Source organism: Pimephales promelas, chromosome 4, assembly GCF_988280905.1.
Source record: "Pimephales promelas chromosome 4, fPimPro1.hap1.1, whole genome shotgun sequence".
NCBI lineage: Eukaryota > Metazoa > Chordata > Actinopteri > Cypriniformes > Leuciscidae > Pimephales > Pimephales promelas.
Window position 1 is genome coordinate 30,611,267 of NC_142772.1, and position 144,179 is coordinate 30,755,445.

Sequence of the window (144,179 nt, forward strand, 5' to 3'; positions counted from 1 at the left end):
AGTGTATTCTGCGATGTGAGAGCTTGTTCACTGTAAAAATATATATGATCAAAAAGTTATGACAACATATGTTTCTACATTCCTTTAACTCATCAAAATATGCAATTTTCAACTTTTGTTTAATTATACAAGATTCATCCAAGTTGACTGTATTAAACTTTGAAGGGAGCAACTTTTTTCTGTCATTCAGGGCTGATGGTGTGACTAAACTCAGAGCCAAAGGAGGCAGTGGGAGAGTTGCCTGGTGAATGCCGATAACGTGAGACCCTACTGGACACCCTTGCATGTTCTTCCGGTCAATAGGATTTCTCCTTTATTCAGAATTCGTGCTGAAGCTTTTGTGGCCAATCTTTTCTCGGGTCCCCTGCTGTTCTTCACAGCAAGCATGTGGACCATGACATAATCTCACCTCTCTCATAGAGTGAGGGAGTCAAACAGAAAGACATTGTGATGGAGGGGGGCAAGGGTTGTTGATGTTTTTGTTTGTTTGTTGTTGTTGTTTGTGCATTTGCTAATGAGAGTGATCAGAGGGTTAAAGGCACTTTTTGGGTCACGGCCCAGCTTCAGTCCACAGGAAGGATGGTGGTTAGCTCTGTGGGAGATTTCCTCCACCTCATGCAGTGACTGTCCGGTTAGATTAATGTTGACTATTAATTTTCATGTGAGCCAAAAATTGTATCACAAATCAGAGCATGCTTAGATTCGGTTCTTGTCAAAAGTTTAGAAACTTTTTGTACATTTTTGAAAGAAATCTCTTATGCTTACCAAGGCTGCAATTATTTAATCAAAAATACAGTAAAAAGAGTAATATTATGTTTAAGTTTAATACATTTTAAAATGTAATTTTTCATATGATGCAGAATTTTCAGCATCATTACTCCAGTCTTTAGTGTCACATGATCCTTCAGAAATCATTATGATGATTTGATGCTCGAAAATGTATTTATTTATTTTTATTTGATCAATTGCTGCTTAATATTTGTGGAAACAATACCATTCAAACATTAGTGGTAAGACTAAAAAAGAAAGAGAAATTAATCAATTAATGAATTAAAGATGCATTAAATCAAAAGTGACAGTTAAAACATATTTAAGATGTAATGTTAAAAAGATTTATATTTAATAAATGTTTTAATAAGCTTAACAAATAAATATAATGAATGTGAATAAATGCTTTTTGTTTAACTTACTATTCATCAAAGAATCCTGAAAAAAAGTATCACAATTTTCACAAAAATAAAGCAGCTCAACTATTTTCACCATTGATAATTATAGGAAATGTTTCTTAAGACCGAAGTAATGATGCTAAAATTAATCTTTGTATCACAGGAATAAATTACATTTTAAATTAAAATATAAAAAAATATATATTTTATTTTTCTAATATATATATATATATATATATATATATATATTATATATATAATTAGAATATTTCACAATCCTGTTTTTATTGTAAGCTATTTTGACCAAATAAATGCAGCCTGGAGAACATAAGTGACTTCTTTCAAACATTAAGAAATTTAACATTTTCCAAATTTTTGACAGGTAGTCAACCAATAAATTCGCACTAAATTCACTTTTATCCCTGGCCAGGTCACATTATAGCCTATATCAACAGTGATTTTTAACATCTCTCTGCAGGTTCAGATAATTCCAAATAATGCCTGACTACAGTTAATTATAGGCTTAATTAACTGAGATTTGTGAGATTATTTGTCTGTATTAGTAGTAGACCTACAGTTCTGTCAAACAAAGTTGTTTGAGTAAATAATTGCAAGAATGCGTCATCAAGACATGATTTGTTGAATAAAATTTCCCCCTTGCTGCGTTTCCATGCTGATACTCATAACGGGCTAAAAAAAAGGTTTCTATGTCAAATGGTTCCACTCAGTTCCACGGATGCATTGTGTAGTGATGTCCAGAAGGTGGCGATGTAAACTCACATTCTGTTCAGTGCCTGAAATCATAACAGGAGGTTTAAAGTCCCTCTTCCTGTAGTCAATGGGCTCTATGCACGGCGTTATTTCCGGTGAAGGATTAAGGATGCTCGATAACTTCCGCCGATCATAGAGTCCAATGCAATACCGAGAATTTATATTGAATTTTCTACTCCATGGTTATACTAATGAAACGTTAGTCACAAAAACAGATAAAACAGACACCCCTCGTTGTGTTTATGCTTCTTTTTAAAATTATATTAAATAAACATATATAAAATTACATCTAAACGTTTGTACGTTTCGTTTCAAAGACGGGAGGACAGTAAATATTGAAGACTCTGCCATAATCCTGTTTTCTCCGGTTTTCCTCCGCTTTAATCTCCACAACCGGAAATGGACGAGCATCCTTACGTCAAATGCGGAACTTATGCGTGCATATAGCCCATTGGCTTTATGCACAGCTGCACTACTTCCTAAACCTAAGCCAGCTCCATGTTTCCTGTCTGCCATTATTGGACAAATTAATTAATTCAGGTGTGCCTGACCTCAGTAGTCACGGCAACAATAATCAGACACACCTGAATCAATCAAGTTTGGCCAATAATGGCAGACAGGAAACAAGGAGCTGGCTTAAGTTCAGGAAGTAGTGCAGCTGTGCATAAAGCCAATTGTATCTCATCTTTGATCACCAAAATATCAACGTATTTTTCCTTGAAAAAAATAATCTTCATGCCTTAAAATGCTTGAATGTTTGAAACACCATTGCCTCACTTAGTACGCGGTTCTATGATGCAAATTAGCCCCGCGTCCACTCACTCACACCAGAGTTTGACTCCTTACCTCTTATTTACAGATGTTTGATTTTGGCACGGAGTAGGCCCTACGCGCCAGTCAAATTAAAGGGCCGATCGAACAAAAACAAGATCGACTGGCAGACAGGGCTACTTTTTACAGGCAATGGCTACTACATTCACTGCAAAACTGCTGAAGAATTTCTTTAATTTTAGGTATTTAATTACCTAGATAATTTTAGGAGTAAACGCCCACATTTCTACGAATTGTCTTGAATTTTGTCACTAGGACTCTTTATTTATGAATACTTTATTAATGAAAAAATGTACACACATTTTGTTACAGGTAACAGTACAATTCAATAAAATAAATAAATAAAAATAAACAGTAATGCTTTTTCATAGCTTATTATTATTGTTATTATTATTAAACATATTAATGTATTATTTGAATAATTATATTAATTATTATTTTAATTATTTTAATAATAATTATATTATATATTATATTTAATTATATTAATTAATTATGTTATGTTTTTCACCATTGATGTTGTTTTTTTCTGCATTGTGGCCGTTTTGTAGAGAGTTTGTGTTTGTCAATTTCCCATTCATTTCCTATGGTCGGTCAAAATTCATTGGTGTGTATGTGTATAAAAAGTGGGTTTTTGTGTGTGTGGGTGAGTGTGTCTGTTTTGTAATCTTGGTGTTTTAGAGTGTCACCCCTTCATTGTTGAACACTTTTTTTCTGGTTCGTGGCTGATTTCTAGACTGTACTCACAACTTTTTGTCATTCCCATTCATTTCCTATGGTCTGTCATTTTTGACCAAAGAGCACAAGTGTGACTTACAACCACTTAGCCTGCTCAGATCATGATCTCAATTTTTTTTTGTGTTCACTACCCAATGCCATTAAAGTCACCAAGTTTCGTTACTGATGAAGCTGTGATTTTCAACAAATCAAAACAGAAAATGTTTCGGTCAGAAATGACCGAAGAGCACCAAAGGGTAAGAAGATACTTTATAAAGACAGTCCGCTTTGTGAATACAGGCAGGTACCATCTTTGGAAAACAGTCTCGACCAGTCTAACCACAAACGCCGTTCATACAGTTTAGATCGCGCGTGTGATATCGACAATCGACTGTGGGCTTCGACCGAAAACAGGAAGCAAATAGAGGAATGTGAGCTGGCTGAATTAACATCATTTTCATTCATATCTTTCACATCTTCTGCAGTCAGATTGAACGTGGTCACTTTTAATAACACACTTGCATGGCTGTGCACTCGTAATGACAAATCAAGGATGTTAAGAGGCTAAAAGCAGGTTTAGAACATGCCCCATTGAAGTCAACAGGGTGCAAATTTTGAAAAGACGATAACACGGTGCAGGCAACACCAAATTTTGTCGTTTTTGTCTGTACTGACAGCACTCCAAATGTACAAAAAAATTAGCTCAACGTTAAAATTGAACGGAGTTCTCCTTTAATCCTTGCGGCCAGAGTCTCCTGAAAGTCTATCAGAGGGATAATTTTTCATGGGTGATTGGATGATCAGTTTGCTAGACAAAACAGATTAGTCGGAATCGATTTAGAATCGGAATTAAAATCGATCTATTTTAGACAATCGACATATTATAATTCATTGTGATTGATTATTGATAGTACAATAGTTTGTTGTATTCAGTCGTTTATGCAGAACATTGGCAACTTATTCCCGTAGCCTAATCTATTCCCTGTCTCTGAGCTAATAGGAGTATCCCGAGTATCCCAACATTGATTAGCTTTATGTACATTTGCTAACCTGTCTAATAAAGTAAAGTAGGCCTACAAATAAGTTCTGTCAAGTCGAAGTTTGTTGTGGATGCGGAGCTCTCGTGATCTCGAAAACGCCACACTGATATTGATCCTCGTTTTATTTCTCCTTTTGACCCAAGGCCTGCTTGCCATGGTCCATAATATTTGAACGAAACAATAGCGTTCCGCTAGACTTAACGCGATTGTCCACGTCTGTCGCCATGGTTACTATGGCAGTACAAACAGTAATAACCCATATTACATCATTGACAAATGACAAGGGTATAGCTTACTATTTAAAATTTAAAATTTCTCTGATTTTACAAATTCTTGGAATCATTTAGGATAATGTAAGTACACAATTGAAATAAATATATAACATTGTACAAGTGGTGTTTGGATATTTTGATACACAATTCTTACATATTCTACCTTTAATAGGACTACAATAACTAATGTTAACAAATGAGACCTTATTGTAAAGTTTAGGCTACTGTATTTCACTATATTGCTTCTATTTGCAGGATCATTTAACATCTCCTTCCAGCTTGTCACTGATCGACCACTAGGTGGTACTCTTCTTGTAAATAGTTGAAGCACGGACTCTTAACCTCTGCTGGGTTTTTCGGTAAAATGCTGTTTGTGATCCTTGGACTCAGTCCAGCCCGTTGAAGAACGACAGGAAGGGTGGGCACACTGATTGACTTCCTCTCCATTTCCTGTTAAATTGTCAGGGGCACTTTAGGTAAACCAATCCTCTGACTTTAGGGATGATGCTTCTTGATGTGTCTTCTTAAAAAAAAAAAAAAAAAAAATACCAACCAGAGTTGTTGGTGTTAGATGATTTAGGATTTACATGTGGTTGTATATCCTGTTTCACAAGTGTGTTAACAGGATTTTTGTTATTTAACATGGATCATATCTGGCTTAAACAAAAAAGTTATACATCCATCACTGGCTTGGTCCTATAAACAGCATGTAGCCTAGTATAAGGGAACAATAATAACCTAAATGTTCTTTACCAACTATTTGATGCGTGACACCTTTTTGCTTCACTAATTTTTATATTTTGTGTTTTAAAAGGCATTAAAAATGTACATATATTATGTGCCATGTAATTTGCCAAAACATGTTAATAAGTACATTATTATTAAAACTATTTTTATATAATACCTTTGTTTATTAATAAATAATAATGACAGACAAAGCCTAATACATACATTTAGTTTGTAGCTTACTATAATTATACAAAATGTGATTGTAACATGCCTAAATATGATAATTACAAATAAGGATTGGATAAAAAAAGCTTAGACAATGTATGATCCCTAAACATGTAAGTCATGATGCAAAGGTCCCCTTTGGTATGGAGGGCCATAGAAATAAGTTTATCCTAAGACACAAGTGAGATCACATTTAGTATCCTATATACAAACTTTTTTTTTTTTTAAATGGCCACCGACCATACTTGAGAGGCCCATATCTTTGCTTCTGTTATAGCAAATTATAATGACAAATTTGGTATCAACGTGTACATTTTTTTGTGGACAAGGAGTCCAATAAAATCAGGTTGCAACTTCAAAAGACTAAAAAAACAATAATGTTGTCCTTACCATGACAATTGGTGGTGAAGTATGCAATTTTTATTGAAAAACGCTTGCCAAACACACAGGAGAGATCTCCTCTCACGACCTGAGTTCTGGGCTCTGCATGTGTGGGCCATCAACATGTACCCGTCAGTCTCCCAGACGGTGTGTTAAACATGATTACGCAAGCTAGATTGCCTTCTACTAGACGGCTTTATGCTTCCAAGGGGTCAGAGTTCTCAGGTTGGTGTTCAGCTCACAACCTGGATCCACAAGATTGTGGGCTGTTGGAGGTTCTCTCCTTCCTACAGGAGCTCTTGGATAAGGGTAGGTTCCCATCCATGCTCAAGGTATATGTGGCGGCTATTGCTGCGTTTTTCAAACATTCGCATGGCCAGTCACTAGAATTGACCTTGTATTCCACTTCCTCAGGGGAGCTAGAAGGATGAACCCTCCTTATCCCCCCTCGGTTCCCATATGGGACCTTTTCTTGGTCCTGGAAGCCATTAAGGTTGCCCCTTTCGAACCTCTACAGTCTGTGGATCTTCAGTATCTATTGAAAACCGCCTTTCTGGTGGCTATCGTCTCCGTCAAGCGGATGGGTTACTTACATGCACTTTCTGATAGCGCATTGTGCCTTGAGTTTGGGTCTAATGACTTCAAGGTCATCCTCAAACCAAGACATGCATGTCCCCAAAGTACTTGCCACTCCTTTCAGAGCGCAAGTTCTTCACTCTTCGCTCTTCGATCTGACAGTGAGTCTGGCGTGAATCTCCTTTGCCAGGTTAGGGCTCTGAGAATTTACGTGGAATGTTTGGCTTCTTTCAGATGGTCAGGACAGCTCTTTTTTCGTTTGGTGGCCGATCTAAAGGTCTAGCTGCCTCGGAACTTAGCCTTTCCTGGTGGACATGATGGATGCTATCTCACTGGCTTATACATCTAAGAGCCTTCGTTGCCACTTCGTCATTCCACTAGAGTCGTGGAGTTTTCGTGGGCCTGGTCCAGTGGGATTTTCCTTTACAATATCTGTATGGCGGCAGGCTGGGCCTCTCCGTATACATTTATATGGTTCTATAACCTGGAAGTTCCTACGCTCCAAACTAGACTGTTGTCAGTTTCATTTCTCCACTCAGTTCTGCCGGACTCGCTTCCGCGGACTGCAAAGTTTTCAGTTCAGACTGGCTATTGCCTCCCCTGACTGTTATACAGTGTTAAGCACCCTCTATGCATTTAAGTTAACTACGTTTGCCTTATATCATTCTTATTAAGCCCATTCCAAATGTCGGCTTTTTATGTCTCCATATCATCTGAGCTCAAGGCACTCGCCGTTGGGTCAATATTGTGGTAGATTTAGCACGCCGGCGCCCTCATTGGTGCTTACGTCACGAGCAGTCCCTCGATAGGTTGCAGCAGTTGTCGCAGAGCAGCCAATAGGCGTGAGAAAAAAGAAGTTATTATAAGGATAATTTTTGGCTTCAGTATTCTCGAGAAAAGAGGTTTTCCTTCTAAGGTTTTTTTTTAACTCCCCTCCCCCCACATAGTTAACTAGCTAGCTAGTTATTAGTTATCTAACATTAAACACATTTTTCTATTTAATGAGAAAGTCATATGAACCTCAAAAAGTTAACCTGTCACCTCTGACCTTCAACAGCTGTCACAGCTCCTGGTGCAGATGGCATGTGTTGTTGTAGGCACTGATTTGCTATAGGTTACTCCTGACTGGTCGAAATCTCATGCTACTTAGGACAAATGTAATGTAGAAGTAGCTGCACTGCTTAAATACAAAAATACAGTTTTTGACCGAAAAAATAAGTCACTCTGATAACACAATTTTTATGTGAAATGTGCATATTTACCCCCAATTGTCATGGTATGGGGAGAATTATTGTTTTTGAAACAAACTTGAAACCAATTTTATTGGATGCCCCACAAATACACTTTGACACCAAATTTGTCATTATAGTGATAACAGAAGCAAAGATATGGGCTCTAGAGTTTTTTCGGCGACCGGCCATTTAAAAAAAACCCAAAAACAAACATGTTTCTTTCTGATACAAAGTGTGATCTCACTTGATAAATGTAGTTATATGACCCTAAGATATTTCCATATCAGAGGCGACTTTTGCATCATGAGTCAAAGGCGTATTTTTTGGGCTTATCTTCCCTACTATATTTGAATATACGAGTCTATGACGAAGGGTTATCTCTTTATACTGACGTTGCTTGGTTACATTTCAGCTGGGTCAGAGCCTGAGCAGGGTCCAGTCAAGTGTCCTGCTTAATATTCATGAGCCAACCCCTCGTCATAGTAGGATTAGTTAATGTGCTATTTGGTGGGCAGGGCCATCATCATCACACACGGCGGGCGTTGAAGAGAGTGAGCACCGGTGGCGCATCCTCAACCCCTGTTTCCATTCAAAACATTCGGCAGTGTGTAAGTGCAAGTCACGCACGCGGATGTACCGGCCGTGAGTCAGTCACGATATTTTGTAGAAGCGGTTTGAAAGCGTTACCTTGTGCAGTTGAAGAGAATACACTCGTATGGAGTGAGGTAAGTAGCCTAAGAGTTCTCGCATGTCTTGTCGGCTAGTAGCCTACAGGTGCGGACGCGTTTACATAAAGTGCATGGAAGTCGTTTTCCCGACGCTTTAAAAAACGGATAGCTATTCTTTCTTCCCTTCGAATATTGATGTAGGCTAAACGTTTTGGAATTGCTGTAAAGTTTTGTCCGGAAAAAGAAGCTTCAGTGAAAGCTGTCATTGTTTGTAGTCAGTTGACTGGGAACTAGAGCGCACTGTAAATGTTTTTCAGCATTATGACAACATTTTGTAAACATCCATTTAACTTGTCACAATAATTTCTGCCATTTCTACTCTAGTCTATTAAAAGTGGTGGGAAGGTGCTATGAATTTTTCACTACAGGTTGTAACTTTGTTTAAGTTTTCAATTGTTTTATAGTGAGATTTTAATGAACATTTAGGCAATACAGTGTATGTTCTATTCATATTACTGTAATTAATGACTAGCATTGACTGTGTTTACATGCACAAAATGTTCTGGTGTTAGCTATGATTATTGAAACGTCATGTAGCCTATATTATCTGATAAACTGCCAATACACTGATTTGGAAATCTTTATTAGACAACTAGTATATGTCTAGGGGTGTAACGCTTCACAAAACTGACGATTCTTCTTTCCCCACGGTTTTGACAACTCAGTTCGGTTCAGTTTAGAAAGCTAAAATTTCTTTTTTTAAACAGTAGTTGAATGGAAAAAATGTGTCTTTTTTTCTCAAACGTTTGGAAAGGATTAAATGCAATTCTTCTAATGTTGTAAACTATATGGAGCTGCACATTAATAACATTAAAGGTTAACAGAGCCTAGACTTTTAGCCTAAATTCAGATGCTATTTATTTTTTAGATATAATAATCAACACCCAATACATTGTATGAAAACATGTAAACTGAATGTAAGGACGTTTTTGCATTAACTTATGTTTTTACTCTAATTTGTTATTGAAAAATAATAATTGACACAGTTGCTGTCATTTCCATGAAAGATATTTTAAACATGCATTAAACAATCAAGATGAACAGGTTAACTAAAATATAATATATAGGCTAATATAGTGCATTTATTTAGTGCAAGAGTTCATTTCTCTTGCAACCAACAAGTTGTGGACAGACTGGACACTGAATGACTTCTGCTGTAAATATAATAGTGACAAGCTATGTTGGTTTATTGACGCATTTCCGCTTCTGAAACACTGATTGAGTGATTACATGAGTTATGATGGTGTCCATTCATGTTTATTCTGTAACTGTGGAAGAGAAAACTGAATTCATTATGTACACATAAGACATGAGGTCCATTGGGCGGGCCGTGGTAGCAGGGGGCGGGGCGTTTTCGGTACGCCATGAGAGTATCGCGATTCCAATAGTGGGCTCCGTATCACGGTTTTTCGGTTTGAATATCATTACACCCATATTAATTTCATGTAAATAATCGATTATCTACCATAATTAGACATTCATTTATCTGGTCGTGTCCTCACAAAGATGTTTGTGAAAGGTTGAGCTGGCACTTTTTTTGAACCAAGGAGACTCAGTAGTTTTTCTCATAACCGTGGAAACTATTGGTAGGTCAAGGGAGGCAGTGGGTAACTAACTAGATCCTAACCCTTGTTCTGCAAATCATCTTGTGAGATGTACATTATGCAATATTCATATCCTGTTTTTATTTGGAGCCCTGCAGTGCTCCAACCCAAACCCTATATGTCTCTTTGGCAGTGTTAGTAGGTGGAATATAAATTGTGACCCCGAGTATTGTGACCGTGTAGCAAGCAGAGCTGTCTTCAAAAGTGCTTTAAGAACTTGATTGTCCAATCTTGGGGTTGTCATTATATGTTTACAGAAATCTCCTTGAGGCTAGTGGATGTATCAAAGCCAAACTGGAGGACACGGAGAGAAAAGGGGACAAGGGCATTGTGTCCTGGTAATCAGGAGGAGTGATTTTGACTTCCTCCTTCCCCTGTTGTATCCTGCATGAATGGCATGGCCTGAGAGAGTCCCAACCCTCACTTTCAGGCCAGAAAGAGAGAAATAGGAGGGTCTGGCATGAAAGGCACTTTGAAGTGCGCTCCTCATCAGTCTTTGTCTCTCTTCTTTGCTCTGTTGAATACTGAGCAAACAGGGGCAACAAAAGAATGCTTCAGGGTACAGGGCCTACAGGGTAGCTAGCAAATATCCCACAAGACTAATGTTAGTACAGTCACATTTTAGGCTGTTTTATCGAATTTTACATGAGTTTTCCAGTTGAAGACAAGTTAAGTTCAATCAATTAGTGTTTGTGTGGCATAATGTTGATTACCATAAATAATTTCACTTGGAATTTTCTCGGAACTTACAATGAAGGTGAATTGGACATCTTGGGATTTTGGGAAGGATTTAAAGGTTTAGTTCACTTTTCAAAAAACATTTGCTGAAAATTTACTCACCCTCATGTCATCCAAGATGTCCATGTTTTTCTTTCTTCAGTCGAAAAGAAATTAAGGTTTTTAATGAAAACGTTCCAGGATTTTTCTCCATATAATGGACTTGAGTGGAAACAAGACGGTTCAAGTTCCAAAAGAAACTTTCAGTACAAACTGCAAACTTGTTCAAAGGGCTTTAAACGATTCCAGACGATAAATAAGGGTCTTATCATGCGAAACGATCGCTCATTTTTTTTTACAAATAAAGTTTAAGTTTTATAAGATCAAACACTTGCCTTGCTCTGTTCTGTGATGCACGTTCGTGACTCTCCTGTTCAAACTCGTTCAACAAAATTAACAAATCTTTTTCCGAATCAATTCGTTCGTTTCTTTCGCCGAATGAACCAAATGACTCGGAAAAAGATTTGTTCATTTTGATGAACGAGTTCGAACAGGAGTGCGTTACAGAACAGAGCAAGGCGAGCGTTTGAGCTTATAAAACTTAAACTTTGTTATTTATTTATAATAAAACGAGCGATCGTTTCCCTTGATAAGACCCTTATTCATCGTCTGGAATAGTTTAAAGCCCTTTGAACAAGTTTGCAGTTTGTACTTAAAGTTTCTTTTGGAACTTGAACCGTTTGGTTCCCACTGAAGTCCATTATATGGAGAAAAATCCTGGAATGTTTTCATCAAAAACCTTAATTTCTTTTCGACTGAAGAAAGAAAGACATGGACATCTTGGATGACATGGGGCGTGGTGAGTAAATTATCAGCAAAAGTTTTTTCAAAAGTGAACTACTCCTTTAAAAGCGTAAATGTTAAATTTTGTAAAAGAGCGTTACAATAAGGCCCGGTTTCACAGACAGGGCTTAGATTAAGCCAGGGTTTGGCCTTAGTACAATTAGGTCAATTAAGTAGCTTTTAAACGTGCTTTGGAAAAAAAAAAAAAAAAAAACATTACTAGTGTGCATCTTGAGACAAAACAATGGCACATACGTATTTTAAAATATGTCTGTGCAAGATTCATTCAATTATAACAGCTCAAACATGCATTTTAGTCTAGGACTTGACTAAAGCCTCGTCTGTGAAACCAGGGGAAATTTTCCTAAAACTTATTGATGCTTTGAGATAGCTTTTTTATATTTTCAGTTTAATTATTGTCTAAGTTTTAGGCTTTTTTATGTGATTTTGTCATTTGTATTAGTTAAAAATATATTTCTATATAGCTTTATTTAAGTTGAAAAAAACAAACATTTTTAGTTCAATTTAAATGGCTCCTATGCCCCTGAGCATTGGGGAACAAACTTTTAAAAGTTTTTGCAAACGTTTCACTCCGTCCCCACTTTAATTATATTTTGAAAACCTCATTTTTTTCTTTGCCACCATTTTGACCATGATAAAGGTTGTAATTGTGATGGATTCAATGTTACACAGAGTGATACAGAAGACATCTGGCATGTGTCAGGAAACTGCAGGTGGAATCTGAGCAGTAGCACGTCTGGGTGAAGTCAGCTTGATTTCACCCACAGAAACTGAAGCAGACAAGGGTCACTCAGGGCACCCCCCCCTCTCTCTCTCTCTCTCTCTCTCTCTCTCTCTCTCTCTCTCTCTCTCTCTCTCTCTCTCTCTCTCTCTCTCCTTGTCTTTTGCTCACTCACTCTGTGTTTTTTGTCTGTGTTTTGCTCTGTCTTGTTCATTCAGTTTGTCTCTTATTTTTTAGAGATAGTTTCGTGAAATCTATTTATTGTGTGTGTGTGTGTCCGTGTCTGTGTTTGTTTTAAAACAGTCTGTTTAGCTGCAACTGTGAAGTCGATCTTTAAATCATACTTAGGGTGTGGCAATTAGACAATAAAAGCTCTGATAACACTCCAAACCCCTTTAATGCCTTCCAGGTAAACTGAATCTGCCTGTGCATGCTATAGAGAGAGATATCATGATAATACGGTATTATTGTTTTTCCTAATAAAAAGAAGAAAAACACATATGAGTAACTAGTAAGCCTCAAAGCCCATAAAGAATAATTTCATAAAGTGGACTCCACTGCACCTGTTGAGACACAGAAAAGATATTCATTCACAGTAGTGTTTAAGGCCTGACTGGTTGGGATTGTGTAACAGAAGCTCGGTCTCTATCTAAAGGTTGATCAGAGTCGATGAGTCTCTGAGCTTCAGGCAAAACCATTGGACAACCATCTCTGTTTCTCTCTTGGCCTTATGATTTCCTTAAGTACCCGTTCATTATTGAACAAATATACAACATGCATTTGGGATATGTTCACCAGGGACGTTGGTCTCGGTCTAACTATGCAGTATGCATGGTTTCTCTCTCTGTGTGTGTGTGTGTGTTATTGGATCTGTAGGCTGTATTGAGTTACATGTGATGCCATCGTCCCATGAAAAGTCACCCACTACGACAGTGTTTGTGTGACAACAACAAACAGGAATCTTGTTTTTAAATGTCTCAAACATACACTTTCCTTGGAGATTCACACTAAATTATGTGATGTAGAAAGAACTAATGTCTGAAACACAACATTGCAACCTTGACCAAACAAAAACCCTAACTCCTAAAAATTAAGACTGCTGTTAGAAACTTGGTAGTTTGGTGCTATTAGAGGAACATAAACTGTGTTTACATGGACCCTTATAATCGGATTGACGGCTCAATCTGACGACAAAAAACCTTCATGTAAACACCTAAATCGATCCGATTGAGCTCGATCCGACTGGAATTTCGATCGGATTGAAAACCGAAACTAAAAGGACTGTGCATGTGCAATGACGTTGAAATAGCGTAATGACGTATGACGCATGGAACGAGCTGTTCTTATGTAGCTACTGTCATAAACAATCTTTTTGTTTTGTTTTTTATTTCGTTTTTTAGACCTACATTTGTGCATAGAAACAAATGAGTCCTAAAACCTGGAAAAGGATATTTTTTTAACTTTCAGTTCCATCTTTACAAAGTCACTGGGATTTTTGAGTACGTTTTTAGTTAAATGCTTGAAATAATTAGCTAAGGGTCGGACAAAATATCGATAGGGCGATATTTCTGTGTTGTGTATTGTACTTCTCTGTGTGATATACAAGAATCGATATGCTGGTGCCAAATATTGATATTTGAATTAATAAAACAAGGTGCTCTTAATAGATTTCCCTGCTCCTAGCATTTTTAGTGACTCCTCGAGATGGTACTCAACACCTGAATGAGGGAAACGTGAACATAATTTAACTAACCTAAGGAAATAGTTTTTTTAATGGGATGGCGGCCAACAGTGTGAGTAAGATGCCCCACTATTGAGTCTAAAGTCTGGACCCACTTTGGATTTTATACCATTGATGGGTCAAACAAAATCGACAAAGAGTACCCAATTCACAAGAACTGCCTGGTAAATGTAAAGTTCACTGGTTAGACCACAAACATGCAAAGCCACTTGCTACGGCATTACCCTGATATCATTGAAAATGTTCAATTTAATTTACAGACTGAAACTTTTTGTGCTGTTTTCTAACAGTTTGGACTTGAACCTGCACTTAACCCTTTCACTGGCATTTTTTTCATAGTTAGACAGATATCATGATGCATCATTAAATGATTGTCTAGCAATATAATGATTATCGCAGAATTGCTGTATTTTGATATTATCAGTATCATGAAACTCAAACTTTGCTAATTATTCCTACTCCGATTTTGAAATGAAGATAGAATGAATTGAATGAAACTGATTTTGAAGTCATGTGACCAAGCCTGTAGCTTTGCTTATGAATTACATCACTGCAGTGGTCTGAAGAGATTTTTTTTAAATATTCAAAATTAAAGGGATATTTCATTGGAAAAAAACTCAATGGATAAAAGAACAATTTCACCAAGTAAGCACGTTGACGTATCGCCTATCAGGCTCTGCTCTCCAAGTAGGGGTGCACGATATTGACAAAAATGTGATATTGCGATATCGATAATGAATATTGCGATATCGATATTAATTTCGATATTTTTAAACGGATGAAAAAATACAAAAGTTATTGGAAAATGCATCAAAAAGATTAATAAATAAAACAAGTTTTCTTACAACATAAGATTTATTTCAACTGACAGTCATATTGGACTGGTACAGCGTTAATAAATAGGCCTAAATAATATGTCAACAGAACAGGACATGTTAGTTGTGTACACTACTACAGTGTAAAAGATAATAAATAAATAGCAAGTCTACAGAACACACTATGCAACATAAACGCCACTATATGCGTTTTCTTTGACCGGATATGACTGTGAAAAGACCAGGTGTAAATGCCCTGTGAAACGCATTCGTGACGTATTTGAATCTAATCGCTCAAACCACTTCAGGAGGTGGTCTGGGCCGCATTTCAGTCGAAACTGGACAAATGTAAATGCATCTCGTTGTTGAAACCACATATGTAAAATGTACTCCTTCCAAAAACGCTAAAAATGAGAACGTTACAGGCGTCATGTTATGGCCAGATGACGACGCGCGCGACTGCAACACGCATCACCGCAGATGAGCAGCTGCTGAACATTTACTTTTCATCAAGTCAACGCGCAAACTATCGCAAATCAAAGTGAAAGTAAGTCGCAGACGCTTTTCACAGTTATCTTCATTAAAAGTAAATAAACGAACTGATCTTATTTTACCTGATGATCATAAAACGCAGCTCATAACTGTTGCTTTCGGTGACGTGCACTCCATTAAATCTGCATATAGCGCGAGAATTGAAGATCATATTTTGATAAATCAGATAGCTATCCGATCAGTGAAAACGCATGAAGTTGCCAGGTGACCTGATGTTTTATACTTGTGCGCTGGTGTGCACGTCGAGCCGCCGGCAAGTGTGTGTGTGTGTGGGACTGTGTGGTTGGAGAGCAAGGGAGAAGTGAGAGAGTGACGGCGGTTAGCTTTGGAGCGAGTAGTGACTTTATATTGAGAAAAACAAAGTGTCTCCCCTGTTCTTTCTGACCACTGTGGGAAATCTGTAGCATGAAAAGTTAAACCTCTCTTGATTTAATATTGTTTATGGAGAAGGAGAATCAGGAAATGAGTCTGGGGGAAATGCAACTGTGCATGTCCAGACGCATCATAAACAAAATATTGCATAAATATCGCGACACTTTCGATATGGATATCGAGCAACGTGATATCGCGATAACGATATTGATTCGATATATCGTGCACCCCTATCTCCAACCTGTTGACTGCAAGCGAGAACATGGCACCAGTGCTCTGGCTGAGAGCGAGCTAGACAGAGAGAGGGCTGCGTTTTGATGGAAGCTGTGTTCTGACATTTGGAGGATCAAAAGATTAAGCTCACTGTTGTCTGCATAGCCATGTGAACATGTCCCAATTAAAAGGCAAGGCATTTGTTCCCATCCTTCTCTGAGGATTTGGCCTAATTAAAAGAAGTCCGGTGACTCAATGAGTCAGAGAAATAAAATCATTGTGATTGTCCTTCTTTTTCATATTTGGTGGATTGTGTATGACTCGCCATAATGGACAGTGCAAGTGATTTCAAATACTCTTCTCTTGGCCTTTTTGTTCCTTGTGTACTTTATTCTCTTTCTCTCTGCCAGTGTTCAGTTAAATGTCACGTTTTGTTTTTGTGATGAATAGATGAACTGGTCTCTTGTGCAGCACTCACATGTGCGGGGCTGTTCTGCTCATATGCTTATTTCTACAGCTGTGTTTGGTTTAAGGTGGCATTTGTGTGTGTGTGTGTGTCTTTGCTGTGTATTATACATGTTCTTTCTCCTTTCAGGTGCTGTTGCTATAATGGAGCTCAGCAGGGGAGAGGTGCCACTTTATGTGAGTCTGAGAGAACAATTTTTTATTTTATTCCATAAATCTTTCTCTCACCCCCTTATTCTCTGTTTTTCCTGATGTCCTGTTTGTTTCTTTTTAACTTAACTCTTTAAACGTTAATTTGACCCTTTCATTCCTTGATCTTTCAGGATCTGTCCTTTTCTTAGTCAGGGTGCCAAATGACAAAACACATTTGCCAAAGACTTTACCTGTGCATATGAATGTGCATGAGAGAGAAACTATTCTGGTCATTGTATATGGACAGTGTCACTCATAACCGTGTTTGCATTGTGTTTAAAAACCAGAGAGAACAGGAATGAAATTTTAAAAAAATGATATGGGAGAGTTTTTGTTTTCAGTTGTTCATTACCTTAGTCTTGTGAATGTGCCTTTCTGTCTGAAAATAGGTACAGCCATGTCTTAAAGGGATGGTTCACCCTAAAATTAACATTCTGTCATCAATGATGTTCATTAATTCTGTTAAAAAACAACAAAACAAAATTTTGATATTCCATCATTTAGCCTACTTAGCCTTACCCCTTTAGTAAATTATGCCAGAATGTTCATTTTTGGGTGAACTATCCATTTAAATACTATAAAAGCTCTGACTGTCCTCTAGTAGCTTTCGTGGCTGTTCTTTATGCCCCCCCCCCCCCCCACCCCCCCCAGCCAGCGTGTGACAAAATTTGTAGAAGATATAAGAATTCAAAACTTTCTCTCTCACTTCCGCCAATATGGTTCAATGATTTTGATGACCTCACGTTGCACTTTAGCTTCTCATCAGATGTTCTGTCCAAACAAATGCTTTCTAGAACGAAAGCGTCCTGCCCCCTACATTAAAAAAAGATACTGAAGCTGCGGCTGAAATTGGTCACTTGTTCACACATTTACTATTTTCTAGATTCTATTTATGAGATGGGGAACAATTCAGACAGTATAAATATGCTTTCCATTGGGGCGAATGAAGTCTGGTTTCACATTAGTGTCATGTGAACCACCAGAGCGCACACACAGTCTGCTCTGGTTCAGAGACATGATGGCACAGAGCGGGTCAAATGCAAGTCGGCGCAGACCTCCAAACAAATCGGACCCATTTTAATTCTTCACCGAGTGCTGTATTTCAAGAGAAGAAACAGTTAGAGGTTAGGAGGAAACTGGCTTTATCAAGCTCAACGGCTCTGGCCGAGCTGCGATTATTTAAACACTATTGGCTTTTTTTAAAGGAGGAGGAGCTCTTTGATATGTCCCGCCCTGTCTTCCTGTTTCAGTGGAAATTACTTCAACGCATTGAACAATGCTGCATGTTTCAAGGCACTTCAGTGAGCCTTTAAGGTGTATTCCCTTCATTAACTTTCTTAGATTATTCCTAAGAAAACATTACACTACTGTAACAGTCTTTTTCCACTAATTATTTACAGCTCCCTCAGCTTGAATTTCCAGTGGAGTTGCTTCAATGATATTTACATTTATGCATTTGGCAACTATTCAAAGCCACTTATAGTGCAACCAAGGTCGGTATGTGCATGTTTGGGAATCAAACCTGTGACTTTGGGCCATTAAACCTTAATTTTTCTAATCCACATGTCTTTTTTTTTTATACTACGTAACCAAATTGTTTTAGCTGACACTTTTATCCAAACTGACAGGAGCAAAGCTGCTGTAAAAAGTAAAAACCTGGATCACTTCTTGCGAGGTTTAAACCTCTAACCTTTTTATTACCAGCCCAAATCATTACCTTGGACTACAGGAAAGCTGTTGTGAATTCTGAAGCTTCATCATTTGCTGGCTCAGCTGTATAGTCACAGTGTGTGGGGTGCATGAGAGTGTTTCACAGTCATTCTTTGTGACCTCATTATGAAAGAGGGGCACTATGCGTTAGTTGTGTAAGCTTTTTAAGGTGTGTGTGTGACTGCAATGGGGATAATGTGTTATTGTAAGGCGATATTTTGAGAGTTATAGCAGACTTGCATAGTGTCAACTCTCAAATCCCAGTACGACACTGCACACAAACAGTCTCATTCACTCGGAGCTAAAAGCAATTAGTGAATGTGTGTGTGTGTGTGTGTTAAATGCTTTCAGGTGTTTCTGGCCCCCTGTAGCTAAGTGATAGCTAGTGTGTTTGAGAGAGTGTGTTTTACTTTCAAAAATATGTACTCCTTGATCAGATGGTCATACCGAACAATGGGGTTATATACGTTTCAGAAGAATTGATTTGACTGTGAGGAGCAGTGTCGTGTAGTTACTTAATGTGTTTGCAGATTGCTTCAGTCAGAGGTCAAACAGATATGGAGTGATGTGATATTTTCAACACCCAGTTTTATTTGATGTTTGAACTGAAAGCAAAACTTTAGTTGAATTGCTGCTGTTGAGTTTTTATTAACAGATAAGTTACAAAGTCTCTCATGTCATGTAGAACTGGCCATAGACAGCATATATTCTTGTTCACATAAAGATGCATGCAACTAAACAACACAAACATATTTTTTAACACCAAAATGTGTCTAATGTCGAATTTTGAATCAAGTGCACTACTGTTTAAAAGTTTGGGTTCAGTATGATTTTGAAAATGTGTTTCTAAGTCTTGTCCACTCACTAAGGCTCCCCTTAATTGATCATAAATTCAGTAAAAACAGTAATATTGTAAAATGTTATTATATTAAAATAAACTATTTTACTATATTTTTATTTTAATGTATTTTTAAATGTAATTGATTCTTGTAATGGAAAGATGAATTTTCAGCATCATTACTACAGTCTTCAGTGTCACATGATCCTTCAGAAATTATTTATTTTTAATATTATGATTTGCTGATATTTCAACCCGGTCTCATCCCAAGACGTCATATAACTGACGTTTTGGGACGTCTTTTGACCATACGTCAATATTCGCCTTTTTAGGGCCCCCTTAAACGTCGGTAGATGAGGTTATGGGATCCTAACTCTACCCCATACCTAAACCTAACCCTAAACCTAACCCGTCACCTAACTGACGTTAAAGGTAAAGCGTCAGTTGTATGACGGCCCGGGATCGCCATCTACCGACGTTTAAGGGGGCCCTAAAAAGGCGGATATTGACGTATGGTCAAAATACGTCCCAAAACGTCAGTTATATGACTTTTTGGGATGAGACTGTGTTAGATATTTCTTATTATCACCGTTGGAAAATGTTCTGCTGCTTTATATTTTTCTGGAAACAGTCATACTTTTCAGGATTCTTTGAAGAACAACATTTATTGAAATGGCAATCTTTTGCAAGTTTGCAACATTAAAAATGTTTGTACGGTCACTTTTTTGATAATAAAATTCTTACTGACTATTTTTTGGAACATTTAGCTGTAAATTAATTTGTCCATCTCTCCACGGTTGTGTTTAATACTTTACTTAAAAAAAAAATAAAAATAAAAAAAACATTTTTGAAAAGGGGCCTCAACTTTCTGACTACATTACATACAATATTTTAATATAGATACATTTTGTAATTGTAAAATCTTATTTTTCGTGTCAATATTTTTGACTTTATAGTCTGTAGAAAGTCTGTCGTCCTAAAATCCGTTGGATTTTCAAGCCACGGATTCATGGCATGAGCAACTGGTTTTTAGAATAAGGTGGTTAACATTACGTCAAGGGTATGAGTTTACTCTTGAGGAACTGACAAACATTGTAGTCTATATGGTTTAACTTCTCTTTTTTTCCATGAAGCGAGTGGGTGTGGACTATTAAATGCAGTCATCATTAACGTGTGTGTGTACGTGTGCTAGCACGGCCCTGTATGTCTGGATATTGTCGGCCCGACCCGAGTCTCACCTGGTGTGTGGAGACATGAGAGGAATGTTTAACGAGGAGAGCACGTTTCAAATCACCTGGTAAAGAAAACAACCCAGTGTTTTTCCGACCATATTAGAGCTGTAGCAACTTTTCATTTAGTTTCATTGAGTTTAAATGATGTTACTAGATCTGTGACACAGTGTTGTAGTACTCGAGACTCGGACTCGTCTCGGACTCGGTCTTGAGACCATTTTTTAATGGTCTTGGTCTTGTCATGGACTCGTGTCCATTTGGACTCGGAATTGACTCGTACTCGAACATTTTTTTTTTTAGGACTCGGAATTATTCCCGAGTCCACTCGAGTTCAATTAAAAATATTTTTCATGATTATTAATGTATGTTAATAAAATATTTCTTTAAATTGATTGACACGCCCAGTGATTGGTGATTTTCTAGTGCGCAACTGCGCATGACAAATTGTAATAAAATTACTTTTAACACCACCTACTATGTGGCCTTTTTACCCTAAACTGATCACATTCAGTAAAAAAAGAAAAAAAAAGGATTTCTCTAAGTAAATAAAAGTAAATTAGGTAATCAACCCTCACTGGTCTCGGTCTCGACTCGGACTCAACCGTCTCTGGTCTCAGACTCGACTCGGACTCGACTCTCTATGGACGCGGTCTCGACTCGGACTCGACTCTCTCTGGTCTCGGTGTCGACTCGGACTCGAGTGAGGTGGTCTCGACTACAACACTGCTGTGACATTCATTTTTCTATTTATTTTTTAGAATTCATGATTTTCTCAAATGATATTTGTAATAAAACCCGAGAGATTTCTTGAAAGCCCATTCATCCAGAAATGTGTAGCTTCAAAAAGTTCATAAAGACATTGTAAATTAAATCCAAATTAATCAAGTGGTTTAATCAGGTCTTTTGGAGAGATATAATTGCTTTATGATGAACATATTTAATTTAGACATTTATTGACCTAGCGCTGATAAGCACACATACATCGAGCACATCAAATATGGTAAACCCAGAATGTTTTTCCACAGTATTAGAGCCCTAGCAACTTTTCCATCGATACTTTGTTTAAATTACATCACTACAGTAGAGCTATAAAGTCCATGGTTTATTTAGACATATTTTGACACTTAAGTTAGCATGTTTTCATTTTTGAAAAATATTTCATATAAAATATAACTTCTAAAAAGAGCTTACAGCTAAAGCGTTTAATCTTTTCTTGTCTAAACTATGAATATCATATCCCATCCCACTAGAAAACTTTGTTGAGTTGTCTAAACTGTTAGAATGGGGGGTTTATATAAACGTGACTTCTTGACTAGTTATGAATGATAACAAGTACTCATGCTGCACACAGCAGAGATATGGGGACATGTTTTGTTTCCCAAACATCATTACAAAGATAAAGTCTGGCTCTGTGTGTAGTTTCTTCTGTGATGTGAGGAGAGCTCTGTTGATGTTTGATTGGAACAAACAGAATTTAGGAAAAGGCCTCTGTTTATCTGTCAGTATTTTGCCTGATAACACTGAATAAACTGCAGCTAGGGAACCACAGAGTGCTGATAGTATATGATCAAATAGAGGGAGTTTAGGTTAACCATATTTATGGGCATTTCAAAATTGTTTAATCAAATCCTTGTTAATTTTAGCCAAACAACATTTAATTCAAATGTTCACTTAATCTTTAATATTTGGCCATTTCTTTACAATATATTTTTACAGCCACTGTAATTTCTTGAACAAGAATATGTGGACATCAAAACATGCAAACTCAGAGCGAGCGTTTAAACTTTTATATTGCGATGATTTGCATATTTCATAGCAAATTTGATGTATTCTCCTGTGTTAGCTTAGGTTTGTAAATTATCCACCTTACAAATCTGATAGAATGGCGCACATTATGTTACAGATGAACGTAATAAGCCAACCAACCTCACAGCATATATGCAGAGATGAAGTTTGAGACACGCTCCATGATAACAGTTCTTGTGGAGCAGCAATTTACTGCCTACACTCATGTAAATAATTAAAGTGCACATATACGTATATATATATATATATTAAACCCGTAGAGAATATATTTATTTGGTTGAATCGCAGCCTGTGTGAATTCACAATAGCACTATGCTATAGTATGTTATACATCTTGCAACCTTAGAAAACTGTCTAATGATGCCGTTCATGGATTCTTTTCAGTGGAATTGGTCACTTCTGGTGTTTTGCCGGTTACTAGAAGCAGGCAATTTGCAATCTAGGATTTTTTTTTTTTAAATCGAGTACTTGAATTTAATCAATGAATTGTGACAGCCCTAATTAGAACTATTCTGAAGGATCTTGTGACACTGAAGACTAGAGTAAGGATGCTGAAAAAATAAAGCTTTACCAGCAGAACAATAAATTAAATTTTAAAATACATTATACATATTTCACAATATTACTGTTTTTACTGAATAATCGAATAAATGTGCCTTGGTGAGCACGAGACTTTTTCAAAAAACATTAAAAAAAATCAAACTATATAAACCCCAAATTTTTGCATATATGTGAAGACAAGTACATAATCTGCACTGGACAATACTGATAGCAGATGGTAGATGTTCAGCCTTTTACATCAGGTGAAGTGTTAAGTCATGTGGGTCATTTGGCAGCTGGTATGACTCCCTCAGTTTTGTCATATATAGGGACTGTTTACACCTGACCACTTCATGCGTTTTCTTAGATCAGATAGCTATCTGATTTATCAAAACGATTCCATTTACACCTGCAGTCACATAAATGTGTTTTTGCAAAACTATATGCAGATTTAATGGATTGCACATCACCGAAAGCAACAGATATGAGCTGCATTTTATTGATCATCAGATTTCAGAGATCATCAATCAGAGGTCATCAATTTCAAAATCAAAGACGGCAGTAGGAGAGAGCGGCAACAGCCCTGGTAAAAATCATTTAGTTTCTTTACTTTTAATGAAGATAATTGTGTGTTAAGCGTCTGCGGCTTTCACTTTGATTTGCGATAGTTTTCACGTTGGCTTTATGAAGAAATGCTCAGATGCTCATCTGCAGTAATGTATGTTGCAGTTGTGTAACATGAAATATAGCCTATATAACATGCTCTCACATGCTGAAGTGGTGTGAGCTGGTGTCGCCTGAAGTGGTGTGAGCGATCGGATTCAAATCCATCTCGAATGTGTTTCAGAGGGTAGTTACACCTGGTCTTTTCACGATCGGATAGCTATCCGATCACAGAAAATGCATGAAGTGGCCAGTAAACAGCCCAATAAAGCATATAGAACAGAAACGCTTCATTCTTGGACGTCTTTGAGTCATCTTGAGAGTCTTTTGGAGGCCTTGGGGGACTATTTTGGACCATCCTCTAACGTGGCACTATGAGAGATTCCTGTACATTGTGTTCTTCCTATTCCTGTGTACTGCTTTGGATATCAGTTGGAATCGCATGGAAGGCATTTCCTTAATGAACACACGATACTCTGTTCTGGTTAAATAATGGCATTTAGCCAACATCATGTAGATGCATTTAGCAGATCAGCTCATATAAAAGCAGAATGATTTTTTTGCTGATGTCAACCTAAATAAACCTGCCCACTTTTGTATAAACCATAAGCAGACATAGGAATTTATACTCCCCCCCCCCCCCCCCCAACTGGGTGCTGAGATGTTAATCTTAATCATAATGTCATCAATATCAAACAGTTGCTAGCTGACCAAGATGACACTTATCTATCACCGCTGACTGCGCTAACCTAGTGGCAGGCTTTAACTGACTTGTATTTGACAATATTTTTCTAATGTGATGGCCACTAAGTCCACTAACTTGTTTATCCAGAAATGTTCATTTGAACATCTGAGATTTTATCCTATTTATCTCTATAATTTCAAAAATGTTATTCTGGCATTTGGGTTGCTTGATCAGATTATGTAATTTTATATTAAATTTGTGAAAACCTTCATCCTATTTTTATCCTCCTTTGGATCCCACAAAGATATTCTAAGATATCACATTCTTGGAGATTCCTTCCCTGTTTTGTTCAGACGGGAACAACATGATCAAAGAAATCCAACAGGTGATTAACTCTAATAAAGAGGACATTTCTAGAAATACTTTTTCAGCTTCCTAAGAAGATTATGCTTTGCACAGACTGCATATTTCATAGCTAGTCAGTAAATTGTAAATTCAGGCATTTTGTCAGGTGGCTTGTCTTTTTGAAAGTCAGCTAGATTGTGTGTGTGACAGTAAGGCTGTGGCTATTTGCACTATAAGTGAAAATAGCATATTTTATTATTGATAGCTGCTATTCACACAGTGTAAATATAATTTATTGCTATTCAAAACAAAGTGAAAAATAGCAGCATTAGCGATATGCTGTAAAAATAGCCGTATTTTCTTTGCAACAAACGTAAATAGTAGTTAGATGCTATTTATACTTATAAATGATAGCAAATACTATTTGCACCTCAGGGTTGTTGTACATTAAACAGTATGCAATTAGATAATGTGAATGATTATATTTATTAAATGGATGCCGCCTTATTGGGACAATAAAGCCCTCCCTACACCTAACCCTAAGTGATAAACACTTTATTATTAAACACACGTTAGACACTATTTCCACTTTTCAAACATTTTCTTTAAATAAAATTTCTTTCCGATCTGATGTGTGATGGGGAAAAGGGAGTAGATTGAGTTAGGTAAAAGAAAGATTCAAAATCTGTTTGATTTGCATCCACATTTTCTGCCATGCGCCTTACCCCTACACTATTACTATTGTTGGCAATCCAGCGTAATCCTTTCGTAATCCTTTCTGGCTCAACCAGACGTCGTTCTTTTGTTTAAGACCGAATGCATGGATCTAATATATTGACACGCATCTGATTTCTTTCCCAACTGTTTATTCACTTAAGACATCATTGACAGTCTTTATGTAAATACTCGCCAAGGACATTTTGATCCATAGATTTGACCGCTTCGGTGTGTGCCTGAAACGCAGAGTTTGTGCGTATTATACGCCAAAAATATCGCCAATCATATGCACACGAAAAACGCATACTATACACACAAAAACTGTTTTTGCCATATAAATGCCACGAGAAATGACATTCGTGCTATTATACGAACTTTCATGAGATCGGGCTCCTGTCCACTGTTCGGTGGTGTTCAATCACATTGTTCAACAACTGCATAACGTTACAGTATTGTGGACTAATGTAAACGGACACAAGTGTCCTGTCGATCATCTCGTCACAGTTAAAATCCTCCATTCAATCTAATATAATTTCTTACCATTTCGGAGAAAAATGTTGTCACACGTTCATCTGGAAACTCTCCTCATGTGTTTGCAATTTGAATGTAATGATGATTCATTTAAAAGTTAATGGCTACAGTATATCTTTACAAAAGTTCACAATGCTGCTGCAGATGCAATAAAATGTAGGCAACACTGAATAAATACATTCTCGTCAGGTTAGAAATTGATAATTAATCACTCAAACCCCTTTACTGTATCTAAACCTCTCTACATAACCGCCGGACTTGCGCGTCCTCCATGTCTGTAGTTGTTTAACACTTTTCACTCTTCATTCTGTAGGCAAACGTCAGTGACTTGAATTTAATGCACGCGGGAACTGGCAGCCAGTGCAATTTTGTGAGGAGAGGTGACGTGTGCTCTCTTCTGCTCATTAAAGGCCACGCTTGCTGCAGCATTCTGGATCAATACAATTATAAAATGTACATTTATTGAATGTACAATATTATAATCAGTACAATTATAATATGCTTTACTCATTAAATGTCACTTTTATATTTGTCATTATTTAATGTCAGCTTTGCTGACTAGCTGTAAAATATGCATTCTGTGGAAAGCATAATCTTCTTAGGGAGCTCAGTAGTATTTCTAGAAATGTCCTCTTTATTAGAGATGATCACCTATGGGATTTTCCTTGATCATGATTAATCCTGTCTGAAAAAACGGAATTATAGGAATTATAAGGAGTTATTTCATATTAAAATAAACTAATCGACCAAACCTTGAGTAAATAAGTGACCATGTTAGTTTCAAAGATTTGATTTAATTTGTTATGTAGTTTATCAGATTAGATATTGTACAGTATGAAATGCAATGACATCAACACTGAATAGCAATGCTCACCTAAACATGCATTTGAACATGAATCCTGTTTGAACATGAGATGAGAACCCATACACACCCTTCTCAGATGGCAGTGGTTATGTCATTGGTAAGGGAACAAACACCTGCTGTCCATAGAGACCAGCAGTGTATTAGTGAGGTGTTTTTTTTCTTTCAGGAGCTAGTCTGTAAACAGGTGCTAGAGACAATAACATCCTCTCATTGATCCAAAGAGTGACTGCAGTAATTCAGCTTCTAATCTTTTCTTCATTAATAAGCCAGCATGACAACAAGACTAAACATAGGACAAAATGTACTCTGGCAAACTGCTCTGTTCCATCTGTTGTGTACAATATTTGAAATATAGTCATGAGGTTGAGTAAATATTGTTGATGTCCATGATTTTCCAAATCGAGCATCAATTTCTAAATCAGTATTTTGTCTTGCCAGTAAAAAAAATCTAAACATCCTTAAAACAAGCATTTTCTTGAAGCAAAATTTGTGAGATGTGTGCACGTGAGATTTATTTTAGCATTTTTTTAAAGGGGTTTATGAACTGATAAATCAAATTTTCCTTGAGGTTTTGACATCTAAGAGGTTATCATATTATAAGAATATCCTGTAAGTTTCAGAACTGAAAACGTCTTTGTTAGTCCAATAAAAGCTTTTATTGACACCAGGCTCAGCAAACGACTCGTTTTAAAAGTGGGAAACTATGACGTCAATGAGGATAAAACACCACCCCCTCAGAAGAAGATCAACGCCTACTAAAACACGGCCGGTTTAGCCCCACCCACCGATTCGCGCATTACACGCACAGATAAATAACATAGGCCTACCTACCTCGTGATGACAAACTGGGTCGAGAGTGATACTCATTATAATATGCAAAACTGTTATCCACTCACAGCAGTGGGTGTTGACTTCCAAAGTCTTCAATGCGAGACGCCCATAAAAACAGAGCGTTTGTGAGCTGGGCCCAAAACTAGAGTCGAAAATAGCCTATTATTCATTTTGATGTTTTTTTTTTTTTAATGTAAAACCAAGCGAACGTCATAAGTTGACCTCAGAAAACAATTTAAAAAAAATAAAAAGCCAGTTCATGACCCCTTTAACTCCAGTGTTGCAATGCAAAGCAGCTGTTCAGTTGTCCATAATCTTACTGTATCTCTTTATTTGACGATTTTAGTTTCCAAATAAAACGATAAAATAATCAAGTGCCTTTCTGTTTTTTTTTTTTTTTTTTGCATTTCATTTACTGGATTTTCAAAAAATGGGAATTATTAAAATGAAATCATTTGAGTTTATAAGATGCCATAAGCAGGACAGCAGGATTGTGTGAGGGGAGAGGAACGCTTTGAATCTGTGCGGTTGCGAGACCAAGTGAGGAAAGAAAAGATAGGAGGAGCAGGGATGGAGGGAGAGAATCCCATACTCATCATTCATCCCCATATGAAGTGTAGTGCATGAGAAAAGAAGAAAGACCTTAACTTTACCTCATTCCCACACCAAACCTACTGTGTATCCTTCCTCTCTCTCTCCATCACTATTTCTGCAGGGCCCCTTAAATGACAGGAAGTGAGAGAGACGTCTGGTGAAGGAAGGCAAACAATCAAATGGGGGCTTTATGTTTAATGGAGGGAGAAAGAGAAAAGTGCCTTGTCACACACATGCCTACAGCGAGACTGAATTTACTGTTAACCTCCCTCTTTTACTGGGTGTTTCTTTGATCCAGGGTCTGCTCAATGAAATGAAAGTGTGGAATTATGGGTAAATGTCTGTGGGCCTTGTGTGTGTTGGTAAGTGCATGTGAGTGCCTACATTGATGATGGATGATTGTGCTTTTGGATGTTATTTTTCGTGTGCTTCTGTTGATATACACCGTTGCTATGTTTTCTTTCAGGATAACTTTCCATGGTTCTGGTTGTGGCTCTTCATTTCTCATGTATTTAGCAGACTTGTTCTTTGTTTATTGTAATTTTAAACCATTCTGTACATTCAGTCCATTTCATAGCAATTTCAAATATTATGCATTATGTCTACATTCGTATAGTTATAAATATCATGAATATTGTATTCATATACAGTATTTTCAAACATATTTAGTCACAAATGAACCATTGATTTTTTTTTCTTCTTAAGTGTTTGAAAAGTCAGAAGCGAAAACCAGGAGACTCCGGTTGTATCTTTTAAGGAGGGTTCTTTATTGCTGTTGCATTGCTGTAGTCTGCTTCATCCAAAATTCTTAGCCAAGTCTGACCTAAGCCAGTATACAATTGTGTTCATATACGTTACAAGGGGGTGGGGTTACATAGAGGTATAGACACTCTCAAACAAAGCATGTAAAAGAGGCATAGGATTCAGCTTGTTACTGGAAATTCCCCAGCCCTGATGTCATCAGCATAACAGTGTCTTGTATAGAGGGTAATCCAATCAGCTGGATTGTATCACCCATACCTTCACATTATCATAGAGCTTAATGGGGAGGGGTAACATTGATGGGGGACACTCTGAAACAAAGCATGTAAGCATAACTATTCAAATTAAGCCAGTGGCTCCCAGAGCCATTAAAGATATAGAGTCTCAGTAATCTGCTCATTCATACCTCAAATGCTAAATTCAGTCTACTAGACTTTCTCTGTTTTTATATGCTATTGTACTGGAACCTAAATTAAACATTTTAATAAATTTGTAATCCTACAAACATTAAGCCTATTTAATATTTGTTTACTTGATAAATAATTTACAAGTTAATATAATTTAAATTAAATTTCTCCTCCATGAGATCAGTCAAAATATGGGATTGTATATTTTGATTGGAGGAGGAAAATTAAACCATTCATAGTTGATATTTACTGAAACAATGAAGCCGAGCTCTGTACTAATCAAGATGTATGCTTTTGATAATGAGAACGGCTTCTGATTAATCACCCTAATTACCTTGTCCTCAGTTATGATCCACAATATAAAATTAACAAAAATCTGTTTATTCAAAGCCTCGTGATTCCCATATTTGAACTTTATTCCAATTCCAGTTCATTCCACCAATTAGACTTTGTACAAACTTCCTAAATAATTTTAATTCACAAAAAGCAAGTGTGTTTCATAACCAGGCTCAATACCAGCACAGACGGTTCATTTGTCTCTCATAGAGCCAGTCTGACGGTACTGTTGATCTGCAACAGCTGTATTGGAGACAAAAAAAGAAGAATATACATAAACATTTAGCCTCTGTGTAGACTTCAGATACACTTTAAATGAAGAATTACTGCACACACACACACACACACACACACACACACACACACACACACACACACACACACACGTTTTCATGTTTTACTGAGACTTTCAATAGACAATGATTTTTATACTACACAAACTAATGGTGTGTTGTGGTGTCACAGTTTGTTTTTAAATAAATCTGTTGTCCCAGTTATGAATAAATGAATGAGGTTTTTATAGCGCTTTCATATGTACTACTGCAGACCCAAAGCACTTAACAATCATATCAGGGGATCTCTCCTCAACCACCACCATGCTTATCTAAACGTATGAAAGTTTCGTTTCAAAGACGGGAGGACAGTAAATTTTGAAGACTCTGCCATAATCCCGTTTTCCTCGGTTTTCCACCACTTTAGGCTACGTCCACATTAATCCGGATACATTTGAAAATGGGGTTTTCGTTTAAAAACGCTCTCCGTCCACACTAGTGTTTTCAGGCGTTTTCTGACGTTTCAGACGTTTTTGGATGACAAACTTCTAAATTCACTTGACTGCGCATGCGTGAAACTTCACAAAAGCTCACTGAGACATTACAGAGGGGAAAATAAATAATAAAGTTATCGCGCAATTCTTCTAACAGGATCATTTTATTTAGCAAAATATCTCACCATCACTGATGCATCCAGGTCGCATTCAGTCACCATATTTGGTCTGAAACGTAACTCCTGTTTTGCCGCAGGACAGCAAATGTGAGTAGGCTACATAATCTGTCATCTTTGCAGTACTGTGCTATGAAGAATAGCACATATTAAGTAACATAGAAAGTAACATATTTTAGCAACAGTGTAAAAATGAATAACACATAACAGGCACAATACCGATAAACATGAATATCTATTGGTACTACATGGATCACATGACTAAACTTACATCATCGTTTTGAAATACCTCCGGTTTCACTGTCCACACTACAACGCGAAAACTGCGTTTTCAAATTTATCCACATTTGGAGAGCGTTTTCCAAATGATACGTTTTTGGTGACTTAAAATGGTGTCTCAGTGTGGACGGAAGGCCAAAACGGAGAGAAAAATATACGTTTTCAAACGAAAACGTATTAGTGTGGACATGGCCTTAATCTCCCCAACCGGAAACTGACGAGCATCCTTGCGTCAAATGCGGAACTTATGCGTGCATATAGCCCATTCCTATCAGCACACATTTGCAAAACAGGTGTTGTCTCAAGCACACCTGATGCAACTAATCAAGTGCTTCATTAGCTGCACCAGGTGTGCTTGAGCTACAACACATGCAATATCTGAACTGGCTTTGTTGGTGTAATGTTTGACTATTTTAGAAAAAGTAAAAGGAATAGTCCAAATGTTAAGAGATGATATGATATCCCTTAACAAACAAGGAACATCATACAAAAAGATAGTGAAGGCAATAAATGTTCCTAGAGACACTGACTATGTTTACATGCAGCCAATAACCTGTTCAAAACCAGGATATTAGCAATAACCCGGTCATGAACGGCCATGTAAACACCTGCAAAAACCTGAAAATGCTCATTTCCAGGATTTTAAAAACCGGGATATTATACCTGGGGTACCCCTTTTCTAAACCTGAATTTTTGGTCATGTAAATGCGTATCAGCATATCCCCATAGTGATTTGTGTTCTGCGCATGTTCTATTCGCAAGGAATCTTGGTCTTTTGAGTAGAGAAACTTCTCGGCGCATACAAAAATCTGCGTGCAGTATACCGGAAGTAAACATGGCGAGACCAGGCGAGAATCAGCACAGCATACTTTTGGAGCGAGGTCAGTAACGTTACCAGCATCAAAGCGCCATCTGCCCCAGCCCGAACTATTCATTATCCGCATGCTGCTGTTGTTGTCTTTGGATACAGGAAGAAGAATCGGAAATGACACATATTGCGTCTTAAGGTTGTCCGTACGTCAAGACACTAACCGCACGTCGCCGTTTACATCGGGATATTGCAATATCCATGTGTACAGGGGAAACTCTCTCTGCTCACGCATGTAGACGGGTTATTCCTAATGTTTCAGAAACCCGAATAGTGACTTTAACCCGACCATAACCCGAAAATTGACTGCATGTAAACGTAGTCAAGTTTAAAGGTAAAATAACAGTGGTTATATTTCCTGGACGGGCAGAAAAATGAAGCTATCAACGTCTGCAACCCCTTTTTTTCCGAGAAGGCAGGTTCAGAAAAACCCTTAAGTGTCTGCAAAAGGCCTGTAGCAAGACTTAGTGGCATTGAGGTTTCAGCTTGCACAGTAAGGAGCATAATAAACGCATATTGACCCAAAAGCAAAAGAAAAGTCAGCTTCAATTTGCTCAAAATCATGTAAATAAGCCACAGAAGTTTTCGGCCCGATGGATCACCACCAGCGCTGTGTCTGGAGGGAGAAGAATGAAGCATATACTGAAAAGAACACTGTCTACAGTTGCATGGTGGGGCTTGGTGATGCTCTGAGACTGCTTTGCATCCACTGCGACTGGAAACCTGCAGTGTGTGGAAGGCAAGATGGATTCATTTTTGTATATCAGGAAGTCCTAGGAGAAAATGTCATTCTCTCAGTGAGGAAGCTGAAGCTTGGTTGTCAACGGACCTTTCCAAACAGGACAATAATCACAAGTATACATCAAATTCCACCAAGGCTTGATTGCAGAATAAGTCTTGGAAGATTCTACAGTGGCCATCAGTCACCTGACTTGAACCACATAGAAAATCTCTGGTGGGTTTTGAAAAAAGCATGCAGTCCTAAGAATATTACTGAACTGGAGGCCATTTCTCATGATAAATGGGCAAAGATTCCTCAGAAACTCTGCCAGAAGCTGGTGTCTGGTTATACTTTTTGTTTTCAGGAGGTCATGACAGCAAAAGGGTGTATTTAAAAGTACTAAAGATGCTTGCCATAAATGGGTGAATAATTTTGAGACTGCAGAACCCATTACAATTTGTATTTTCAGTTGATAATGAGAACCACTTTTTTAACTATTTAAATGACTTCTGTTGCAAACAGCTTAAACTGATTTTGTCAATAAACCTGATTTGCAATGGGGATTGAATAATTTTGGTAGTGTTTTGTTGTTTTACAAACTTGTTCAATTATTATTATTTTTTGCTTTCACAGTTCACTATCTACACAAGTTTGAGGGTTGGGGACCTAAAGCTTCTGTAAAATGGCCAAAAAGGAGTGTTTTGTTTTTTTGCTTTAAATTTACATAATTTAGTCCTTTGCTGTGGTATAACCAAATTGCTATGCAAAAAACTTTCAGGAGGAGCTCAATGTTCAGTGAGCAAATGAAAAAGGCCGGAGATAATGGATAACATTTCATATCCTCCTTTTTCACCTAATGCTGCAAAATCAAATATATTGGAAGTGCAGATTGCCCTCGTATGGTATCAGTCTACAGTGTGCCCCACCATTTCAGCAGCAGACATTGCATTAACAAGTTAATAAAAAACCCAACAAGAATCTCTTTCTTGCTCACCAAGTGATCTTCTCTCTCAATCTTTTAGTTTCATCTTCATTTTGGCTAACTTGACATTTCTTTGAATTTGCATGAAAAATACACTCAATTTCCAGAGATTTGGCCTTTTAATATATATATATATATATATATATATATATATATATATATATATATATTAACAAATCCATTATGACATGCTGTGTGTAACAGAAAATATAATGTGTGTATGTAATTGTGCCTCTCTCTCTCTCAGGGTCAGGTGGAGGTCTTTGTGAAGCTGGAGGTGTCTCAGGAGGAAGCAGACTACTATGTGGTCGTTGTGGGCTCGTCCCTTTACCATGTAACTACAGCTCACAGGGCCGAGGATCACGGCTTACTTAGATTCACTGTGCCTGGTGAGACACTAAATAAATCACAGGGTGTCATACATAAACTTTTTCATTGAATGTGTAAAGACCTATTCAGTGATAACTACAGTGGTAACTAGTCAACGACAACACACAATAACATTCTGTTTAATGTGCTGCAGTTTTGTCACCTGCCGATTCTTTAAAGTCTGGTGGATTCTGTTTTTATTCAGTTATTCAGTTTTTATTCATTATCAGCTGGGACAAAATATTCTGAAAGTGATCTCTCTTTCATTAATGTTTTGGTGTGGACTTGCCTATTTTCACATAATTAGAGTGATTAGTTAAACTTTATAGTTATTGTTATAGTTGACGTCCTTGGGGTGAAAGCCTGTAAGGGGATTTCCTGTTGACATGGAAACCAGGATATCACTGGCGTGCTTGTTTGGTGAGGTGTTAAGAATTTGTTTTCTATGGAATACATTTGTTGCTATGGAAACAAAACTCGGGTTACCTGATGGTTTAAGTGTCAGTGAAAGTAGAAAGCCAGTAGCTGATTTCTCCCTATAATATATAGTTCCAGTCTTGATAGCATCTTCTTTTTGTGTTTTGTGATGTGACCTTAGTCAAGACCGTAACACAAGACAATACTGTGATGTGTAAATGTTTAGCCTTTTAGTTTTTAAAGGCTTTAAAAGTCCCCAGAAAGGTAGCCTGTAGCCTTTACTATTTACTATGATGCATATCCAAATAAACGTGTAGTGTATGAGTTGTCTTACCTTTTCTCCATCAAGGTCACAATGTTCCAGAGAAAGTATCTGTGGAGGTCTTCTGCTTCACGAGGAACAGCGGAAGTCCCATCAGCCCCATCTGCCATTCAGGAGAGCTCTCACTGGAATACATACAGGATGAGGCACAAGAGGTGGCGAAACAGCTGATAAACTTTGAACCCTTGACATCCAGCAGCCATCAGGATATCCTAAGGAAATTCTACACAGAGAAAAGGATTTCATCTGAGATGCATCATTTAGAACAGATTGACCAGCTTGGGACAAATTGGATGTGTGATCTAAAGGAATTATTTCCATTGGAAAGCCTAGCAGAGACAGAACAAGGGCACAGTGTTTATGAGCAGCAGACTTTCAGCCAGAGCAAAGCTTCAGGAACACCAGAGTGTGATCCAGAGCACAGACAACACAGTACTGCTGATGAAAAAATCACACAGGCCTTGGCTAACTTGCACTTTCTGGGATGGGACAGCCGAGCTGGACAGGAGAAGCAAGGTCAGTCACTGTGTCATTCTTATCACTTTAAGAACTGCTTACCTTTGTTTTATTTCTGTCTACATTAGATTCTGACCGTTACAGTTTGTACAAATAGATTTTGAAAGGTCTTCAGACAAATTAGCTTTCGGAACAAAAGCGCACCCTTAAAGCACCCCAACCCAGACTGTGATTATATTCATGTGATTTGTGTTTTGGAAACATAATCACCTTTCTGAAATGTTTAGAGTCTCTTGTGATCTTTACAGATGTGCCATATTGACATTTAAGATAATGCTTGAATCAGTTGCATTATCCATTTGTAACTAGCAGGTGTGTATGTGTGTATATATATATATATATAGCTCTTCACAGTGTTTGTTATGGTTCGTTAGGGGAACATAGGGTTAAATTCAACAGCCCTTTAGTTACAACTGAGTAACTCTAACTAATAGTGTTTTGTATTCACTTAAAATCTAGACTCATCAAGATGAGTGTGTTTAAGTTCCTGGGCCAATGTTCACTACCACGAATACGAATACGAATCCTTTATTGTCACATCACTAACAACACATGTGCCGTAATGAGTGAAATTTTACATACAGTGCAGAATACAGTTAACATAAAGATAGTATACAATCACAATTAACATATGAGCAATATACAAATGACCATGTAGAATATGCAGTGTAGCTTAATATAACCAGTAGCAGAGAAAACATACTTTTGCAGTTATTTCCAACAGTATAATATTATATTATAATATGTAATATATACTCATATGTACAGTATATAAGTTAGAATTACAAATATATAGATAAAATGTAATATAAATAATATGTAATATAATATAATACAATAGAAATACAATATAATATCAATGATCTTGTCATCAGCATTTTTAATGTTTGAACTCATTTTTTTGTGCATTTGGGATTTCCAGTTTGAGGAAACTCTATTGCGTCAGAGGAGTTTATCAGGAGGATGAGTGTTAGGAGCATGCTTCTCATGTGACAGACAGTCAATATAAACAAACAAAATATAACTATGACTAATCTTACTAGTGACATTTCAGAGCAGTTACAGGAAAGACGTTTTTCTTGGAATTATTTATTTCATATACGTTTTCTGTTTCTTTTTCTTTAAAAATAAAATTAGGAGGTGTAACATTTTTCTTTAATCTATTTGTGTATTCACTTTCTTTTTGGCTTTAATTTGTACTTTGCTTTAATAACAGTAGGATAATTCATCTGCGCTAGAGACTTAAAACTCCCTGTAAATAAGATTAAATAATTTTGATTGATCCTCACATGCATATTGATATAAAAATTTGGATTGAACAGTATATTGATACGTACATTGTTGTAAAAACACAAAACAAAACACAAAACAAACAACTATATATATATATATTTTAGCTCTGTTGAAGTGAGATTGGATAATATGCCCATTCCATCATGGAACATTAACTAATTTCTTGAACAGTGAGAAGGGATAAAGATTTAAAGAATGTCTGTAGTGCACATGGGCCCCTTACATAACACGAGTGATTGTTTGCGGTAAATTGCACAGCTGAATTAGCGTTCATTTCATTGCTATGGCGTGTCAGCTTCAATTAAAGACAGCGCTCTTTAGCAACATTCTTTCTCCTCTCAGGGAAAGGAAAGTAATATAGCAATATATCTCACAAGCATTATTCCATTTTGAATTTATTGAAAAAACCTGGACATTTTCATATTGGATATGAATATGTTTATATAATCCTTTAAATTGATTGGATCCCATTCCCATGGGATTGTTGTACAAAGTGAATCTTTCTAAAACTGTTTATCTCAGCAAACTTCCATTTCACCAACAAAGCAATTCAAAAACAACAGCAATCCTTTATCTTTAACAAATAACTGGTCCAGTTTCTGCAACTTCTTGCAAAATATATAAGTGATGTACTTGCTGAAATTGTAAACAGTGTGATTTTTGCGAGGGAAATGTTTTCATCACACTTCTCTTTGAACAGTGGTTCAACTACTCGCGTCAATATGAGCAAAGCAATTATAGACATCTGTTCAATCAGTTACTGTGTGTGTGTGTGTGTGTGTTGTGTTTTACAAACACACCAGTCCGGTTTAGAGTCCCCTCTTTAGTTTGTATGTCTACACCCAGTAACTTGCCCTCAGCTCCACTGAACAAGAACAAAGAAAATATTCCCACACCTATAAAAGGCATTATGCACTTGATTCTTTGTATCGTGAACCTCCTGAATTTTCATTCAAATGAAGATTGCTTATTGTGAGTCCATGGTGGAAATCATTCTGAATTTGTGTTTGTTGTGATAACCTGATGAGCAGGTTTTGACTCAGATTTTCACATCTTACATTTATATATTTATCACACGCACACATGCTAGTATGAGGGCCAGCTTGGATTAAATAAGTGAATTTGTGTATTTTACTCTTCAAATCATCCAACAGGCTGATTAGACTCCTCCATATATCGTGTTTAGCCCTTGGGCCATGTCTTCCTTTATATATTGCAGAAACCATGTGCAAAGTGCTTAACATACCAGGTGTTTATGACCAGATGTGGCCACACAGAGATTAGCTGTCTGTTTGAACTTCAAGCGATGTCCGCCAGGCCAGGGTATTGTGGTCTATTATTTCTTAGACCAGTGGTTATCAACCAGGGGTTCGGAGTCCACTAGGGGGCCTCAGGATGACATTTAAATTATTTCAATTAATAATTTATTAACATATTCTAACTTTAATCTAAATTAAAATGCTAAAAATAATAAGAACTTGAAACTGAAAAGTATATACATTTTATTTTTCCTCAAATTATTTTTTTATTGAAGAACATATCTATCTGCAATAGAGAACATGATTTATGAAATCACACAATTAATTGTGGATCTGAGTGCTAATTCAAATACAGTATTTCAGGACTTTAAATCTAATCTGCCAATTGGGTTGCTAATTTATAATAATTGGTCCCCAAAATTAGGCTACGTTTGACAAAACCTCTATCTAGGAGTATCTAGAGATGCCAGGAATTCATAGGTAAAGTAATGTTTTTATTTTTATTTTTTATTATAGAATTGCAAAAGGCTTTATTTTAGATCTAGGTTTAACATGTAGTAACTAAAAAAAATTCTCATGCATACAAATAATTGAAATTTGTCTGTGATAATATACGGTGTATTCTTCAATTAAAAACTCTATTTATTGGGGGGTCTCAACTGTACAGGGTTTTGGGATGCGGTCAAACTAGTGTATTGAAAAAGAAATGATACTATACAATGGGCTAAATCTGATTGTAGAATGAAAGAGAATTTGGTCAGCATCACTGAAAAGCATGAAATGCGCTCTTTACAAATCGCAGTATCATGCACACACATACTACAACTATTTTAATGCTTGAACTCCAACATGATTTCCAAGTCTGATCACTAATCGTTCTCTGTCTCTTTCAGATCTCCTTCCCAGGGAAACACCTCTACATGTGGCCATACGTTTGGGGTTCCCGCACCTCAGTCACTTCCTCCTCCAGGAGTCTGAAGGTCAGAGGATGGTTTTCATAGCCGACGACGAAGGGCAGAGTCCCCTCACACTGGCTCAGAAGCATGGAGACCCCGTGCTCATCAGCGCTCTAACAGAGTGAGTCACTCCGTCCAGCTTGAGTCGACCAGTGGTGGAATGTAACGAAGTACAAATACTTCGTTACTTTACTTAAGTACATTTTTCACGTATCTTTACTTTACTTAAGTACAATAAATAGTGCATACTTTTTACTTTTACTTCGTTACATTTTGCAGCAATTATTATACTTTCTACTCCACTACATTTCTACAACTTCTGTTACATTTTCGTTACATTTTCTGATCAGTTTTTCCCCTGCCAAAACGTAATCTGACCGTCCGTTCGTTGCACGTTTGTCTCACCAGTGACGTTTGGTTGCCATAGATACAGTATATCAACCCGGTCACACTAAATGCGTCTCACACGCAGTGTGTTTATCATGCAACTCATACGCGAAAATTTGTTTTTACGTGCATAGGAAACATACCGTGTCCGTGTGTAATATATGTTTGGTTTGGTTAGGATTATGGCAAGCCAAGAGGTTCAGAATTACACCATAAATGAATCGCGTTTACTGCCAAACATATTAACATATAGTAAGGATAAGCATGATATTGCCTAATTGCAAGCTTGTTTCAGAAATGGTGACATTTTTTTCCATCATTATTGAACATCATTATAGGAGTAGGCTATTAGGTTGAATGAGTTAGAATTAAATGTTTTATTAATCATTAGAAAATAGACATTAAGATAATAAATTGTTATGCAAGTACTTTTACTTTTAATACTTAAAGTACATTTAAAATAAAGTACTTTTTACTTAAGTATGGTTGTCATTGTGTTACTTCTACTTTTACTAAAGTAAATATTTATCTGGGTATTTGTACTTTTACTTAAGTACTGAGATTCAGTACTTCCTCCACCACTGAGCTTGACACAATATACTATAATTAGATTGCATCTTAAAAAGATCCATTAATCACTGATGTGTCACCTCAGTCATTGATCCAGTGTACAGTGTGGGCTGAGTTTCATGTGTCCTGTGACTGTGTTGTGATCAGTCCCTCGAGCAGTGCATGGAGGCCAGTGTGGATGTGTCAGATATGGACTGACGGCTCTCACCAGCTCCGTATCTGTCCCGTCACCAAATCTCTAAGCCTGACTGTCAAACACGGCACACAGATAGATGCACTAAGCAGCATCCAGCTGTTCAGAGAGAAGAGCAGAGAGCCGGATACACTCGCACGGGTGAGTCTGCATTTCCATATGTACACAGATTTCAAGGAAAATCTCTTATTTTGCTTCCTGTCTTTTCTTGTGGAGCTATCTAAAGAATGTGGAAAGCTCATGGTTATTGTTTGTAAAGGATAAACACACAAGCAACATACAGGATCAGATGACTATTTTAACTAATATTTGGGGATTATTTTCAGGTTATAAAAACTGCTTGGATAAACCTGAACAGTCTGGTTTCAGTTTGATTTTCACTGTTAATTGTGATCTCTAAAATCCTTGGACATTTTTGATAACTTCCCAATAAGAGTGTAAAGAGACAGAAAAATGGTTTTCACCAAGTTTAACAATAAGCATTTCTGAGTATTTTCTGATTTTGCCTTTGAAGAGTTTGTTACCAGTTAAAATTAAACTGTTTTTATTGAGGCATTAAAAAAAGTGCAAAAATGATAGCTGTTTTTGAACAAGTTTCACAAACACTCCCCCAATTTGCCAGTCATTCATGACTAGCACAGACTTATTAGCCCCTGCTGGTAAATGCTGTAACTACACCATCTGAAGCCCAACATCATCTTTCTCTATTGCCTGTTATTCCAAAGAATTTCGAATTAGCCGTCAAGGGCAAATAGGCCCTTATTTTCAGCTGTCGCCCGTCTCTCTACCCTCCATTTTTCATCGGCCGTCTAGAAATAAACTGCTAACGGCAGGTTACAGGAGAATGATGTGTGAAAGAGTTTTATGAGCTTATAAAGGACTCAAGTCATAACTTTGGAAACTTTTATTACAGTTTACAGTATCATTTACAGGTGATTTGAGCAGCAGACTGGTATTTCTCATAAAACAACTGCAGGCAGGCACAGCGAGATAACCAGAGAGATTACAAGTGCTGTAAATCATGTGCCTGTGATGTTTCTCTAAACTGTGTAATTGTACATTGTTTAAAAAGTAAATGTACAGTACAGTTTGAAGTTGTTGTTTTTTGTTTTAGAAAAAAGCTGCTTTTATTTAGTTAAAAATAGAGTAATAAAATAACCGTTTTGTTTTATAATATATTTAAAATTTTAAATTATTCCTGTTATGGCAAAGCAGAATTTTCAGCATCATTACTCCAGTCTTCAGTGTCACATGATCCTTCAGAAATCATTGTGATATACTGATTTAATGCTCAAGAAACATTCCTTCTTATTATCAGTGTTGAAAATAGTTCTGCTGCTTAATATTTTTTGTGGAAACTGTGATACGTTTTAATTGATTTAAATTAGAAACACTATGCTATTGTAACATTATAAATGTCTCTACTGTCACTTTTGATCATTTAATGCGGTTCTTAATAAAAGTATTCGTTTCTTTAAAAAAAATCTTAAAATCTTTCTGACCCCAAACTTTTGAATGATAATGTACAACCAGTCAGAACAAGATGTTTAAATTGCTTTTTTGCTTTTTTTGGATTTCCATCTAAAACAAGTTCAGATCGTAATTTCATACGTGTATCAACCCATAACAAAATGTGAATGTATGGCCAGGCTTGAAGTGTTACAGCTAATTCTTTTCCATTATGTGAATTATTAACAGTGCTTTTTAATCAGAAATCTACATTTTCTTCTTGATCCAAACCTTCATTCCAAATATGATTCTGTATCAACCCTGACACACATGTTCCAGGTGGTGCGACTGAGCGACTCATCTGAGGGGAGTGTGCACACCTCTGATGTATGTGATGCAGGTAAGCCAGAGCTCATTTCAATGCTTTTTACCCAAATTCACAAACTCTCTGTCGGTCAACATTTTTGCTCTTGTTAGCAATAATAAACTCAATCCAACTATTAAGCTAAAATGTTACAGTTTAAGATTTCAAATGATATTTGTGGGTTTCTGGAAATGAGATATAAGCTGTGTGGTGAGAATTCAAACTCCACAGGATTACAGTTGGCAATAATGTTCATATTATTATTTTTAACTTTATTTTACTCATCCTGTCTTGGGTTTATTTTATGACTAGTTTCTATATTTTGCTCTCGCCAAGATCTTATCACGTTTCATCCTGCTGATGTGATAAATTTTTCTCTCTTCTGGCTTTCACTCATCCTCAATCCTCCTTCTGTTATTCCACTTTTTCTTTTTCTGTTTGTCTCTTGTTCCTTTCCCTCTTCTTGACCCCAGTTCTCTCCACAGCCGTCTGTCTCTCTCTCTCTCTCTCTCTCTCTCTCTCTCTCTCTCTCTCTCTCTCTCTCTCTCTCTCTCTCTCTCTGTCTTACTGTTTGTCACTGTGAGTTAGGTCTGGCAGGGTTGTTGGAGTACATTGGGTGAATTTGGCTCAGTCAGGAGGACATTGTGGTAGAATGTGGGATGAAGAGCACACATACACTAATACACACACACACACACACACACACAGAGCAGTCTTTGTGAGGGACCTCCGGCTGGTTTCCCAAACATGTCCAGTATGAGGAGACAGATTCCTTCTGGGTGGGCTGAGAGACAGAGACACTATATGTTTGGGAGGGGTAAGACCGGACAAACGAGAGAAATAATCTGCCTACAGTTGGACTAATAATGAAGAAGAAATGGCATGATGTAAATGGCAGTGCTATGAAGAGATTGCCAGCTTGTGTTGACAGCAGGAGCCTCATCAGATTTAGTCTCTGTGACCCTTTGACCTTAATGTGAAGACATGTCCTGTCACTGCTCAACATGGTGATGGGTGTCACCATGATGAAAATCAATTTTTATGTTGTTTTTGTTTTTTCTGCTCCTCAGATCTGAACAGTCAGCTGAGAATTGAGGACCAAAACCTGGTGGATAGTGTGAGTGGAGTTCAATTCCTGGAATCAGAAACACAATAATGGATCACTTAGTCTTTAGACCTGCCACATGTGCTCTTGTGGGGGTTTTCTGTTTGCTAATACCCGTGTTCTTATTTTGTCTCTGTTTTTTGTACTTCAAAACAGTTGAATTCTGGTGTGTGTGTTTGTTTTTGTTATTGTGTTTTTCAGGTCTTTGAAGAACAGCTTGTTCTCTGTATAGATGAAGAGGATGAAGATCTAAACTCGGGTACACATATGCATCCATTCATTTCATGTGTTTCATTACAAATAAATGCCTTTCTAATTTGGCCTTTCTATTCATCAAAGAATGCATCATGGTTTCCACACAAATATTAATCAGTAGCCTATATTTTTCAACATTGATCACAAGAAATGTTTCTTGAGCAGCAAATCAGCATATTAGATTGATTTCTGAAAAAAAGATATAACTAATAATAGTTGTCTATGTTTTAATGCATTTTTGATTACATATGCAGCGTTGGTGAGCATAATAGACTTTTTTTTAAAACACCAACCCCAAACTTACCACTTCAAACTTGTAAAGTCAGTGTTTTGTTGCAGTAAAAAAAGAATTATTTAGTATTTTATAACCATTTATGGGCATGGAATCTAAGAACACTCCACAGTACCTGCAACTCAAATAGACCATTTCACAAGATGTAAACAACACTGGTCCAGAAGCACTTCCTGTTTCAGTTTTTTAACACTACATAAAAGCTGGGATAAAATACAACCAACAGAACATTTAAAACTGAATCAAAAAGTTAAACAAACATCTTTAAGATGTTTTCTTTACATGTGAAATAAAGAAAACAGCTACAAACTGAAACAGGAAGTGCTTCTGGACCAGTCTTGTTTACATCTTGTGAAATGGTCTATAGTGTTTCACACCGAAGGATGGTTACAATTGGTGTTAGCGTGTTGCTAAGCTAACAGTGTGATACTCTAATAAACATAAAAAAATATATAGCAAACACAAATATTGGGTACAATAACTTATTTCAATGTCATTATTTATAATTTGACTATCTCATAGTTCCATCTTGGGTTTAATTTCTCACTGTGCTTGTTGCAATGAGTTATGGTGCATTAGAATGCTGCCTTAGATGTTGGCCGACAGGAGTTTACAGTATAGCAGGCAGCATACAGGCCTTCTGCTGTATCTTGTTTCTGTAAGGAGCTTACTAGGTTTTGAAGAGAGCATTTAAGAAATTTAAGTGTTCTTATATGGGGAAAGGTGGATGCATGTGTCAATATTAACAAGGAACTGTGATGTTGTCGACTGTCTTTGCTTTATTTTGTGTACATGCATGCATGAGGAGGATTATTGAATACGTAGAAGTCATTAATTTTCTTATTGGATTGATTTTAACCTAATTCACATCAGCGTTTTGTTTGGCTAAAGTTTATTTGGCACCATCGGCTTGGCTAAAGAACTAGAAAGTGTTTAATTTAAGAGGATTCTTTGAGGTTAGTTAGAGCAATATCATGTTCATTCAAAACAGACGTCTTGTGTTTTTAATCATACTCTCAGTGTATTACAAGTACAATTACAAAGAAGCAGGCACTGGCAACTGAACATACTCATTTTCTATCTAAATGAAATAGTGCAGGCCTTCTGTTCAGTGTTCATGATTAGTTTGTCGTTGTTGCTCATGGGAAAAAAAGTGTCCTTTGGATTTCAGGCGCTGCTTTTGCTCTTATGGAACTGCTGTCCTTGGTATAAAATTGCTATCTATTTTTTTGTCTTTTAGAGGAACAAAGGGAGATTTATTGCTCAGCAAGGAGGACAGAGGATGGGGCTCTTTTCTTTTAAAACAGCATTGGCCCCTTCATCCAAACCACCCTCTCACACACACACACACACACACACACACAAACACATGCACATTCACAGTTTCTACTGTAAAGTGGAGGAAGGAATGTTAACAAGCTTCGATTTTTAAACTTGCACAAAAAGCTGACATTTTAAAACGATGCTTTAAAATTCAGCCTATGCCACAGAATGCGTTCTTCATTCTAATAGAGATGCTCTCACGGATTTCTCCCGGTTACCCTCATGTAGCAAAATGATACCCAAACAGGCCTATGTGTACCTCGGGGGTTACTTTTGTAGGTTATATGAGTCTTTGGACAGATTTGGATTTTGTTTGGTTAAGCCTAGAAAAAGCCTCAAACTTCTGAAAAGTAGTATAGGGTCTTACTCATGATAATGGATCTAGGAATATTTATTAATTTATTCAATCATAAAATGAAGTCACATGCACATTATGCAAACTATTTTCATAATCTTTTTACTGAACTATTATTCCTCCATTTCTTGTTTTAAACACAAACTCAGTCTCTCACGCAGACGGTTAGCCACTAAAAACTCCGGAGGCAGAGGGAGGAGAGAGTTGGGGTTGGAGCCCAGATTTCACGAGAGACTAAAACGGTCATTCTCCACAGAAAATAGAAGGCCGACTGGAAGCAAACTGTTTTGGAGGGCACTATTTAAACTGAATGGACAATGCTGCTGTCATAGAAATGAAGGAATAAGAACACGGACGAAAGGATATAAGAAAAAGGGAATTAAGTCTGACATTTTTATTTACTCACCTTTACCTATCTGGATATCTATCTTCTTAAGGAGGATTTTTTAAAGAACTGCACACATACATAATTACTTAGTTGCAGTGCACTCATTGTATCATGTAGAAATCTAAACTTATGACATGAAAGTCCTTGTTGGATTTTAAGACATTTGGTGGGTTGAATAAGTCTGCTATTTGGATTACTGGAACACATGTTCCCGCTGAAGGACGGACACATACAGACACTGAGTGGTTCTCTAGCAGAGACTGAATGTCCACCACATGCAGAGAGAAATACATCTCGAGTCTCGACTCAGGCTCACACACAGCTGGCTGTAATACTGCATTTTCAAAGTTCCTCGCTGGTGGTGACGTGGTATTTTAACTACGTGGTATATTGGCTTTCATGTGTGGTGTTGAGTATTTTAGTGGGGTTGATTTTGTGAGTTGAATTGAGTCTGTTGCGTCGAGTTTGTGCTGCAAAATTAGATGCGATATGTTTGTAAACTTGGGATTTGAAGGATTGAGTTTGTGGGATTTGAGGTTGATTTGGTCTGTGTGGGTTTAGTTTTTTCAGTGTGGATCAGTTTAATTTCAATATTTTATTATATAAATTATTATTTTTATTATTTATAATTATAAGTCTGATTTTGTTTTAATAACTTGAGTTTTTGGAAGCAATCATCTCAGCATTAGGAGTGTTGATTTTTCCAGGAACAGAGATAAAGAGAGCTAACAGATTTCCAGGCAAAATTTTCAGATGTAAAAGTTTGACAAGCTCCCAGAATTGATTAAGTCAATTTATTTGTACAGCTATTTATACATTTAAGAACATGGTCTGGATTAGATTGTGGGCCACTATGGGATTGCTATTGAAGTTAATGAATGTGTGTTGCAACTCAGTTTGGCCCATCCTTGTAGTGTTTTTGAGGCGATATATGACTCATTCCTGCCTCTTAAGTTGCATTAAAAAAGGTTGTTTTGTATCATGAATTTATGAAAAATAATTACGCTGATTTTTGTTTCACAGTGTAATTGCAATTTGCTATTTTATGTGTTTAAAATACTGAGGGGAGGACCGGGACCTCATGGGATTTTATTAGCGTGTATGGTTAATGATTCCTAAACCTTGGCTGACCTTCCAGATTCCTACGGACACCTTGGTTTGAAAATCCCTCTGTCGTGCTCCCCCAGGTCCAGTTTGATTCCTGACTCTGCCTGTAACAAAACTAGTGGGAGTATAGAGTGTCGAGACAAAGCCCACCTTCTCCGACACACACACACAAACACACACAGACTCATCTCCTCAAGGCTTATCTGTGGAATCTGCATTTTTTGGAAAGGTGTTCTCTTCTCAAACTCCTGGGTAACTTCTTTGGTGATTTTACTGTTATGTGTTTCGCAAAACGGGGCAGTTGAGGAAAATTAAAAACATGGACTCTGACTCAGACTCTCCATTTAACTACTCATGGCCATCCTTCCCAAAGATGAGAATCCGGAGACGGACATCAAAAGCAGGTAACTAGAGAGTAAGGGGGAGATAGAGAGATACCCGGTCTGTACGAATGTGTGCAACAAAGACACACATATACAATGCATGAAGAGAGCAAACATACACAACCTAAAAGTCTTTGTTTGTCTCTCATGACTGAGTTTGTGTGTTTTTGTCTAAGTGATTCAATTGTTTTTGGTCTATGGTGCAGTACAAGCTTAAATCAGCCATGAGTCAGCTCAAATAGCTGGTACAGCTTTGAGCGATGAGATGTTTTTGATGGGGCATTACAGTGGTCATTCCACTGGTGTTGGTCTTTCCTTTCCCCCCATTATAATATTTATGGTCATCCTGTGTAGTCAAAGGTATTATCTGAAAAGGTTAAAGGAAAAACTTCACTGCCAGTCATTATGACAAAATTAAGTGAGTCATCGGGATTTATCATTTGAAAGCAACACTGCTTCATTCAGTATTTTATAAATGCAGTAGCAGTACATCTGTTTTTGAGTTGATGGGGATTCAGCACACATGAGAACTGTTACTGTGTTCTCTGCAGTTGTGTGATTCACCAAGTAAGCTAGATGAGTAGTGTGTGTGTGTGTGTGTCTGTGTGTCTGTGAGTGCATCGAGAGGAATGAAATTGAGTTGACGTCAGTTATCTGGTTTTTCCGTTGTTGTTGGAATGCCTTCACATGCATCCTTCATGACAGGGTGCCCCTCCAAGTTATTGGAATCTCACTTTTGCTTAAACATATTGTACACACAGTTGATTACATGCCAACATATACACATCTTTCCCCTGAAATGTAATCTTGGTGTGCTTGTTTGACAATGTCGGTGGAAGATTTTGTCATTTAAATGGATTTACTTGTGTAAGTTTGTTGTTTTGGCACACACCTGTAAAGATCATTTCTAATGTGCGTGAAAAAAGACTAAATGTCTGTTTCTTCTATTTTCTTCACACACTGCACCACTTTGTCTGCATTGGGACCACAGATTCTGTGTGTGTGCCCAGAAAAATATTTATTATTCACATTTAGGATGTTTTAATGGAAAGTTATTATTTATTTAAGCAAATAGCAGATTTGCTTAAGCAATTGCTATTTTTTTATGCGTTTGAATAAAAGTGCCAGTTAAATAATTAAATGTAAATATAGATCAGGCTGTTTGATAACTATCAAAACTTTCTGGTCAATACGATTTTTTTGTGTTTCTGGAAAGAAATCTCGAATGCTAACCAAGGCTGCATTTATTTGACCAAAAATACATTAAAAACTATATATTTTTTAAATACTATAAACATTTTACAATGGTCTATTTTAATATATGATTTGAGGATGATGATGATGACCTGATTTGCTGCTCAAGAAACATTTATTATTGTTAGTGTTGACAATAATTGAGCTACATAATATTGTCATTATTATTATTTCAGGATTATTTGATTTGAATAAAAAGTACAAAAGAACAGCATGTCTGTGAAATAGAAAACTTTTGCAATATTTAAATGTCTTTACTGTCACTTTTAATCAATTCGATGCATCCTTGCTGAATAAAAGTACTAATTTCTAAAAAAAAAAAAAAAATCAAACCCCAAACTTCTGAATCGTAGTGTAGGACTGTAATGAGAAATTTAAAGAAATTAAAGTGCACAGGGAAATATAGAGTTAACTGAGTGAAAGGAAAGTAAATACCTCCTTAAAAAATGAAACATAAATTTTAACTGCTTTAAAGAAACCATGCTGTTTCTTTTGCCGTCTTGGCATTTTAATATTGTCAAAACACATGTGCACACAATTTTCCAGAGAACAGAACATAAGCAGAAGCATGTGAAGTGACAGCTGTTATTGTTTTTATTAGCTAACTTTTTAATATCATTGACACTGCATTTCCATCCAGTTGTATTGACACACATGCTTCAGTTTGACTGTGGTATTTTTTATTTTATTTATTTTTTTGACAGAGAAGCTGTGTTCTTCTCCTGGTTCCTGCCCTCCGTTTCCCCTTCACTCCTCAGGCGCTGCTTCCGTCAGGCTCACGGCCATGCTCAGAGGCTCCACTAAGGTCAGACGTCACACATATCGCTGCTCCTACAGATCAGATCGTTCAGTATGCCAGATCTACAGACACTCCAAATCCCATTTCCTCCTTTCATCTTTTGATTAATCTCTGTGAAAGTCTTGGTTAAAGTCTTGCATAGTGTAGCCAGAACTACTGTATAGACGCAACTCTTTTACTTCCACAAAAGTATTAAAGGGATAGTTCACCCAAAAATGAAAATTCTGTCATCATTTGCTTACATGGATGATTTTATTTGGATGATATATGTTTCTAAAAAAAATACAATGAAAGTCATTTGATGGTTTGGAATCTTTTTGACTTTCACTGTATGGGAAAAAAGAAAGTAAGTCGTACTGTAAATTATGACAGAATTCATTTTTTACTACTCTTTTAAATTAGTAATTTGCCATTGTCCTGTTTCATTAAAATATATTTGTTTTCTCTTCTAATGTAGGACAATGACCTCAATATGAAGTACAATGTTACAGGTGTCACAGAGGACAGTTCTGGGACAGATAGTGGTGTGTGGCGAATGTCAGATTCAGGGGTCTTATCACCAGGGACAATAGATATGCCTCCAGCTATTAAAGATGATGACGGGCAGAAGGGAAGGCATCTTGGCTCTCGTTCTTTCTCTCCCACCTCTCCAGCGGGACTAATGCTGGATAGATTCATGCGTGCCACACGACCTGCTGAACTGACCTATAACAGTTCAAGCTCACCAACAGAGTCATGTGACCTAAGGTAAGCATACTGGAGGAGTTCAAAAATTTGACACTTTACCTACTCTATACACTATACTGTAAAATTCTGTTGTCTGTAAGATTTTTTTTTTTTTAATGTTTTTGAAAGAAGACTTCAATGTTTACCAAGACTGCATTTATTTGATCAATAATACAGTAAAAAAAAAACAGTCTTTTGTAACATTACAAATGTTTTTGCTGTCACTTTTGATGAATTTTATGCATACTTGCTGAATACATTTTTTTTTATTCAAATTTGAATTTAATTTCATTAAAATAAAAGAAGAAAATTATTGATATCTAATGATTTAAAAAAAATATATATATATTTTATTGTGATGTCGCCCAGCTCTATGGCAAACTGAGAAGTTACCTTGCCCTGTTTGCAATTGCCCAATAAAGCAGGAATGTAGTTTTTATGCACCAGAATAATAGTCCAGAAGTCCAAGAATAATAATATGTTTCCATTATTTGAAAACTTTGGGCTTGCCGTGAGAAATAAGAGTATCTGTGCCAAACTCAAAATGTATGAATTGTTCATAATGTGCAAGTGATGCTAGTCTTACTCAAAGTGGTTGTTGAGAATTTTTAGAAGTCCAATCCTCTCTCTAAGCCCGAGTCTGGTGGCCTTGGAAATGGACAGCGAGGAGGATGATGATGATGACATTTTAATGAAGAAGCCCCTCCCCCAGCCACAGCCTGAACTCAAAAACAGCGCAGATGAGCAGATTGTGTTTAGTGCCACCCCTGTTCTTACCTGCACGCGTTCTCACTCTGCCTCCTCTGCCTGTAACCCCACTCCTGCAAAGGTACCATAGCTATTTTCACTTACATACAGTGAGATGGACAGACAATGCATGATGATCATTACATTTTTGAGCACTGAGATCAGCTCTGTGCAAACTGAATGAAAATATCATTTCTTTTCTCAGGATATTGAGCAGGGCATCCGTCTGCGTTCATATTCCTACACCTCCCCTAAAATCAGCCTGCTGCCTCCACGATTCAGTAGGGATGCCCACCCTCCACCCACCAACCTCAACCAGGGTCAGATCCTCTAACATCTCACCTTCCACCTCTCACATATTAGCTCCCACTTGACATGCATTTTTTTTACAGGGTTAGCTTGTCTTAGGGACAGATGACAGGAAGTCAAGTCAAATATGAAGAAAAAAAAATCTGGATGCATGGGTAGATTTTATAGATTTGGTTATACTGATATATTTCTATCACATATAGAATTTGAAGTCATGAAAGCATAATGTGTTTCTTCCCTTTGCTGGAAGTGACTGTCATTATATCTCTTGTATTTCCTGTCTAGCCTGTTTTAAGTATGATGAGCTTTTAAGGGATGATGGGATTTGTAACTCATTTAAAATATTATTTTCTTGGTTTTTATTTTTTATAGCAAGATATATAGAACTTGTTTGATCCTGCAAGTGTAAGCGGTGCGTATTTATCTCAGCACCACAGCATTCACAAATCCAAATCCAGCTGGTTTAAGTGGTTTATAGCTACACTTCAGGGTTTGTATTCTGTTATTTTTAGATTAAGTACCAATTGGATGTAAATGTCTTCAAAGTAAATTATACTTCATGATGATCAAGTTGGTAATTTTTCGGAATTGCACACACTCCTGATAACATTTACAAATTTAGTTAAAAGCAATACTCAATCCAGCAATCCACAGTCAGTCACGCTTCTGCTTCGATTGTGATCTGCTTACATATGCAGTGTGAAACAGGCCTACTTTCTTAATGTTTTTTTTATATACAGTATTTAGTTTTGATCTCCTTGGATCAATAATTTTATCTCTTTAAAATGGAGTAACAATATACAGCTTGTTTCTAATGGCCTCAGATGATCTGCATTCATTAACGTCCACTGAGTCAGAGATTCTCCAAGTAATTACCAGCTTCTGTACAAGTTAATTCCCCTGAATGTCATTTGATGGCATCATCGAGCCTGTTTGTATTACATTAATCTAAGCCAATTTAGCAGATTATTGTAGGAAATTTCAGATTTTTCCTTTCTGAATATGCCTCTCTGGTTCTAAAATCTGTAAAAAAAAATTATGGAAACCAAAATAATAGCTGAATGTACTGTAATAGCATTTACACTAGCTAGAAGCATGTTTGGTAGTAACTAACAAAACTGTAGTGAACAGACACACACTACTAACAAATATGCTCAAAACCGAGTTAGCTGGTCTGACAGCTTTTTTGACCATCATCCCTGCTGAAAAAACAAAACAAAACAAAAACAACGATTTAAGATTGTAACTTTTTTGTAGAACATGGTAGCTGGTATAAACGGTTTGTAAGCTGCTAAACCATCTTTAAACAGAAATCCATCTGCTACCAGCTTAAGATAGTCAGGTTGGTTTTTGGAACATTGTGGTGGGTCGTCCAACCAAAGATGAGCATGGAACCGCTAATGTTCAGCTTAGACCCGCTAGAAACCACTTAACCCTTTCCGAAACATTTAGCTGCCAGCTTAAAGGTATTGTTCACCCAAAAAAAAAAAATGTTTGGCTGGTAATTTATTCAAGCTCAGGCCGTCCAAGATGTAGGTGACTCTTTTCTTCAGTAGAACAGTAAAAAGTTCAAAATTTTAAGTTCAAAGTTTTATTTGCCATTTGTATAGCACAAAGAAAATTGCACTCATACAAAGGAATTGTACAGCATCACACTTAGAGTCAAAAAAATATATAGGGTATCACCATATTTATATGAATTCGCCATTAGTCTCACTGCTGCTGGATGTACGTTGTAAAAGCGTGTTTTGTGTGTGATGATACTGTCCGCTCTTGTGTGGCTCAGGCTGTAGGATTTGTATCTGGGCTCAATAGTGAGTGAGCTGGATGGTGAATGTCAGTATGGATTGAGCTTTCCTCTTAGTGTACAGTGCGTTCATGGATGGGAGCTTAGTCCCAATGATTCTCTCTGCAGTCTTTATAACTCTTTGAAGAGACTTCTTCTCTGCCTGTGTTGCATTTCCAAACCACACGATGATGCCATATGTCAAGACACTCTCTATGGCCTCATTTACACTGCATGGTTCAAGTGACCCAAATCGTTTTTTTTCCCCTCATGTGGCACAGATCGGATATAACCGGTGAACGTGTAAGCAGGAAAAAAACGCATGGATTCCGATTTTCTCAGATCATATGTGGTAATAAATCGGATATGAATCGGATAAGTGCATTTGCGTGTGCCATGTAAGCAGACAAATCGGATATTCCCCAGTAAATGCAAGACGTACTTCATTAAAAAAGTGCGCGATTATAGGTGCGATTAGAGACAAAGGATACACACAGTGGAGCAATGTGGAGGTTTCATGTCTTTTGAGTGTTTGGGGCGAAGAGTGCAGGCAAAAATGCAGGGTTGTTAATGTTATAGAAATAAATCTGTATTTGAAGACATTTCACGAGATATGGGGAGGCACGTTTGTAAGCGCCCATGGCTACAGTGCCAAGGGCTCTCCTCCGTACGAGACCAATGTTTTGCTGACTTTTCAAAATATTGTGGAAAGAAGAACTCTGGATAATTTTATTCGCATCTGCATCCATTACATTCTGTGCTGTTTTACTCCCTTTTCCAGGTCAGAACGTCTACATTTGGTAGTTTCAGCTTTAAAAGATTATGTAAGCGGGTCGTCAAAAAAAAAAAATCGGATATAGTCATAAAAATCGGATTTGGGCATCAAGACCTGCAGTGTAAATGCAGCCTATGAGTCCTCTATAGGCATGAGTAAGAGTGCCCATCCCAAGCCCAGCCTTCTTTAAAAGCCGGATAAAATAAAGCTGTTTTTGAGCTTTCTTCACTGTGGTAACAGTGTTTGTAGTCCAGCTCAAGTTAGATGTTAAATGCAAGCCAAGGAATTTGTGGCTGTCGGCCCTCTCTACCACAGTACCCTTGATGGTAAGAGGCTGCAGAGGAGGGGTTTTCTTCCTGAAGTCTATGACGAGCTCTCTGGTCTCGTCTACATTGAGGATCAGGTCATTTTCCTCTCCATAGACAATGATGTCATTGATCAGCTCCCTCTACCCTGTCTCATCTCCAATGAGGCCCAAGATAGTCTTGTCATGTGCATATTTGATGACGAGTGAGCTGTCCTGAGTGGAGACGCAGTCATGTGTGTACAGTGTATAGAGCTTTGGGCTGAGGCAACAGCCTTGTGGGGTGCCTGTGCTAACTGTAAGATTTTCTGATGTAATTCCTCCCATCTTTACCACTACCTGCGGTCTGTTCAGAAGAAAGTTCAAAATCCAATAACAGGTAAGGCTGGCAGTCCGAGGTCTGTTAACTTTGCAATGACTTCAGCAGGGCGGGTGGTATTAAAGTCGGAGCTATAGTCTAGAAATAGGATCCTGACATGTTTTGTCATAGTCCAGATGTTGAAGTTTGTGGTGTAAAACAAAGGCTACTGCATCGTCCACTGATCTGTTCGGGCGCTAGGCAAACTGTACTGGATCTACAGTGTCTTGGATGAAAGAATTAATGTGAGTTAGGACCAGCTTTTCAAGGCACTTCGTATAGCAACTGGTGTTCATTCAGGGTTGAAGTGTCAGGTTTCTTAGGTATCACAGTGCAGGACTTCAACAGAAGTGGAACTACCGCCTATGACAGGGACTGGTTAAAAATGTCTGTGTACACTCCTGCTAATTGCTTAGCACAAGCCTTCAGGACTATGAGTGATCCTCTTTGTTTCCAAACTCATAAGCCTCACGTCTTTCCTTGATCTTTTTCCGTACGTTAGCATTAAACTTTTAACGCTTTTGGTTTGGAAAAACATGGACAGTACGTACTGTAACACATAAGGAGGTGCACCAGCTGATATAGTCACTCACAGTTTCTGTGTTATCATGAATATTGTCTGTGGCCTCCTTGAAGATGCTCATATCTGTATTTAGCTTTGTCTGCATATTTTTTTAATCTCAAAGTGACTGCACCCATCGACTTCCATTATGAATCACAAAGGACCACGGTTTTAGCTAAAAATCTTCTTTACTGTTCTACTAAAGAAAAAAAATAATTTACATCTTGGATGGCCTGAGGGTAAGTCAATTAACAGCAAATTTTCATTTTGGGGTGGGCTATCGCTTTAAGTTGGATTTTCAAGTAGGGATGGGCATGTTTGAACGTTTGGTTTTTGAGACACAGCAAAAATGTGCTGCTATTTGATATTACCATGAACTGAGGATGAAATCAACAGTTTTTGGCCGTTTCAGCCATAACATTTCATAACCCTTCCATTCAAAACCAGCACACTCTTTATGTGTAGATTAGTGGCGGGCTGTAGTGAGTGTCATGTCCGCTGTGTCCTCTAGATGGTGCCCTCCCCAGTAGCAGTGGCAGCAGGTCTCTCCTACACGCCCTGTCTCTGTCTAAATCTCTGTCTCTGCTCAACCCTGTTAGTAAGTACAGCCTCGCCTGCTCGTCTTCCAGTTACGCCTGCTCGCCACACGCCACTACTAACATAGCACAACACTTCTGCTGCTGAAAGCGCTCTGTGTCTTTGTGTGGGAGAAAGTGAACAACTGAAAAAAAAGTGTGTAATGTGTCTGGGTCAGTGTTTATTTATATTAAGTATGATAGTATTTATTCATATTTTAATTTGCTTAGATTTTTTTTTTTTTCATTTTAGTTGTAGTAATTTTATTTGTTTTTTGTATTAGTTTAAAAATATATATTTCTATTTAACTTTCATTTTTTGTTGAAGTAAATTTAGTGCCTCATCTTATACTCAAACAAAAACTTATTTTAGTTCATTTACTTTACAAGATTTACTTTTTTTTTTTTTGCTTTATTTCAGAAAATTATACTTAATAGTTTTTAGTTATCAATAATTACAGTTCTGTGTGTGTGTGTGTGTGTGTGTGTGTGTGTGTGTGTGTGTGTGTGTGTGTGTTCGTGAGCTTTCCACAGCTTTATTGGCTTTGTTCACTGGTGGTGGGAGCCTAATGGCAGTGCGTCCGTCTGCCTTCACCCTCAAGGGGTTTCATCATTATTTAATAAGATGTTGCTGGAAGGGAAGGATGATGTCATCAATCTTCAGTTCAGATGAATGTGTTTATAGAATCAGAGGAGAGGAGGAAAGTTCTTAAAGATGGAATGTAAATGATAGAACCAGTATATTTACATCCATATTTTCTTTTCCACAGAACATCGAGCCTGCAGCACATCAGAGCAGCCTCAAGAGAAAAGGTAACGCAGACCTCTAACCATCTGTCATCTGCCCTGATTCCTCTATTAGGTATTAATCACTAATCAGAGAATAAAACAGGGTTGAGCAGAGCTCTCCAGTGTCCCTGACTACAAGGTTGCCAGGAGACAGAGTGTTTCCTGTTGATTTGAAGGTTGTTGCGCCTGTTTCAGGTGTAAACCTTTTAGAGTTGTTTTTATTTAAATGAGTACAAAAAGATGCATGTAGTTGGTGAGTGAGGTACACTTTCTGGATTAAGAGCCCCTTGTCTGTGGTGTTGGATCTTATATAGAATGATCATCCATATCTGTTAGCTTATTTCCATGTGGTATTGTAAATTCCCTATGTCTTTCTCACTATTCTTTTTTACAGAAAAGCACAATAGTGCCCTCCAGGGGCAGTATGTGTCTGTGCATACATTAAAATGGAAATGCATGTATATGCTGTGTATAAAGACTCAAAGTGCTGTACTGTACCTCTATAGGGAGTTAATGTTTCGTAGGCGCGCTCAGTCAGCTGATGATGACACCAGTGCAGAGTTGCCCGACTCCCTCCAACACCTCACGCTCTCCGAATTCCTCAAAGAGTATGTCAATACAGAGACCCCTAGCTACTAAACACCAAGTGCACTCTTGGCATGATCCTTTTAATAACCTAACTAGAACGCACAATCACCTACTGGCATGGAATCACGTCTAATGCTTATTAACGTTTGTGAGATGACTCTAAATGATGCTGTCACTTCACTGTGTCGACCCTATAATATGCAATAACACTCCTTGTTTGTGAACCTAACCGTTGTCCTCGTCTCACAACTCACCTCCCACCGAGCAAAAGATTTCTAATCAGGAATGTGTGAAATGCATAGAATGTCCGCACTGCTCAGGTGGTATGTCTTTTTTTTTGGCACAGAGGGTGATGACTAATTATTAATTTTCCTGTAGCCTGGAAAATAATGAATGACTGAAAGAAATGCATTAATGAAACTACCTAGCAGCTACATCATGGTCTGAAAAGTAAAATCTGTGTTGACATTAAAACGCCCACTGTACAGGCATGTGTCTGTGATTTTAATGCACGCCATGTGAATAATGTGTGTTCCAGGATTGAGGAGGAGGAATGGGACAAATATATCATCCCTTCCAAATCAGAGTCAGAAAAATACAAAGTCAGCCGCACTTTCAGCTTCATAAAGAGCCGAATGTATAGTACCCGCAACAAGAGCAAGGTAAACATACATGCATGTACAGTACCTTCGATTCAAAAGCATGTTGTCAGTAAGATTTGAATAAGAAATTAATACGTTTAATCAGCAGTGACTGGAAAGATATAAAAAATACAATTTTGAACTTTCGATTTATCAAATGGTATTTTAAAAAACAAGCATTATAGTTTCCACAAAAAGATTAAGCAAAACAACTGTTTTCTACATTGATAAGAAATATTTCTTAAAATATTCAAGTAGAACAGTGATTTTAAATTGTAATAATATTTCACAATATTACTCTGTTTCACTGTATTTAAAAAACAAAACAAAAACAAGGACAGTTCATTTTTTATATCTTGCATATTTCCATCCTATATATTTACATATTACAATATGTATAATTTAGAATAAACATTAGTCATCTAAAAACATATTTTGACCTATAATGGTAAAGGTCACAGAGAAATATAAATATTTATCATCAATCAATATTTAAAGGTCACAGAGAAATATAAATATTTATCACCAATCAATATTATGGTACTTTTTTTAAACCATTACCATCTGTTCAAATCTTGAACTGTTTTCAACAATATTACTTCATACAATGTAGTTTTTGTTTGTAAACTGAACTATTTCAGCCTGGTTTTTGCACACAATGGTCCTTTACTAGCCATTGAGGAAGGATGATAAGAGAAGGGGGCAAATACTGATTGTTAAGCCCAAAAACAACCATAGGAGTCCCTTTTAATCATTAATCTTCCGTTTGGCTGTAACTGTTTTACCAGCGGCAAACTCTCCCATGGCCTTTTTTTGCCACACAAGCATGTCAGTCACACTTAAACTAACTTCGAAAGCAGAAATAGTGTAGAGATGAGTTTAATGTGCAGTCATCATGGCAGATGGTGATGAGGACTGTGAGTGATCTGATGGCTTTCCATTGGTTTTTTAAGGGGAAAGGAAAAGAGAGAGAAACCAAAGACAAACAGGTCAATGGACACCAGTTCACAGCAGGATCTGTCCTGGGGTCGACACTTTGTGAGATCTGCAGCAAGCCAGCTTCTGGGAAAGAGGTCTTCCACTGCGCATGTGAGTTCATTTAAGTAGAAACTAATATTTTAAATAATCAAACTGCCATTTTTTTATTTCATCTTGAAATATTTTATATTGGGTTTCTGGTAACGTGGAGGTTTGTATTGAATCATTCTATCTTGAAAAATATCTTGGAAATCTGCCAGTTGATTCAGTAGATGTTTTTTGTTTGTTTGTTTAAATATTGTTTGTTCATTTGCTCTTTCATCCTAGACTGTGCAGTGAGTGTCCATAAGGGCTGTAAGGACTCATCGACGCCATGCCTGAAGGTGGACTGTGCTTGTGTTTGTGCTAATAGATTGCCTAAGTTTAATATTTAAACCATGATACACATTTGCCTGTTTGGTCAAACACAAAGTGCAGAATCTGTAATGAACCCCATTATTACAATACAGAACACTGGCTATCAGTGTAACATAAGAAGAAATAATGTGAAGTTTAAAAAAAAAAGTGTATTATTAATTTATAAATGTGTATTAACTTTCGTTTACAGAAGCCTCAAGACAAATATTCTGTGATGACAGTAAAAAGCAGGACAGCCTCCCTCCCTCAAAGTAAGTTTTACCAGCTTTATAAAGCGAAAGCTTATAATATCACCCCCACTATCAACTTATTTAACGCCAAAGTTGTTTTTCATGCATTTATACTTCTGTCTTGATTTTGTCACATTTAGATTTTATTGTGCGTGAAAGTTCCTCGTCCTCTCAGATACCCACCTCTGCCTCTCTTCCTGTGATGACATCACGAGACTCTACTCCTCTTCCTTGCCCTCTGTCCAGAAGCGTGCCTGCAGTCACAGAAAGGTCCCACACTCTTACTGTGTAGTAATATTCAACCAAAAACTAGCTTAATAAATGAATCATGAAGTTTAATGTCTTAAATACTACAATTTTAAAATATTATTAAAATATCAACATGTTAAAATGTGAGTTTTGTCCAAATATACCTGCCACATTCTAATTTCAGACATAATATTTAAGTGAATTGACTAATTTTACTTTTATCATTCTATTTCCTTAAATATTAAATGTCTGGATTAGCCAAGACATCACAAGTGCCCAAAGTGTGTATTTGTTGAAATAAGTGAGAGTGTTTAAGGCTCCTTGTAGTCATTTATGAAATGTTCCATCAGGCTTAGTGAGAGCCCAGAAGCAGACAGTGACTCCACCCCGTGGCGGAACTACATCCAATCAGAGGAGCTCCTCCAAACAATGGAGTCCTCAACATCCACTGATTCATCTCTCATTGAAGGTAAAACAGCTGGACATTTGATGAAATAACTGGTGAAATATGTCATGTTCCTACTCAGCTCAACAGGGTGTTAAGAGACCCTCAGAAACCTCCTATAAACCCCTTCATTTTTCTTTTTTTTTTCTTTTTTTTTTGATTCACTCTACCAGTCAGAAGTTTGGAATAATTCATTTCTTTATTTTATTTTTTTGAAAGTAGAATCTTTTGACACTAAGGCTGCATTTGTTTGATGGAAAAAATACAGTAAAACAGTTATATTGTGAAATAATACTACAATTTAAAAGAACTGGTTTTAATAATTGTTAATTTATTACTGTAATGGCAAAGCTGAATTGTCAGCAGCCATATTGTTATTGAAAAATCCAATAATTAATTCCTCAGACACGGTAGATGCCCCCCTACAGAGTGAGCTGGTGATGAATGCTATGGATTTAGAGGCGGAGTCATGGAGCCTAGCGGTGGAACCCCATTTCTGCAAGATGCAGGAAAAACGCATCGTCAAGAGACAGGATGTCATTTACGGTCAGCTGAAACAGTAATTTTGTGCAGGTGTGTTCTGTTCGTAGCTGTTCATCATTTGAAAGTGTTTTTGTGCTCTTGGTCTTACTCAGAGTTCATGCAAACCGAGCTCCATCACGTGCAGACGCTCATGGTAATGGCGGAGGTCTTCAGGAGGGGAATGCGGGAGGAAGTCGGGCTGGATGCGGACACCATTGGTCGGATTTTCCCTTGCTTAGATGAACTGCTCCTCCTCCACCGTGACTTTCTGTCAGCGATGAGGGAACGACGGCAAAGCTGTGTCCAGCCAAACAGCAACAAGAACTACCTCATCCACCGTGTGGGTGACATTTTTCTGCAACAGGTATATAAATTCTTCAATGTATTGTTAAACCATTAAATAACATTGACTAACAATGAGCCAATACGTTTTACATTTTTCACGACTGTTTCCTGAAACCACCTGTATCATAATTAATCATTTGATGTATCATTGACATAATCCTTATACTCTACTGATACATGAAAAAGCTGTAGAGATGATAAAGACAAATAAATAAACGCTTCAGAGTTATGCAGCTAAACATGGTAACCCCTTTAAAAGTGCAAATGCTCATTTCACTTTAACCTTTTCTCATATCCGTAGCTTAGACTGCGTATCCTCACAGCAATTACACACAATAGACTGCTTGCTTCTGCATAAACACAATTGCTTAAACGCGCTGCAAGACTGTTAAACATAACTCTTAGATTGAACTGTTATGATTGCTCATTTAATAAGCAAACCATGCAATATGCTCAGATATAGACCATTTTGCAAGATGTAAACAACACTGGTCCAGAAGCACTTCCTGTTTCAGTTTTTAACACTACATAAAAGCTGGGATAAAATACAACATACAGAACATATAAAACTGAATCAGAAAGTTAAACAAACATCTTTAAGATGTTTTCTTTACATGTGAAATAAAGAAAACAGTTACAAACTGAAACAGGAAGTGCTTCTGGACCAGTGTTGTTTACATCTTGTAAAATGGTCTATATGGAGTAAAAGAGTGTGCCGTTATCTTAGATGTTGATTTCAGATGCTTTCTGAAAGCAAGCTACAGACAGCTAAGAGCAAACCACCAGTATTTGAATGTTGACTGTTGAGCTGCAGCTCATTGGCTGCTGATCCAACAGCAACCAATCAGCTGCGCTACGTAGATGACAATGCGGATGCTTCCAAATGAATTAAGGACCCTATCACCCTACTCCATCTAGAGTTTCATGCCAAACTTGGTATTATACTGATATATATACATACATACATCTTCTTCCGCTCATCCGGGGCCGGGTCGCGGGGGCAGCAGTCTAAGCAGAGATGCCCAGACTTCCCTCTCCCTAGACACTTCCTCCAGCTCTTCTGGGGGGATACCGAGGCGTTCCCAGGCCAGCCGGGAGACATAGTCTCTCCAGCGTGTCCTAGGTCTTCCCCGGGGCCTCCGCCCAGTGGGACGTGCCCGGAACACCTCCCCAGGAAGGCGTCCAGGAGGCATCCGGAACAGATGCCCGAGCCACCTCAGCTGACCCCTCTCGATGTGGAGGAGCAGCGGCTCTACTCTGAGCTCCTCCCGAGTGACCGAGCTTCTCACCCTATCTCTAAGGGATCGCCCAGCCACCCTGCGGAGAAAGCTCATTTCAGCCGCCTGTATCCGGGATCTTGTCCTTTCGGTCATGACCCAAAGCTCATGACCATAGGTGAGAGTAGGAACGTAGATTGACTGGTAAATCGAGAGCTTTGCCTTACGGCTCAGCTCCTTCTTCACCACAACAGATCGGTACATCGACCGCATTACTGCTGAAGCTGCACCGATCCGTCTGTCAATCTCCCGTTCCATCCTTCCCTCACTCGTGAACAAAACCCCAAGATACTTAAACTCCTCCACTTGAGGAAGGATCTCTCCACCAACCTGAAGTGGGCAAGCCACCCTTTTCCGGCTGAGGACCATGGCCTCGGATTTGGAGGTGCTTATTTTCATCCCAGCCGCTTCACACTCGGCTGCAAACCGTCCCAGTGCATGTTGAAGGTCCTGGTATGAAGGGGCCAACACGACAACATCATCCGCGAAGAGCAGAGACGAAATCGTGTGGTCCCCAAACCTGACACCCTCCGGCCCCTGGCTGCGCCTAGAAATTCTGTCCATGAAAATTATGAACAGAACCGGCGACAAAGGGCAGCCCTGCCGGAGTCCAACATGCACTGGGAAGAAGTCTGACTTACTACCGGCAATGCGAACCAAGCTCCTGCTTCGGTCATACAGGGACCGGACAGCCCTTAGCAAAGGACCCCGGACCCCATATTCCCGGAGCACCCTCCACAGGCCGCCTCGGGGGACACAGTCGAATGCCTTCTCCAAATCCACAAAACACATGTGGACTGGTTGGGCAAACTCCCATGAACCCTCCAGCACCCTGTAGAGAGTATAGAGCTGGTCCAGTGTTCCACGGCCAGGACGAAAACCGCACTGTTCCTCCTGAATCCGAGGTTCCACTATCGGCCGTATTCTCCTCTCCAGTACCCTGGCATAGACTTTCCCAGGGAGGCTGAGAAGTGTGATCCCCCTATAGTTGGAACACACCCTCCGGTCCCCCTTCTTAAAAAGAGGAACCACCACCCCGGTCTGCCATCCCAGAGGCACTGTCCCCGACCGCCACGCGATGCTGCAGAGGCGTGTCAACCAAGACAGCCCCACAGCATCCAGAGACTTAAGGTATTCGGGGCGGATCTCATCCACCCCCGGTGCCTTGCCACCGAGGAGTTTCTTGACTACCTCGGTGACCTCAGCTAGGGTGATGGACGAGTCCACCTCCGAACCCTCAGCCTCTGCTTCCTCAATGGAAGACGTGACGGCGGGATTGAGGAGGTCCTCGAAGTATTCCTTCCACCATCCGACGACATCCCCAGTCGAGGTCAACAGCCGCCCACCCCTACTGTAAACAGCATTGGTAGGGGACTGTTTCCCCTTCCTGAGGCGCCGGACAGTTTGCCAGAATTTCTTCGAGGCCAGCCGATAGTCCTTCTCCATGGCCTCACCGAACTCCTCCCAGGCCCGAGTTTTTGCCTCCACGACCACCCGGGCCGCAGTCCGCTTGGCCTGCCGGTACCTGTCAGCTGCCTCCGGAGTCCCACGAGCCAACCAGGCCCGATAGGACTCCTTCTTCAGCTTGACGGCATCCTTTACTTCCGGTGTCCACCACCGGGTTCGAGGATTGCCGCCTCGACAGGCACCGGAGACCTTACGGCCACAGCTCCGAGCAGCCGCTTCGACAATGGAGGTGGAGAACATGGTCCACTCAGACTCAATATCTCCAGCCTCCTTCGGGATCTGGTCGTAGCTCTGCCGGAGGTGAGAGTTGAAGATCTTTCTGACAGGAGATTCGGCCAAACGTTCCCAGCAAACCCTCACAGTACGCTTGGGTCTGCCGAGTCCGTCCAGCCTCCTCCCCCGCCATCGGATCCAACTCACCACCAGGTGGTGATCAGTTGACAGCTCCGCCCCTCTCTTCACCCGAGTGTCCAAGACATACGGCCGCAGGTCAGATGAAACGACCACAAAGTCGATCATCGACCTACGGCCTAGGGTGTCCTGGTGCCACGTGCACTGGTGGACACCCTTATGCTTGAACATGGTGTTCGTTATGGACAAACTGTAACTAGCACAGAAGTCCAATAACTGAACACCACTCGGGTTCAGGTCGGGGGGGCCGTTCCTCCCAATCACGCCCCTCCAGGTGTCACTGTCGTTACCCACGTGAGCGTTGAAGTCCCCCAGTAGAACAACGGAGTCCCCAGTCGGGGCACTTTCCAGCACCCCTCCCAGAGACTCCAAGAAGGCCGGGTACTCTACACTGCCGTTTGGCCCGTAGGCACAAACGACAGTGAGAGACCTATCCCCGACCCGTAGGCGCAGAGAAACGACCCTCTCGTTCACCGGGGTAAACTCCAACACATGGCGGCTGAGCTGGGGGGCTATAAGCAAGCCCACACCAGCCCGCCGCCTCTCACCATGGGCAACTCCAGAGTGGTGAAGAGTCCATCCTCTCTCAAGGAGTGTGGCTCCAGAACCCAAGCCATGCGTAGAGGTGATTCCGACTATCTCTAGTCGGAACCTCTCAACCTCACGCACAATCTCGGGCTCCTTCCCCGCCAGTGAGGTGACGTTCCACGTCCCTAAGGCTAGATTCCGTGTCCAGGGATCGGGTCGCCGAGGCCCCTGCCTTCGACTGCCGCCCAATCCTCTCTGCACCGGCCCCTTACGGCTCCTCCTGCAGGTGGTGAGCCCACGGGAAGACGGTCCCACGTCGCTTCTTCGGGCTGAGCCCGGCCGGACCCCGTGGGGAGAGGCCCGGCCACCAGGCGCTCGCATACGAGCCCCAACCCCGGGCCTGGCTCCAGGGTGGGGCCCCGGCTGCGCCATACCGGGCGACGTCACGGTCCTTGGGTGTATTTCCTTCATAAGGGGGTTTTTGAACCGCTCTTAGTCTGACCCGTCGCCTAGGACCTGTTTGCCTTGGGAGACCCTACCAGGGGCATATAGCCCCAGACAACATAGCTCCTAGGGTCATTCGGGTACTCAAACCCCTCCACCACGTTAAGGTGGCAGTTCAAGGAGGGGTACTGATATATATATATATTTCAATTCATAAGAAGTACTACATCATGGGAAACATCATAGGTGTGTGTTTGTTTTCATCATAGTTCTCCATGGAGAATGCAGAGAAGATGAAGCAGGTGTATGGTGAGTTTTGCAGTCATCACACAGAAGCGGTCAGCTACTTCAAAGAGCTTCAGCAGCAGAACAAGAGATTTCAGCTCTTCGTCAAAGTGAGATTCAAACCACACAATGACTACATCAGTCACATATTGATGTATTCTGATATGCTTTCAGCAGCACTGAATTTCAGTTAATCACTCTAATCTTTTTGGTTCTACAGCAACAGAGTAGCAACTCATTGGTAAAGAGGCGAGAAATCCCAGAATGCATTTTGTTAGTGACGCAGCGAATAACGAAATACCCTGTCCTCCTGGAGAGAATACTGCAGTACACAGAGGGTATTATTCCACACATACACACTCAAAATCACAACCAAACATTTGTTTAAACTCAGTTTCTTTTGTTCTTTGTTTCAGAGCACACAGAAGAGCATGCTGACCTGTCTCGTGCGCTAGTCCTGATCCGAGAGCTGATCTCTGCTGTGGACCAGTATGTGAGTCAGTTCGAGCAGAACCAGAAGCTGAGTGAGGTCCTGGGCCGCATGGAGAACAAGTGTACTACCAAACTAAAGAGCGGTTACACCTTCCGCAAGCAGGACATCACCAGTGGCAGGGCTCTGCGGCACCAGGGCCCACTGCTCTGGAAGACGGCCACAGGAAGACTGAAAGGTGATTGTCAAATGAAACAGTCACAACACATCACGCAGTTGTCGATATGAAAGACATATGAACAGCCATTTGTACTTAATTCTGGCTAAGAAGTGAAATATCTGATTATGTTATTTGATCATCAACAGATGTTCTGGCGTTTTTGCTGTCTGATTCGTTGGTGTTCCTTCAAGAGAAAGATCAGAAATACATCTTTGCTGCTGTGGTTGGTTTCTGAGATTACGGTGTTTTCATCTCCATATAGCAAACACTACTGTTCAGGAGTTTGGGTTTGGTAAAAAAAAAAATGCAAGTAGTATTGCAAAATATGAATAACATTTAAAAATAAAATTTTAAATTTAACTGTTTTCTATTTTAATTCATTTTAAATAGTTATTTATGAATTTTCAGATCCCTTTACTCCAGTCTTTAATGTCACACAATCCTATAATATATCTAATATTCTAATATGCTGATTTGGTGTCTAAACTGTTGCAAACGGTTGTGCTGCTCAATATTTTTTTGTGGAAACCATGGTATGATTTTTTTTTTTTTTTAGTATTATTTGATAAATAGAAAGTTCAAAAGAACATTTATTTGAAATTGAAATATTTTGTAACATTGTACATGTCTTTCTTTCCTGTTATTTTGATCTATTTAATTTTGTTGAATAAAAGTATTAATTTCTTTAAAAAAAAAAAACAAATCTTAATGACCCCAAACTTTTAAGCAGTAGAGTAACTCTATTTGTATTCAGGGTATATATTAGATCATATTCTATATCACACTTTTATTAAGTGTGCATTGATTGCTAGTTTGTTTTTGTGTAAATCTGATGATGTATCTTTAATCTTTGATGCAACTGTGTAAAGTTAGATATGTTTTCTTTGCACTGTTTCTCAGGACCAGAAGCCTCCAGTGATCTCTCTGCAGAAGCTGATCGTGCGGGAGGTGGCCAATGAGGAGAGAGGCATGTTTCTGATCAGCGCATCTTCAGCTGGCCCTGAGATGTATGAAGTGCACGCTACTTCTAAAGATGAACGCAATGCCTGGATGCGACTCATCAGAGAGGCTGTGGAGAGGTGTGTACTGATGAAGAGTGCTGTTCCCATCACCACAGCACCATAAGATGAAACATGTCATACTTTTGTATATTGACTCTTCTCTACAAGGACAGCTGAGGAAAAAAAAAAAATCTCTCTTCAACTTTTGTTGTAGTGTGTGATTTTACTCATTTTAAATTGTATTTGTTTTGCTAAGTTGTCCTGAAGAGGAGGATGAGACTACGAGTGAATCAGAAGAGGAAAAGAGAGTTACCGAAGCAAAGGTCCAGAAGATTCACAGGCTTCAAGGTGATACAAGCAACCAGCGAGGCTGATGAATCCAAAGAGCTGCATTTATAATAGCTGAAATGTTTAATTTATAATGACTAGATATTAGGGGTGGCATGGTTGACAAAACCCACGGTTCGGTTTGTATCACGGTTTTAGGGTCACGGTTTTCGGTTCTGTACGGTTCTTGTTGTTATTTTTTCTTTTAATCTTTAACACTCCAGAAATGTACCTCAGTATATGATATATAGCTTAATTTAGGATAAAGTATTACAAAAAATGTTATCATGCAATCATGCACAACCTGAATTGAACTTGACTTTAATTTATATGGCAAAAAAAGTAGAATGTGTATCACTTTCTCTACAGGAACTTATGTGCATTTTTAGCACACAAAGATTGAAATTAACTTGCATTTATCAATCCAACTTAAAGGGTTCGTTCACCCAAAAATGAAAATTCTGTCAGTATTTACTCACCCTCATGTTGTTCCAACCCCGTAAGACCTTCGTTCATCTTCGGAACACAAAGTAAGATATTTAAGATATTAAGATCACTCCTGCATACTAGTCCATAGGCTTCTTGAGGGAATGACAATTGATGGCCTCGAAAAGTCATTAAAGACATGGTTAAAATAGTCCAAGTGACTACAGTGGCTCAATCTTAAGTTTATCAAACGACGAGAACACTTTTTGTGCGCAAAAAAAACAACAAAAATAACGACTTTATTTCAACTATTCGTTTATTTCTCTCTCTGCCTCGAGTCAGGTTACTAGTTTAATAGCGTAAGATTCTGTTATTGTACGTCACACGCATCTCACATATGACCAGCGTCGGCCAATAGTGAGCCTACGTGTGACGTAGCTCTACGCTATCACACTACGTTAACTGACTACAGGCCCATAGAGAAGGAAGTAAATATTTGAAATAAAGTCGTTATTTTTGTTTGTTTTGGCGCACAAAAAGTATTCTCGTCGTTTGATAAACTTAAGATTGAGCCCCTGTAGTCACTTGGACTATTTTAACGATGTCTTTAATGACTTTTAGATGCCATCAAGTGCCATTCCCTCAAGAAGCCTGTGGACTAGTATGCAGGAGCGATCTTAATATCTTAAATATCTTAATTTGTGTTCCGAAGATAAACAAAGGTCTTGCGTACATAATTGCCTATAATTAGGCTATAGCAATAGCAAAGGACATAATCATAAAGTGAAACACAAAACACAAAAACAGTATCATCAATGCTTCTATCCCCTGAGAGAGGATGCACTCTCCCGTGACATTGAAAAGCATACGGAGCTGTCGCTCTCGCGGTACTTTGATGTCATTCACCGATCGATCTGGACAGCGTCGGTTCAAGTCGAACAAGCCTCATAAGTAGTCCACACATGTCTTATTTTGCCCAAAAAGGAAACACACATCTGAGGTCACATATGGGCACGAGGCTATGAGACGCACACACGCTCCGAATTGAGACAAGCGAACCGAACGGTTCAGAAGTTTTTTCATGTACTGTGCCACCCTTACTAGATACATCTATCCATTAGCATTGCCATTCATCTTAATTTAACTTAAATTATCGCTGGAAACTTATGTTCTGACAAATGCTTATGGCACCTTAAGAATGCACATAATCCTAACCCCTTACTGACTGTATATTGTCGGTGCATGCATTGATAAGCAGTTGCAATAGCGATTGCTTGTTGACATTTAAAATGCATTTAAGACATATCTTTTTATACAGACTTTTTAGTAATATCTTTTGAGTCTTAACTGCACTTTATCTGTAAATGTGGAGTGTTCGTTTGTGTGTTTTGTGTTGTGTAGTGATCTGTATTTTGCTTGTGAGGTGGTCTTGGGTGTTATGAAAGGCACCATTAAATAAAATGCATTATGATAAGTTCATTTCATGCTTTGAGAGCTCTCCAAAAATAATCTGTTACTGTTAAAACATCTAATAATAAAATGAAATACATCTGATTTTTGCTTGCTGCTTGCAAAGAAACAATAATTTCACCAAAATACAATTTCTATCAAATAGTTGTCAATGACAACTTTGCGTCAGCTAAAGAACCTTTTTTTTTGACGTGACAACCGAACATTTTCTTTCACAGAGTCTCTGTGCGGCCACGATCATCTCATCTGTGCCAATCTGGAGGAGAAGCTCCACATCTACGCCGAGCTGTCAGTCATGGCAGGACAACGTGAGCCAGGTCCAGACCCAAGGCTGCTTGTACGGCCCAGTACTGAAGACATCCCCCAGGCTGGAGTACTGCTCGGTGCTGCGCTTAAAGAGGGTGGGAGTCTGCTGAGAGAGACGCATCAATACATTACCACTACCATTCAAAAGTTGTGAAGTCAAAAGAGTGAAATTTAGTGTTTGTGCACATGCACATTCACACCCATAGATTTATAGACACAATATGCTTTGCTTTTTCAATACTTTTTAACAATGCTATGTTATTTTTTCAGGTTATTGAACCACAACTGCATGCATAGTAATCTTGCCAGTTATTAATATCGTGCTGTCACACTCTCTGTTTATTAGCGGAGAACCTGAGAGCAGCTCTCTCTTCTCACTGTGCTTCTGCTGCCGTCCTGTCTGGTCCAGAAGAACAGACTCAATCTGAGACCTGCGCTCCCTCCTCGCCTCTGCCTCCTGAGAACCAGAGCCCACTGACGGAAACCCACCACAGCGAAGAGGAGGAGTGGAGAGGAGAGGAAGGCTTAAAAACACAGGCCTTTAATCACAACGCGGATGCTGATCACAACATGCACCTAAAGGTAAATGGGATCCTGCTCGTTAACAGCACTTAAACGCATTTAAATGGCCCTTATTTGCACAAGGTATTACTACTAGAAAATGAACTGTGGTAGTATTATGTCACAGCATGATTGATTACTAATAGAAATGTACTAATATGGCTAAGAAATGTTTAATATTTTCCAGTATTCATGATTTAAATTGTGCAGCATAAGAGGTACAGTCACCCTGCATAAATAATTCACATTCTTCTTCCACTATCACATCTCAATCTTTGTTACTAAGTATTAATGAGCTTGAAATAGGAGGAGTCCATTTTACTGCCTCCAGGGTCTCGTTTCATTAAAAATAAAAGCGAAGAATTAGGCTTTCATTTTCTTGGATATATTTTCTGCTGTGGTTGCTGTCTTACGGTGTGCTGCACAGTATATGTCATGCTGATAAGGTTTTTTTTGTGCTGCTGACATGGGCACAAGCTCATGAAAGGAGATATTTAAATATTTAAAAGGTATTTAACTTTTATTGTTACAAAAGCAATGAATTCTTGTTTTACTAGATTTTAAATCTTTTTTTTTTTTTTTTTTTTTTCATTTATTTTGGACATTCAGGCCTTGTTTTTATAGACAGGGCTTAGCTTAGGCCAGAATTAGGCCTTAGTTCAATTAGGACAATTAAGTAGCTTTTATAAATGAGCCTTTATAAAAATAATGGTATGCATCTTGAGACAAAACAATGGAAGTGACATTTTACGTTTCATTATACTAAATTATATGTATTTTAGTCTGGGACTAGGTTTAAGCCTTGTCTGTGAAACCGGGTTGATTTGGGTTTTAAGATTTAGATTGCCATTCATATTTATTTCTACTTTTACTATTTTATTCAGTTCAGTTATCATAGATTTTGGCCAAATCTTTCTTGTTGCACATAAGCAATTCCTAGAAAATCAGCAAACAAAAACATAGTTTTGTGTCCACCAGGTGGTGCTATAAACTTGATATTGACAAAGACAGGGCATACATCTTGCATTAATAGGGCAGACTTGTTTGTGTTGATTTCAACACAAAAGAGTGTGCTTATTGCAAATCTCTCTTCCCATTTATATTTTCACATTACAGTCCACTAACATCCAGATGTGCAGATTATGCAAAGTGCACAAATAATATTAATTCTCACTCACTTTAGCCTAATGTTTAATGAATCTAACATCTAGGCATAAGAACCATTTTAAATCTTAAGGAATCATCCTCTCACTTTTTGGGTGGTAATCTGTGGGGGAATACCATAATGTTTCCCCCCACATTACTCATATATCTTTGAGTGAACTCTTTGCCTTTGCTCATTTATAAACCTACTTGGCTGGGAGGCTGTTTTCTTTAACTCAGGTCACTGCCGTGTGTTTCCTGTGCCGTCTGTTGACTTTGTAGATAAAGAACCAAATGGTGTTTGAGCCAACAGATGCTGAAGTTTTTGAATCATCCTTACAAACCCGCTGAAGTAAACACAATGTTTGCAGTTTTGTAAAAAATTGCTACAGGAAGCAGATGTCTGCCAATAAAATATAAATGAAATGTATTGCACTTTTGTATACAATAGATAATAATAGAACATATTGCTATACTGCTGCACACATCTATGCTGTTATCTTTCCAGGTAGAAAAACATTAGTTGGAGTACTAGACTCCATGTGTCCGATTAAAGAAAAGTCTTAGTTTTGGTTTAGAGTTCTTTACTTTTGGTTGCTCATTGTTTGTTGTCTTAATGCAGGTGAGTCAGAGTGTGCAGAGCTTGACTCAGCTGCTGTACAGTCTACAGGTGAGCTCATGTCACACAACCACATACCAACTGAAAGAGTAATTATAGTGGACAGGCCTTACGTCAGACACACAGAAACACGCGACATGACTCATGAGTTGTAATAGCTCTGTCTAAGCCTTAAGTTTCATCGCCCGAACATGTTTGACCAACTATGTGGCTTTATCTCTTATATAACTCGCTGTGGTTTGGATGTATAATAGGATGTGTTGTAATGCAGGTGATGCTGGATATAGACATTAGTGGCCCACCTGCGAAAAGAGATTGGCCTTCTTTTTACATTGCGATTTTCTAGCTATTTTAGATATCATTGTCAAAGGGATAGATTTGGATGCATTTTTATTGTTTGTGAGTAGGAAGACCTAATAGAGCTGCTCAGTCATGTCAATTTGTAGGTTAACCTGGAAGGCTAAATCACAATAGGTTCCCTCTGGAATACCGAATAAGTTTTTAGAATAACTGTATTTGATTCATGAGTGAAATAAAACTTTGACATTTAGTTTAATGTACACACGCAGTCAGACCTCAAATGTGAATTTGTGTGCTTTAAAAACAGTTGATGGCAAATTGCTACACAAGGACTGTAGCTACTACTTTTCAAATGTTAGGGGTCAGTGTTTTTTGTATTAATACTTTTATTCTGCAAATGTGACGGTAAAGACATTATAATATTACAAAAATATATACAGTGAATGCTTTCGATTTATCAAAGAATCCTGAATTATTATTATTTTTTAATAATTCTACAAAAATATTAACCAGCAATCAGCTTTGCCATAACAGGAATATATTACATTTTAAAATTGGAAACGGTTAACTTTTAAAAATCTTTCACAATATTACAGCCTTTTTCTGTCTTTTTGATTAAATAAATGCAGTCTTGCTGAGCATAAGATTCTTTTGACCCAAATATTACAATATATTTACATGATTGACAAATCGGCCAACCGTTCTTCTCTATAAAGGCCAAACAGTTAACTGCCAACACTTAAAACCACGAGAGAGAAACATTTTTTTTTAGCTTGATTGAAAATGTAACAGTTTTCAAAGTCAGTTTTCTCTGATCATGAATCTGAACCTGAGTATAGACTTACATTTTTAGCAACATGCATTTGAGTTATGATAGTAATTTGTGTTGTAGAACAAAACGTGGAAGTAATTCTTCAATGTCTTCAAGTATTGTAAACCACAAACTTTATTTTTCTCATAAATCCAAAACTGCTGTGCTAAAAACCCATTAGATATACCAGAGGGAACCAGTGTCTAAAAATGACAATTTTCCTCAGGTTAAAGACTAAAACGGCTCTATTTAACAAGTCATTAGAGACAACATGAGAGAAGAATTTAAAATCACATCTCAGATGCAATTGTGGATGGGGCTTGTGTAAGTTGATTCATAGACACCACCATTCAAAAGTTTGGGCAATGCATCATTTTTTAATGTTTTTAAGTATCTAATGCTCACCAAGGCTGAACTTATTTGATCAAAAATACAGTAAAAACTGTAATATTGACATAATACTACAATTTTACTTTTGTAACTTTTGACATCTAAGAGGTCATCATATTATAAGAATATCCTGTAAGTTTCAGGACCGAAAACGTCCTTGTTAGTCCAAAAAAAGCTGTTATTGACACCAGGCTCAGCAAACGACTCGTTTTTAAAAGTGGGGAACTATGACGTCAAAGAGGATAAAACACCACCCCCGCAGAAGATCAACACCTACTTCAACACGGCCGCTTTAGCCTCGCCCACCGATTCGCGCATTACACGCATAGCTAAATAACATAGACCTACCTCGTGATGACAAACCGGATCGAGAGTGAAACTCATTATAATATGTAAAACTGTTATCCACTCACAGCTCCTCTTGTGGCAAAGTCTTCAATGGCTCACAATCCTTCAGAAATCATTCTAATATACTAATTTGGTGATTTAAGAAACCTTTCTTATTAATTACCAATGTTGAAAATAGTTGTTCTGCTTAATATGTTTGGGAAACAGGGCTAATTTTTATTCCATTAATAATTCTATTTGATAATTTTTTTTTTTTATCTTTAAAAAAAAACTCACTGAACCCAAACTTCTGAATGGTAGTACACTTGTAGCTTAAAGAGCCAAAAAGATTGACTTTACCTTTTGATGATACAGGTCGTATGAATTGAGGGTTGTTACCTACTTAGTGATGGTTTAGCCTGGACACTACACACTGGTGGTAGCTAATTCTAGAGAATAAGAGCCATTGTTAGCAGTGATAAAAGGCATCTCACCGTTGATCTCCTTTATATTAATACTCTCGCTTTTTGTGAATAGGCCGCAGTCACCATCCAAGACAGTTGCTATGAAGTCCAGAGGCTCCTTCTTCTCCTGTTATCAAACACCTCCTCTCACCCACACTCCCGCCCACTGCCCATCACTCGCAGCAGCCAGGCCCTGCAGGAGCAAGAGCGCCAGCGGGAGGCGGAGCGGCGTCGAGAGGAGCTGGTGGACGTGGCCCGTCTACGGGGCACCCTGGTACGAGAGCGGCAGCAGTGGGACCGAGAGTGCCAGGTGCGGCAGATTCAGCAGTCAGAGCTGGAGACGTCATTGGTGCAGAGGGAGCTGGTGTGCCACCTAGAGGAGCAGAGGCTGCAGAGCGAACGCCAGGAACTCCATGAGCAGCTGCAGGAGTACCAGCAAAGCCTGGAGAGGCTGCGAGAAGGTCAGAGGAGTGTAGAAAAGGACAAAGAGAAGCTGGACACTCAGCGGAGACTGCTGGAGAGTTTGAAGCATGGCTGCCAGCAGAACCTGCCCACCATGGTCATACCACTAGATGGAAAGCAGACACAGGTAGGATCAGTGAGTGAAAATTCGTACACACCCTGGCCAATAACCAATTATTCAACCGATAGTTTGTACAATGGATACTGATTGAAAACAAAACAGAAAATAGTGCTAAACTTTATTACAAAAATTGAAAAACAGTACTGAACCACGAAAATGTGCTGTACTTTTTAATTATATTAATTAAACCTGTTAGTTCATTGTGCATTAAATTATGTGAAGAGATACAGCTTTAAAATGTTAATTTTAACATTTACTAATAGATATTTACAATGAATAATACTAACCCTTAGTTAATGATGTTAACTTACAAGTGGAATCTTGTTGTAGTGTTAGCATTCATATAAATCCAGTCATGCTGAATGATGACCAGCTTTAAATATCTACACCAAGGGCAGAGCATTGAAACTAGACACATATGTATAATTGTATGTTTAATCTCACACTTTATTTGCTTCTGTTTTAGAACACTTATCAAAATAGCAAAATATGTGTTACAGTGGCGATAAAAAAATAACTTTTATACGTTTATGGCTGCATGAACATGAGCTGCAGTTTGCTTTCTCGTGTCTTTAGATTTATATAAGCAACTTCCCTGCATATCAAATGCAAAAAAAGCAACCAGCTGGATATAAAATAATGCAAATAGATGGGAACAATCGCAACATTAAATATTTGGGTTGGGCTTGCATGCGGTTTTGTCACATTGTTTAACCGTTTTGTTAGCATCCTCTCAGCTTTGACTGCAAACATACTGCTGTTCTCCATTAATGCTGCATCTAGTCAACAAATGAATTACTTTATAATGACATGAAAACACGCACAGTAGTGTACTCTATACATACCGTTTCATTGTCTGTTTTAAATCCGCCTCTGAAGTGTACCGCTATGTGCAGCGTGTCTCGCGTGTCAAAACAAACAGCACAAGGCGTCAGTGATGTTTTTATTCCGCCTCTAGAGGCCGCTCAAATGACAATGATCCAATCGATTCCCATGTGACAAAATTGAGTCACAGTCGGGAAAACAGGATGATTGCAATTTCCATTTCATACTGATTTTAATATTGCTCAAACCTGCTAGTTGCTGATGAACATTTTTACATCAGAAAATGAATCTGATGATTTGCGTTTACCCGTTTACCTGTAAAAATGCAAGGTGGAATGACAGAAACTTGAGATTTCCCATTAAATTGAAAGTTTTTTGCCAGTACAAAAAATTTATTTGTAGTGTACCGATAACAGTGATCCTTTTATAGGTTTAAGGTTTAAGAAACTGCCTCTAATTATTGCACTTTTAAAATCTTCTTTTGCCTTTGAGCCATGATTTTGAAAGAAATTTGTTGTCATTCATATCCTAGTTGGTCAATTTGCACATCAGAGAAGACTTGGCACTTTGTCAGATTTCTCTGGCTTTTGCACAATGATTTGAATTTGCTTAAATATAACATAGGAGAATCTTTAAAAACACCTTTATTCATTTGTGTTATGCACATTAATTAAAAGTAGTTTAATTTAGAATAATTTGTGAGAAGACTGCAGCTCTCTTGCATCCTGTGATGAAATGCCACCAGTGCCACGAAGGCAGCTTCTCTTTAGGGTCATTGTAGTTTCTGTCTGTTTGTTCATATGCGCCTATATAACTTTGCATGTGCTTCGTATCTGTTTGTGTGTTTGAAATATTCCTAAAAGCTAGTTGTGATCTGTGGGAATGTCATAAAAGCCTTCGTGCACAGCATGAGTCTGGAGACACAGCTGTCTTCTAAACGCTGGCATATTTCATTGCTCCTCTGCTCTTTCCTCCTTTACTCTGTTGCCAAAACACCCAGGTAGTGATGTCAGAGGATAGCACTCCCAAATCCTCTCTCATCTGACTTTGAAGATGGAACAAAACTGTCAGTTGTGAATTCAAGGCAGAGAAAAAATATTTTCAGTTTTTCTTGATCCCACTTGCTTTCTTTTTGGTCATGTCATTCCCTTCTGTCTCTTTCTTTCTTTCTTTCTTTTTTTTCTTTCTTTCTTTCTTAAAAAGTTTGGGTCAGGTACTGTTTTTCAAAGAAGTCTCATATGACTCCCTGAACCTTTTTAAAACGTGTTTGAAAATTATCAGTAGGTCACATTGTGGTGCTCATAGTTTGCCTGGCTCGGCTCGTAATTTCTCTCACACAAAATGTGAGCCACGACTATGAGCATCAACAATTTCCACACAATTTCTCCCGAGAGAAAAAAAATCACCTGCAAGCTCGTACGACAGCAAAAATCGCACCAAATGTGGCTTTCACACAGAAGGAGCATTTTTGTAGTTTGTGTAACTATTGGTGGAAGTACCTGCTGTTTGGCATGTTTGCACCGCAGGAACTGGGAACAATTTAAGTTTTAGGAATGCCTTTTGTGAGGACTAAATTAGCTCCTACTTCAGAGGAGGGTCTAACTCATCACAATAGGAACTACCAGTGAGGTAAGAGTATGTTGATTGGCCGAATGCATGCCATATGAAACAAGCCATGTAAACACACATGTACTTACTCCACAAGCATGGAAAACAGTGATAGATGGACCAACGCCAAAATCCTGGCACTTAACCTTTACGCTACAGAGTTACTGATGTTGTTGAATGCTGTGCTTAAACGACGTCGCTGACGTATGACTGTTGCCACTTCAGAGTTCCCACTGGCAGTGCAAATGGGAACATTTAGTTCTAGGGGGACCGCCCTGATGGCTAGTTCCTAGAACTGGTGCAAAAGCCCCTTATGTGTGGGGTTTTCCTCTCTCTTTCTCTTTCTGTTTTTGAGATAAACAGTATTTTTGAATGATTGGATTAAACCAACTGACCATACCTCCCAAACATGCCTTGACAAATAAGACACCCACACACTACGAATTGTATAAGGTCTAAAGCCAACGTTGCCTTTTCAGGCAGAGTCAAATCAGATGTGGCAGTCCACTAAGGAGGAAAACGTTTCATTCCTCAACCTCTTTTATACAGGGAAGATTCAGTTGTGGTCAAGCGCCCGTTTCTCACACACAGCTAAGCCTCTGATTCATTACCTGCGAAAATGAGAGCAATTCATGGCTCATCAGTCTTAGACCGTGTGAGGTGGTCTTAAACAAGTTAATGATTAATTATAATTGAAAAGCCAGTACCAAGGCAAAATAATTAAAAACAACTCTTTCTACTTCATTTTGCAGGTCAGAGAAGTTGTAACGGATTGACCTAATTGACTGGGGTGCCAAGCAGGTTTTTAAACCTACTATATTTTGTTTAGTCAGTCAACCTTACAAAGGATTCAGACATTAAAAAAAAACAAATAAAGTAGAACCCTTAATATGTGGATGAAGAATTAACAACAACAGTAATAGGCTCAATTCATATAAACTGTTATTAGTTTTTGTTGATCAAGATAACATTCAGTGAGAAAAAAAAACATTAATGTTTCACTAAAGGCAAAAAAACAAACAAACAAAAACTAAATCAGAAACCAAAAGTTCTTCAAGTTCTTCAAAAGTTCTCCAACAACTCAAATACTCAATTCCCAAGTCTGGGGTTCATTTAGTTCATTTACCATGACAAGTATTCAAACAAAATCAGATCTGCTCATTCAAAGTCAGATTATTTTCCTTTCAACTCATTGAGGGTGTAAACACCAACAGTTTCACAGTTCACATTAACAGCTCTTGACCAAGTTCTCAATTCAGCATAGTTTTTGTACATGTACTTAGACCTTTCAGAGTCCATTCAGGCCAGCACTGAGCAACCAGTCCACTGTGCAGTTGAAAAAGAGTTCTCAGCACTTTAAACCACAGTCACAAAGTCTCATGCCAAAAAGTCTCAACTGGCAAATCCAACATAAGAATATGAAAAAAGAGAAAAGAAAAAACAATACTTGGTTGGTTTGTCCAGTCAGTCAGTTAGCGAAATGATCAGTCCTCCATTGTTGTTTGAACCATTAGTAGTATCTTTGAACATCCAGGAACATCCAAAAGAACCATAAATCCCAAGGCAAATCAACAAAATGTTCCTTTTACCTCACAGGGTTTTTTGTAGGGATTAACTTCCCACATCTTTCCACTGCACAAGGTCTCCTCAAACTGCCATCTTCCAACTCTTTTAAGCCATGTGCTCCACACATCATGTGACTCGGTGAATCATGTGACTGAGAACATCATGTGACTGAGAACATCATGTGACTGAGAACATCATGTGACTCAGAGAATCATGTTCGTCACACTCCCTTTCCCTTGTAAAAAGCAAAACAATTAGGTGACAGGCTTATTGTTGAGGTCTGAAAATCCAAGGAATTCCTCTTCATCGGTATCCTCTTGGAACAGATCCATTAATTTTACGCGCTGCATTTCCTCTAGGTCTTTTGCTGTGGGATAACATGGTTTTAGTTGACATACATGTATGGTACGTAAATCCTCTCCTGTTTCTTCCATTACAACCTGGTAATTTAAAGGACCCATCCGACGTATGATCCTATAAGGACCTTGCCACCTTGGTGCAAGCTTGGCTGAAAACTTCTTCTCTGCTTTAGAAAGGGGATGAGAACGTAGCCAAACCCTATCATTGTTTTTGAATTCAAGGTTGCGTCTCTTCTTATCATAATTCCTTTGTTGTCTCAGACGAGCTTTGGACAAATTTTTCGAGACAAGTTCTTTCAAGTCGTTGAGCTGAGCAAGGGTACTATATGCTGGTGAGTCAGGAAGAACGGTTTGTGGTTGTAACAAAAGGTCTAAGGGACCTCTGAGTGGTCTACTGAGATTAAGCTCAGCAGGTGTAACACCAGTAGACTCTTGTACTGCTGAATTAAGAGCAAAACGGAACTGATGAAGATGCTGGTCCCAATGGCTGTGTTGGCTTCCTACATAGGAAGCAATCATAGTTTTCAGTGTCCGATTAATCCTTTCAGTGAAATTTGTTTGGGGGTGGTAGGCAGTGGTTAACTTGTGGGTCAAGTTCCAAGCCTTACAAGTCTCTGCAAAGATTTCTGACACAAATTGAGGTCCTTGGTCAGACAGAATGTACTCAGGGACTCCCCAACGAGTAATGATTTCTTTAACCAGTATTCGTGATACCGATAGAGCTGTAGCTTTCCGCAAGGGAAAAAGTTCCACCCATCTGGAGTAATAGTCAACAAAGACCAGTAGGTAAGAATTTAGCTGGGAACTTACGGGAAAAGGTCCCATTAGATCCACACCAAGCATTTCCCAAGACTTTGAAACTAGAGTTTGCTGTAACTTGCCTGCTGGTTTCTTAGCTTCTGGTTTGTAGCGTTGACAAACTGAACAATTCTGGACATAGTTCCTGACATCCAAACTCATATTTGGCCAGTAAACAAGAGACTGTAATCTCCTATAGGTTTTGTATCTGCCTAGATGACCTGAAAGAGGATCGTCATGAAAGAAACTCAAAAGTCTAGCACGTAAAGAACTGGGTATCCACACCTGGTAGATGGTACGGTGTGGGAGCTGAACTATACGATAGACTTTGTCCTCAATGATGGTCAGAGTGATAGAGGAATTAACTCTTTTCTTTCCATCTTCCAGAATAGACTGATACAATGCTTGCACTTCTGCATCCTCTTGTTGGGCTTTCCATACCTCATCATCCGTACAAGGAAAGACAGGCACCTCCTTCTTTTTGGTGGATTTTAACACTGTGGCACAGGTTGACAGGAAAGGTTGGTCTAATGGAGCACGAGAAAGGGCATCTGGAACTGTATTGTATTTTCCTTTCCTGTATTCGACAGCAAAGGTGAATTCCTGCAAACGTAATGCCCAGCGCATAAGTCGTGTGCTAGGTTTGTTGGTCTTAAATACCCAAGCTAGTGATGCATGGTCAGTTACCACTGTGAAATAACGACCTTCCAGGTAGTACCGCCACTTCTCCAGGGCCCAAACTACAGCAAGACATTCTTGTTCTGTTGTAGAGTAATTACGTTCTGCCTTGTTTAGAGTCCGACTGGCGAAGGCCAGAACTTCTTCAGATCCTAAACCTCTCTGCTGGACAAGTACCGCTCCCAGGCCAATGTCACTAGCATCAGTGTATACCACAAATGGTAAGTCAAAATTCGGATGTCCTAAGATTGGTGGCTTCACCAAATGCTCCTTAAGGGTGTCAAAAGCAGTTTGGCATTCAGATGTCCATTTAAATCTAGCTCCTTTTCGTTTCAAGGCAGTGAGAGGCTCTGCTGTTTTTGAGAAGTCAGGTACAAACCGGTGATACCACCCTGCCATTCCTAAGAAACGTTGAAGGGATTTCAGATTAGATGGGACAGGAAAGTTTTTAATGGCTTGAGTCTTTTCAGAATTTACTTGAATGCCTTCAGAAGAAACCACATGGCCAAGGAATTTCAAGGTCTCTTGAAAGAAATTACTTTTTTTCATATTCACAGTGAGTCCTGCATTTCTCAGTGTATCCAGGACAACTTGAAGATCATGGAAATGCTGTTCTTTTGAAGGAGAAAAAACAATAATGTCATCCAGATAAACAAAACAGGTCTTGCCTCTGAGATCTCCTAACACAGTCTCCATCAGCCGTTGGAACGTGGCAGGAGCATTTCTAAGCCCAAATGGCATTACCTTAAAATGAAATAGCCCATAAGAGCACACAAAGGCTGTTTTGTCTCGACTTTCTGGATCCATTTCAACTTGCCAATAGCCACTGTTTAAATCAAGAGTAGTGAAAATGCCAGTGCCTGCTAAAGATTCTAGAATTTCCTGAATTGTGGGTAAAGGATAGGCATCACTGTAAGTAACAGCATTTAACTTTCTGTAATCAACACAGAATCGCAAGCCTCCTGATTTCTTTGGGATCAGAACTACTGGTGAAGCCCAAGCGGAAGAGGACGGCTCAATCACTCCCGTAGCCAACATCTCATCAATTAGTTCCTTCATGATCCTCTGCTTAGTAGGTGAAACTCTGTAAGGCTTCTGCTTCACAGGCATATCATGGGTAAGGAAAATTGTATGGTTCAACAACTTGGTACGGCCCAGTTTTGTTGTACACACATCCAAATTTTGTTTCAGCTGTTCCTTGAATGTCAGTTTTTCATTTTCTTCCAACTGAGCATTTTTGACTGCTTGTAATATTACTTCCTCAGAAGGATTTGGAGACAATAGTGTTGGGGCTATAGTTGTAATTAAGGCAACTTGCCGTTCTGGTCCCCAGTCATGCAGTTTTGGAATGTCACTATCGAAGGTAAATCTGTCTTTTTTATAGGGTTTGAACCAATAGGTATTGGTAGATACATCAATCTGTAACCCACTCAGAAACAGAAAATCAAGTCCCAGAACAGCAGCAAAGGCAAACATTTTATCAGACAACACTACGGTAGGCAACACCCAGTGACGACTGTGTAGCTGGAACTCCATCTCAGTCCACCCAAGTGGTTGCTTTGCTTCCCCATCTGCCAAGTACAATGGTCCTTCCTTCCAAACGTTCAGTTCTTCCTCTGGGTTTTTTAGAGTTTTCCAAAGTTTTTCAGAAAGAAGAGTAAAAGAAGAGCCTGTATCCACAATAGCAGTTCCTTTCCACTGACGTAACGTTAAGGGAACAACTAGTTGGTGAGGACTTGAATTTCCAGTGGCCAATACAGGGGTTCTATAAAATTCAGTATTAGGGTCTTTGCTATCTCTTTTAGGTGTTACGGTACTTACAGTAGGATGATTTTGAGGAACAGGTGCATCCCTAACAACAGCATTTGGACCTTTCGAAAATTCCTTATTCCTTTGGGCATTAGGGTGACGACAGGTAGCTGGTGAATGGGCCCCTTTGCATTTCCAACAGAACAATTGTCGCGTTCTATCTTGTTCAGGTTTACCTGAATTTTGCTGGCTCTGGGTGTCTGGTTTGGAACCTTGGTGAAACGTTTGGTTAACCTTGTTGGTGAAACGTTTACGTTGTTCATATTGTTGTTGATTGTCTTTATCCTTTTCTAATTGTTGTCCTAGACGAACCAATTCCTCCACAGAAGAAACTCTATGTCGAAGCTGACTTGCCATGCGGGGATTGATGTTTTTCAGGATGAGTTTTATCACTTCTTCATCATCAATTTCAGGCTTCCACCGTCTGCAAAGAGAACGATACATGTATGCAAAGTCTCTTATACTTTCATTTTCTCCTTGTATTCTATTACGAACTCTTTCTGCCAATTCATCCCCATAATCTTCAGACAAAAAAGCTGAAAGAAAGCTAGTTTCAAACTCAGTCCATGTATGAATGGACCCTCGAGCTACATCCCACCAATCTCTGGCAGTCCCGTGCAGTACATTTCGAAGGGTGGCCATCAGTTCTTCATTTGATAGAGGAAACATTGCTAGAAAATCTTGACACTTTTCAGTGTAAGTTAAAGGGTCTGGGTCATCCTCTTTCCGACCGAAGACAGGGAATTCTAGCTTAATAGGACTATTTCCCACATATCGTCGACTGATGTCTCCGGGTAACAGTGTGTCTGTGAGCCCCCTTGAACTCCTGTCAGGAAGCCCGGTTTGCATGGTGGACTGAAAAGGATACGATTTCTTTGTAACATCGTGTACATTAGTCACAGGGGAAGGTTGAGGGGAAGATGCTACTTGAGAAGTATTCCCATGGGCTTGCATGCTGGACTTCAATGAAGCCAAGTCCTGAGCCACAGCGTTCACTTGCTGAGTTTGAGCTTTAAATTCAGTCCGAAGATCGTCAATAGCTGTCCTTAGGGGCAGAATAATGGCGTCAATATCCTTTAAAACTTGGTTCTGGAAACGTTCCAATCGCCAATTGATGTTAGCAGAATTCTGAGTTTGATGATACTCCAATTGCTTTATCATTTCTTTTTGCAAATCCTTCTGCCCGTCAACATACAACAGTCTCAAATCTTGATTGATTGTTGTTAAGGTATTCATAAGCTCTCCTTTGACGTTTTGTTGTTCCTCTTTCATTTTTGTGAAGGTTTCAGCAAGGAGTTTCTGGAGTTTAGCTTGATTGGATATAATATTGGACTCATCAAAATCCCTGACATAGACTTCTCTGTGTTTAGGAAGGTCCACAAAGCTTGGTAGTAAGCGAGGGGAAAGTGCAACGTCATCACACAATTCCATATCAATTAAGGAACGAGTTGTAAGGTTAATTGAAGAGGGTGGGGGGTCTTGAAGAGGACTAGAAATCTGTGGTACATTCAATAAGGAAACATCCTCAATATCTGAATTCATTTCTGGAATGAACCCAGTATCCAGTACTGGTAATATATGGTCATCTTGCAATGTAGGAATAACATCCCTTATGACAGAAGGGGTAGTAGAAATGTCTGAGACCTCCATTTGAATTCACAAAAAAAAATAATAGCTTAAAAAAAACCTTCATCCAATTTAAGTCCCATCTGGGGTGCCATTTTTTATGTAACGGATTGACCTAATTGACTGGGGTGCCAAGCAGGTTTTTAAACCTACTATATTTTGTTTAGTCAGTCAACCTTACAAAGGATTCAGACATTAAAAAAAAAACAAATAAAGTAGAACCCTTAATATGTGGATGAAGAATTAACAACAACAGTAATAGGCTCAATTCATATAAACTGTTATTAGTTTTTGTTGATCAAGATAACATTCAGTGAGAAAAAAAAACATTAATGTTTCACTAAAGGCAAAAAAACAAACAAACAAAAACTAAATCAGAAACCAAAAGTTCTTCAAGTTCTTCAAAAGTTCTCCAACAACTCAAATACTCAATTCCCAAGTCTGGGGTTCATTTAGTTCATTTACCATGACAAGTATTCAAACAAAATCAGATCTGCTCATTCAAAGTCAGATTATTTTCCTTTCAACTCATTGAGGGTGTAAACACCAACAGTTTCACAGTTCACATTAACAGCTCTTGACCAAGTTCTCAATTCAGCATAGTTTTTGTACATGTACTTAGACCTTTCAGAGTCCATTCAGGCCAGCACTGAGCAACCAGTCCACTGTGCAGTTGAAAAAGAGTTCTCAGCACTTTAAACCACAGTCACAAAGTCTCATGCCAAAAAGTCTCAACTGGCAAATCCAACATAAGAATATGAAAAAAGAGAAAAGAAAAAACAATACTTGGTTGGTTTGTCCAGTCAGTCAGTTAGCGAAATGATCAGTCCTCCATTGTTGTTTGAACCATTAGTAGTATCTTTGAACATCCAGGAACATCCAAAAGAACCATAAATCCCAAGGCAAATCAACAAAATGTTCCTTTTACCTCACAGGGTTTTTTGTAGGGATTAACTTCCCACATCTTTCCACTGCACAAGGTCTCCTCAAACTGCCATCTTCCAACTCTTTTAAGCCATGTGCTCCACACATCATGTGACTCGGTGAATCATGTGACTGAGAACATCATGTGACTGAGAACATCATGTGACTGAGAACATCATGTGACTCAGAGAATCATGTTCGTCACAAAGTGATGTTTCATTTGGGTGTGTGGTTTGTAAATTATCGGAAAGTGCTAGGGTGAGATGTAGGACAATGATGTCCATCTGATGGCAAACTTCTCTAGTCTTCACTACATACAGACACAGTGTTGGGGAGTAAATTAAACTACTTGACTACATTGTTCAGTATGTGATAGTAGTTCAGCTGTTTTCAAAACACTAGTTTTTTACAGTAACGAGTTACTTTTTCAACAAGTAGCAGTGTCATACTACAACTTGGCCGTAATATTGTGGCACAACTGATAAATTCTGATGAAGTCTACAAAACAAAATATTTGGTTTGACTCACTTATACCGAATACATTCTAAATTATTCCATTTCCTAGTTTTACTTTTACTTTGTTTTATCTGTTGTATTTACTGTAAGACAGATCTTAGAATAAATCTTGTTACAATTTTTTTGTTGTTTATAATCAATTTCCTAAATGCAGAGGTAGAGGCCAATGCTGTTTTTTATTTTTTATTTTTTTATTTTTTTACAGTTTGGGGTTAGTAAGATTTTTTTTTTTTTTTTTTTTAAAGAAATGTATTCAAATTCAAATTTTTGTACTTTCACAGAATCACATAATCCTGAAAAAACAAGGTTCCCACAAAAATACAACCATTTTGAAGCAAATCAGCATATTAGAATGATATCTGAAGGATAATGTGACACTAAAGACTGGAGCAATAATGCTAAAAATTCAGCTTTGCCATCACATGCATCACTTTTTTAAATTAAAACATTATTTTACAATATTTCTGATTTTACTCTATTTTTGATCAAATAATACACTTCTATCAAAAGCCTAAAAAAAATCTGTCGTGGGAAGGAATAGACGGGAACTGGCAAACATTTAATGGCTTTTAATAAATAAATAAACAAATACAAAGTGAAAGTAAAGGCAGCAGAAAGCTGCCATATATAATCAAATAGAAACAAAACAAAAATAGCCCAGGCCTGTCCTCTCTCGTCCTTCACAATCATCACTCCTCCTTTTATGCTTTCTCTCCTCCGTGAGAGAGAGGAGACAGGTGCGTCGCGCAGGTGCCGCTCATCATCAATGGTGAGTGCCGTTCTCTCACGGCCCTCGGCCTCATCCTGTTCGCCACAATCAGTAACACTTTATTTTGATGGTCCCTTTTGAACATTCATTTGACTATAAGTTACTTTAAAACTGCATATCAAATAACTCTCATTAGAGTATTAGTTAACTGTCTGCTTAAATTGATACTTAAGCATTAAGCTTTGTATTAGTAGAAAACCTGTAGTATTTTCGAATTACCATGCTTTCCACCCTCATATCCCCCTGAAATGAGAGATGTATGTATTTTTTGTCTGGAAAAAATCCTCTGATGACCCAAAAATCGTCATTTTGCATCATCAGAGGATTTTTTTGGCTAGAGGCTACAGACTACAGTCAGTAGTAGGGGCTGTTTCGCATGTTCTCAACCCGCCCATAGAGGGTGTGATCTCACTCACAGAATGTACACATAGTGTCAGACATCTTTTTTGGAAGCTAAGCTAGCAGGATCTTGTTCTGTGGAGAAAGCGGAGTAGTAGGGGTTACTGTCCTCTTTTTCCCGGACATGTCCGGCCGTCGATGTCCGGGATTCAGCTTTTGCTTTCTGCAGTCGACATTCATTGGTTATGCTCGCCACAGTAAACATAATGAATGGCGACTGTAGATCGACAAAAGCCAAATCCTGGGCATTTTTGGTGTTCTGGAAACACATTTTTGGGACTCATCACGGAGACTCACTAGTACCAAAGACTTGTTGTTTAACTACTGCTCTCCGGTAGGTGTGGCGGGAGTTGTTGTCTTTAATCCACATAAGCCAAAAATACATTTTCTGGCTTTTCTCAGTCTAGAAAGCTCCAAATAATTTTAAATAATTTCTCATTTCTTCTACATAAATTTCCCATTTTATATACACATTCATCTTTCCAGAGGTGAAGTATCCCTTTAATATCTGCTAACTCCTTATTGTGATGCTCTCTGATAGACAATCTATTGACTATAAGAAACTTTGCAACTACATGTCAACTTATTCTAACCATAAACCTACCATTCTAGTGTAATGACCTGATCATTATCAGTCCTTTTTGTTATTTTGTTTATTTCTGACCTGATCATTATCAGTCCTTTTGTTATTTTGTTTATTTCTGAAATATGTGGGTTATTGTATTTTATTTGATAACGTGTTTAATGCATATACAAGAAGATTCATCATTTAATTACCCTGTGCTGTTCAGATGTACCTGGTAATTTAACAGTTGAGTTGTGTTTTCTTTAAAATGTTTTAAGGATGGTTCATTACATAAGAGAAGCTCACTAATCAATCTGTTAATATTAGAGATTAAGTGATTAAAAAAAGTGTCCTATTGAACTATGTGAAATCCCGTGAGTGATGAGAACGAGGAAAAAAACATTGTATTTGTGTAGCTCAGTGTTTTCTGTGGTAATATTCTATTTAAAACCAAGAACATTCGTTCAGGTACCCATTGATAAGCAGAGAGATAGTGAGAATCATAGGGTTTTTTTTTTTTTTTTATACAATGAGATGTCCCTTTCACCATTTTACCAAACTTTAGGTTTAAGAAGGTTTAATACTTAATACTTTATACGTGACTGTATAACGTACTTGCCTCATCACAAGCCTATGGTGAAAAGGGTTACACTACTAATCGCCTACTAACACTCTAATGAGAGTTAGTAGACATGTCTAGGCAATGTTACTTATTGTTAAAGGGATCATCAAAATAAAGTGAAACCAAAAAATCTTACCCCAACGTTTGAATATTATACACGTCGCTTGTGAGAAACCATATAGGCTAATGATGCTTTAATTTGCAATCAAACTTCACATTAGCAGATAAACATGCTTCCTGTAGTCCAGTTGTAAAAGAAAAGCTTTTAGAAGTCTTATGAATACAGCCAGAATATGAGGTAAAATCACAGCCTGTTTGTGCCATTATGTGGATTCCTCCTCAGAATGAAATATTGTTTTAAATAGCTTGTGAGTGTGTATCTTCTACCATCTTAGCTTTTCCGTAAGGCTCTCCTACACTTATGAACTACACACAATAGATCCACTTCAGGTCCAAGTTATTTGTGGTATTATTTGTGGGGGCTGATTAGCATGAAACAGTGATTTTGAGCTTGTGGGTCAATGATTCAGTCTGGCCTTAAATACATGTGTAATACACTTATGTAACCAACTGAATGAATGAGGAAAAGCTCAGGAATATCATGTCTGATAAAACAAAAACATCATCACACTGTAGGCTCTGTCGTCAATTCTCTGATGTAAAACAGCCATTTATAAATGTGATTAAATGAAGCAAACAAAAGAACACTATGGAAAAAAGGCCATTGGATGACTGATGATGTACTTTGGAGGTAATACAAATGTATATAATGTATGCTAATGAAGGTAAGCTGGAAATTAAAACAAAATTTAATATGGCTAACTTCTAAATATGTTTTTTCTTTAATATTCTCTGATTACACTATAATTTTATTTAAAAAATCAAATAAAAATACACCCTATTCTGTCTCCTTATGTTAGACAAGATTTCTCTTTCAAGATTTTCTCTTTAATTATTTATTATACTGTTTTGTACAAACTCACTCTTAGGATTAAACAGCTTAAGTATGCTTACTACTATATGTTCTATGTCATCATGATTTTGAAAGGTGTGTGTGTTATTAACATGTGATCCAATCCTGCAAAATTTCACAGAAAGTGAGGTGCAGGAGTATATACTACAATTGAGTTGTATAGTGATATGTGAGAGATGTGTATCTTTGTCGTGCAGGACGCTGGCCACCATCAGGACGAGCATGGGTCCATTTTTGTGAACGAGGCTGCATTTATGTCTCCCTCTCTAAACAACCGGCACATCCACCTTCAACATCATCCACACCATCATCATCAGACTGTCCACCTGCACTCAGGGTCTATAGGATTCTCGGATTCTCCCAGTGCTCAGAACAGTCTCAATTCACTCCTGGCACGATCCAACCACAGAAAGAGCTCTGCTGGAGTGTCCGATGCTCCTGCAGGGCATGAGAGTTGGACTGGAGGAACAATGTACCCGACCCCTCTGAGAAGTCTAACAGAGAGCCCAAATTATGGTAATGTTTTTAGTGCAATCACTTGTTACTTAGTGGTGTTAACAATAATGGGTGGGCAATATGTCAAGTCTTATGTCACAGTATAAGGTTTTTTTTTTTTTTTTGCTGAACATTCTCCAGCCCCATATAAAATATCCTTGCTATTAAAAAAGTAAAAATAGTAACATTATGAAATATTATTGCAATTTGATATAACTGTTTTCAGTTTTAATATATTTTAAAATGTAATTTATTTTCCTGTGATGGCAAAGCTGGATTTTCAGCATCATTACTCCAGTCTTCAGTGTCACATGATCCTTCAGAAATCATTAGAAACATTTCTTACTATCAATATTGAACACAGTTATGATGCTGTCAGGATTCTTTGATGAATAGAAAGTTCAAAAGACAGCATTTATTTGAAATATAAATCTTTTGTAACATCATAATTGTATTTACTGGTTTCATGAAATGTAAAACATTTGCTAAAATTAAAGTAATAGTTCTTTAAAAAGAAAATCTTAATGACCCAAAACTGATCAAATCTGGCTCAATGTAAAAAAGCTTGAGTTAAAAACAAGACTTTAAATGTGATTCATCCAATTATAAATAATGCATCCCTGTTTTAAAATACCGGTTGCAACGTTACTTGGCAGCCGTAAATAACCTACAGTTACATCATGCCTGCACCATACATTTGGTGTGACACATCCAACTGTCCACATGGGAAACACCCATCTGCGACTCACTTTAGAGTATCTGCTAGTTTTCTGATTTAAAACCGTGTCCCGGATAAGCTGCTATATAAATTATATTACCATGAATTAATACCATAAATTGGTATTGCAGAATATCTAATGATTGACATATTTCTACTATTATATACCTGCCCAACAATTCTGCTAGTTGACAACGTAAAATTAAAATAAAAAACACGTTTAGCTTGATTCTCTGCCATTTCTTTCTTTTTTTATGTGACGCAGATGCAAAAGAAAGAACTGATTTGATCACATCTACATGCGAATCATTATTAAAACTGGTGTTGCAGCAGCTTAGGTCGATTCGTTTTCTTTGTGTTGTTAATCTGTGTTTAATAACAAAGATTCATCCTCAGTCTATCACACCCAGGTACAAACACGCACAGATACACATCTGTCTCAGCGATCAATATCACCTCTGTCTATTGACTGTCGGGATGACAGTGGCGTGTGAATCAAGGGCCGCCAGCTACGGAGACTGATTGGAACATTGATCTAAAAAATCTTTACCAAACTCATTACCGAGTGACCCGTCATCTTACAAGAGCAAGGAGGGGCGAGGGACAAACTTATTAATCTGATATTTACTCATGAGCTGTTTGAGTTGTCGGGTTAACATTATGAATCGTCCCTCTCACACACACACAAGCATACAGTTCATCTCCGTAATGTCTAAATGTACTTGTTGAACATTTTAACACTTGTATACTACAGTAAATAACACATCTTATTTACTTGTTTAAAGGTTGTATTCTGTATATTGATTGCCTCATTAACCCTCTCTTATTATTGACAGAGTGTGCACAAGGGTGCATGTTTAGCTAGATAAGGGTCCCACTTCCCAGCTTTATCATCTATAGAGTCTTTTTCAACATAAATATCCATAGTGTATATTTACCAGATTTGTTTACCCAGTGTGTGTGTGTAATTGCATACTGTCCAAGCACATATAGATAGACGCCCTATCGACCGCTACTGCCTATTGTCACGGACGAGCCGTGGGGCCGCCATCTCAAACCAGTTATCCGCTCTGCTCAGTGTAATCTGTATGACAGGTGATATGAGCTGTCAGCGCATTTAATTAATCATATCTCACTGAATACCGAACTGATTTTCACACGGGTTTTTTATTTTTATTTTTTTGCTGCAAAGGTCATACATGTAGCTATGATACAGGACACATGGGATATTTTATCCACAAAATACAACTAATAGTACGGTAATGTTAAATCTTCAATCTTACTTGTGAAAAGTCATTCCCGAGCGAAAAGTCATTACTTGTGAAAAGTCATTTCTCAGTGCCCAGCGGCCAATAGGGCATCTAGACTCTATATGATATTTATGTCTAAGCAGGCTACTGCATTTGAATTTGAACTTACTTCACAACTATTAAAAATATGGATGCAACGAATATTCGAATATATAATCGGCCACCGATTATTGATGTCCAAAAATGGCCCAAAAGTGCATTTTATCACCGAACCAATACGGCTGAAATGTTGTGATGGCGCAAACAGAAACTGCGACCTGCACGTGCTTATCTGAAGCAACATGTCTGAGGTGTGAACGGATTTTCAGTATATCTGACGGTGCGTTCACACTAAACGCGAACAGAGCATCTGGCCTGAATGATTTCAATGGTCAATGTAAAGACGCATTTACGCGCTTCTAGAGGTCTTGCGGCGCGAATGAAGCATTTTGCGCGGTGCGGTATAAGCAAATGATTTTATTTGGTGCATTTACACGTTTGACGTGAATTTGCGTCTAACGCCCAAGTTGAAAATTTTAATATAATTAATAAAGCAGAAAAGCTCTTTATCAAGAAAAAGAGTAGTAGAATGGCCTTAGTGTTTAAATATTCATTATTCAGTCCCACTTTATATTAAGTGGCTTTAAGTACTATGTACTTACATTGAAGTTACTACTTTGATGCATTGGACTTATTGTGTACATACATGTTTTTACATTGTACTTATATATTGAAAATACCTGCATGTAATTACAACTGTAATTAATTGATGTAATTACATTTGTAATTACACAGTTGACCCTTCCCTCACACCTTAACCCACCCTGATACGTACCCATACCACCACACCTGTCCCTAACCTTACCCATATCACACCTCAATAGCAGCAAAAGTGTTTTACAATACAACCTGAACACAATAAGTACATTGTACTTATTTTCCTACGTAAGTACATAGTACTTAAAGCCACTTAATATAAAGTGGGACCCATTATTCACTTTGCACATCTGCAATTCTTGGTGCATTTGTTTTTGTTAAAGTTCTACAGAAAAAGTATAGGCCTAGGCTATGGCAGTCTTTGTTTTGATACAAGACCTACAGAGAAAATATTGTTATATTTAGTCAGTTGCACTTGTTCTGAACACACTTAGTGCTACAGAGAAAACAATTAAATGCAATTGACCTAAATGCACTTTGATTCATTTAAAACCTTCCATCAGGCTTGTAGGCTTGTACATTCTTATTTGATGTACACATGATGTTCACAAGTTAAACATTTTAGTTTGATTTTTATTTTATACTGTGCAATGTGCTAAATAAATATTTGAATAATTTACAATTGATTTATTATTTGAAACTTCAATATTAATTTATGCAATTACAATGCCATGATTTTAGTGAAGTTAGTACAGTCATAGCCATAAATGCAATGGTGCTAATAATTGGCGTAATTTCTTTCGGTGTTTCGGTTTTTGGCCTTAGTTTCCCCTTTTTCGGTTTCGGCCAAGAATTTTCATTTCGGTGCATCCCTAATTAAAAAAAGTCCTTGTATGAATATGGTTCGTATGAATGAAATTCATTAAAAACTGTCGTGTCACTTCATTACTATTCACAAAACCTCTCCCATGGCCTCATGGGATAGTAGTGTCCAGCAAATGCGCACTTTAGAATCACGGTGGAAGTAGTAGGTCATTCAGGGTCTTTTCACCTGCTGTTTTTCGAATACTTTGTATTCTGCTGGCCTACTGTTTTTCGCATACTATATCGTATATGCAGTGTATGTCAGTCTATATATATATATATATATCATTAAATATAGTTCCAAAGTGACAAAAGACATTTATAATGTTTCAAAAGGTTTCTTTTTCAGTGCTGTCCTTTTGAACTTTCTATTCATCAAAAAATCCTGAAAAAAAAACATATCAATGTATTAAGCACCACAACTGTTTTCAACATTGATAATAATAAGAAAGGATCAAGCATCATGTGACTGAAGACTGGAGTAATGATGCTGAAAATTTAACTTTGCTGTAACAAGCAAAAATTACATCTTAAAATATATAATTATTTTTATTTAATTTGAATTGTAATAATATTTCACATTAGAGACTTTCAAACATTAAAAATAGCTTTATCTGGAGGTTTTGTTGGGGCAACCAAACAAAGACAGACAAAAAAAAAAAAAAGCTCTGAAGCAATTGAAAATGCAGTTTGCCCCTGTTGATATGACACCTCAAGTGAATTACATCATAAACATCCAGGGTCACAAAAGATTATGTTGATGACGCATGCACAGGCTTAAACTGAAAAACAAAATCTCCTTATAGTCTACCTTCAAAATTGAACATTCCTTCCTTACCTGTCCTTCACATTATCCATTTATCTCTCTATATATGAAAGCCTTGATTGAAGTCCTTGTTAAATCAACATGACTATAACACTGCTTTGTTTAACTGTTTATTTATTCAGAGGTCAAGACCACAGCCTTACAATAGTCACTGTTTGACCTTCCCAGCTAACAACATTACATCACATACACACACATGCTACAGTCTGAATGAAGGTAATGAAACTGGGTCATAGTCCCTGTTGAGAAGTGGGTAATTAAATGTTAGAAGGGTTCATCAGTTTCATTCACATCATCACATGAATGTGAATGACATGTGATAGCACTTGACTTCCAATGTTCCAAGAATGTTCCAACCCCTTATTATTTTCTTATTGTACAATGAAAATAGATGGCCTCAAAATTTGGTCTCTTTCTTACACATAGGAAGACCATCAATGAATACGATCTTAAATTTCAATTAAAATACATTTGCAATATAGCAGTGGTTCCCAACCATGTTCCTGGAGTACCAAAACTTAACACTTTTGCATGTCCCCTTTATCAAACACACCTGATTCAACCATGTAAAGCCACTTGAAGGCAAGCCTGCAACCATAGCCTGAAAAAGAAGTACGGAGGGAAGGAAACAAGGGACCGTTTTTTTTAATAGATATCAATAGAGGCTAGGCTTCACTACGCTTCATATTCCGCTTTTGTGAGGAAATACAATACTGTGAAAAAGTCTCAGGGCTCTATTATACACCTTGCGCAATGTGGCAAGTGTTTTTTGCTAGTTTCAGCCTGACGCAGTTATCATTTTCACATCCTGCACCACGTTGTTTAAATAGCAAATGCATTTGCGTCCATTTGTGCACCCTGGTCTAAAAAAAGAGGTGTGTTCAGGCGCATTGTTGGCGCGGTGGTATTTTGAGACAGCTACAACAGACTGCGCCATTGACCTGAAACCTGGTGTTAATGGTGCTGTATGTTTTTGTTATTTAAAAGGCACGTTAGTAAAGTGCGCCTATAGGCTTGTCCTCAACGCACATACACTTTGCCCCGTAGATGGTCTGCTCGCAAACTTTAATTTTGCCCTCAAACATATTCGTTTCCTCTGTAGAGAAGCGTTCAGTTTTTCCACTTGCAAATTCTGCCACGTAAATAGAGTAAAAAATGAGTATGGGAGATGAGACTCTGATTGGTTTATTGCACGCCCAAAACACACCCATTACTCATCAAAGGGTCATCTTTTGCTTTTGCTCAGTTAATTAATCGACAATTATTTTCAGCCTGTTTGTTTTCACTGAACAAAAAAGCTATTTTATTAGATGGGTCACTGACAATTGCTTGATTGCATGATTTAGTTGCTTCATGAGACTATTGATGACGTAATCACTTATAACATCCGATTTGTCTTCACAGATGTAGGTCAGCTCAGCCATCTCCAAGAATCTTGGTCAGTCGAAGGAACAGGGGTGGGGCTTCCTCAAGCCGACGTCCTGCTTGTCAACCAGCCCTTTGTTACCATGGAGACAGAGAACAGAGATACTGAGGGAGAGGAGAACATTGTGTATCTCTGAAATGAACAAACAAGCTTTAGTTGGTTTTGAAACAAAACATTTGGACTTGGATTTGCAATTTGAGATTTGGATCAGGAAATGATCCCACTCTTTATTTGTGTTTTTTTTATTCTTTCATTCATCTTAGCACACTTTTGGCCTTCTGTGACATTCTCCAGATTTCATAGCACTTACTTTGGTCTGTGTGTGAGATGGGGCTTGTCGAGTGGCTGTGTTTTGCTTTATAGCCTGGAGCCTGCAATGACTGAATCAGGTTAGGCAGTTTCTGCACACGTTCAGTCACACAAACTAAAGTCCCCTCCCACATTGCTGCACAGAGTAGTTTTTTCCAACTGTCCATGTCAGCTTACATTAGGACACAAAAATACTGATCCTTTAGTTGAGAAGATGAACGATGACTTGGTTTTATAAAAGCATTCTCTGCCTATTATATGAGTCAGGCTTATGTATGCGTGTGTGTGTTAGCGTGAGGAATCACATCATCACCTCTTTCAAATTCAATCTCTCACATTAGGAAATTGGTTTCACATGTATGGATGGAGGGGAATGTGTAAAATGTGTCCTCTTCGGAAACATTTCAGTTATTTGATGCTCACGAGACATTGCCTATAATGTTGCATATGCAGTGAATATCTGAAAAGTCTCATCAGCATTCAGATTTCACACTGGCATTCACTTGATACTATAGGACAGTATATTGTCATTTCAGCCTGAAGGCTTTGTTCATGCATTTTGCATGTTGTCAGTTACATTATTCATTGTTTGTTTTGTGGATCAACATTTTTGTTCATACATAGGCTATATTTTTACAAATAGTATAAATTCAGGCCTGCTGTGATTTCAATCACATTTAAAAAAAATCCTTATTCAAATTCTAGCCATGATTATCATAAAAAAAGACTACAGACCTGTACTAGGGGTGTATACTGTATGTACTTAAGTTAAACTGACAAGAATTCAGAGTGTATTTGCTTTTTTCAAAGGCTTATCACTGATTTAAAAGCAGGTGCTTTGCTGCGCATGAGAACACTGTCTTGCTATCCTTTGTGTTTTGTTTCTTCTAATGCATAGACTCTATTTATTGTTGATATTTTTAAGGAATAATTGTATGTACATAGAGCATGTTTTGTATAATTGTTGTATGTAGATGGGTGTAGTAAATGTTCATGCATCAGCTTGTGTGTTTTTCTTGTTTAAAATCATCTTCGTAATTGATTCAAATCAACTGTAATTGCAAATGTCAAAATTATTTGTTAATTCCTCTTTTCATTACTGCAGCAAATGCATTTAGCTGATCAATTAACGGTAATAAAAAGAACGACCCCAAACCATAACTCTAAAACCAACTGATTAATAATCCAAAGTACAGTTTTTCAGTAGACTGTGAAATTTTTATCAGTACAAGACAAAACATGCTGCTGGGCAGAAATTTTCATGCAAGTGTGTTGGGTTGAGTCCAAAAGTTTGCCATTAGGTTAGAACTTCTAGAATTTCAAAGTACTGTACGTCAAATATAAGGTAAAGGCCTCACTGCAGATACAGCTACGTTCAGTTACTGTGGTTAAAATTGATAAAACATAGATTGTGAAAATATATGACAGTAAGATTGTTTTATGGTGGATATAACAAAACCTATTTTTGTTCTGTTTATCGCCCTTCCCGTATTTTTTAGGGACCTGTAAATGTTATTTTCACTCACAAACAAAGTCAATATATAGTAATGCGTCTGAGGGTGGGGACAGTAGCCAACCGTACAAAACACCTCCCCATGGCACTGTAATGACTTTAGGAGCAGTTCCACTGTAAACCTGTCATCCCAGCAAATAAATAATGGCCATTAACTAGCATCCCACCTATGGCCCCTTTCCTGTGCATAGTAGTACTCTACATATTACTCTGACGGGTGTGTTAATCTACAGACACAAGAGGACACAAACATAATGTACATAAAAAATGGCTACCATGCGGTCCAAGTTTTGTCTTTGATTTTGGAGCCCTAGATACTGAACCAAAAGGTTATTATCTGCTACAAGACACAGAACATGTTTTTGCATTTTACTGTTTCGTTTTTTTTTTCTTTAGAAATGTGCCAGACAGAGAGTTTTGACCATTTTTCTCATCTTTTAGAGTGTCTTTCTCATGAGTGCTGCATTGTAACGCCTTAGAGCTTAAAACACCTCAAGACCCTTTCTGTTTTTTTTTTTCTGTGTGCGTTTTCTATTTCACTGCACTGCTTCTTACATTTTGAATGCCCCTTTAATTTGATTGTTGTTCCAACTGCTAAGAGTGATGTGTATCATTCTGCTTGTCTTTTTATTATGTGCCCTTCAAGTAGATTCAGAAACATCTTTATTTGCAAGCTAGCAAAATCGTATATAATAGTTGCCAAATTGTGACATTGGAAGTGGCAGGCCAATCAAACAATGTTGAAAACACTAACCCATGATAAAGATGATATCTATAATGTATAGGCTATAGATCAGTGAGCAGGAAGTCAGTAGAGAACTCTGTTAAATGAATCAATTTTCACGGTTTGCCTTGTTATAAAATGTAGAAAAGAATATTTTTATCATTTTAAATTTCGATGTAGTTGTTTGGTTTTTTTGTTCCTGTAACTGAAAAAAAACTATATGAAGAGTTCAGATGCAAAAGCCTCTAAATGCCATTTGAAATTTTCTTCTTTAATGATGATTTTTATCAAACTTGTATATTTAAGTTCAGTAATTCCACTTAAATGGCAATGATAATTGCCTATTAAATGTTATTTAAGTGAAATTACTGAACTTAAATATACAAGTTTGATAAAAATCATCATTAAAGAAGAAAATTTCAAATGGTATTTAGAGGCTTTTGCATCTGAACTCTTCATATATATATATATATATATATATATATACAGTATATATATATATATATATATATATATATACATACATACATACATACATAACATGTAAGTAAGCAAGTAGCCTAATATATGCCTAATGTATATTAGGCATACATGCTATTTTTCCAGCTTGTATTTGTCACGTTGATAACAAATAACCTGATAAATGTTCAATATTTATGCGTCTAAATTAAAGTAAATTACTCAATATGAACTTATATTATTAACCAATATAAGTAATATCAATACAGCTGTGAATACCATTATGCATGAACATTATGCATGTGCGATATTGTTCAATTGTTGTCACGGGAGAAAAAAAACAACAAAAACAATTGAGTTATAATTTGTGGGTGTCCTTTTCTGATGTGTTTTCCTCCCAAATATTTGTGTGGGGTTCAGAAAGGGTTTGGAGAAATAGATATAATATAATCATATCATTTTATTTTTGTCATGTAACCTGCGTGGGTATCAGTAGCCTAAATCACACACCGACACACATCTGCACACAAAGGTCCCTTCAGCTACAAAGGAAAGCCACAATCCTGTTTACTAAACGCACAGTAATTACATACGCACATTACTGAGCTTTGATGATGGGCAGTGGCCCGCAGCCATCACGCACAATCAAGTGTTTAGTGCTCGCGGACTCTTTCATTTCTTTCTAATCCCTTCATTTCTCCATTCCCTCTTCCTCAGGGAGTGCCAATGCTGTCTTTCATCACTTGACAGAATAAGACAAGTACTTCCCAATTTGTCCTCCTTTAAGCCGTCACGAACACGCACAAACGCACACACGTTATCACCTCATGAGTTCCAGTAATTAGAGGATTCAGGTTTGACTGAAGGCCTGTAACTTTAGTCTGTGTGTGGCTGATAGAGCAACATTTTGAAGCCTTTTGTCCCATGTGAACCATGAAGTGTCTGTAATTCTGCTGTGGGTGTCAAAACCCGTCATCGGGTCTTTGTAGAGGTGTGTGCGAGTGGTGTTATATACAGTAATAAAGTGAAGCTGGGAAAGGTGCTGAAGTATGTATCTTATTGAGTGTCACTTGCCTTAAATCCTCCAATCCCTAAAGCCTCTGAGTCAACAAGACACTTATTCACTATCAATTTGAAGGCCTGTATCAGTCAAAACTGTAATAGTGACGGTCCACAAATATACGCAACCTTCTGTCAAAGAGAAGCCTCTATTCTGAAGCTGTCAGCACAAATAAACACACACACACACACACACACACATCGAGGTGCATGTTTTCTCTGCAAAAACATTTCATATATTAATATAATTCTGAGGGGATGTCAGTTAAAGAAATACCTGGGAATGTCAGAAAGAGATTAGAGAGAAAGAAAGAAAGAAACAGGGTAGTGTACCTGTCAGTTAAGAACTTTTAAATGAGTCTTTAGTGTCGAAGGGTGTGTGCAGCACTTTGAAGTCTCTCTGAATTACAGCCTTTCTCTGCCAGTTTAACAAAGGGATTCTCCCAAAATGTTTAGCAGAACATTTACCATACAAATGGAAAACAGGCACAGAAACAATAACTATAATTTAAAACCCTAATTTGGTTTATTTGACTTAGGAAAGGATTACAATGTGCCAGAGTAGAATCCCTTACCAAAAAAAAAAAAGTAAAATAAGTTAATTTATTTAACTTTAATTTATTAAGTGTGCTTAATTAAACTTAAAATATATTTTAAGTATTATCATAACAATGTACTACTGTACATTTCAACATTACTTGTGACTAAATTGGCTCATTTTTAGTGTATAAAAGTTTAATATTAAACATATATCATTCGATCGAGCTTATTTATCATTAAGCTCTGTCAAAGGAGTACAAGCATAGTGTTATTTTAAATATACATATTTCTAAAAAGTGCATTAAATGAATAATTAGTCTTTAATGTCACTATTGATTAATTTAAGGGATCAGCCAGGGCAATTATAATACCATTTAGAGTAAACCCATCCCTGTTCATTATTTTTATTGAATACAATGATGGCTCATTTTAGTCCATGATAATCGTTAAAGGGGTCATATAATGGTACATGCAAGTTGATTTTACTGAAATGTTTGTTGGCAGTGCCTGTACACATCCATCATATAATGATGAAAATATATTTTTTAAAATCTCCTTATATGTCACTAAATCGGACACCAATCTGAGCCAACTGCCTGTTTCTGAGGGAGTGGTTTCATAGACTCAGGCAGTCAACCGCTCGTTCGAGGACAGAGGAGAGCGCGCCTGACAATAAAGGTGAAGTTTATGAAAAATAAGACTTTCAAAAAAAGAAAAACCACGAATACATGTTCTATTGCACCCCATAAATACAATCATGCAAAGAAAAAAAGCAGTCAACCCCCCCTTTAAGGTAAGCTCTGGGAGAAGCAGTAGGCCCTAAAAGACTTGACGATATCAGTGGCAGGAGGTAAGAGACTCCCCATAATTCTCCTTACTCATTGTAAGTCAGACACAGAAGGGTCATCAAACAGTAATTCAACATTACAACGCCAAGTGTCATAATCTGATTCATTATTGGGCTGGGGAATTCTCCCTGAGAAAGGGCGGAGACTAACAACAACAGTGGATGAAATTGCTGGAGCGACTTCGCTCTTAACTATATGCTCCACAATAACTTTCTGCACCTCAGCAGGGTTGAACTGAACGTGACTTGTGGTGCCTGACAACCATTTTTCAGACCTTGCTAAGTCTTCTTGATCAAGTATTGGCTCATTGAGAAAGGAACAAGGACTCTGGACATTCTCTTGGATGCATTCTGCTCTTTGATGGAATTGAGCTCATCAAGCGCAGGCTCATCTGCATCCGCCTCGTCTGGAATTAAGGAGCTTGAGATCTGAGAGAGTTCTCCTCGTAGCAGAGCATTGAAGGATTTTCCATTTTGCTTAGCAATGGTTCAGGGTGGATAAGTAAGACTCTGGATTCTGATAGAGGGCCATGGGACTTAGACATGAGTGCAAAAATGGAGGCTCTAGACCCTTCCAGAGCTGAGATATTGAGATATTTATAATGGTATAAATGCCCATGGCCCTCTATCAGAATCCAGAGTTTCAAGAAGTGGTACCCCTTACGTTTTTTTTTGTGCGAAAAAACTTTAAAAAAAACTTAAAAAAAAACTTAATTTTTCGCCCCCCCCCCCAAAAAAACGTAAGGGGTACCACTGTCGTTTTTTTTTTCTGGTCGAAATTTTTAGTTTCGATATCTCAGCTCTGGAAGGGTCTAGAACCTCCATTTTTGCTCTCAGGTGTAAGTCTCATGGCCCTCTATCAGAATCCAGAGTTTTGAGAAGATTGGGGAAACTTAATTTTTCGCCCCCCCCCAAAAAAATGTAAGGGGTACCACTGTCGTTTTTTTTTCTGGTCGAAATTTTGAGTTTCGATATCTCAGCTCTGGAAGGGTCTAGAGCCTCCATTTTTGCACTCAGGTCTAAGTCTCATGGCCCTCTATCAGAATCCAGAGTTTTGAGAAGATTGGGGATACTTAATTTTTCGCCCCAAAAAAAAAACAAAAAACGAAAGGGGTACCACTGTCATTTTTTTTTCTGGTCGAAATTTTGAGTTTCGATATCTCAGCTCTGGAAGGGTCTAGAGCCTCCATTTTTGCACTCAGGTCTCAGTCTCATGGCCCTCTATCAGAATCCAGAGTTTTGAGAAGATTGGGGATACTTAATTTTTCGCCCAAAAAAAAAAAACGCAAGGGGTACCACTGTCGTTTTTTTTCTCGTCGAAATTTTGAGTTTCGATATCTCAGCTCTGGAAGGGTCTAGAGCCTCCATTTTTGCACTCAGGTCTAAGTCTCATGGCCCTCTATCAAAATCCAGAGTTTTGAGAAGATTGGGGAAACTTAATTTTTCGCCCGAAAAAAATCACGTAAGGGGTACCACTGTCGTTTTTTTTTCTGGTCGAAATTTTGAGTTTCGATATCTCAGCTCTGGAAGGGTCTAGAGCCTCCATTGTTGCACTCAGGTCTAAGTCTCATGGCCCTCTATCAGAATCCAGAGTTTTGAGAAGATTGGGGATACTTAATTTTTCGCCCAAAAAAAAAAAAAACGAAAGGGGTCCCACTGTCGTTTTTTTTTTCTGGTCGAAATTTTGAGTTTCGATATCTCAGCTCTGGAAGGGTCTAGAGCCTCCATTTTTGCACTCAGGTCTAAGTCTCATGGCCCTCTATCAGAATCCAGAGTTTTAAGAAGATTGAGGAAACTTAATTTTTCGCCCCCCCAAAAAAAACGTAAGGGGTACCACTGTCGTTTTTTTTTCTGGTCGAAATTTTGAGTTTCGATATCTCAGCTCTGGAAGGGTTTAGAGCCTCCATTTTTGCACTCAGATCTAAGTCGCATGGCCCTCTATCAGAATCCAGAGTTTTGAGAAGATTGGGGAAACTTAATTTTTCGCCCCCCCCCCCCAAAAAAATGTAAGGGGTACCACTGTCGTTTTTTTTTTCTGGCTGAAATTTTGAGTTTCGATATCTCAGCTCTGGAAGGGTCTAGAGCCTCCATTTTTGCACTCAGGTCTAAGTCTCATGGCCCTCTATCAGAATCCAGAGTTTTGAGAAGATTGAGGAAACTTAATTTTTCGCCCCCCCAAAAAAAACGTAAGGGGTACCACTGTCGTTTTTTTTTCTGGTCGAAATTTTGAGTTTTGATATCTCAGCTCTGGAAGGGTTTAGAGCCTCCATTTTTGCACTCAGATCTAAGTCGCATGGCCCTCTATCAGAATCCAGAGTTTTGAGAAGATTGGGGAAACTTAATTTTTCGCCCCCCCCCAAAAAAATGTAAGGGGTACCACTGTCGTTTTTTTTTTGTGGTTGAAATTTTGAGTTTCGATATCTCAGCTCTGGAAGGGTCTAGAGCCTCCATTTTTGCACTCAGGTCTAAGTCTCATGGCCCTCTATCAGAATCCAGAGTTTTGAGAAGATTGAGGAAACTTAATTTTTCGCCCCCCCAAAAAAAACGTAAGGGGTACCACTGTCGTTTTTTTTTCTGGTCGAAATTTTGAGTTTCGATATCTCAGCTCTGGAAGGGTCTAGAGCCTCCATTGTTGCACTCAGGTCTAAGTATCATGGCCCTCTATCAGAATCCAGAGTTTTGAGAAGATTGGGGATACTTAATTTTTCGCCCCAAAAAAAAAACAAAAAACGAAAGGGGTACCACTGTCGTTTTTTTTTTCTGGTCGAAATTTTGAGTTTCGATATCTCAGCTCTGGAAGGGTCTAGAGCCTCCATTTTTGCACTCAGGTCTAAGTCTCATGGCCCTCTATCAGAATCCAGAGTTTTGAGAAGATTGAGGAAACTTAATTTTTCGCCCCCCCAAAAAAAACGTAAGGGGTACCACTGTCGGTTTTTTTTTTCTGGTCGAAATTTTGAGTTTCGATATCTCAGCTCTGGAAGGGTTTAGAGCCTCCATTTTTGCACTCAGATCTAAGTCGCATGGCCCTCTATCAGAATCCAGAGTTTTGAGAAGATTGGGGAAACTTAATTTTTCGCCCCCCCCAAAAAAATGTAAGGGGTACCACTGTCGTTTTTTTTTTTCTGGTTGAAATTTTGAGTTTCGATATCTCAGCTCTGGAAGGGTCTAGAGCCTCCATTGTTGCACTCAGGTCTAAGTCTCATGGCCCTCTATCAGAATCCAGAGTTTTGAGAAGATTGGGGATACTTATTTTTTGCCCCCCCCCCCCCCCAAAAAAAAACGTAAGGGGTACCACTGTCGTTTTTTTTTCTGGTCGAAATTTTGAGTTTCGATATCTCAGCTCTGGAAGGGTCTAGAGCCTCCATTTTTGCACTCAGGTCTAAGTCTCATGGCCCTCTATCAGAATCCAGAGTTTTGAGAAGATTGGGGAAACTTAATTTTTCGCCCCCCCCAAAAAAACGTAAGGGGTACCACTGTCGTTTTTTTTTTCTGGTCGAAATTTTGAGTTTCGATATCTCAGCTCTGGAAGGGTCTAGAGCCTCCATTTTTGCACTCAGGTCTAAGTCTCATGGCCCTCTATCAGAATCCAGAGTTTTGAGAAGATTGGGGATACTTAATTTTTCGCCCAAAAAAAAAAAACGCAAGGGGTACCACTGTCGTTTTTTTTTCTGGTCGAAATTTTGAGTTTCGATATCTCAGCTCTGGAAGGGTCTAGAGCCTCCATTTTTGCACTCAGGTCTAAGTCTCATGGCCCTCTATCAAAATCCAGAGTTTTGAGAAGATTGGGGAAACTTAATTTTTCGCCCGAAAAAAAAAACGTAAGGGGTACCACTGTCGTTTTTTTTTCTGGTCGAAATTTTGAGTTTCGATATCTCAGCTCTGGAAGGGTCTAGAGCCTCCATTGTTGCACTCAGGTCTAAGTCTCATGGCCCTCTATCAGAATCCAGAGTTTTGAGAAGATTGGGGATACTTAATTTTTCGCCCAAAAAAAAAAAAACGAAAGGGGTACCACTGTCGTTTTTTTTTTCTGGTCGAAATTTTGAGTTTCGATATCTCAGCTCTGGAAGGGTCTAGAGCCTCCATTTTTGCACTCAGGTCTAAGTCTCATGGCCCTCTATCAGAATCCAGAGTTTTGAGAAGATTGGGGAAACTTAATTTTTCGCCCCCCCAAAAAAAACGTAAGGGGTACCACTGCCGGTTTTTTTTTTCTGGTCGAAATTTTGAGTTTCGATATCTCAGCTCTGGAAGGGTTTAGAGCCTCCATTTTTGCACTCAGATCTAAGTCGCATGGCCCTCTATCAGAATCCAGAGTTTTGAGAAGATTGGGGAAACTTAATTTTTCGCCCCCCCCAAAAAAATGTAAGGGGTACCACTGTCGTTTTTTTTTTTCTGGTTGAAATTTTGAGTTTCGATATCTCAGCTCTGGAAGGGTCTAGAGCCTCCATTGTTGCACTCAGGTCTAAGTCTCATGGCCCTCTATCAGAATCCAGAGTTTTGAGAAGATTGGGGATACTTATTTTTTGCCCCCCCCCCCCCCCAAAAAAAAACGTAAGGGGTACCACTGTCGTTTTTTTTTCTGGTCGAAATTTTGAGTTTCGATATCTCAGCTCTGGAAGGGTCTAGAGCCTCCATTTTTGCACTCAGGTCTAAGTCTCATGGCCCTCTATCAGAATCCAGAGTTTTGAGAAGATTGGGGAAACTTAATTTTTCGCCCCCCCCAAAAAAACGTAAGGGGTACCACTGTCGTTTTTTTTTTCTGGTCGAAATTTTGAGTTTCGATATCTCAGCTCTGGAAGGGTCTAGAGCCTCCATTTTTGCACTCAGGTCTAAGTCTCATGGCCCTCTATCAGAATCCAGAGTTTTGAGAAGATTGGGGATACTTAATTTTTCGCCCAAAAAAAAAAAACGCAAGGGGTACCACTGTCGTTTTTTTTTCTGGTCGAAATTTTGAGTTTCGATATCTCAGCTCTGGAAGGGTCTAGAGCCTCCATTTTTGCACTCAGGTCTAAGTCTCATGGCCCTCTATCAAAATCCAGAGTTTTGAGAAGATTGGGGAAACTTAATTTTTCGCCCGAAAAAAAAAACGTAAGGGGTACCACTGTCGTTTTTTTTTCTGGTCGAAATTTTGAGTTTCGATATCTCAGCTCTGGAAGGGTCTAGAGCCTCCATTGTTGCACTCAGGTCTAAGTCTCATGGCCCTCTATCAGAATCCAGAGTTTTGAGAAGATTGGGGATACTTAATTTTTCGCCCAAAAAAAAAAAAAAACGAAAGGGGTACCACTGTCGTTTTTTTTTTCTGGTCGAAATTTTGAGTTTCGATATCTCAGCTCTGGAAGGGTCTAGAGCCTCCATTTTTGCACTCAGGTCTAAGTCTCATGGCCCTCTATCAGAATCCAGAGTTTTGAGAAGATTGGGGAAACTTAATTTTTCGCCCCCCCAAAAAAAACGTAAGGGGTACCACTGTCGTTTTTTTTTCTGGTCGAAATTTTGAGTTTCGATATCTCAGCTCTGGAAGGGTCTAGAGCCTCCATTTTTGCACTCAGGTCTAAGTCTCATGGCCCTCTATCAGAATCCAGAGTTTTGAGAAGATTGGGGATACTTATTTTTTCGCCCCCCCCCCAAAAAAAAAACGTAAGGGGTACCACTGTGGTTTTTTTTTCTGGTCGAAATTTTGAGTTTCGATCTCTCAGCTCTGGAAGGGTCTAGAGCCTCCATTGTAGCACTCAGGTCTAAGTATCATGGCCCTCTATCAGAATCCAGAGTTTTGAGAAGATTGGGGATACTTAATTTTTCGCCCAAAAAAAAAAACAAAAAACGAAAGGGGTACCACTGTCGTTTTTTTTTTCTGGTCGAAATTTTGAGTTTCGATATCTCAGCTCTGGAAGGGTCTAGAGCCTCCATTTTTGCACTCAGGTCTAAGTCTCATGGCCCTCTATCAGAATCCAGAGTTTTGAGAAGATTGAGGAAACTTAATTTTTCGCCCCCCCAAAAAAAACGTAAGGGGTACCACTGTCGGTTTTTTTTTCTGGTCGAAATTTTGAGTTTCGATATCTCAGCTCTGGAAGGGTTTAGAGCCTCCATTTTTGCACTCAGATCTAAGTCGCATGGCCCTCTATCAGAATCCAGAGTTTTGAGAAGATTGGGGAAACTTAATTTTTCGCCCCCCCCCCAAAAAAAATGTAAGGGGTACCACTGTCGTTTTTTTTTTCTGGTTGAAATTTTGAGTTTCGATATCTCAGCTCTGGAAACGTCTAGAGCCTCCATTGTTGCACTCAGGTCTAAGTCTCATGGCCCTCTATCAGAATCCAGAGTTTTGAGAAGATTGGGGAATTTTAATTTTTCGCCCCCCCCAAAAAAAACGTAAGGGGTACCACTGTCGTTTTTTTTTCTGGTCGAAATTTTGAGTTTCGATATCTCAGCTCTGGAAGGGTCTAGAGCCTCCATTTTTGCACTCAGATCTAAGTCTCATGGCCCTCTATCAGAATCCAGAGTTTTGAGAAGATTGGGGAAACTTAATTTTTCGCCCCCCCCCCAAAAAAAAACGTAAGGGGTACCACTGTCGGTTTTTTTTTCTGGTCGAAATTTTGAGTTTCGATATCTCAGCTCTGGAAGGGTCTAGAGCCTCCATTGTTGCACTCAGGTCTAAGTCTCATGGCCCTCTATCAGAATCCAGAGTTTTGAGAAGATTGGGGATACTTAATTTTTCGCCCAAAAAAAAAAAGAAAGGGGTACCACTTTCGTTTTTTTTTCTCGTCGAAATTTTGAGTTTCGATATCTCAGCTCTGGAAGGGTCTAGAGCCTCCATTTTTGCACTCAGGTCTAAGTCTCATGGCCCTCTATCAGAATCCAGAGTTTTGAGAAGATTGGGGAAACTTAATTTTTCGCCCCCCCCAAAAAAACGTAAGGGGTAACACTGTCGTTTTTTTTTCTGGTCGAAATTTTGAGTTTCGATATCTCAGCTCTGGAAGGGTCTAGAGCCTCCATTTTTGCACTCAGGTCTAAGTCTCATGGCCCTCTATCAAAATCCAGAGTTTTGAGAAGATTGAGTAAAACTTAATTTTTCGCCCCCCCAAAAAAAACGTAAGGGGTACCACTGTCGGTTTTTTTTCTGGTTGAAATTTTGAGTTTCGATATCTCAGCTCTGGAAGGGTCTAGAGCCTCCATTTTTGCACTCAGATCTAAGTCTCATGGCCCTCTATCAGAATCCAGAGTTTTGAGAACATTGGGGAAACTTAATTTTTCGCCCCCCCTAAAAAAACGTAAGGGGTACCACTGTCGTTTTTTTTTTCTCGTCGAAATTTTGAGTTTCGATATCTCAGCTCTGGAAGGGTCTAGAGCCTCCATTTTTGCACTCAGGTCTAAGTCTCATGGCCCTCTATCAGAATCCAGAGTTTTGAGAAGATTGAGGAAACTTAATTTTTCGCCCCCCCCAAAAAAACGTAAGGGGTACCACTGTCGTTTTTTTTTCTGGTCGAAATTTTGAGTTTCGATATCTCAGCTCTGGAAGGGTTTAGAGCCTCCATTTTTGCACTCAGATCTAAGTCGCATGGCCCTCTATCAGAATCCAGAGTTTTGAGAAGATTGGGGAAACTTAATTTTTCGCCCCCCCCAAAAAAATGTAAGGGGTACCACTGTCGTTTTTTTTTCTGATTGAAATTTTGAGTTTCGATATCTCAGCTCTGGAAGGGTCTAGAGCCTCCATTGTTGCACTCAGGTCTAAGTCTCATGGCCCTCTATCAGAATCCAGAGTTTTGAGAAGATTGGGGATACTTAATTTTTCGCCCAAAAAAAAAAAACGAAAGGGGTACCACTTTCGTTTTTTTTTCTCGTCGAAATTTTGAGTTTCGATATCTCAGCTCTGGAAGGGTCTAGAGCCTCCATTTTTGCACTCAGGTCTAAGTCTCATGGCCCTCTATCAGAATCCAGAGTTTTGAGAAGATTGGGGAAACTTAATTTTCCCCCCCCCCCCAAAAAAACGTAAGGGGTAACACTGTCGTTTTTTTTTTCTGGTCGAAATTTTGAGTTTCGATATCTCAGCTCTGGAAGGGTCTAGAGCCTCCATTTTTGCACTCAGGTCTAAGTCTCATGGCCCTCTATCAGAATCCAGAGTTTTGAGAAGATTGAGGAAACTTAATTTTTCGCCCCCCCAAAAAAAACGTAAGGGGTACCACTGTCGGTTTTTTTTCTGGTCGAAATTTTGAGTTTCGATATCTCTGCTCTGGAAGGGTCTAGAGCCTCCAGTTTTGCACTCAGGTCTAAGTCTCATGGCCCTCTATCAGAATCCAGAGTTTTGAGAAGATTGAGGAAACTTAATTTTTCGCCCCCCCAAAAAAAACCGAAAGGGGTACCACTGTCGGTTTTTTTTCTGGTCGAAATTTTGAGTTTCGATATCTCAGCTCTGGAAGGGTTTAGAGCCTCCATTTTTGCACTCAGATCTAAGTCGCATGGCCCTCTATCAGAATCCAGAGTTTTGAGAACATTGGGGAAACTTAATTTTTCGCCCCCCCTAAAAAAACATAAGGGGTACCACTGTCGTTTTTTTTTCTCGTCGAAATTTTGAGTTTCGATATCTCAGCTCTGGAAGGGTCTAGAGCCTCCATTTTTGCACTCAGGTCTAAGTCTCATGGCCCTCTATCAGAATCCAGAGTTTTGAGAAGATTGAGGAAACTTAATTTTTCGCCCCCCACCAAAAAAACGTAAGGGGTACCACTGTCGTTTTTTTTTCTGGTCGAAATTTTGAGTTTCGATATCTCAGCTCTGGAAGGGTTTAGAGCCTCCATTTTTGCACTCAGATCTAAGTCGCATGGCCCTCTATCAGAATCCAGAGTTTTGAGAAGATTGGGGAAACTTAATTTTTCGCCCCCCCCCAAAAAATGTAAGGGGTACCACTGTCGTTTTTTTTTTCTGGTTGAAATTTTGAGTTTCGATATCTCAGCTCTGGAAGGGTCTAGAGCCTCCATTGTTGCACTCAGGTCTAAGTCTCATGGCCCTCTATCAGAATCCAGAGTTTTGAGAAGATTGGGGATACTTATTTTTTCGCCCCCCCCCCCAAAAAAAAACGTAAGGGGTACCACTGTCGTTTTTTTTTCTGGTCGAAATTTTGATTTTCGATATCTCAGCTCTGGAAGGGTCTAGAGCCTCCATTTTTGCACTCAGGTCTAAGTCTCATGGCCCTCTATCAGAATCCAGAGTTTTGAGAAGATTGAGGAAACTTAATTTTTCGCCCCCCAAAAAAAAACGTAAGGGGTACCACTGTCGTTTTTTTTTCTGGTCGAAATTTTGAGTTTCGATATCTCAGCTCTGGAAGGGTCTAGAGCCTCCATTGTTGCACTCAGGTCTAAGTATCATGGCCCTCTATCAGAATCCAGAGTTTTGAGAAGATTGGGGATACTTAATTTTTCGCCCAAAAAAAAAACAAAAAACGAAAGGGGTACCACTGTCATTTTTTTTTTCTGGTCGAAATTTTGAGTTTCGATATCTCAGCTCTGGAAGGGTCTAGAGCCTCCATTTTGCACTCAGGTCTAAGTCTCATGGCCCTCTATCAGAATCCAGAGTTTTGAGAAGATTGAGGAAACTTAATTTTTCGCCCCCCCCCCCAAAAAAAACGTAAGGGGTACCACTGTCGGGTTTTTTTTCTGGTCGAAATTTTGAGTTTCGATATCTCAGCTCTGGAAGGGTTTAGAGCCTCCATTTTTGCACTCAGATCTAAGTCGCATGGCCCTCTATCAGAATCCAGAGTTTTGAGAAGATTGGGGAAACTTAATTTTTCGCCCCCCAAAAAAAAATGTAAGGGGTACCACTGTCGTTTTTTTTTTCTGGTTGAAATTTTGAGTTTCGATATCTCAGCTCTGGAAGGGTCTAGAGCCTCCATTTTTGCACTCAGGTCTAAGTCTCATGGCCCTCTATCAGAATCCAGAGTTTTGAGAAGATTGAGTAAAACTTAATTTTTCGCCCCCCCAAAAAAAACGTAAGGGGTACCACTGTCGGTTTTTTTTCTGGTTGAAATTTTGAGTTTCGATATCTCAGCTCTGGAAGGGTTTAGAGCCTCCATTTTTGCACTCAGATCTAAGTCTCATGGCCCTCTATCAGAATCCAGAGTTTTGAGAACATTGGGGAAACTTAATTTTTCGCCCCCCCTAAAAAAACGTAAGGGGTACCACTGTCGTTTTTTTTTTCTCGTCGAAATTTTGAGTTTCGATATCTCAGCTCTGGAAGGGTCTAGAGCCTCCATTTTTGCACTCAGGTCTAAGTCTCATGGCCCTCTATCAGAATCCAGAGTTTTGAGAAGATTGAGGAAACTTAATTTTTCGCCCCCCCCAAAAAAACGTAAGGGGTACCACTGTCGTTTTTTTTTCTGGTCGAAATTTTGAGTTTCGATATCTCAGCTCTGGAAGGGTTTAGAGCCTCCATTTTTGCACTCAGATCTAAGTCGCATGGCCCTCTATCAGAATCCAGAGTTTTGAGAAGATTGGGGAAACTTAATTTTTCGCCCCCCCCCAAAAAATGTAAGGGGTACCACTGTCGTTTTTTTTTCTGATTGAAATTTTGAGTTTCGATATCTCAGCTCTGGAAGGGTCTAGAGCCTCCATTGTTGCACTCAGGTCTAAGTCTCATGGCCCTCTATCAGAATCCAGAGTTTTGAGAAGATTGGGGATACTTAATTTTTCGCCCAAAAAAAAAAAACGAAAGGGGTACCACTTTCGTTTTTTTTTCTCGTCGAAATTTTGAGTTTCGATATCTCAGCTCTGGAAGGGTCTAGAGCCTCCATTTTTGCACTCAGGTCTAAGTCTCATGGCCCTCTATCAGAATCCAGAGTTTTGAGAAGATTGAGGAAACTTAATTTTTCGCCCCCCCAAAAAAAACGTAAGGGGTACCACTGTCGTTTTTTTTTCTGGTCGAAATTTTGAGTTTCGATATCTCAGCTCTGGAAGGGTTTAGAGCCTCCATTTTTGCACTCAGATCTAAGTCGCATGGCCCTCTATCAGAATCCAGAGTTTTGAGAAGATTGGGGAAACTTAATTTTTCGCCCCCCCCCCAAAAAATGTAAGGGGTACCACTGTCGTTTTTTTTTTCTGGTTGAAATTTTGAGTTTCGATATCTCAGCTCTGGAAGGGTCTAGAGCCTCCATTGTTGCACTCAGGTCTAAGTCTCATGGCCCTCTATCAGAATCCAGAGTTTTGAGAAGATTGGGGATACTTATTTTTTCGCCCCCCCCCCCCAAAAAAAACGTAAGGGGTACCACTGTCGTTTTTTTTTCTGGTCGAAATTTTGATTTTCGATATCTCAGCTCTGGAAGGGTCTAGAGCCTCCATTTTTGCACTCAGGTCTAAGTCTCATGGCCCTCTATCAGAATCCAGAGTTTTGAGAAGATTGAGGAAACTTAATTTTTCGCCCCCCAAAAAAAAACGTAAGGGGTACCACTGTCGTTTTTTTTTCTGGTCGAAATTTTGAGTTTCGATATCTCAGCTCTGGAAGGGTCTAGAGCCTCCATTGTTGCACTCAGGTCTAAGTATCATGGCCCTCTATCAGAATCCAGAGTTTTGAGAAGATTGGGGATACTTAATTTTTCGCCCAAAAAAAAAACAAAAAACGAAAGGGGTACCACTGTCATTTTTTTTTTCTGGTCGAAATTTTGAGTTTCGATATCTCAGCTCTGGAAGGGTCTAGAGCCTCCATTTTGCACTCAGGTCTAAGTCTCATGGCCCTCTATCAGAATCCAGAGTTTTGAGAAGATTGAGGAAACTTAATTTTTCGCCCCCCCCCCAAAAAAACGTAAGGGGTACCACTGTCGGTTTTTTTTTCTGGTCGAAATTTTGAGTTTCGATATCTCAGCTCTGGAAGGGTTTAGAGCCTCCATTTTTGCACTCAGATCTAAGTCGCATGGCCCTCTATCAGAATCCAGAGTTTTGAGAAGATTGGGGAAACTTAATTTTTCGCCCCCCCAAAAAAAATGTAAGGGGTACCACTGTCGTTTTTTTTTTCTGGTTGAAATTTTGAGTTTCGATATCTCAGCTCTGGAAGGGTCTAGAGCCTCCATTTTTGCACTCAGGTCTAAGTCTCATGGCCCTCTATCAGAATCCAGAGTTTTGAGAAGATTGGGGAAACTTAATTTTTCGCCCCCCCAAAAAAAACGTAAGGGGTACCACTGTCGTTTTTTTTTCTGGTCGAAATTTTGAGTTTCGATATCTCAGCTCTGGAAGGGTCTAGAGCCTCCATTTTTGCACTCAGATCTAAGTCTCATGGCCCTCTATCAGAATCCAGAGTTTTGAGAAGATTGGGGAAACTTAATTTTTCGCCCCCCCCCCAAAAAAAACGTAAGGGGTACCACTGTCGTTTTTTTTTTTTGGTCGAAATTTTGAGTTTCGATATCTCAGCTCTGGAAGGGTCTAGAGCCTCCATTTTTGCACTCAGATCTAAGTCTCATGGCCCTCTATCAGAATCCAGAGTTTTGAGAAGATTGGGGAAACTTAATTTTTCGCCCCCCCCCCAAAAAAAACGTAAGGGGTACCACTGTCGTTTTTTTTTCTGGTCGAAATTTTGAGTTTCGATATCTCAGCTCTGGAAGGGTCTAGAGCCTCCATTTTTGCACTCAGATCTAAGTCTCATGGCCCTCTATCAGAATCCAGAGTTTTGAGAAGATTGGGGAAACTTAATTTTTCGCCCCCCCCCCCAAAAAAAACGTAAGGGGTACCACTGTCGGTTTTTTTTTCTGGTCGAAATTTTGAGTTTCGATATCTCAGCTCTGGAAGGGTATAGAGCCTCCATTTTTGCACTCAGGTCTAAGTCTCATGGCCCTCTATCAGAATCCAGAGTTTTGAGAAGATTGGGGAAACTTAATTTTTCGCCCCCCCAAAAAAAACGTAAGGGGTACCACTGTCGTTTTTTTTTCTGGTCGAAATTTTGAGTTTCGATATCTCAGCTCTGGAAGGGTCTAGAGCCTCCATTTTTGCACTCAGATCTAAGTCTCATGGCCCTCTATCAGAATCCAGAGTTTTGAGAAGATTGGGGAAACTTAATTTTTCGCCCCCCCCCCCAAAAAAAACGTAAGGGGTACCACTGTCGGTTTTTTTTTCTGGTCGAAATTTTGAGTTTCGATATCTCAGCTCTGGAAGGGTCTAGAGCCTCCATTTTTGCACTCAGGTCTAAGTCTCATGGCCCTCTATCAGAATCCAGAGTTTTGAGAAGATTGGGGAAACTTAATTTTTCGCCCCCCCAAAAAAAACGTAAGGGGTACCACTGTCGTTTTTTTTTCTGGTCGAAATTTTGAGTTTCGATATCTCAGCTCTGGAAGGGTCTAGAGCCTCCATTTTTGCACTCAGATCTAAGTCTCATGGCCCTCTATCAGAATCCAGAGTTTTGAGAAGATTGGGGAAACTTAATTTTTCGCCCCCCCCCCAAAAAAAAAACGTAAGGGGTACCACTGTCGGTTTTTTTTTCTGGTCGAAATTTTGAGTTTCGATATCTCAGCTCTGGAAGGGTTTAGAGCCTCCATTTTTGCACTCAGATCTAAGTCTCATGGCCCTCTATCAGAATCCAGAGTTTTGAGAAGATTGAGGAAACTTAATTTTTCGCCCCCCCCCCAAAAAAACGTAAGGGGTACCACTGTCGGTTTTTTTTTCTGGTCGAAATTTTGAGTTTCGATATCTCAGCTCTGGAAGGGTTTAGAGCCTCCATTTTTGCACTCAGATCTAAGTCGCATGGCCCTCTATCAGAATCCAGAGTTTTGAGAACATTGGGGAAACTTAATTTTTCGCCCCCCCTAAAAAAACATAAGGGGTACCACTGTCGTTTTTTTTTCTCGTCGAAATTTTGAGTTTCGATATCTCAGCTCTGGAAGGGTCTAGAGCCTCCATTTTTGCACTCAGGTCTAAGTCTCATGGCCCTCTATCAGAATCCAGAGTTTTGAGAAGATTGAGGAAACTTAATTTTTCGCCCCCCCCAAAAAAACGTAAGGGGTACCACTGTCGTTTTTTTTTCTGGTCGAAATTCTGAGTTTCGATATCTCAGCTCTGGAAGGGTTTAGAGCCTCCATTTTTGCACTCAGATCTAAGTCGCATGGCCCTCTATCAGAATCCAGAGTTTTGAGAAGATTGGGGAAACTTAATTTTTCGCCCCCCCCAAAAAAATGTAAGGGGTACCACTGTCGTTTTTTTTTTCTGGTTGAAATTTTGAGTTTCGATATCTCAGCTCTGGAAGGGTCTAGAGCCTCCATTGTTGCACTCAGGTCTAAGTCTCATGGCCCTCTATCAGAATCCAGAGTTTTGAGAAGATTGCGGATACTTATTTTTTCGCCCCCCCCCCCCCCCAAAAAAAAAAAACGTAAGGGGTACCACTGTCGTTTTTTTTTCTGGTCGAAATTTTGAGTTTCGATATCTCAGCTCTGGAAGGGTCTAGAGCCTCCATTTTTGCACTCAGGTCTAAGTCTCATGGCCCTCTATCAGAATCCAGAGTTTTGAGAAGATTGGGGAAACTTAATTTTTCGCCCCCCCAAAAAAAACGTAAGGGGTACCACTGTCGTTTTTTTTTCTGGTCGAAATTTTGAGTTTCGATATCTCAGCTCTGGAAGGGTCTAGAGCCTCCATTTTTGCACTCAGATCTAAGTCTCATGGCCCTCTATCAGAATCCAGAGTTTTGAGAAGATTGGGGAAACTTAATTTTTCGCCCCCCCCCCAAAAAAAACGTAAGGGGTACCACTGTCGGTTTTTTTTCTGGTCGAAATTTTGAGTTTCGATATCTCAGCTCTGGAAGGGTCTAGAGCCTCCATTTTTGCACTCAGATCTAAGTCTCATGGCCCTCTATCAGAATCCAGAGTTTTGAGAAGATTGGGGAAACTTAATTTTTCGCCCCCCCCCAAAAAAAAACGTAAGGGGTACCACTGTCGGTTTTTTTTTCTGGTCGAAATTTTGAGTTTCGATATCTCAGCTCTGGAAGGGTCTAGAGCCTCCATTTTTGCACTCAGGTCTAAGTCTCATGGCCCTCTATCAGAATCCAGAGTTTTGAGAAGATTGGGGAAACTTAATTTTTCGCCCCCCCAAAAAAAACGTAAGGGGTACCACTGTCGTTTTTTTTTCTGGTCGAAATTTTGAGTTTCGATATCTCAGCTCTGGAAGGGTCTAGAGCCTCCATTTTTGCACTCAGATCTAAGTCTCATGGCCCTCTATCAGAATCCAGAGTTTTGAGAAGATTGGGGAAACTTAATTTTTCGCCCCCCCCCCAAAAAAAAAACGTAAGGGGTACCACTGTCGGTTTTTTTTTCTGGTCGAAATTTTGAGTTTCGATATCTCAGCTCTGGAAGGGTTTAGAGCCTCCATTTTTGCACTCAGATCTAAGTCTCATGGCCCTCTATCAGAATCCAGAGTTTTGAGAAGATTGAGGAAACTTAATTTTTCGCCCCCCCCCCCAAAAAAACGTAAGGGGTACCACTGTCGGTTTTTTTTTCTGGTCGAAATTTTGAGTTTCGATATCTCAGCTCTGGAAGGGTCTAGAGCCTCCATTTTTGCACTCAGGTCTAAGTCTCATGGCCCTCTATCAGAATCCAGAGTTTTGAGAAGATTGGGGAAACTTAATTTTTCGCCCCCCCTAAAAAAACATAAGGGGTACCACTGTCGTTTTTTTTTCTCGTCGAAATTTTGAGTTTCGATATCTCAGCTCTGGAAGGGTCTAGAGCCTCCATTTTTGCACTCAGGTCTAAGTCTCATGGCCCTCTATCAGAATCCAGAGTTTTGAGAAGATTGAGGAAACTTAATTTTTCGCCCCCCCCAAAAAAACGTAAGGGGTACCACTGTCGTTTTTTTTTCTGGTCGAAATTCTGAGTTTCGATATCTCAGCTCTGGAAGGGTTTAGAGCCTCCATTTTTGCACTCAGATCTAAGTCTCATGGCCCTCTATCAGAATCCAGAGTTTTGAGAAGATTGGGGAAACTTAATTTTTCGCCCCCCCCCAAAAAAAAACGTAAGGGGTACCACTGTCGGTTTTTTTTTCTGGTCGAAATTTTGAGTTTCGATATCTCAGCTCTGGAAGGGTCTAGAGCCACCATTTTTGCACTCAGGTCTAAGTCTCATGGCCCTCTATCAGAATCCAGAGTTTTGAGAAGATTGGGGAAACTTAATTTTTCGCCCCCCCAAAAAAAACGTAAGGGGTACCACTGTCGTTTTTTTTTCTGGTCGAAATTTTGAGTTTCGATATCTCAGCTCTGGAAGGGTCTAGAGCCTCCATTTTTGCACTCAGATCTAAGTCTCATGGCCCTCTATCAGAATCCAGAGTTTTGAGAAGATTGGGGAAACTTAATTTTTCGCCCCCCCCCCAAAAAAAAAACGTAAGGGGTACCACTGTCGGTTTTTTTTTCTGGTCGAAATTTTGAGTTTCGATATCTCAGCTCTGGAAGGGTTTAGAGCCTCCATTTTTGCACTCAGATCTAAGTCTCATGGCCCTCTATCAGAATCCAGAGTTTTGAGAAGATTGAGGAAACTTAATTTTTCGCCCCCCCCCCCAAAAAAACGTAAGGGGTACCACTGTCGGTTTTTTTTTCTGGTCGAAATTTTGAGTTTCGATATCTCAGCTCTGGAAGGGTCTAGAGCCTCCATTTTTGCACTCAGGTCTAAGTCTCATGGCCCTCTATCAGAATCCAGAGTTTTGAGAAGATTGGGGAAACTTAATTTTTCGCCCCCCCTAAAAAAACATAAGGGGTACCACTGTCGTTTTTTTTTCTCGTCGAAATTTTGAGTTTCGATATCTCAGCTCTGGAAGGGTCTAGAGCCTCCATTTTTGCACTCAGGTCTAAGTCTCATGGCCCTCTATCAGAATCCAGAGTTTTGAGAAGATTGAGGAAACTTAATTTTTCGCCCCCCCCAAAAAAACGTAAGGGGTACCACTGTCGTTTTTTTTTCTGGTCGAAATTCTGAGTTTCGATATCTCAGCTCTGGAAGGGTTTAGAGCCTCCATTTTTGCACTCAGATCTAAGTCGCATGGCCCTCTATCAGAATCCAGAGTTTTGAGAAGATTGGGGAAACTTAATTTTTCGCCCCCCCCCAAAAAATGTAAGGGGTACCACTGTCGTTTTTTTTTTCTGGTTGAAATTTTGAGTTTCGATATCTCAGCTCTGGAAGGGTCTAGAGCCTCCATTGTTGCACTCAGGTCTAAGTCTCATGGCCCTCTACCAGAATCCAGAGTTTTGAGAAGATTGGGGATACTTATTTTTTCGCCCCCCCCCCCCAAAAAAAACGTAAGGGGTACCACTGTCGTTTTTTTTTCTGGTCGAAATTTTGAGTTTCGATATCTCAGCTCTGGAAGGGTTTAGAGCCTCCATTTTTGCACTCAGATCTAAGTCGCATGGCCCTCTATCAGAATCCAGAGTTTTGAGAAGATTGGGGAAACTTAATTTTTCGCCCCCCCAAAAAAAATGTAAGGGGTACCACTGTCGTTTTTTTTTTCTGGTTGAAATTTTGAGTTTCGATATCTCAGCTCTGGAAGGGTCTAGAGCCTCCATTTTTGCACTCAGGTCTAAGTCTCATGGCCCTCTATCAGAATCCAGAGTTTTGAGAAGATTGGGGAAACTTAATTTTTCGCCCCCCCAAAAAAAACGTAAGGGGTACCACTGTCGTTTTTTTTTCTGGTCGAAATTTTGAGTTTCGATATCTCAGCTCTGGAAGGGTCTAGAGCCTCCATTGTTGCACTCAGGTCTAAGTATCATGGCCCTCTATCAGAATCCAGAGTTTTGAGAAGATTGGGGATACTTAATTTTTCGCCCAAAAAAAAAACAAAAAACGAAAGGGGTACCACTGTCGTTTTTTTTTTCTGGTCGAAATTTTGAGTTTCGATATCTCAGCTCTGGAAGGGTCTAGAGCCTCCATTTTTGCACTCAGGTCTAAGTCTCATGGCCCTCTATCAGAATCCAGAGTTTTGAGAAGATTGAGGAAACTTAATTTTTCGCCCCCCCAAAAAAAACGTAAGGGGTACCACTGTCGGGTTTTTTTTCTGGTCGAAATTTTGAGTTTCGATATCTCAGTTCTGGAAGGGTTTAGAGCCTCCATTTTTGCACTCAGATCTAAGTCACATGGCCCTCTATCAGAATCCAGAGTTTTGAGAAGATTGGGGATACTTAATTTTTCGCCCAAAAAAAACCCGCAAGGGGTACCACTGTCGTTTTTTTTTTCTGGTTGAAATTTTGAGTTTCGATATCTCAGCTCTGGAAGGGTCTAGAGCCTCCATTTTTGCACTCAGGTCTAAGTCTCATGGCCCTCTATCAGAATCCAGAGTTTTGAGAAGATTGGGGATAATTATTTTTTGCCCCCCCCCCCCCACCAAAAAAAACGTAAGGGGTACCACTGTCGTTTTTTTTTTCTGGTCGAAATTTTGAGTTTCGATATCTCAGCTCTGGAAGGGTCTAGAGCCTCCATTTTTGCACTCAGGTCTAAGTCTCATGGCCCTCTATCAGAATCCAGAGTTTTGAGAAGATTGGGGAAACTTAATTTTTCGCCCCCCCCAAAAAAACGTAAGGGGTACCACTGTGGTTTTTTTTTCTGGTCGAAATTTTGAGTTTCGATATCTCAGCTCTGGAAGGGTCTAGAGCCTCCATTTTTGCACTCAGGTCTAAGTCTCATGGCCCTCTATCAGAATCCAGAGTTTTGAGAAGATTGGGGATACTTAATTTTTCGCCCAAAAAAAAACCGCAAGGGGTACCACTGTCGTTTTTTTTTCTGGTCGAAATTTTGAGTTTCGATATCTCAGCTCTGGAAGGGTCTAGAGCCTCCATTTTTGCACTCAGGTCTAAGTCTCATGGCCCTCTATCAGAATCCAGAGTTTTGAGAAGATTGGGGATACTTAATTTTTCGCCCAAAAAAAAAAACGCAAGGGGTACCACTGTCGTTTTTTTTTCTGGTCGAAATTTTGAGTTTCGATATCTCAGCTCTGGAAGGGTCTAGAGCCTCCATTTTTGCACTCAGGTCTAAGTCTCATGGTCCTCTATCAGAATCCAGAGTTTTGAGAAGATTGGGGATACTTAATTTTTCGCCCAAAAAAAAAAAAACGCAAGGGGTACCACTGTCGTTTTTTTTTTCTGGTCAAAATTTTGAGTTTCGATATCTCAGCTCTGGAAGGGTCTAGAGCCTCCATTTTTGCACTCAGGTCTAAGTCTCATGGCCATCTATCAGAATCCAGAGTTTTGAGAAGATTGGGGAAACTTAATTTTTCGCCCCCCCCAAAAAAAACGTAAGGGGTACCACTGTCGTTTTTTTTTCTGGTCGAAATTTTGAGTTTCGATATCTCAGCTCTGGAAGGGTCTAGAGCCTCCATTTTTGCACTCAGGTCTAAGTCTCATGGCCCTCTATCAGAATCCAGAGTTTTGAGAAGATTGGGGATACTTAATTTTTCGCCCAAAAAAAATAAACGCAAGGGGTACCACTGTCGTTTTTTTTTCTGGTCAAAATTTTGAGTTTCGATATCTCAGCTCTGGAAGGGTCTAGAGCCTCCATTTTTGCAATCAGGTCTAAGTCTCATGGCCATCTATCAGAATCCAGAGTTTTGAGAAGATTGGGGAAACTTAATTTTTCGCCCCCCCCCCAAAAAAACGTAAGGGGTACCACTGTCGTTTTTTTTTCTGGTCGAAATTTTGAGTTTCAATATCTCAGCTCTGGAAGGGTCTAGAGCCTCCATTTTTGCACTCAGGTCTAAGTCTCATGGCCCTCTATCAGAATACAGAGTTTTGAGAAGATTGGGGAAACTTAATTTTTTGCCCCCCCCCCCCAAAAAATGTAAGGGGTACCACTGTCGTTTTTTTTTCTGGTTGAAATTTTGAGTTTCGATATCTCAGCTCTGGAAGGGTCTAGAGCCTCCATTTTTGCACTCAGGTCTAAGTCTCATGGCCCTCTATCAGAATCCAGAGTTTTGAGAAGATTGGGGATACTTAATTTTTCGCCCAAAAAAAAAAAACGCAAGGGGTACCACTGTCGTTTTTTTTTCTGGTCAAAATTTTGAGTTTCGATATCTCAGCTCTGGAAGGGTCTAGAGCCTCCATTTTTGCACTCAGGTCTAAGTCTCATGGCCCTCTATCAGAATCCAGAGTTTTGAGAAGATTGGGGATACTTAATTTTTCGCCCAAAAAAAAAAAACGCAAGGGGTACCACTGTCGTTTTTTTTTCTGGTCAAAATTTTGAGTTTCGATATCTCAGCTCTGGAAGGGTCTAGAGCCTCCATTTTTGCACTCAGGTCTAAGTCTCATGGCCATCTATCAGAATCCAGAGTTTTGAGAAGATTGGGGAAACTTAATTTTTCGCCCCCCCCCCCCCAAAAAAAACGTAAGGGGTACCACTGTCGTTTTTTTTTCTGGTCGAAATTTTGAGTTTCGATATCTCAGCTCTGGAAGGGTCTAGAGCCTCCATTTTTGCACTCAGGTCTAAGTCTCATGGCCCTCTATCAGAATCCAGAGTTTTGAGAAGATTGGGGATACTTAATTTTTCGCCCAAAAAAAAAAAAATGCAAGGGGTACCACTGTCGTTTTTTTTTTCTGGTCAAAATTTTGAGTTTCGATATCTCAGCTCTGGAAGGGTCTAGAGCCTCCATTTTTGCACTCAGGTCTAAGTCTCATGGCCATCTATCAGAATCCAGAGTTTTGAGAAGATTGGGGAAACTTAATTTTTCGCCCCCCCCAAAAAAACGTAAGGGGTACCACTGTCGTTTTTTTTTTCTGGTCGAAATTTTGAGTTTCGATATCTCAGCTCTGGAAGGGTCTAGAGCGTCCATTTTTGCACTCAGGTCTAAGTCTCATGGCCATCTATCAGAATCCAGAGTTTTGAGAAGATTGGGGAAACTTAATTTTTCGCCCCCCCCCCCAAAAAAAACGTAAGGGGTACCACTGTCGTTTTTTTTTCTGGTCGAAATTTTGAGTTTCGATATCTCAGCTCTGGAAGGGTCTAGAGCCTCCATTTTTGCACTCAGGTCTAAGTCTCATGGCCCTCTATCAGAATCCAGAGTTTTGAGAAGATTGGGGATACTTAATTTTTCGCCCAAAAAAAAAAAACGCAAGGGGTACCACTGTCGTTTTTTTTTTCTGGTCAAAATTTTGAGTTTCGATATCTCAGCTCTGGAAGGGTCTAGAGCCTCCATTTTTGCACTCAGGTCTAAGTCTCATGGCCATCTATCAGAATCCAGAGTTTTGAGAAGATTGGGGAAACTTAATTTTTCGCCCCCCCCAAAAAAACGTAAGGGGTACCACTGTCGTTTTTTTTTTCTGGTCGAAATTTTGAGTTTCGATATCTCAGCTCTGAAAGGGTCTAGAGCCTCCATTTTTGCACTCAGATCTAAGTCTCATGGCCCTCTATCAGAATCCAGAGTTTTGAGAAGATTGGGGAAACTTAATTTTTCGCCCCCCCCAAAAAAAAAACGTAAGGGGTACCACTGTCGTTTTTTTTTCTGGTCAAAATTTTGAGTTTCGATATCTCAGCTCTGGAAGGGTCTAGAGCCTCCATTTTTGCACTCAGGTCTAAGTCTCATGGCCATCTATCAGAATCCAGAGTTTTGAGAAGATTGGGGAAACTTAATTTTTCGCCCCCCCAAAAAAAAACGTAAGGGGTACCACTGTCGTTTTTTTTTCTGGTCGAAATTTTGAGTTTCGATATCTCAGCTCTGGAAGGGTCTAGAGCCTCCATTTTTGCACTCAGGTCTAAGTCTCATGGCCCTCTATCAGAATCCAGAGTTTTGAGAAGATTGGGGAAACTTAATTTTTTGCCCCCCCCCCCAAAAATGTAAGGGGTACCACTGTCGTTTTTTTTTTCTGGTTGAAATTTTGAGTTTCGATATCTCAGCTCTGGAAGGGTCTAGAGCCTCCATTGTTGCACTCAGGTCTAAGTCTCATGGCCCTCTATCAGAATCCAGAGTTTTGAGAAGATTGGGGATACTTATTTTTTCGCCCCCCCCCCCCCCCCCAAAAAAAAAAAAACGTAAGGGGTACCACTGTCGTTTTTTTTTCTGGTCGACATTTTGAGTTTTGATATCTCAGCTCTGGAAGGGTCTAGAGCCTCCATTTTTGCACTCAGGTCTAAGTCTCATGGCCCTCTATCAGAATCCAGAGTTTTGAGAAGATTGGGGAAACTTAATTTTTCGCCCCCCCCCCAAAAAAAAACGTAAGGGGTACCACTGTCGTTTTTTTTTTCTGGTCGAAATTTTGAGTTTCGATATCTCAGCTCTGGAAGGGTCTAGAGCCTCCATTTTTGCACTAAGGTCTAAGTCTCATGGCCCTCTATCAGAATCCAGAGTTTTGAGAAGATTGGGGATACTTAATTTTTCGCCCAAAAAAAAAAAACGCAAGGGGTACCACTGTCGTTTTTTTTTCTGGTCAAAATTTTGAGTTTCGATATCTCAGCTCTGGAAGGGTCTAGAGCCTCCATTTTTGCACTCAGGTCTAAGTCTCATGGCCATCTATCAGAATCCAGAGTTTTGAGAAGATTGGGGAAACTTAATTTTTCGCCCCCCCCAAAAAAAACGTAAGGGGTACCACTGTCGTTTTTTTTTCTGGTCGAAATTTTGAGTTTCGATATCTCAGCTCTTGAAGGGTCTAGAGCCTCCATTTTTGCACTCAGGTCTAAGTCTCATGGCCCTCTATCAGAATCCAGAGTTTTGAGAAGATTGGGGAAACTTAATTTTTCGCCCGAACAAAAAAAAACGTAAGGGGTACCACTGTCGTTTTTTTTTCTGGTCGAAATTTTGAGTTTCGATATCTCAGCTCTGGAAGGGTCTAGAGCCTCCATTTTTGCACTAAGGTCTAAGTCTCATGGCCCTCTATCAGAATCCAGAGTTTTGAGAAGATTGGGGATACTTAATTTTTCGCCCAAAAAAAAAAAACGCAAGGGGTACCACTGTCGTTTTTTTTTCTGGTCAAAATTTTGAGTTTCGATATCTCAGCTCTGGAAGGGTCTAGAGCCTCCATTTTTGCACTCAGGTCTAAGTCTCATGGCCATCTATCAGAATCCAGAGTTTTGAGAAGATTGGGGAAACTTAATTTTTCGCCCCCCCCAAAAAAAACGTAAGGGGTACCACTGTCGTTTTTTTTTCTGGTCGAAATTTTGAGTTTCGATATCTCAGCTCTGGAAGGGTCTAGAGCCTCCATTTTTGCACTCAGGTCTAAGTCTCATGGCCCTCTATCAGAATCCAGAGTTTTGAGAAGATTGGGGATACTTAATTTTTCGCCCAAAAAAAAAAAACGCAAGGGGTACCACTGTCGTTTTTTTTTTCTGGTCAAAATTTTGAGTTTCGATATCTCAGCTCTGGAAGGGTCTAGAGCCTCCATTTTTGCACTCAGGTCTAAGTCTCATGGCCATCTATCAGAATCCAGAGTTTTGAGAAGATTGAGGAAACTTAATTTTTCGCCCCCCCCAAAAAAATGTAAGGGGTACGTACCACTGTCGTTTTTTTTTTCTGGTTGAAATTTTGAGTTTCGATATCTCAGCTCTGGAAGGGTCTAGAGCCTCCATTGTTGCACTCAGGTCTAAGTCTCATGGCCCTCTATCAGAATCCAGAGTTTTGAGAAGATTGGGGATAATTATTTTTTGCCCCCCCCCCCCACCAAAAAAAACGTAAGGGGTACCACTGTCGTTTTTTTTTTCTGGTCGAAATTTTGAGTTTCGATATCTCAGCTCTGGAAGGGTCTAGAGCCTCCATTTTTGCACTCAGGTCTAAGTCTCATGGCCCTCTATCAGAATCCAGAGTTTTGAGAAGATTGGGGAAACTTAATTTTTCGCCCCCCCCAAAAAAACGTAAGGGGTACCACTGTGGTTTTTTTTTCTGGTCGAAATTTTGAGTTTCGATATCTCAGCTCTGGAAGGGTCTAGAGCCTCCATTTTTGCACTCAGGTCTAAGTCTCATGGCCCTCTATCAGAATCCAGAGTTTTGAGAAGATTGGGGATACTTAATTTTTCGCCCAAAAAAAAACCGCAAGGGGTACCACTGTCGTTTTTTTTTCTGGTCGAAATTTTGAGTTTCGATATCTCAGCTCTGGAAGGGTCTAGAGCCTCCATTTTTGCACTCAGGTCTAAGTCTCATGGCCCTCTATCAGAATCCAGAGTTTTGAGAAGATTGGGGATACTTAATTTTTCGCCCAAAAAAAAAAACGCAAGGGGTACCACTGTCGTTTTTTTTTCTGGTCGAAATTTTGAGTTTCGATATCTCAGCTCTGGAAGGGTCTAGAGCCTCCATTTTTGCACTCAGGTCTAAGTCTCATGGTCCTCTATCAGAATCCAGAGTTTTGAGAAGATTGGGGATACTTAATTTTTCGCCCAAAAAAAAAAAAACGCAAGGGGTACCACTGTCGTTTTTTTTTTCTGGTCAAAATTTTGAGTTTCGATATCTCAGCTCTGGAAGGGTCTAGAGCCTCCATTTTTGCACTCAGGTCTAAGTCTCATGGCCATCTATCAGAATCCAGAGTTTTGAGAAGATTGGGGAAACTTAATTTTTCGCCCCCCCCAAAAAAAACGTAAGGGGTACCACTGTCGTTTTTTTTTCTGGTCGAAATTTTGAGTTTCGATATCTCAGCTCTGGAAGGGTCTAGAGCCTCCATTTTTGCACTCAGGTCTAAGTCTCATGGCCCTCTATCAGAATCCAGAGTTTTGAGAAGATTGGGGATACTTAATTTTTCGCCCAAAAAAAATAAACGCAAGGGGTACCACTGTCGTTTTTTTTTCTGGTCAAAATTTTGAGTTTCGATATCTCAGCTCTGGAAGGGTCTAGAGCCTCCATTTTTGCAATCAGGTCTAAGTCTCATGGCCATCTATCAGAATCCAGAGTTTTGAGAAGATTGGGGAAACTTAATTTTTCGCCCCCCCCCCCAAAAAAACGTAAGGGGTACCACTGTCGTTTGTTTTTCTGGTCGAAATTTTGAGTTTCAATATCTCAGCTCTGGAAGGGTCTAGAGCCTCCATTTTTGCACTCAGGTCTAAGTCTCATGGCCCTCTATCAGAATACAGAGTTTTGAGAAGATTGGGGAAACTTAATTTTTTGCCCCCCCCCAAAAAAATGTAAGGGGTACCACTGTCGTTTTTTTTTCTGGTTGAAATTTTGAGTTTCGATATCTCAGCTCTGGAAGGGTCTAGAGCCTCCATTGTTGCACTCAGGTCTAAGTCTCATGGCCCTCTATCAGAATCCAGAGTTTTGAGAAGATTGGGGATACTTATTTTTTCGCCCCCCCCCCCCCCCAAAAAAAACCGTAAGGGGTACCACTGTCGTTTTTTTTCTGGTCGACATTTTGAGTTTTGATATCTCAGCTCTGGAAGGGTCTAGAGCCTCCATTTTTGCACTCAGGTCTAAGTCTCATGGCCCTCTATCAGAATCCAGAGTTTTGAGAAGATTGGGGAAACTTAATTTTTCGCCCCCCCCCCCCCCAAAAAAACGTAAGGGGTACCACTGTCGTTTTTTTTTCTGGTCGAAATTTTGAGTTTCGATATCTCAGCTCTGGAAGGGTCTAGAGCCTCCATTTTTGCACTCAGGTCTAAGTCTCATGGCCCTCTATCAGAATCCAGAGTTTTGAGAAGATTGGGGATACTTAATTTTTCGCCCAAAAAAAAAAAACGCAAGGGGTACCACTGTCGTTTTTTTTTCTGGTCAAAATTTTGAGTTTCGATATCTCAGCTCTGGAAGGGTCTAGAGCCTCCATTTTTGCACTCAGGTCTAAGTCTCATGGCCATCTATCAGAATCCAGAGTTTTGAGAAGATTGGGGAAACTTAATTTTTCGCCCCCCCCCCCCAAAAAAAACGTAAGGGGTACCACTGTCGTTTTTTTTTCTGGTCGAAATTTTGAGTTTCGATATCTCAGCTCTGGAAGGGTCTAGAGCCTCCATTTTTGCACTCAGGTCTAAGTCTCATGGCCCTCTATCAGAATCCAGAGTTTTGAGAAGATTGGGGATACTTAATTTTTCGCCCAAAAAAAAAAAAATGCAAGGGGTACCACTGTCGTTTTTTTTTTCTGGTCAAAATTTTGAGTTTCGATATCTCAGCTCTGGAAGGGTCTAGAGCCTCCATTTTTGCACTCAGGTCTAAGTCTCATGGCCATCTATCAGAATCCAGAGTTTTGAGAAGATTGGGGAAACTTAATTTTTCGCCCCCCCCAAAAAAACGTAAGGGGTACCACTGTCGTTTTTTTTTTCTGGTCGAAATTTTGAGTTTCGATATCTCAGCTCTGGAAGGGTCTAGAGCCTCCATTTTTGCACTCAGGTCTAAGTCTCATGGCCCTCTATCAGAATCCAGAGTTTTGAGAAGATTGGGGATACTTAATTTTTCGCCCAAAAAAAAAAAAACGCAAGGGGTACCACTGTCGTTTTTTTTTTCTGGTCAAAATTTTGAGTTTCGATATCTCAGCTCTGGAAGGGTCTAGAGCCTCCATTTTTGCACTCAGGTCTAAGTCTCATGGCCATCTATCAGAATCCAGAGTTTTGAGAAGATTGAGGAAACTTAATTTTTCGCCCCCCCCAAAAAAACGTAAGGGGTACCACTGTCGTTTTTTTTTTCTGGTCGAAATTTTGAGTTTCGATATCTCAGCTCTGGAAGGGTCTAGAGCCTCCATTTTTGCACTCAGGTCTAAGTCTCATGGCCATCTATCAGAATCCAGAGTTTTGAGAAGATTGGGGAAACTTAATTTTTCGCCCCCCCAAAAAAAAACGTAAGGGGTACCACTGTCGTTTTTTTTTCTGGTCGAAATTTTGAGTTTCGATATCTCAGCTCTGGAAGGGTCTAGAGCCTCCATTTTTGCACTCAGGTCTAAGTCTCATGGCCCTCTATCAGAATCCAGAGTTTTGAGAAGATTGGGGAAACTTAATTTTTTGCCCCCCCCCCCAAAAATGTAAGGGGTACCACTGTCGTTTTTTTTTTCTGGTTGAAATTTTGAGTTTCGATATCTCAGCTCTGGAAGGGTCTAGAGCCTCCATTGTTGCACTCAGGTCTAAGTCTCATGGCCCTCTATCAGAATCCAGAGTTTTGAGAAGATTGGGGATACTTATTTTTTCGCCCCCCCCCCCCCCCCAAAAAAAAAAAAAACGTAAGGGGTACCACTGTCGTTTTTTTTTCTGGTCGACATTTTGAGTTTTGATATCTCAGCTCTGGAAGGGTCTAGAGCCTCCATTTTTGCACTCAGGTCTAAGTCTCATGGCCCTCTATCAGAATCCAGAGTTTTGAGAAGATTGGGGAAACTTAATTTTTCGCCCCCCCCCCAAAAAAAAACGTAAGGGGTACCACTGTCGTTTTTTTTTTCTGGTCGAAATTTTGAGTTTCGATATCTCAGCTCTGGAAGGGTCTAGAGCCTCCATTTTTGCACTAAGGTCTAAGTCTCATGGCCCTCTATCAGAATCCAGAGTTTTGAGAAGATTGGGGATACTTAATTTTTCGCCCAAAAAAAAAAAACGCAAGGGGTACCACTGTCGTTTTTTTTTCTGGTCAAAATTTTGAGTTTCGATATCTCAGCTCTGGAAGGGTCTAGAGCCTCCATTTTTGCACTCAGGTCTAAGTCTCATGGCCATCTATCAGAATCCAGAGTTTTGAGAAGATTGGGGAAACTTAATTTTTCGCCCCCCCCAAAAAAAACGTAAGGGGTACCACTGTCGTTTTTTTTTCTGGTCGAAATTTTGAGTTTCGATATCTCAGCTCTTGAAGGGTCTAGAGCCTCCATTTTTGCACTCAGGTCTAAGTCTCATGGCCCTCTATCAGAATCCAGAGTTTTGAGAAGATTGGGGAAACTTAATTTTTCGCCCGAACAAAAAAAAACGTAAGGGGTACCACTGTCGTTTTTTTTTCTGGTCGAAATTTTGAGTTTCGATATCTCAGCTCTGGAAGGGTCTAGAGCCTCCATTTTTGCACTAAGGTCTAAGTCTCATGGCCCTCTATCAGAATCCAGAGTTTTGAGAAGATTGGGGATACTTAATTTTTCGCCCAAAAAAAAAAAACGCAAGGGGTACCACTGTCGTTTTTTTTTCTGGTCAAAATTTTGAGTTTCGATATCTCAGCTCTGGAAGGGTCTAGAGCCTCCATTTTTGCACTCAGGTCTAAGTCTCATGGCCATCTATCAGAATCCAGAGTTTTGAGAAGATTGGGGAAACTTAATTTTTCGCCCCCCCCCAAAAAAAACGTAAGGGGTACCACTGTCGTTTTTTTTTCTGGTCGAAATTTTGAGTTTCGATATCTCAGCTCTGGAAGGGTCTAGAGCCTCCATTTTTGCACTCAGGTCTAAGTCTCATGGCCATCTATCAGAATCCAGAGTTTTGAGAAGATTGGGGAAACTTAATTTTTCGCCCCCCCCCCCAAAAAAAAACGTAAGGGGTACCACTGTCGTTTTTTTTTCTGGTCGAAATTTTGAGTTTCGATATCTCAGCTCTGGAAGGGTCTAGAGCCTCCATTTTTGCACTCAGGTCTAAGTCTCATGGCCCTCTATCAGAATCCAGAGTTTTGAGAAGATTGGGGATACTTAATTTTTCGCCCAAAAAAAAAAAACGCAAGGGGTACCACTGTCGTTTTTTTTTTCTGGTCAAAATTTTGAGTTTCGATATCTCAGCTCTGGAAGGGTCTAGAGCCTCCATTTTTGCACTCAGGTCTAAGTCTCATGGCCATCTATCAGAATCCAGAGTTTTGAGAAGATTGGGGAAACTTAATTTTTCGCCCCCCCCCAAAAAAACGTAAGGGGTACCACTGTCGTTTTTTTTTTCTGGTCGAAATTTTGAGTTTCGATATCTCAGCTCTGGAAGGGTCTAGAGCCTCCATTTTTGCACTCAGGTCTAAGTCTCATGGCCATCTATCAGAATCCAGAGTTTTGAGAAGATTGGGGAAACTTAATTTTTCGCCCCCCCAAAAAAAAACGTAAGGGGTACCACTGTCGTTTTTTTTTCTGGTCGAAATTTTGAGTTTCGATATCTCAGCTCTGGAAGGGTCTAGAGCCTCCATTTTTGCACTCAGGTCTAAGTCTCATGGCCCTCTATCAGAATCCAGAGTTTTGAGAAGATTGGGGAAACTTAATTTTTTGCCCCCCCCCCCAAAAATGTAAGGGGTACCACTGTCGTTTTTTTTTTCTGGTTGAAATTTTGAGTTTCGATATCTCAGCTCTGGAAGGGTCTAGAGCCTCCATTGTTGCACTCAGGTCTAAGTCTCATGGCCCTCTATCAGAATCCAGAGTTTTGAGAAGATTGGGGATACTTATTTTTTCGCCCCCCCCCCCCCCCCCAAAAAAAAAAAACGTAAGGGGTACCACTGTCGTTTTTTTTTCTGGTCGACATTTTGAGTTTTGATATCTCAGCTCTGGAAGGGTCTAGAGCCTCCATTTTTGCACTCAGGTCTAAGTCTCATGGCCCTCTATCAGAATCCAGAGTTTTGAGAAGATTGGGGAAACTTAATTTTTCGCCCCCCCCCAAAAAAAAACGTAAGGGGTACCACTGTCGTTTTTTTTTTCTGGTCGAAATTTTGAGTTTCGATATCTCAGCTCTGGAAGGGTCTAGAGCCTCCATTTTTGCACTAAGGTCTAAGTCTCATGGCCCTCTATCAGAATCCAGAGTTTTGAGAAGATTGGGGATACTTAATTTTTCGCCCAAAAAAAAAAAACGCAAGGGGTACCACTGTCGTTTTTTTTTCTGGTCAAAATTTTGAGTTTCGATATCTCAGCTCTGGAAGGGTCTAGAGCCTCCATTTTTGCACTCAGGTCTAAGTCTCATGGCCATCTATCAGAATCCAGAGTTTTGAGAAGATTGGGGAAACTTAATTTTTCGCCCCCCCCAAAAAAAACGTAAGGGGTACCACTGTCGTTTTTTTTTCTGGTCGAAATTTTGAGTTTCGATATCTCAGCTCTTGAAGGGTCTAGAGCCTCCATTTTTGCACTCAGGTCTAAGTCTCATGGCCCTCTATCAGAATCCAGAGTTTTGAGAAGATTGGGGAAACTTAATTTTTCGCCCGAACAAAAAAAAACGTAAGGGGTACCACTGTCGTTTTTTTTTCTGGTCGAAATTTTGAGTTTCGATATCTCAGCTCTGGAAGGGTCTAGAGCCTCCATTTTTGCACTAAGGTCTAAGTCTCATGGCCCTCTATCAGAATCCAGAGTTTTGAGAAGATTGGGGATACTTAATTTTTCGCCCAAAAAAAAAAAACGCAAGGGGTACCACTGTCGTTTTTTTTTCTGGTCAAAATTTTGAGTTTCGATATCTCAGCTCTGGAAGGGTCTAGAGCCTCCATTTTTGCACTCAGGTCTAAGTCTCATGGCCATCTATCAGAATCCAGAGTTTTGAGAAGATTGGGGAAACTTAATTTTTCGCCCCCCCCAAAAAAAACGTAAGGGGTACCACTGTCGTTTTTTTTTCTGGTCGAAATTTTGAGTTTCGATATCTCAGCTCTGGAAGGGTCTAGAGCCTCCATTTTTGCACTCAGGTCTAAGTCTCATGGCCCTCTATCAGAATCCAGAGTTTTGAGAAGATTGGGGATACTTAATTTTTCGCCCAAAAAAAAAAAACGCAAGGGGTACCACTGTCGTTTTTTTTTTCTGGTCAAAATTTTGAGTTTCGATATCTCAGCTCTGGAAGGGTCTAGAGCCTCCATTTTTGCACTCAGGTCTAAGTCTCATGGCCATCTATCAGAATCCAGAGTTTTGAGAAGATTGAGGAAACTTAATTTTTCGCCCCCCCCAAAAAAATGTAAGGGGTACGTACCACTGTCGTTTTTTTTTTCGGGTTGAAATTTTGAGTTTCGATATCTCAGCTCTGGAAGGGTCTAGAGCCTCCATTGTTGCACTCAGGTCTAAGTCTCATGGCCCTCTATCAGAATCCAGAGTTTTGAGAAGATTGGGGATAATTATTTTTTGCCCCCCCCCCCCACCAAAAAAAACGTAAGGGGTACCACTGTCGTTTTTTTTTTCTGGTCGAAATTTTGAGTTTCGATATCTCAGCTCTGGAAGGGTCTAGAGCCTCCATTTTTGCACTCAGGTCTAAGTCTCATGGCCCTCTATCAGAATCCAGAGTTTTGAGAAGATTGGGGAAACTTAATTTTTCGCCCCCCCCAAAAAAACGTAAGGGGTACCACTGTGGTTTTTTTTTCTGGTCGAAATTTTGAGTTTCGATATCTCAGCTCTGGAAGGGTCTAGAGCCTCCATTTTTGCACTCAGGTCTAAGTCTCATGGCCCTCTATCAGAATCCAGAGTTTTGAGAAGATTGGGGATACTTAATTTTTCGCCCAAAAAAAAACCGCAAGGGGTACCACTGTCGTTTTTTTTTCTGGTCGAAATTTTGAGTTTCGATATCTCAGCTCTGGAAGGGTCTAGAGCCTCCATTTTTGCACTCAGGTCTAAGTCTCATGGCCCTCTATCAGAATCCAGAGTTTTGAGAAGATTGGGGATACTTAATTTTTCGCCCAAAAAAAAAAACGCAAGGGGTACCACTGTCGTTTTTTTTTCTGGTCGAAATTTTGAGTTTCGATATCTCAGCTCTGGAAGGGTCTAGAGCCTCCATTTTTGCACTCAGGTCTAAGTCTCATGGTCCTCTATCAGAATCCAGAGTTTTGAGAAGATTGGGGATACTTAATTTTTCGCCCCAAAAAAAAAAAAACGCAAGGGGTACCACTGTCGTTTTTTTTTTCTGGTCAAAATTTTGAGTTTCGATATCTCAGCTCTGGAAGGGTCTAGAGCCTCCATTTTTGCACTCAGGTCTAAGTCTCATGGCCATCTATCAGAATCCAGAGTTTTGAGAAGATTGGGGAAACTTAATTTTTCGCCCCCCCCAAAAAAAACGTAAGGGGTACCACTGTCGTTTTTTTTTCTGGTCGAAATTTTGAGTTTCGATATCTCAGCTCTGGAAGGGTCTAGAGCCTCCATTTTTGCACTCAGGTCTAAGTCTCATGGCCCTCTATCAGAATCCAGAGTTTTGAGAAGATTGGGGATACTTAATTTTTCGCCCAAAAAAAATAAACGCAAGGGGTACCACTGTCGTTTTTTTTTCTGGTCAAAATTTTGAGTTTCGATATCTCAGCTCTGGAAGGGTCTAGAGCCTCCATTTTTGCAATCAGGTCTAAGTCTCATGGCCATCTATCAGAATCCAGAGTTTTGAGAAGATTGGGGAAACTTAATTTTTCGCCCCCCCCCCCCAAAAAACGTAAGGGGTACCACTGTCGTTTGTTTTTCTGGTCGAAATTTTGAGTTTCAATATCTCAGCTCTGGAAGGGTCTAGAGCCTCCATTTTTGCACTCAGGTCTAAGTCTCATGGCCCTCTATCAGAATACAGAGTTTTGAGAAGATTGGGGAAACTTAATTTTTTGCCCCCCCCCCAAAAAAAATGTAAGGGGTACCACTGTCGTTTTTTTTTCTGGTTGAAATTTTGAGTTTCGATATCTCAGCTCTGGAAGGGTCTAGAGCCTCCATTGTTGCACTCAGGTCTAAGTCTCATGGCCCTCTATCAGAATCCAGAGTTTTGAGAAGATTGGGGATACTTATTTTTTCGCCCCCCCCCCCCCCAAAAAAAACCGTAAGGGGTACCACTGTCGTTTTTTTTTCTGGTCGACATTTTGAGTTTTGATATCTCAGCTCTGGAAGGGTCTAGAGCCTCCATTTTTGCACTCAGGTCTAAGTCTCATGGCCCTCTATCAGAATCCAGAGTTTTGAGAAGATTGGGGAAACTTAATTTTTCGCCCCCCCCCCCCCCAAAAAAACGTAAGGGGTACCACTGTCGTTTTTTTTTCTGGTCGAAATTTTGAGTTTCGATATCTCAGCTCTGGAAGGGTCTAGAGCCTCCATTTTTGCACTCAGGTCTAAGTCTCATGGCCCTCTATCAGAATCCAGAGTTTTGAGAAGATTGGGGATACTTAATTTTTCGCCCAAAAAAAAAAAACGCAAGGGGTACCACTGTCGTTTTTTTTTCTGGTCAAAATTTTGAGTTTCGATATCTCAGCTCTGGAAGGGTCTAGAGCCTCCATTTTTGCACTCAGGTCTAAGTCTCATGGCCATCTATCAGAATCCAGAGTTTTGAGAAGATTGGGGAAACTTAATTTTTCGCCCCCCCCCCAAAAAAAAACGTAAGGGGTACCACTGTCGTTTTTTTTTCTGGTCGAAATTTTGAGTTTCGATATCTCAGCTCTGGAAGGGTCTAGAGCCTCCATTTTTGCACTCAGGTCTAAGTCTCATGGCCCTCTATCAGAATCCAGAGTTTTGAGAAGATTGGGGATACTTAATTTTTCGCCCAAAAAAAAAAAAATGCAAGGGGTACCACTGTCGTTTTTTTTTTCTGGTCAAAATTTTGAGTTTCGATATCTCAGCTCTGGAAGGGTCTAGAGCCTCCATTTTTGCACTCAGGTCTAAGTCTCATGGCCATCTATCAGAATCCAGAGTTTTGAGAAGATTGGGGAAACTTAATTTTTCGCCCCCCCCAAAAAAACGTAAGGGGTACCACTGTCGTTTTTTTTTTCTGGTCGAAATTTTGAGTTTCGATATCTCAGCTCTGGAAGGGTCTAGAGCCTCCATTTTTGCACTCAGGTCTAAGTCTCATGGCCATCTATCAGAATCCAGAGTTTTGAGAAGATTGGGGAAACTTAATTTTTCGCCCCCCCCCCCAAAAAAAAACGTAAGGGGTACCACTGTCGTTTTTTTTTCTGGTCGAAATTTTGAGTTTCGATATCTCAGCTCTGGAAGGGTCTAGAGCCTCCATTTTTGCACTCAGGTCTAAGTCTCATGGCCCTCTATCAGAATCCAGAGTTTTGAGAAGATTGGGGATACTTAATTTTTCGCCCAAAAAAAAAAAACCGCAAGGGGTACCACTGTCGTTTTTTTTTTCTGGTCAAAATTTTGAGTTTCGATATCTCAGCTCTGGAAGGGTCTAGAGCCTCCATTTTTGCACTCAGGTCTAAGTCTCATGGCCATCTATCAGAATCCAGAGTTTTGAGAAGATTGGGGAAACTTAATTTTTCGCCCCCCCCCAAAAAAACGTAAGGGGTACCACTGTCGTTTTTTTTTTCTGGTCGAAATTTTGAGTTTCGATATCTCAGCTCTGGAAGGGTCTAGAGCCTCCATTTTTGCACTCAGATCTAAGTCTCATGGCCCTCTATCAGAATCCAGAGTTTTGAGAAGATTGGGGAAACTTAATTTTTCGCCCCCCCCCCAAAAAAAACGTAAGGGGTACCACTGTCGTTTTTTTTTCTGGTCAAAATTTTGAGTTTCGATATCTCAGCTCTGGAAGGGTCTAGAGCCTCCATTTTTGCACTCAGGTCTAAGTCTCATGGCCATCTATCAGAATCCAGAGTTTTGAGAAGATTGGGGAAACTTAATTTTTCGCCCCCCCAAAAAAAAACGTAAGGGGTACCACTGTCGTTTTTTTTTCTGGTCGAAATTTTGAGTTTCGATATCTCAGCTCTGGAAGGGTCTAGAGCCTCCATTTTTGCACTCAGGTCTAAGTCTCATGGCCCTCTATCAGAATCCAGAGTTTTGAGAAGATTGGGGAAACTTAATTTTTTGCCCCCCCCCCCAAAAATGTAAGGGGTACCACTGTCGTTTTTTTTTTCTGGTTGAAATTTTGAGTTTCGATATCTCAGCTCTGGAAGGGTCTAGAGCCTCCATTGTTGCACTCAGGTCTAAGTCTCATGGCCCTCTATCAGAATCCAGAGTTTTGAGAAGATTGGGGATACTTATTTTTTCGCCCCCCCCCCCCCCCCCAAAAAAAAAAAAAACGTAAGGGGTACCACTGTCGTTTTTTTTTCTGGTCGACATTTTGAGTTTTGATATCTCAGCTCTGGAAGGGTCTAGAGCCTCCATTTTTGCACTCAGGTCTAAGTCTCATGGCCCTCTATCAGAATCCAGAGTTTTGAGAAGATTGGGGAAACTTAATTTTTCGCCCCCCCCCCCAAAAAAAAACGTAAGGGGTACCACTGTCGTTTTTTTTTTCTGGTCGAAATTTTGAGTTTCGATATCTCAGCTCTGGAAGGGTCTAGAGCCTCCATTTTTGCACTAAGGTCTAAGTCTCATGGCCCTCTATCAGAATCCAGAGTTTTGAGAAGATTGGGGATACTTAATTTTTCGCCCAAAAAAAAAAAACGCAAGGGGTACCACTGTCGTTTTTTTTTCTGGTCAAAATTTTGAGTTTCGATATCTCAGCTCTGGAAGGGTCTAGAGCCTCCATTTTTGCACTCAGGTCTAAGTCTCATGGCCATCTATCAGAATCCAGAGTTTTGAGAAGATTGGGGAAACTTAATTTTTCGCCCCCCCCAAAAAAAACGTAAGGGGTACCACTGTCGTTTTTTTTTCTGGTCGAAATTTTGAGTTTCGATATCTCAGCTCTTGAAGGGTCTAGAGCCTCCATTTTTGCACTCAGGTCTAAGTCTCATGGCCCTCTATCAGAATGCAGAGTTTTGAGAAGATTGGGGAAACTTAATTTTTCGCCCGAACAAAAAAAAACGTAAGGGGTACCACTGTCGTTTTTTTTTCTGGTCGAAATTTTGAGTTTCGATATCTCAGCTCTGGAAGGGTCTAGAGCCTCCATTTTTGCACTAAGGTCTAAGTCTCATGGCCCTCTATCAGAATCCAGAGTTTTGAGAAGATTGGGGATACTTAATTTTTCGCCCAAAAAAAAAAAACGCAAGGGGTACCACTGTCGTTTTTTTTTCTGGTCAAAATTTTGAGTTTCGATATCTCAGCTCTGGAAGGGTCTAGAGCCTCCATTTTTGCACTCAGGTCTAAGTCTCATGGCCATCTATCAGAATCCAGAGTTTTGAGAAGATTGGGGAAACTTAATTTTTCGCCCCCCCCAAAAAAAACGTAAGGGGTACCACTGTCGTTTTTTTTTCTGGTCGAAATTTTGAGTTTCGATATCTCAGCTCTGGAAGGGTCTAGAGCCTCCATTTTTGCACTCAGGTCTAAGTCTCATGGCCCTCTATCAGAATCCAGAGTTTTGAGAAGATTGGGGATACTTAATTTTTCGCCCAAAAAAAAAAAACGCAAGGGGTACCACTGTCGTTTTTTTTTTCTGGTCAAAATTTTGAGTTTCGATATCTCAGCTCTGGAAGGGTCTAGAGCCTCCATTTTTGCACTCAGGTCTAAGTCTCATGGCCATCTATCAGAATCCAGAGTTTTGAGAAGATTGGGGAAACTTAATTTTTCGCCCCCCCCAAAAAAACGTAAGGGGTACCACTGTCGTTTTTTTTTCTTGTCGAAATTTTGAGTTTCGATATCTCAGCTCTGGAAGGGTCTAGAGCCTCCATTTTTGCACTCAGATCTAAGTCTCATGGCCCTCTATCAGAATCCAGAGTTTTGAGAAGATTGGGGAAACTTAATTTTTCGCCCCCCCCCAAAAAAAACGTAAGGGGTACCACTGTCGTTTTTTTTTCTGGTCGAAATTTTGAGTTTCGATATCTCAGCTCTGGAAGGGTCTAGAGCCTCCATTTTTGCACTCAGATCTAAGTCTCATGGCCCTCTATCAGAATCCAGAGTTTTGAGAAGATTGGGGAAACTTAATTTTTCGCCCCCCCCCCAAAAAAAAACGTAAGGGGTACCACTGTCGTTTTTTTTTCTGGTCGAAATTTTGAGTTTCGATATCTCAGCTCTGGAAGGGTCTAGAGCCTCCATTTTTGCACTCAGGTCTAAGTCTCATGGCCCTCTATCAGAATCCAGAGTTTTGAGAAGATTGAGGAAACTTAATTTTTCGCCCCCCCCCCCCAAAAAAAACGAAAGGGGTACCACTGTCGGTTTTTTTTCTGGTCGAAATTTTGAGTTTCGATATCTCAGCTCTGGAAGGGTTTAGAGCCTCCATTTTTGCACTCAGATCTAAGTCGCATGGCCCTCTATCAGAATCCAGAGTTTTGAGAAGATTGAGGAAACTTAATTTTTCGCCCCCCCAAAAAAAACGTAAGGGGTACCACTGTCGGTTTTTTTTCTGGTCGAAATTTTGAGTTTCGATATCTCAGCTCTGGAAGGGTTTAGAGCCTCCATTTTTGCACTCAGATCTAAGTCGCATGGCCCTCTATCAGAATCCAGAGTTTTGAGAAGATTGGGGAAACTTAATTTTTCGCCCCCCCTAAAAAAACGTAAGGGGTACCACTGTCGTTTTTTTTTCTCGTCGAAATTTTGAGTTTCGATATCTCAGCTCTGGAAGGGTCTAGAGCCTCCATTTTTGCACTCAGGTCTAAGTCTCATGGCCCTCTATCAGAATCCAGAGTTTTGAGAAGATTGGGGATACTTAATTTTTCGCCCAAAAAAAAACCCGCAAGGGGTACCACTGTCGTTTTTTTTTCTGGTCGAAATTTTGAGTTTCGATATCTCAGCTCTTGAAGGGTCTAGAGCCTCCATTTTTGCACTCAGGTCTAAGTCTCATGGCCCTCTATCAGAATCCAGAGTTTTGAGAAGATTGGGGAAACTTAATTTTTCGCCCGAACAAAAAAAAACGTAAGGGGTACCACTGTCGTTTTTTTTTCTGGTCGAAATTTTGAGTTTCGATATCTCAGCTCTGGAAGGGTCTAGAGCCTCCATTGTTGCACTCAGGTCTAAGTCTCATGGCCCTCTATCAGAATCCAGAGTTTTGAGAAGATTGGGGAAACTTAATTTTTCGGGCCCCCAAAAAAACGTAAGGGGTAACACTGTCGTTTTTTTTTCTGGTCGAAATTTTGAGTTTCGATATCTCAGCTCTGGAAGGGTCTAGAGCCTCCATTTTTGCACTCAGGTCTAAGTCTCATGGCCCTCTATCAGAATCCAGAGTTTTGAGAAGATTGAGGAAACTTAATTTTTCGCCCCCCAAAAAAAACGTAAAGTGTACCACTGTCGGTTTTTTTTCTGGTCGAAATTTTGAGTTTCGATATCTCAGCTCTGGAAGGGTTTAGAGCCTCCATTGTTGCACTCAGGTCTAAGTCTCATGGCCCTCTATCAGAATCCAGAGTTTTGAGAAGATTGGGGATACTTATTTTTTCGCCCCCCCCCCCCCCCCAAAAAAAACGTAAGGGGTACCACTGTCGTTTTTTTTTCTGGTCGAAATTTTGAGTTTCGATATCTCAGCTCTGGAAGGGTCTAGAGCCTCCATTTTTGCACTCAGGTCTAAGTCTCATGGCCCTCTATCAGAATCCAGAGTTTTGAGAAGATTGGGGATACTTATTTTTTCGCCCCCCCCCCCCCCCCAAAAAAAACGTAAGGGGTATCACTGTCGTTTTTTTTTCTGGTCGAAATTTTGAGTTTCGATATCTCAGCTCTGGAAGGGTCTAGAGCCTCCATTTTTGCACTCAGGTCTAAGTCTCATGGCCCTCTATCAGAATCCAGAGTTTTGAGAAGATTGGGGAAACTTAATTTTTCGCCCCCCCAAAAAAAACGTAAGGGGTACCACTGTCGTTTTTTTTTCTCGTCGAAATTTTGAGTTTCGATATCTTAGCTCTGGAAGGGTCTAGAGCCTCCATTGTTGCACTCAGGTCTAAGTCTCATGGCCCTCTATCAGAATCCAGAGTTTTGAGAAGATATGGGATACTTAATTTTTCGCCCAAAAAAAAAACAACGCAAGGGGTACCACTGTCGTTTTTTTTTTCTCGTCGAAATTTTGAGTTTCGATATCTCAGCTCTGGAAGGGTCTAGAGCCTCCATTTTTGCACTCAGGTCTAAGTCTCATGGCCCTCTATCAGAATCCAGAGTTTTGAGAAGATTGGGGAAACTTAATTTTTCGCCCGAAAAAAAAAAATGTAAGGGGTACCACTGTCATTTTTTTTTCTGGTCGAAATTTTGAGTTTCGATATCTCAGCTCTGGAAGGGTCTAGAGCCTCCATTTTTGCACTCAGGTCTAAGTCTCATGGCCCTCTATCAGAATCCAGAGTTTTGAGAAGATTGGGGAAACTTAATTTTTCGTCCCCCCAAAAAAAATGTAAGGGGTACCACTGTCGTTTTTTTTTTCTGGTCGAAATTTTGAGTTTCGATATCTCAGCTCTGGAAGGGTCTAGAGCCTCCATTTTTGCACTCAGGTCTAAGTCTCATGGCCCTCTATCAGAATCCAGAGTTTTGAGAAGATTGGGGAAACTTAATTTTTCGCCCCCCCAAAAAAAAACGTAAGGGGTACCACTGTCGTTTTTTTTTCTGGTCGAAATTTTGAGTTTCGATATCTCAGCTCTGGAAGGGTCTAGAGCCTCCATTGTTGCACTCAGGTCTAAGTCTCATGGCCCTCTATCAGAATCCAGAGTTTTGAGAAGATTGGGGATACTTAATTTTTCGCCCAAAAAAAAAAAACGAAAGGGGTACCACTGTCGTTTTTTTTTTCTCGTCGAAATTTTGAGTTTCGATATCTCAGCTCTGGAAGGGTCTAGAGCCTCCATTTTTGCACTCAGGTCTAAGTCTCATGGCCCTCTATCAGAATTCAGAGTTTTGAGAAGATTGAGGAAACTTAATTTTTCGCCCCCCCAAAAAAAACTTAAGGGGTACCCCTTTCATTTTTTTTTGGGGGCGAAAAATGAAGTATCCCCAATCTTCTCAAAACTCTGGATTCTGATAGAGGGCCATGAGACTTAGACCTGAGTGCAACAATGGAGCCTCTAGACCCTTCCAGAGCTGAGATATCGAAACTCAAAATTTCGACCAGAAAAAAAAAACGACAGTGGTACCCCTTACGTTTTTTTTTTTCGGGCAAAAAATTAAGTTTCCCCAATCTTCTCAAAACTCTGGATTCTGATAGAGGGCCATGAGACTTAGACCTGAGTGCAAAAATGGAGGCTCTAGACCCTTCCAGAGCTGAGATATCGAAACTCAAAATTTCGACCAGAAAAAAAAACGACAGTGGTACCCCTTACGTTTTTTTGGGGGGGGGCGAAAAAATAAGTATCCCCAATCTTCTCAAAACTCTGGATTCTGATAGAGGGCCATGAGACTTAGACCTGAGTGCAAAAATGGAGGCTCTAGACCCTTCAAGAGCTGAGATATCGAAACTCAAAATTTCGACCAGAAAAAAAAACCACAGTGGTACCCCTTTCGTTTTTTTTTTGGGCGAAAAATTAAGTATCCCCAATCTTCTCAAAACTCTGGATTCTGATAGAGGGCCATGAGACTTAGACCTGAGTGCAAAAATGGAGGCTCTAGACCCTTCCAGAGCTGAGATATCGAAACTCAAAATTTCGACCAGAAAAAAAAACGACAGTGGTACCCCTTACTTTTTTTTTGGGGGGGCGAAAAAATAAGTATCCCCAATCTTCTCAAAACTCTGGATTCTGATAGAGGGCCATGAGACTTAGACCTGAGAGCAAAAATGGAGGCTCTAGACCCTTCCAGAGCTGAGATATCGAAACTCAAAATTTCGACCAGAAAAAAAAACGACAGTGGTACCCCTTACGTTTTTTTTTTGGGGGGGGGGGGGGGGGGGGCGAAAAATGAAGTTTCCTCAATCTTCTCAAAACTCTGGATTCTGATAGAGGGCCATGAGACTCAGACCTGAGTGCAAAAATGGAGGCTCTAGACCCTTACAGAGCTGAGATATCGAAACTCAAAATTTCGACCAGTAAAAAAAACGACAGTGTTACCCCTTAGGTTTTTTTTGGGGGGGGCGAAAAATTAAGTTTCCCCAATCTTCTCAAAACTCTGGATTCTGATAGAGGGCCATGAGACTTAGACCTGAGTGCAAAAATGGAGGCTCTAGACCCTTCCAGAGATGTGATATCGAAACTCAAAATTTCGACGAGAAAAAAAAAACGACAGTGGTACCCCTTTCGTTTTTTTTTTTGGGCGAAAAATTAAGTATCCCCAATCTTCTCAAAACTCTGGATTCTGATAGAGGGCCATGAGACTTAGACCTGAGTGCAACAATGGAGGCTCTAGACCCTTCCAGAGCTGAGATATCGAAACTCAAAATTTCGACCAGAAAAAAAAAACGACAGTGGTACCCCTTACGTTTTTTTGGGGGGGGGCGAAAAATTAAGTTTCCCCAATCTTCTCAAAACTCTGGATTCTGATAGAGGGCCATGAGACTTAGACCTGAGTGCAAAAACGGAGGCTCTAGACCCTTCCAGAGCTGAGATATCGAAACTCAAAATTTCGACCAGAAAAAAAAACGACAGTGGTACCCCTTACATTTTTTTGGGGGGGGCGAAAAAATAAGTATCCCCAATCTTCTCAAAACTCTGGATTCTGATAGAGGGCCATGAGACTTAGACCTGAGTGCAAAAATGGAGGCTCTAGACCCTTCAAGAGCTGAGATATCGAAACTCAAAATTTCGACCAGAAAAAAAAAACACAGTGGTACCCCTTTCGTGTTTTTTTTGGGCGAAAAATTAAGTATCCCCAATCTTCTCAAAACTCTGGATTCTGATAGAGGGCCATGAGACTTAGACCTGAGTGCAACAATGGAGGCTCTAGACCCTTCCAGAGCTGAGATATCGAAACTCAAAATTTCGACCAGAAAAAAAAACGACAGTGGTACCCCTTACGTTTTTTTTGGGGGAGTCGAAAAAATAAGTATCCCCAATCTTCTCAAAACTCTGGATTCTGATAGAGGGCCATGAGACTTAGACCTGAGAGCAAAAATGGAGGCTCTAGACCCTTCCAGAGCTGAGATATCGAAACTCAAAATTTCGACCAGAAAAAAAAAACGACAGTGGTACCCCTTACGTTTTGTTTTGGGGGGGGGGGGGGGGCGAAAAATGAAGTTTCCTCAATCTTCTCAAAACTCTGGATTCTGATAGAGGGCCATGAGACTCAGACCTGAGTGCAAAAATGGAGGCTCTAGACCCTTACAGAGCTGAGATATCGAAACTCAAAATTTCGACCAGTAAAAAAAACGACAGTGTTACCCCTTAGGTTTTTTTTGGGGGGGTGAAAAATTAAGTTTCCCCAATCTTCTCAAAACTCTGGATTCTGATAGAGGGCCATGAGACTTAGACCTAAGTGCAAAAATGGAGGCTCTAGACCCTTCCAGAGATGTGATATCGAAACTTAAAATTTCGACGAGAAAAAAAAAACGACAGTGGTACCCCTTTCGTTTTTTTTTTTTTGGGCGAAAAATTAAGTATCCCCAATCTTCTCAAAACTCTGGATTCTGATAGAGGGCCATGAGACTTAGACCTGAGTGCAACAATGGAGGCTCTAGACCCTTCCAGAGCTGAGATATCGAAACTCAAAATTTCGACCAGAAAAAAAAAAACCGACAGTGGTACCCCTTACGTTTTTTTGGGGGGGGGCGAAAAATTAAGTTTCCCCAAACTTCTCAAAACTCTGGATTCTGATAGAGGGCCATGAGACTTAGACCTGAGTGCAAAAACGGAGGCTCTAGACCCTTCCAGAGCTGAGATATCGAAACTCAAAATTTCGACCAGAAAAAAAAACGACAGTGGTACCCCTTACGTTTTTTTGGGGGGGGCGAAAAAATAAGTATCCCCAATCTTCTCAAAACTCTGGATTCTGATAGAGGGCCATGAGACTTAGACCTGAGAGCAAAAATGGAGGCTCTAGACCCTTCCAGAGCTGAGATATCGAAACTCAAAATTTCGACCAGAAAAAAAACGACAGTGTTACCCCTTACGTTTTTTTTAAGGGGGCGAAAAATTAAGTTTCCCCAATCTTCTCAAAACTCTGGATTCTGATAGAGGGCCATGCGACTTAGATCTGAGTGCAACAATGGAGGCTCTAGACCCTTCCAGAGCTGAGATATCGAAACTCAACCCCTTACGTTTTTTTTTGGGGGGGGGGCGAAAAAATAAGTATCCCCAATCTTCTCAAAACTCTGGATTCTGATAGAGGGCCATGAGACTCAGACCTGAGTGCAAAAATGGAGGCTCTAGACCCTTACAGAGCTGAGATATCGAAACTCAAAATTTCGACCAGTAAAAAAAACGACAGTGTTACCCCTTAGGTTTTTTTTGGGGGGGCAAAAAATTAAGTTTCCCTAATCTTCTCAAAACTCTGGATTCTGCTAGAGGGCCATGAGACTTAGACCTGAGTGCAAAAATGGAGGCTCTAGACCCTTCCAGAGCTGAGATATCGAAACTCAAAATTTCGACGAGAAAAAAAAAACGACAGTGGTACCCCTTTCGTTTTTTTTTTTTTGGGCGAAAAATTAAGTATCCCCAATCTTCTCAAAACTCTGGATTCTGATAGAGGGCCATGAGACTTAGAGTTAGACCTGAGTGCAACAATAGAGGCTCTAGACCCTTCCAGAGCTGAGATATCGAAACTCAAAATTTCGACCAGAAAAAAAAAACGACAGTGGTACCCCTTACGTTTTTTTTGGGGGGGGCAAAAAATTAAGTTTCCCCAATCTTCTCAAAACTCTGGATTCTGATAGAGGGCCATGAGACTTAGACCTGAGTGCAAAAACGGAGGCTCTAGACCCTTCCAGAGCTGAGATATCGAAACTCAAAATTTCGACCAGAAAAAAAAACGACAGTGGTACCCCTTACGTTTTTTTTGGGGGGGCGAAAAAATAAGTATCCCCAATCTTCTCAAAACTCTGGATTCTGATAGAGGGCCATGAGACTTAGACCTGAGTGCAAAAATGGAGGCTCTAGACCCTTCCAGAGATGTGATATCGAAACTCAAAATTTCGACGAGAAAAAAAAAACGACAGTGGTACCCCTTTCGTTTTTTTTTTTTTGGGCGAAAAATTAAGTATCCCCAATCTTCTCAAAACTCTGGATTCTGATAGAGGGCCATGAGACTTAGAGTTAGACCTGAGTGCAACAATGGAGGCTCTAGACCCTTCCAGAGCTGAGATATCGAAACTCAAAATTTCGACCAGAAAAAAAAAAACGACAGTACCCCTTACGTTTTTTTTTGGGGGGGCGAAAAAATAAGTATCCCCAATCTTCTCAAAACTCTGGATTCTGATAGAGGGCCATGAGACTTAGACCTGAGTGCAAAACGGAGGCTCTAGACCCTTCCAGAGCTGAGATATCGAAACTCAAAATTTCGACCAGAAAAAAAAAACGACAGTGTTACCCCTTACGTTTTTTTTTGGGGGGCGAAAAAATAAGTATCCCCAATCTTCTCAAAACTCTGGATTCTGATAGAGGGCCATGAGACTTAGACCTGAGTGCAAAACGGAGGCTCTAGACCCTTCCAGAGCTGAGATATCGAAACTCAAAATTTCGACCAGAAAAAAAAACGACAGTGGTACCCCTTACGTTTTTTTCGGGGGGCGAAAAATTAAGTTTCCCCAATCTTCTCAAAACTCTGGATTCTGATAGAGGGCCATGCGACTTAGATCTGAGTGCAAAAATGGAGGCTCTAAACCCTTCCAGAGCTGAGATATCGAAACTCAAAATTTCGACCAGAAAAAAAACGACAGTGGTACCCCTTACGTTTTTCTTTGGGGGGCGAAAAATTAAGTTTCCCCAATCTTCTCAAAACTCTGGATTCTAATAGAGGGCCATGAGACTTAGACCTGAGTGCAAAAATGGAGGCTCTAGACCCTTCCAGAGCTGAGATATCGAAACT

At 39.4% G+C, this 144,179-nt stretch overlaps 1 protein-coding gene across 6 annotated transcripts; it reads left to right on the plus strand.

Annotated features, from left to right (window-relative positions):
• Window positions 1-8,473: 8,473 nt before the first annotated feature.
• On the plus strand, window positions 8,474-95,692 carry arhgef28a (Rho guanine nucleotide exchange factor 28a). Of its 6 annotated transcripts, none has more exons than XM_039649991.2 (36): window positions 8,474-8,665; window positions 16,863-16,909; window positions 33,826-33,967; window positions 34,714-35,202; window positions 38,648-38,831; window positions 39,815-40,001; window positions 41,649-41,709; window positions 42,744-42,790; window positions 42,980-43,037; window positions 48,840-48,940; window positions 49,392-49,681; window positions 50,273-50,489; window positions 50,613-50,727; window positions 55,013-55,099; window positions 55,847-55,889; window positions 56,372-56,473; window positions 56,992-57,115; window positions 58,048-58,183; window positions 58,400-58,455; window positions 58,680-58,740; window positions 58,860-58,989; window positions 59,319-59,437; window positions 59,819-59,959; window positions 60,049-60,299; window positions 64,677-64,802; window positions 64,913-65,030; window positions 65,109-65,360; window positions 65,489-65,565; window positions 66,243-66,421; window positions 66,600-66,691; window positions 68,785-68,967; window positions 69,219-69,454; window positions 71,199-71,246; window positions 73,561-74,076; window positions 88,305-88,623; window positions 94,361-95,692. In XM_039649991.2, exons 2-36 carry the CDS (start codon window positions 16,877-16,879, stop codon window positions 94,516-94,518), a joined length of 5,478 nt encoding a protein of 1,825 aa, XP_039505925.2. In that variant the 5' UTR covers window positions 8,474-8,665; window positions 16,863-16,876; the 3' UTR covers window positions 94,519-95,692. The 6 variants fall into 6 exon arrangements, with proteins under 6 accessions (XP_039505925.2, XP_039505926.2, XP_039505928.2 ...); XM_039649992.2 differs by having other exon boundaries at window positions 50,294-50,489; XM_039649994.2 differs by lacking the exon at window positions 56,372-56,473.
• The last annotated feature ends 48,487 nt before the right edge of the window (window positions 95,693-144,179 follow it).

Excerpts from the sequence above, each read along its gene's own strand:
- arhgef28a (XM_039649991.2), top strand. The coding sequence starts at position 16,877 with ATGGAGCTCAGCAGGGGAGAGGTGCCACTTTAT. Across the intron at positions 16,910-33,825 it reads GGGGAGAGGTGCCACTTTAT|GGTCAGGTGGAGGTCTTTGT; the intron begins GTGAGTCTGAGA and ends TCTCTCTCTCAG. Across the intron at positions 71,247-73,560 it reads AGCTGCTGTACAGTCTACAG|GCCGCAGTCACCATCCAAGA; the intron begins GTGAGCTCATGT and ends TTTTGTGAATAG.